The sequence below is a fragment of the Dendropsophus ebraccatus genome, chromosome 12 (assembly GCF_027789765.1).
Source record: "Dendropsophus ebraccatus isolate aDenEbr1 chromosome 12, aDenEbr1.pat, whole genome shotgun sequence".
In the NCBI taxonomy this organism is placed as follows: Eukaryota; Metazoa; Chordata; class Amphibia; order Anura; family Hylidae; genus Dendropsophus; species Dendropsophus ebraccatus.
The window spans coordinates 46,986,671-47,130,849 of NC_091465.1; the positions used below are offsets into that span (position 1 = coordinate 46,986,671).

General features: G+C 43.8%; 2 protein-coding genes across 5 annotated transcripts; one reads left to right on the forward strand and one right to left on the reverse strand.

The window, feature by feature from the left end:
* Positions 1-21,286: 21,286 nt before the first annotated feature.
* Positions 21,287-33,988, forward strand: LOC138769686 (uncharacterized). 2 transcript variants are annotated; one of them, XM_069948297.1, is made up of 6 exons: positions 21,287-21,404; positions 22,240-22,595; positions 22,761-22,822; positions 23,903-23,995; positions 28,946-29,885; positions 31,866-33,988. In XM_069948297.1, exons 2-6 carry the CDS (start codon positions 22,271-22,273, stop codon positions 33,809-33,811), a joined length of 3,366 nt encoding a protein of 1,121 aa, XP_069804398.1. In that variant the 5' UTR covers positions 21,287-21,404; positions 22,240-22,270; the 3' UTR covers positions 33,812-33,988. The 2 variants fall into 2 exon arrangements, with proteins under 2 accessions (XP_069804398.1, XP_069804399.1); XM_069948298.1 differs by having other exon boundaries at positions 23,906-23,995.
* A 5,064-nt stretch (positions 33,989-39,052) lies between these two features.
* On the reverse strand, positions 39,053-103,873 carry FAM83E (family with sequence similarity 83 member E). Of its 3 annotated transcripts, none has more exons than XM_069948232.1 (6): positions 103,580-103,873; positions 81,831-82,395; positions 76,444-76,611; positions 73,675-73,799; positions 71,673-72,432; positions 39,053-42,059 (listed from the first exon to the last, which is right to left on the reverse strand). In XM_069948232.1, exons 2-6 carry the CDS (start codon positions 82,278-82,280, stop codon positions 41,829-41,831), a joined length of 1,734 nt encoding a protein of 577 aa, XP_069804333.1. In that variant the 5' UTR covers positions 82,281-82,395; positions 103,580-103,873; the 3' UTR covers positions 39,053-41,828. The 3 variants fall into 3 exon arrangements, with proteins under 3 accessions (XP_069804333.1, XP_069804330.1, XP_069804332.1); XM_069948229.1 differs by having other exon boundaries at positions 103,513-103,873; XM_069948231.1 differs by lacking the exon at positions 103,580-103,873 and adding an exon at positions 102,545-102,663.
* Positions 103,874-144,179: the final 40,306 nt, after the last annotated feature.

Consider the following 144,179-nt stretch of genomic DNA (forward strand, 5'->3'; position numbering starts at 1 on the left):
TAAAGTTAAACTAGAAGCCACTAACATTCTATCCAATCTAGGTATGTGCACCACAAATTCCATTAAACTCTTTGTGTGAACTAGTGTCAAGTGTTTAAAGAGTCAGAAATCAATAGTCCAGGCGATTTTAAGAAACTTTGTAATTGGGTTTATTAGGCAAATATGCCATTATCTGCATTTAAAAAGCCTTAGTGATGAGCGAGTACTAAAATGCTCGGGTGCTCGTTACTCAAGCCGAGTATTTCCTGATACTCGAGTGCTTGTTTCGAGTAACGAACACCATTGAAGTCAATGGGAGACTCAAGTTCGGTAGAAGGAAGGTCGTGTGAAAACCTGTCAACCTCAGAAATTGATGGAAACACAACGGAAATAGACAGGAAACAGCAGGGACAGCATGTATTTATACCTCTGAGGCTGCCTAATGGCACCATTATGCCAAATTCTGTGCAACAGCCTGGTTAAAAAAGAGGGACAGTAATGCATTATCTGCTCAACCAGGAAATACAGAAAACCACAAAACAAATGGATTTTTGGTTTCAAAACTGGGATAGATAGGTAATAAATAATGCTATATGCTTCTGCAGTTTTATTTTTTCTTGCCTCGATCCGGAGTTCCCCTTTAAGAAAAAAAAAAGAAAATATTAAATTAAGAAAAAAGTACAATATATCTATACATCTATATCTATACAACCAATGAAAAGTGAGATAAGTGCAGAACTTTAAACTTTTACAATATAAACTGAAAACAGTCACCCAACAATAGTGACATCCCATTCCCTAGTTGACTAATGTGACAATTCTAAGTGCTAACTGGTTTAAGTGCTAACAAACAAGCATGAGCACAGCTAGATAGATTTCTTTCTCATACTGTGCAAACTTACAATATGTATATATCCCAACAAAATAAACTGAAGGGTAACCATCATTTCCAAATTTCTGACATGTCACCAAACTTGTTAGGGTCCAAGTGCTGACCCTAACCCTACTTGCTTAAAGGAAGGGGCAGAGGGCCCTCAGCAGAGTACGGGATCTGTTCCTTCCTGATCATCACTTCCCGGATAGACAAACAGAAATATAAAGGTGACGATCTGACCACCTCTGCCCTATTTTGGCAACTGTTGGGGGTAAGGAGGCTGACATGTCAATATGAAAGTTATAGTCACGTCAATCATTCTATGAAGTGATAGCTACCCTCCCCTTTAAGGCACAAACAGCATTAACAAACTATTAACTGTGGCGGTGTGTATCCTAAACATCATTGTTGTCAACTCCATTTCCTCACTCTCCTCCTCATTTTGAATTACATCCATGACAACAACCTCACTGTCTGACAACCGGGTCTCATCGTCATCATCAGACACCTCTTCCAACCCCGCTTGCAAGTCCCCACTCTCATCACCCACTGACTGGGTCAGCTGCATAGTTTGAGCATCAGGACAGATCGACTGCTCCGGTTGCTGTGACTCAGGGAAGGGTCCAGAAAACAGTTCCTGGGAGCACGATGGTGGATCTGAATCCCTTCTTTCCCTGGAGGGGCCAGGCTGTGGGGGAGGAGGCTGAGCTAATGGAGCAAGGGTTCCACTCCCTTGGGTATCGTGGGTGGACTGTGTTGAAGACTGGGTGGTGGATAAGTTACAGGACACATTATGCGCTATCCACGTGATCACCTGTTCACACTGCTACGGTTTCAATATCAGTCTACCTTGAGACCCCGTAAGTTGGGAAAAGAAGCTAGGAAGTGGACGTTTGCAGTGTGACACTGCTACCTCCTCAACAGGTGCTGCTGTGTAACCCTGCCCTGAACCACGGCCTCTGGCAACGGCATCACTTGGAACCCCACGCCCACGCTCATGACCCTTACCCCAGAGGATCACCATTTTATGGACACTGCACAGTATGGAACTTAGATAGACCTTGCGTATGAAATACAGAAATCTGGAAAAATACTTGTAGTACCCACTGGTTTGGTGGGGCTATATGGTAAAATCTGGTACTGGCTGGACCTAGATACACGCTGTGATACCCCCGTCCAATGAGCAGTGAGGTTCTATGCAGGATGTACTACAAATCCCAGCAATACAGTGTAGTCCCCACGAGTTTAGGGAGTGCTGTACGGTACAATCTGGTACTGGCTGGACCTAGATACATGCTGTGATACCCCCTTACAATGAACAGTGAAGTGCTATGCAGGATGTAATACAAATCCCAGCAATACAGTGTAGTCCCCACGAGTTTAGGGGGGGCTGTATGGTACAATCTGGTACTGGCTGGACCTAGATACACGCTGTGATACCCCCTTACAATGAGCAGTGAAGTTCTATGCAGGATGTACTATATATCCCAGCAATACAGTGTAGTCCCCAAAAGTTTAGGGGGGGATGTACGGTACAATCTGGTACTGGCTGGACCTAGATACACGCTGTGATACCCCCTTACAATGAGCAGTGAAGTGCTATGCAGGATGTACTACAAATCCCAGCAATACAGTGTAGTCCCCACGAGTTTAGGGGGGGCTGTATGGTTCAATCTGGTACTGGCTGGACCAAGATACACGCTGTGATACCCCCTTACAATGAGCAGTGAAGTTCTATGCAGGTGTACTACAAATCCCAGCAATACAATGTAGTACAGCAGGACCAACAGCCCCAAAATCAAAAAGAGTACACTGAGCACTTCTTAGGGGTGTGTATGCAACACCTAATGCCCCCTTTCTGCCAGCAGCCAGTCACCACAGTGTGCTGATGAAATCGTGGTAGCAGCACTGCAAGTCCCAGCCAGCAGTCTGTAGTAATACTATTAAAAAATGCTTTTAAGCCCTGAAAAGGGCTGTTTGTTTGTATTGCTAGTATTTCCTGCCTACTGGAACGCTAAATCCTACACTGACGCTCTCCCTGAGAAGCAGCAGCTCTGTCCCTGATCTCTCACAGCACACGTCTGAAGCGAGCACTGCCGGTGTCGAGTTTTATATGGCAGGGTAATCTGATGTGGCCAACCAATCGCTACTATCAAAATCTATGGGTCCCACGTGATCTCCGGATGTACCAAAGAATCTGCTGCATGTTTATTGGCTGAGAAATAGCGCCAAAACAGGAAACGGATGATGAGATTTTCTTGAGTATCGCGAGATGCTCGTCTGAGTAACAAGTACCATCGAGTACCGTTATACTGGATCGAGTATCAAGTTTGGACGAGCATGCTCGCTCATCACTAGTTATGATTAGAGATGAGCGAACCTCGAGCATGCTCGAGTCGATCCGAACCCGAACTTTCGGCATTTGATTAGCGGTGGCTGCTGAAGTTGCGCCACTAATCAAATGCCGATCGATCAGGTTCGGATGGACTCGAACCCGAACCCGGTTCGCTCATCTCTAGTTATGATTAGAGATGAGCGAACCTCGAACATGCTCGAGTCGATCCGAACCCGAACTTTCGGCATTTGCTGAACTTGGATAAAGCCCTAAGGCTATGTGGAAATCATGGATATAGTCATTGGCTGTATCCATGTTTTCCAGACAACCTTAGAGCTTTATCCAAGTTCAGCAGCCCCAGCTAATCAAATACCGAATGTTTGGGTTCGGATCGACTCGAACCCAAACCCGGTTCGCTCATCTCTAGTTATGATACATGTATATTGATTAGAGATGAGCGAACCTCGAGCATGCTCGAGTCAATCCGAACTCGAACTTTTGGCATTTGATTAGCGGTGGCTGAAGAAGCTGGATAAAGCCCTAAGGCTATGTGGAAAATCAATATTGATTGATTAATTGTCCTACATATTTACTTATATACTTACTTACATACCCACATTAACTTTAGCATGTGCTTGTAACTGGGTCCTTTTGCCACAGTAACCCTGTACTACGTAGTCTACTGTTTACATCTTTTCCAACAAATATGTACATGTAGTGTTTTAAAGCAAATGAACCATCAACTACTTTGATTTTTTTTTTTTTTTTACCCGGCCGCTACTAGTGCAGGTATCGCGGTGGTGTGGTCCTTTTTTTCAAAGCGCCACCCAGTTTCTGTGCTTCATGCCGTTTTCGTATTGTGCATCGGTCTGTATGCACTGGAGGCAGGCCCGGTGCCCCCAATGTGCGATGATATCCCCCCCCCCCCTCTGTGAATCAACAGGGCCACATTACAGAGGGGATATCGTCACAATGGGGGGGGGGGGGGGGTGTGCTTCCAGTGCATAGAGCAGGGATCTTGCACAAGACAAACGTGGGAGCCATGCAGCATTTTCAGAAACTGACTACACCATTGGGATCCCCATGCTTTCATCGACCGGGTAATGTAAAAAAAATTGATGTACCTCATGGTACATTCGCTATAATGCAAATTGTGTCTGTAGAACTGTCTTTTACTGCCTTTTGTAGGTGTGTATGTATGTGCTGATGGTTCCCATGGGTTTAAGGTACCACATAATACATTGACTGTATCTAGGATTTACATACCCTTAAAGGGGTTATCTGTAGAGATGAGCGAACCGGGTTCGGGTTCAAGTCGATCCAAACCCGAACGTTCGGTATTTGATTAGCTGGGGCTGCAGAACTTGGATAAATCTCTAAGGTTGTCTGGAAAACATGGATACAGCCAATGACTATATCCATGTTTTCCAAATAGCCTTAGGGCTTTATCCAAGTTCAGCAGCCACCACTAATCAAATGCCGAAAGTTTGGGTTCGGATCGACTCGAGTATGCTTGAAGTTCGCTTATCTCTAGTTATCTGGCTTTAAAGAGAAAGACAGCTACTTTCTTCAGAGACAACACAACTCTTGTGTCCAGTTCAGGTGTGGTTTAAGCTCCATTTACTTCAATGAAACTAAGTTTCCAAACCCCACCTAAACTCGAGAAAAGAGTGGTCCTGTCTCTGTAAGAAAGTGGCCATGTTTTTCTAATACTGGATAATCACTTTAAGCACACAGCACAGAGATTATTAATCGAATACAGAAGGAGTAGGCAAACTGTAATAAGAGATGGAAAATCTGGAACCTTGGGTATTTGAAGCAATTGGCCCTGCCCTGTTCATATATGAAAGAGCAAAAATGGCTAAGCTCACAAGCAGAAGTTCACAATTAGCTACACTATGTGAAACTATCAGACAGATTCTTTTTAAATAAAGCTGTGGCCATTTTGACAACTATTTTCTAAGATGCTTGCACAAATAGGCCCTGACACAATAGTTAGGTGAAAAAACATAGTTTACTGTTGTTATAAAGGCAATGACAGAATACAGAATACAATGCTCTGGCGGAACCATGTTACAAATAGACTATGGAAGTTCCAGAGGCTCCCTTTGTGTTTTGTGCACTTCTACATTGAGTTATAAGCAACAGCTATTGTATGTACCTCTGTTATCTGGTGTCACCTGTCACTGTATTCCTGTCTGTATTGATAAGCAAGGCACTGCTGAGAAATGATCGGTGCAGAACAGGAAGTCTCAGATAAATTTAGGCCTAGTGGCCAAAATGAAAACTGCAAGGTTATAATGTAGATAGTAGATAGTAAAATGGAAAATTACAAAAAATGTCTTTAAACAATTGGTCATGTGGTCTGGTAGAGAATGTGGATTATCCGCTCCCTACAAGTACATGTATAAAGTTCTAAATCATCCAATAGACACCAATTGGTTCCCAATAAAATATCTAGAAGAAAAGTAAGATAAACTTTAGATCAAGATAAGGAGAAAGACAACAATAAAGACCTTGGAGGATGTCTTAAAACTAACAAGGAGGTATAGTACGAACACCATTAACCGTACCATATACATTCCATCCATGGTTACTGTATCAGCTAATTGAATGTGATAAAAGCATACGATTTTACATGTCACACTTATCCTGCAGGATTGAATCAAGTAATGCTTCAAATATTTGTATTGATGACTGATTGTAAATAAAGTTAATGTATGTACATCGTATTTAAAAAAAAAAAAAAGAAAGAAATCAGTGCCGTCTACAGATAGGGACTCTGGTCCAGCTAATAACACTAGGAATGTTTCAAGGTACTTTAACATGTCAGTATTTTTCTTTCTAGAGGAGAGTTTATTTGAATCATTTTAATTGGGGTCACATGATATATTGTTCAATATAGTTTGCTGATGCAGAGAAAAAACTATAATAGAAAGATTTGCACCTTTTTCTGAGTTTTGGACCCACTCATGATTTTTGTTTAAAATACTGACCAAAAAACTATAGGGATATTTACTGTTGAGTCTAAAACATGCGATTTTTATACAGATTATTCCTCTGTTTTTTTACCCAGCCGAATAGAACTATTTTAAGAAATGTTTCCTAAATTTGTGAATAGAATATTCTCAGAATATTCACAAAAAATTGTGCTAACAAATTCACCTGGTACTGACTAGATGTAGGCCTGCACCCGTTTGTGTGACTTTGAAAAAAATTTAAAAGTGATAAATTGGGTGCAAATCCCGGATTATGCTAATTTTGGAGTGAATACTTAAACAGGCAGATTGAAAAACTTCCAAGAAATAATGAAATACCAGTCGAATACTGGTTCATAAATAGAACTTGGTCAAAAAATGGCCAAAAAAATCCAATTATTAACCTTAAAATAGGCACAAAGCACTAAAGCATAAATTTCCCCCTATAATTCCAGCTTTGACAAAGCGCAACAGTGCATGAAATAGCTGTAGGCCTCTCACTGTCTGACTTTTTGGATGGAACTATGAAATAAAGCTTGGACTTTATCGGTGAGTGTTTCTCTTTTATTCACATAAGCAGGTTTCAGTTAGCTGAGTTGCTCCACACAGGGGCGTAGCTAATGTCTCATGCGCCCTGGTGCAAGAGGTCAACTTGCCCCCCCCCCCCAACAATGCCACACCACGCCACTTCAAGCACCACTCCCAATCACAATGTGCTTTTCATGGCAGCCAGAAGCCTAGTAAAGGATTCCAGACCTGCCACGATTTTGTGAAGAAAGGTTCTGCAGGGCTGCGGTTACTGAATCTATGCTGTGGACAGCGCCAAAAGCTCCAATTACTGCATAATTGCAGTGCTGAGTTACTGCAGCTCAACTCCTGATGCAATGTAAGCTGCAGTAACTCAGCATAGCCACTACATAGGAAAGGAAATCATTTGCATTTTGCCCCCTTACAGTGCAGACTCGCCTGTGGCAGCCCTGCAGAACAGCGGATCATAGGGTTATTTTTGCACTCTGATCACATATTGATATCCTATCCTGAGGACCAGCCATCATAATGTGGAATAGGAACTACTATAGGTGGGGAATTGGGACATTTTAATAAGTTAAAGGGGTACTCCCGCCTCCTTCACTAACTGGCTGAGCGGACCTGAGACATCACGTCTCGGGCCCGCGTCAGACACCCGGAAGCGTCCGGGAACTGGGCACCAGAGCGCCACGATGCGGGACCGGGGAGGTGAGTGGACGTCTTTTCCCTCGGCCACCTCGTCCCCGGTCCCAGCACAAAAGTGCCCCCACGCTGGAGTACCCCTTTAATGTATTTATGTATATACATTTTTTACCACTTACTCTTACTGGCCTGACTGTCCCTAATACACTCAAAAAACGTATGTGGCCCAACAGCACTAGTCAATCCCTTCTGATGGGCACAAATAAAGATGCACGCTGGAGCCCACTATCCCTGGTGGGTGTGTAGACTTGAAGAAGGAGAATCCAACAGCATCCAATGTAATCAAGAAATCTTAAAATTTTTATTGGCTCACAAGTAAAATACGACGTTTCGACTCTACATGAGTCTTTGTCAAGTATACATCAACAGTGTGCAAGCAGTGATTTAAAAAGGACCAACCCAGCTATCCCAACCAATCAGACCACAATGTGGGCGTGAAAGATACAACACACGGGGCTCAGCTACAAAACCTGGCACGGGCACAGTCCAATATGTACTACAGTAGGCATAAATACATAGCTATAAATGTATAAAATAGACGCCACATGGTCTGGCAAATATGCACTGACCGGTATTAAGGTCCAAACCCTTACAATATATAATAATAATCGTATAACCCCGGTACATCAGTACCTGCATAGATCAGGGACACCATACCTGTACATCAGTAACTGTGTGATACATCAGTAATCATGTGGATCAGGGTCACCATATCTGTATAGTAGAGAGCATAGGGGGCCAGGTTGTGATCCATGCCAGAGAGTGTACCGCTCCGTGCTGAGAGTGAGCGGCGGCTAGTGCACCTAAAGACCGTCCGTGACGTCAGGCGGGCTCTGCCGCACGTGGCAGAGAAGCCGGAAGTGACGTATCGCAAGCGAGCAAGGCCGGTTTCCAGGAGGAGGATCCGGAGGCGCGGCCTGGGAGACAGCGACGCGTGTCCATGGTTACAGCAAGGGAGCTGTCAACCAGGACCAGCGCAGGAGTGGGAGACCGAAATAGCATCAATCACGGCTCATGGGGAGGTGAGTATATACAGAAGGCTGAAAAACAGCAGCCTAAAAAACAGCAAGTGGAAGATCAAGGAATAGAGGAGACTGTGGACCTGCACCCAAAGACAATCAGCCAAAGCGCTGGACAGGGGCTAAGGTACTACTACATAAAAGCAAATGGGGCGACTGACATAAGTTGTCAAATAAGGTGCCTATGAAAGGTCACAGGGGCTGAATAAAGCCAGGCACAGCCGGTACTGATAAACCTGGCAGGGTAGGTGCCACTCGCGGCTATAGAGGGTGAACAGCCATACATCCGGGTGGGGGGGGATGTGCCACCAATGACCGTAACCTACCGCACCCACACAATGTCGGGCAAGGTCGGTGTGATCATCGGGCAACTCAATCGGCTGGAGGTCCCCAATAGGGGAGGCCAGGAATGGTTCCACAGGCTCACCCTACAGACAACGCACACAAGGCAGTAATGTACCTAGTAGCAGTGACCAGGCAACTCCTGTCCATATATCACACACACCCTCTAGTCATATGCAAATAGGTTTATTAGGGTCTTAATTGACAAAATATCAATAACAAGTAGACTCAAATGGGAAAATGTAACATGCAGCCATATGGCGCTATGGGTATATCGGGTGCAGGAACCACAATCAGATAGAAGGAAGTTCAGAGATGAGAAGCTCCATGAGTCGGATGCTCGTTCCCTTCCAAAAGGTCCCTACTGTAAACAAAAGATACAAGAAATATATAAGTAACTGGTGACACTAGGAAGCATAGTCATTATGGGATATACTATGGGATGAGTCCTAACTAGAAAGTAGTGTGTACTTTATACATAATAAAAACAAGCCATTGATGTCTCTGAAACTGCGTCCCCTTCTATAGGCCATGATAGGTGGTTCCCCGAAGTCATAAATGTCAGGGCAACCTTCCTGTATGATCCTCCAATTCCGTCTGACAATAAAAGCTATACGTGGACTAAGGGGATTATAGGAGGAGACAAAGGGAATCCTGGAGGTGGATCTACGGTCTCGTCGTGTCAGGGTTTCCTGTCTGTCCATGCGGCCAACTGTGTCAAGGTGTGCTTTGACTAGTTGGTGTGGGTAGCCTCTCTGTATGAATTTGTGACACATCTCGTCAAGTCGGGCATCGACTATGGTGGGGTCGCTTACAATTCTCCTTACCCGCAGCAACTGGCTCTTGGGTAGGGATTCAACCATGCTCCTGGGGTGAAAACTGTTAAACATCAATAAATTGTTACGGTCTGTGGGCTTAACATATAAGTCGGACCTGAGGGTCGTCCCCTGTTTGTAGATGCGTGTATCCAGGAACTGGATCTCTGTGTCTGAATGTACCAGTGTAAAACGTAGTTTAGGGTGTATCAGATTCAGAGCAGAAAGGAAATTGTGCAGGGCGTCCACAGTACCTGACCAAACAAGAAAAACGTTGCCGATATATCTTAACCATTTGACAACGTGTCCCCAGTGTACCGAGGGGTAGACAAATTCATCCTCCAGGACCGCCATATAGATGTTAGCATATGTGGGGGCCACATTGGACCCCATGGCGGTCCCTTGACGCTGTCTGTAGTACCGCCTCTGGAACTCAAAATAATTGTGTTCCAGGATGTACTGCAGAAGGCCGAGGATGAACTCAATGCATGGTGGTGACATTTCTGAAAGCAATAGACATTTCTTGACAGCTTGTAGCCCTAATGGGTGCTCGATGGATGTGTACAGAGAAACAACATCAAATGAAGCAAGAATAGTGTTAGAATCTACCATGATATCTGCAATTTTAAGCAGGAAATAAGTTGTATCTTGTACATATGATCGTGCCTCCATAGCAAATGAGCGCAGTACCTTGTCCAAAAAAATAGCTGGATTGTTAAATAGGAAACCACAACCCGATACGATTGGGCGTCCGGGTGGTTGTTGGAGGTTCTTATGGATCTTAGGCAGAGTATATAGTAACGGGACCACTGGGAAGGGAGGTAGCAAAAATTCGTACAATTTATTATCGATCAATCCGTTATCCTTGCCCGTAAGGATTAGTTTACCTAGTTTCGTTTTGTACAAAATGGTGGGATTATGATCAAGTAGTTCATAAATCGTGCAGTCCGACAATTGTCCCATGATCTCAGCAACATATTGGGAGGTGTCCATGATGACCAGGGCAACACCCTTGTCTGCGGGCTTAAATGTAATCTCCGGGTTCCTTGTCAAATTGTCAATAAGCCCCCTTTCCACTCGTGAGAGATTCTCGGAGACCCTTGCTTTAGTCTGAGAATTGCGTAGTCTCTTAATGTCCTCAGATACTAGTTTAACGTAGGCCTCAACACAGTTATCATTAGGAGGGGGGGGGGGGAATTACTTTTGGGTCTCAAACCTAGGTTGGCCGAGGTCAGCTCAGCAGTGGGGAGGGCATCTATCCTCACTGTACATATACCATCATATGTAAACTAAGTGTTAGAATTTAAAACTTTATTAATTAAAAATAACAGCAGAGCAGCAGTAAAAAGTTCAGAAACCACACATGGAAAACAGCACCACAGGTATGAGCAGGCCAGGGTAATCCTAATGATACAGGCTGCACCACGCTGTAAACTACTAAGGGATAGTCAAAACCATACACTGATGGTATATGTAACAAGGTATATGGCTCTAAAGCCCAGGTAATATCCTAACTAAACCATCTATGGTAAGGTGACTAAGTGCTAAAGTGCATGAAGCAAGGTGCAGAGCATACCCATCCACAGTTCACTACCCGTCCTGGATGCCGCCAAACCCCGACGTACGTTTCGTCTCCTTAACCCCCTGATGAAAGAGACGAAACGTACGTCGGGGTTTGGCGGCACTTTGTCAGTACTAAAGTCAGTACTTTGTAGAACCACCTATTGCAGCAATTACAGTTGCAAATCAATTTGGATAGGTCTCTATGAGCATCTTGCCACTGGGATTTTTGCCCATTTCTTAAAGTGTACCTGTTGTAATAACTTTTAAATTCTAAATCAGTAATTTACATTTATTATTATTATTATTATTATTATTTATTTATTTATTTTTTTTAGTTATCATGCTGTAAAACAAAGCTATACTTATCTGAAGTGCAGGTCCAGTCCCCTGAAGTGCCTATTTTTCTTGTGTAGAACACAATTTTATTCATTATTTTAATGTTTATTCAATAAAAGTTAGATTTTATACGTGATTCTGGGATACCAGCCTCCTGAAGGCAGATTTCCTGACTTGTGCTGGTTGAAAGAAACAGACTAAGGCTATGTTCACACTGCGTATGAATCTGTCCGTAGATCGTACGCCGCCGTACATGTGCGGCTGGATGCGTACGAACGGCGAACATACGCCCGTAGTACAGTTAGCTTGTTTCGAAGCGATCTGAGGCAGGTCATTTACTTGGAAATCTTCGCCCAGCCCCGTAAACCACACAGAACCCTTTGGATCGAAAAATCAAGTTCAATTTGGCTGAAATAAGTACTCCGTACGGGACCGCATGGAAATCCACGGCTGTGAGTTTCAACATTTCCGTCCTCAATGGTCTTGTTCATTTTTCACGGCGCCGTACACGATCCGGCCGTAAACTCATACGTAGTGTGCACTGTGCGGGCGTATATCGGAAACTTTCAAGCGAACGCATCAACCTCCAAACTACATGCGTATATTCACGGTTCGCAGTACGGACGGATTCATATGCAGTGTGAACATAGCCTAAGGGTACAAACACACACACCGTATACGCAGCATATTTACTGCTGCGATACACAGCAGATACGCAGCAGATTAGATCTAAATAACTGAATACAGCATCAAATCTGCACCATCAAATCTGCTGCAGATCTGCTGCGTATCTGCTGCATATACGATGTGTGTGTTTGTACGCTAAACATAGGAATTCCGGCCAGTACAGAGAGTCACGGCTCAATGTGTTTATCAATCACATTACTGCCTTCTCTGTGAGCGCTCAGATGACCTGGGATACAAAGGACTTCCTGTGTTCAGACTCTTTGAAAAAAAAAGTCTAAACACAGAAAGTGCAGTGTTCTCCATGATAACAAACAAACAAAAAATAATGAATATAAATTGCAAACTTGCTTTATATCAAATCCCCTGCTGATTTACGTTTTGAAAGTTATAACGACAGTTACACTTTAAGGCAAAACTGCTCCAGCTCCAGCTCCAAGTTAGATGATTTCTGCTGGTAAACAGTAATCTATAAATCTGACCACAGATTCTCATTTGGATTAAAGGGGTTATCCAGTGGGGGAAAAAAATCTTTGTTTCAGAATGTTATATAGATTTGTAATTTTGAAATCTCTTCCGAAAATTATCAGCTGCTGTATGTCCTGCAGGAAATGTTGTGTTCTTTTTAGTCTGACACTGTGCTCTCTGCTGCCACCTCTGTCCGAGACAGGAACTGTCCAGCAAATCCCCATAGAAAACCTCTCCTGCTCTGGACAGTTTCTGTCTCCGACAGAGATGTCAGCAGAGAGCACTGTCAGACTGAAAAGAAAACATTTCCTTCAGGACATACAGCAGCTAATAAGTATGGGAAGACTTGAGATTTTTAAATGGAAGTAAATTACAAAGCTATATAACATTCTGAAACCAGTTGATCTGAAAGAAAAAGATTTTCACTGGGTAACCCTCTTTAACCCCTTAACCCCTTAACGACCGCAGGCGTAAGTGTACGCCCCCAAAACCCGTGCCTTAACGCAAACGGGCGTACACACGCAGCGATCGGGGAAGATGGCCTGCTATAATGTATAGCAGGCCATCCCTGCTTGTCGGCACGGGGGGTGATTAACCCCTCCCCTGCTGACGATCGCCGCTATTGGCTGATCAATTCAGATCAGCATATGGCGGCGATCTGCAGCTTTCCGGGTCACCGGTGACCCGATGGCCCGGAAAGCAATGGCGGTCGGTGCTGTCCGAGGACGACACCGACCGCCATTACTGTTAAAAGTAACGGTGGCCACGGTGCCACGTCCCGATCGCCGGGACCGGCCGGCCAGGAGCGGCCGGCCGATCACGGCGATATAAGTACCTCATGAAAGGGTTAAATACCTGCTGTGGACACCTCAGCTAGGTAGCTGAGGTGTCCAGAGCAGGTATTGACCCATACTCACCGGATCCAGCGTCCCGATCGCGTCTTCCGGGTTCCGAACGCGTCTTCCGGGTTCCGAACGCGTCTTCCGGGTTCCGAACGCGTCATCGTCTTCGTCGGCGTCTTCGTCTTTTTCCGGCGGTCCCCATCGGTAATCATCGACTCCAGCGTCGTCAAACTTCGGCTTTTTCCGGAATTGGCGTTCTACTGCCCCCTAGCGGCTGATAAGTGTATATAATACACATATCAGTAGCTATAGGGTTGAAGAAAGATTTTTTTTTTTTCCCAATTTTTTTTTTCTATTTTCCGCACCCTATCGCCGCTGAGTGCTGATCAGCATCGCACGTAAGTGCGCCGCTGATCAGCAACTCCTCCTTTTTGGCGTAGAGTGTTTTTTTCCTATATCCTACAGCCACGGTCTGCTTATAAGTGCCGCACATAAGTGCGGCATTTATCAGCAACTCCTTTCTTAGCGTAGTTTTTTTTTTTATACTTAATGTTAAAAAAACATGTAAAAAACACCATTACACTACACGGAATAAAGTTTTACACTACACCACTACATACCCCATATACCAATCCCCGTATAAAGATGACCCCCAGGGTGTTTTCGGTGTCGGACGCATACGCTATTATTGCCTCCGACACCGAAACAGACAGTGAGGATGAATGGGGGGTCCTTAGTTCCTCCATTCATCCTCATCCTCATCATCCAATGACGTATCTGGGGGTAGCGTAGCGTACGCTGCCCCCCAGACACGTCTTTTCCGCCAGTACCGTCCCAATAAAAGATCACGGTATGGCGTGAAATTCTACAAACTCTGTGAGAGTACCTCAGGGTACACTTACAGATTTAGGGTACGTGCACACTGTGGAATGGCGAAGGATAACCCTTTGTGCATTCCGCAGCTGGCACCCGCCGGCGGACTGATGCAGGCGCGCGTCTCCACCCGTGTCATAGACTCCATGTTATGCTTGGGCGGATTCCATCGTCCGTCCAAAGAATGAACACATTTGACGGAGAGCGGAATCCGCCCGTGCATAGAATGGAGTCTATAACACAGACGGAGACGCGCGCCCGCATCAGTCTGCCGGTGGGTGCCAGCTGTGGAATGCACAAAGGGTTATCCTTCGCCATTCCGCAGTGTGCACGTGCACTTAGAGTGTATGAAGGAAGGGACACCCAAATCAAGCCCCCAGATGCCCCCCCCCCCCATCCTCGGAGTTAGTGGGGAGATCGTTCGGGAACTGATCTTCCCACTGCTGGATAAAGGTTACCACCTGTACGGGGATAACTTTTATACCAGCACCCCCTCTTCCGGTCCCTCGCTGCCCTGTAGCTTGCGGCATGATCCGAACATATCAGAAGTAGTAATAGCGCCCTAATATTTAGCAGCCATGGAGCGGACCCAGTGCTTCTGGATATGAAGGACCCCGTATCGCACCAGGACAACATTTTCCAGGTGACGTCCCCCACACTGGAAAACAGGAGACCCCAGAAGAAGTGCAGAGTGTGGTGTAACAGGGGGATCAGGAAGGACACCATTTTCCAGTGTGACACCTGTCCTGATCACCCCGGCCTCTGCATACTGGATCGCTTCAAGGCGCACCACACGTCACTGGGGTTCTACTTTATCTAAATTCTGTCCCTTATTCCTATTTCAGGGATCACGTTGATCCAGGGATTATTCTGATCGCCATTATGGAGTCGGGAAGGAATTTTTTCCCTGTGATGAGGCTACTGTCGTCTGCCTTACGAGGGTTTTTTGCCTTCCTCTGGATCAACACAGGTTGAATTTGATGGACTCCTGTCATTTTCAACCTTATAAACTAATAATTGGCCTAATACCCCCAAATAAATTAGAATTGTCCCTTTTTCCCCAGCTAAATAGGTATGGCCGCCATTCCCATTAGAGGATGCCATGATGCAATTACAAAGCCCCTGTGCGGCCAGGACAGTAGAAACCCCCGACAAGTGACCCCATTCTGGAAACTACACCCCATAAGGAATCTAACAAGGGGGGCAGCGGGGATATGGCCCCCTGGTGACGGCCACATTTGGGACGTGAAAATGAAAAAAATTGTATTTTTTATTTTCATGGCACATGTTCTACATATGTGCCTGTTACCAGTGGGGTTCATATGCTCACTGCACCCCTTGTTAGATTCCTTATGGGGTGTAGTTTCCAGAATGGGGTCACTTGTGGGGGGTTTCTACTGTCCTGGCAGCACAGGAGCTTTGTAATTGCGACATGGCCTCCATCCTCCATTCCAGCCTCTAAATGGCGCTCTGTCCCTTTGGTGGCTTGCCCTGTGCCCATATGGCACATTATGTCCACATGTGGGGTATTTTCGTACTCAGGGGAAATTACCCTACACGCTTTGCGTTTATTTTCTTTTTTAACCCCTTGTGGAAATGGAAAAAAATCAAGGCTAGACCAACATTTGGTGTAATTTGTTTTAAATTTTTACTCTAAATCATTAATCTTGTCTTGATTTTTTCATTTTCACAAGGGGCTAAAAAATAAAAAAAAACACAAAGTTTGTAGAGCAATTTCCCCTGAGTACGGAAATACCCCACATGTGGACATAAAGCGCCATGCGGGTGCAGGGTAAGCCTCCAAAGGGAAGGAGCGCCATTTGGTTTTTTGAGGCTGGATTTGGCTGGAATGAATTTCGAGGGGCCATGTTGCATTTAAAAGGCCCCTGTGTTGCCAAGACAGTTGAAACCCCCCACAAGTGACCCCATTATGGAAACTACACCCCTCAGGGAATGTAACAAGGGGTGTAATGAGCATATGGACCCCACTGGTGACGGGCACAAATATGGAACAATGTGGCGTGAAAATGAAATATTACATTTTTTTACACTATAATGTTGGTCTAGCCTTGAATTTATCATTTTCACAAGGGGTTAAATGAGAAAAAAACACACAAAATGTTTAGAGCAATTTCCCCCGAGTCCGTAAATACCCCACATGTGGACATAAAGCGCCATGTGGGTATAGGGCAAGCCTCCGAAGGGAAGGAGCGCCATTTGGATTTTGGAGGTTGGATTTGGCTAGAATGGATGATGAACGCCATGTTGCATTTATAGAGCCCTTGTGCTGCCAAGACAGTGGAAACCCCCCACAAGTGACCCCATTCTAGAAACTACACCCCTCAAGGAATTTAACAAGGGGTGCAATGAGGATATGGACCCCTTGATGACGGGCACATTTGTGCCGTGAAAGTGAAAAAATTAAATTTTTCACTTTCACGTCACATTGTTCCACATTTGTGCCCGTCACCAGTGGGGTCCATATGCTCACTGCACCCCTTGTTAGATTCCTTGAGGGGTGTAGTTTCCAGAATGGGGTCACTTGTGGGGGGTTTCCAGTGTTTTGGCAGCACGAGGGCTCTGTAAATGCGACGTGGCCCTTGAAATCCATTCCAGTGAAATCCAGCTTCCAAAAGCCAATTGGCGATCCTTCCCTTTGGAGGCTCGTCCTGCGCCCGCTTGGCACTTTATGTCCACATGTGGGGTATTTCTGTACTCGGGAGAAACTGCGCTACATGTTTTGTGTTTTTTTTTTCCTTTTATCCCTTTGTGAAAATGAAAAATTGAAGTCTAGAACAACGTTTTAGTGTAAAAAATACTTTTGTCTTTTTTCACGCCATATTGTTGGGAAAATCTGTGAAGCACCTGTGGGGTCCAGATGCTCACGGCACCCCTTGTTACATTCCTTGAGGGGTGTAGTTTTCTGAATGGTGTCCCTTTAGTGGTGTTTTTTTAGGTTTTGGCACCCCAGAGCCTCTGCCAAGCTGAAGTGATACAGTCAGAAATGACCAAATATAACGGAGCCATTGAAATGCACTAGGCGCTCCCTTATATCTGAGGCTTGTGGTTGCGTCAAATAGCGCAATAGGGTCACATATGGGGTATTTCTATAAACTGCAGAAACGGGGCAATAAATATTGGGGTGCATTTCTAAAAAAAATGAAATATAGTTTAATAAATGCCGCCAACATAAAGTAGACATGTTGCTAATGCTATTTAATATATAATTTATGTGGCATAACCATTTTCTGTATAAGCAGAAAAGGTTTAAAGTTGGAAAAATGCATTTTTTTACAATTTTTCACGTTATTTTGGTTTTTTCATAAAGATTCGTTATAGTATCGACTCCAATTTACAAGAAATTTGAAGTACAATATGTCACGAGAAAACAATCTCAGAATCAGCCGGATAGGTAAAAGCATCCCGAAGTTATTAATGAATAAAGTGACACAGGTCATATTCATAAAATTTGCTCCGGTCCTTAAGGCCATTTTAGGCCCGGTCCTTAAGGGGTTAAGGTTAAAGCCAATTTTCGTTTTTGCACTTTTGCTTTTTCCACTTTATGTTTAAAAGTCCATAGCGCTTGCATTTTTTCACCTAGAGACGTATATGATCACTTATTTTTTGCAAAACCAATTGTACTTTGCAATGACAGGCATTATTTTTCCATAAAATATGCTGCGAAACCGGAAAAAAATCATTGGTGCTGTCAAATTGAAAAAAAAAAAAGGAATTTGTTTTGATTTCGGGGAGTTTTGCATTTACGCCGTTCGCCCTATGGTAAAACTGACTTGTTATGCATGTTCCTCAAGTTGTTACGATTACAACGATATATAACATGTATAACTTTTATATTATCTGATGGCTTGTAAAAAATTCAAACCATTGTTAACAAATATATGTTCCTTAAAATCGCTCTATTCCCATGCTTACAGCGCTTTTATCCTTTGGTTTATGGGGCTGTTTGAGGTGTCATTTTTTGCGCCATGATGCCTTCTTTCTATTGGTACCTTGATTGCGCATATACGACTTTTTGATCACTTTTTATTACATTTTTTCTGGATTTAATGCGACCAAAAATGCGCAATTTTGCACTTTGGAATTTTTTTGTGCTTACACTGTTTATCGTGCGAGATCAGGAATGTGATTAATTAATAGTTCGGGCGATTACGCGCGCGGCGATACCAAACATGTTTGTTTATTTGTTTATTTATTTATTTATATTTATAAAATAGGAAAAGGGGGGTGATTTGGACTTTTAATAGGGGAGCGGATTTTTTATTAATAAAAAAAACATTTTAACTTTTTTTTTTACTGTAACTTGAAGTCCCCCTGGGGGACTTGTATATAAACAGCACTGATCTCTCATAGAGATCAATGCTGTGTATATACACAGCAAAGATCGATTAGATCGGTGATAGATTGCTATGGCCTGCTGCAGGCCATAGCAATCTATTGCCGAGCCGGGATCAGCGCCATTCCGATGCTGAGAAGAACGGATCCGTCCCATTAGACACCAGGGACGTGAGGTCTGAAGCCTCTAAGTGCAGCTGTCAGGTTTGACAGCTACACTTAGAGGCTTAATTAGCCGACGCGGCAAAGGGACCTGCGCCGGCTAATAGAGGCGCTGCCCGGCTGCACATGTCAGCCGGGATCAGCGCCTTTTAGAGCGGGGTCCCGGCGGGACCCCACTCTGAACCCCCCCCGCGGCACCATGACGTATCAGATACGTCATGGGTCGCTAAGGGGTTAAGGTCAGACCTTTGACTAGATCATTCCAATACATTTACACATTTAGCCGTATGCTTTGGGTCATTAGCCTGTTGGAAAGTAAACCTCCATCCCAGTCTCAAGTCACTGACAAATCAAATTGGGTTTTGCTCAAGAATAAAAGTTAATTGTAGTCTCATCTGACCAGAGCAACTCCCCTCATACATTTTGGGAGTCTCTCACATACCTTTCGACAAACTCAAACTTCTTATTTCTGGCTGTGAGAAAAGGCTTGTTTTGGCCACTCTTTTACAAATCCCAGCTCTATGGAGTGTACGGCTTATTGTGGTCTTATGGACAGATACTCCAGTCTCTGCCTGGGAACTCTGCAGCTCCTTCAGGGTCACCTTTGGTCTCTGATTTAAGCCCCCCTTGCCCGGACTGAGAGTTTTGGTGTATGGCCCTCTCTTGCCAGGATTGTAGTAGTACCATAATTCTTTCCATTTGATGATAACAAGGAATCTTCACAGATGTGAATTTTTTTATAACCCAACTTGTACTCTTCAACAACTTTGTCCCTGACTTCAGATATCTCCTTGGTCTTCCTGATGTTGCTTGGTTAGTGGCGCCTCTTGGTGCTGCAGTGAGGGGTCCGGGCGCGGCACCAGGAAGCAGGAGGCCAGGGGAGCAGATGTGGACGGCAGCAGCAGGTGAACACCATGGAGGCCGGTGAGTTATGCGGGTGGTGGGGGGTGCGCAGCTAATGCGGAATCGTGGGCACTTTCCTGATGTAGGAAATCAGGAAAGTGCCCGTGATTCCGGCGCTTCCAAAGACATGTCCTATATTTTCCGGACCTATTTCCCGGAACGGACACCCTTCCGGAAAAATCCGGAAGGGTGTCCGTGACCAATTAAAGTCTATGGGTTCGGAAATCCGTCCGGATTTCCTGATAGGAAATCCGGATGTTTTTTCCGGACGTGTGAAGGGGGCCTTAGATTGCACAGAGGTGGACATTTCACTAAGCATGTGACTTCTGAAGGAAATTTTGCACCATAACTTTTTAGGAGCTTCTTAACAAAAGTGGTGATTTTATTTATTTTTTTACTTTTTTTTAATATATTTTTTCTTTCTCACTTCATTAACTTACACTGTTTTATGCAGATGGATCACACACAATTCAGATTAAAATAAATAAATAAACACGTTTTATTAAAACAAAATAGGTAAAAAGCCAACAGGGTGAATACTTTCACAAGCCACTGTAGATCTGAACAATAGTAATAGTTGTCCAAAAGTCTCTGACAAACATGATGTGAACCTAGCCTGAGGCTGTTTGTCGTCTGTCTACCTGCACCACACACAATGGTTCCCTGTTGTCCTCTGTACTTTTTTTTTTTAAATCCCTGATAGTTGATGTAGTTGAGAGGAATGTGCTTTAGTTTTAAACATATGATAATTCTATTCCCCTTTTCTTGCCATTTCGGTGCCTTTTGCTGTAAACCCTAAAGAAGATTAAAGGCTATTCTGGTCCTAGTTCTGTCTTCCGCTGTACTTTGCTGGAAAATAAACATAACATTTTCATCTACTGCAATGCAAGCTCTAGTGATGACCGAATATGTTCGTAACTGTGTTCGTACGAACATGACGCTAATTGTTCGTGTTTGCCGTTCGCGAATAATTTGTTCGATGATTGGGATGGTCATAACGATAATTTTCGACTATATTCAAACTTGTAAACGTATGAAACTGCGTAATTTACAATAATTTACTGTACGTTTGTTATTTATTCATGAATGTTCAGTAAACACGAACCGATCTTTTTTTTTTTTTGATGTTCGTGTTCAGGATCCAAACCAAACATGTTCGCTCATCACTAATCCTATAGTATAAACATTTATAGTTGAAACTGGATGAATGACATTCCCTTCAAGATAAATGCAGGTTCAAGCTCATGTTCTGCTTCTTAGTTAAGTGTTTTAAAAACAATGCACAAAAAACATACACAAACATTAACTCTATACACATATATGAAATATATACACAAAGTGAAAAAACACATGAACAAATTCACATATATTGATTACAATTCTGCAGTCTGCAGTAAGATCAGATTACCAATGATTCATCCAAACAAAACTGCAGAAAGGATAACTGCTGTCAGTGAGCGTGTATCAGGAAGTGAATCAGCTATTGGCTGCACAAGGCATGTGATGCCGTGTAATGTTGCTGAAACGAAACTCAAGCTAAACAAAGGGGAAATGGACGGTGCTGTCAGTAACAACCCTGCTGAGTCTTATCCTCATCTCTAAAGAACCTGTGTGTCCATGTCTGGATGGTAAACTATGTATACAAAATGTAAGTAGCATTTATATATATATATTTTTTAACATATTTTATTTCATCTTCTCGGTGTAAGGAATTGAATTACAACCTGTGTGCACTGTTCAGCTGAGTTTCGACTAGCATGCAGTGTATCTAGTATAAGCAGGCTCTGCTGCTGGGGACTGAGACACTTTGGCATCATTTCTGTAAGTGTCAGGCTTGTATATTCAAAGTAGTAGAAAATGTCTCCTAGTTCCCTATGTAAGAAATACTTGCTACCTTTACATAAAAAGTCATATAAAGTCTGTACATAAAAAACACTATTTTTTTTAAAGTCCACTAAAAACAAATACATTTCAACCACTATATGATGTGATCTTTTAAACAAATTGACTGTCAGCTGTCAGAAAATCTTAAGGGTTTTTTCAGGGAATAAAATACGGTACAAACCCTGGGACCTCACCAAGTGTCCAGTCATGGCCCCATCAATGTGTGTCTGGGCACAGTGACAGTGAGATTTGGTTGTTAGTAATACTGCAGCCTATTCCTCCGATGATTAAGGAATCTCCAGTGATCCAACATTGAAGAACTATTTGGTTTGTTTTCCTACTTTCCTATAAGGTCAGGCTGAACTGGTTTGACGTTTCCCCTTACACTGTGTCCCCATTGTCTCATAAATGATCCTACGAAACAACTCCACGTATAGAAGCTTTTCAGACTTAAGAAATCATATGTTACGTTTCTTGACATGATGACAAAGAGTAAAAGTGATGAATATTTTGAATGATAAATTTAACATTTCAAGTAATAAAAGTTTGGTATGATGTTCATGACTTATATTATTCATTTCTTCTTTTCCACCACTCAGAAATACCATTCTTTAATTCTTGGGCGGAGACATGGATGATATTCTGAAGTCAGAGATTTTCATTGTCGTATATGGAAAAAAGGACGGCGTTTCGTTTGAAGAATTTGGTGGACTCTTCCGCCAGGTCCATGGCTATAACCTTAACCTTTTAAATTATGGTTACCGCTCACTGAGGAGCTTATTACAGGACATGAAAGAGTTGGTCGAGATAAAGTTTGTAAATGGACAACATATTATAAAATGCAAATTGCCCTCAAAACACCATGTCGTGGTTTCAGAAGGAAACAATTCACTTCAAGCAAATGAGCAGGTCTCAGGTCTTTCCGAGTTTTTACCTTCATGTGGACCTTCTCCAGGTATGGACTAAGAATACTATGTACACATTAGAAAATCAGTATAATGTAAAATAAAGTAGTTGTATAGTTTGTGAAATATTGTAAATTTTACCGTCAATGTATATAATCTATGTAGATGAGATGAAATATGTCAAATAATGATTTCAATTATGTCTGGTACTGTAGGTCCTGTTGGAAAGAAAGCTGAGCAAACACAGCCTGCACATCCCAAGCAGAACTATGTAAAGGTAAACCTCAGAAACATGAGCTGTTTATAATAATAATTTTTATAATAATAATAATTTTTATTTATATAGCGCCAACAGATCCCGCAGCACTTTACAATTCTGGAGGTACATACATAGACAAAAAATCGACATTACAGAGATACATATAATTATCCATACATGAGGAGTGAGGTCCCTGCTCGCATGCATGAGCTTACATACTATGTACTATGGTTTATGAACTGCTTACACAGAACTGCTTATAGATATGCTTATTCTTACCACCGACTACTAGAGCTCCTTGCCTGGAAATGGTAACCCCTTCCCCATATCTGATGTACATATATGTGACAGTATTGGGACAGGGAGTAAAGAGCAGGCTCAGAAGCAGGAGCATAAATAGGATCCCTGGGGCCCATAGCAAAAAATTGTGAATCCTGTAGCCCCTGCCCCCTTTTCCCCACATACCCAGCCCGGCACATTCCCTCAGCCTTCTCAGCTCCCTGACACATGAGTGGAATCCCTCAAGTGCCAGGAGAATGAGCGTGGGGGGGACTACGGCGGGCCAGGGGAGTATATATATGCTGTTTCTAGGGACATCGCTTTCGAGCCACTGTACTGTAGTGGTTGTACCTAGTACCATGGAGGCAGACCATGCTTTGCCAGGGCGGGCCCCCCTGCCACACAAACCCGGTAGCAGTTGTATGGTCTGCTTCTATGGTAGCTACACCACTGCTCAGAAGCTGCATAGTCCTTTTCTCAACATCATCTGTTAAGAGGGATTGGGAGGCATTTATACACTTTAAATTTGACTGATGACTGATGGTGAACCAGTAGCACTGAAATTGGTGAGTTTAGCCAACAATAATCTAATGTGTGTCGATTTTAATACTTTAGTCAATGCAAAGAAAATATTGAGATTTAACAAGACACATTAAGATTATTCTGAAGACTTTTGCATGAACCATGCACCATGTGACCTTAGCCTAGATCTCAGTATATGGCATCCACAAGAAGCACGGTGGTTATAGATTTTCAATTTAACATTCTATGTCATTATAATATGAGTATATAATAATTTATAAAAACTTTTTTTCTCAGCAGGTCAACAGCACAAATGCTGCAACAGGCAAAATGTCTAAAAAGACGCCAAATCCTTCCAGCTCTACGCCTGCCAAAAAAACTGATCCTAAAGTAAGCCATATAAAAAGCTCCCAACCTATAAAAGATGGATTATCAATGAATAAAAAGACTGCTACAATAAATAAAGCAAACAATAACCATGAACTATCATGCAGTTTAGGCCACGCATAAGTAATGACAGGTTCCTAAAGAATTAGGCTGCATTCACACATTCCGTGAAGTTGTCCGTGCTCACGGATCCGTGCGCACGGACAATTTTACAGCCCATTGCTTTCTATGGGGCTATTCAGATGTTCCGTGATTTCATGTGACATCCATGTTCATCCGTGAAAAACACGGATGTGATGTAATCAATGTCATTTAAAATGCTGTAAGACAGAAAAAAACGGACACGGATACAAAACGGATGCAAAACGGACTGTTTTGCATGGATCACGGAGGTAGCTGCCGGACCACAATCACAGACCGGGAAAATCACTGAACGTGTGAATGCAGCCTAACTGTCATTAAGAACGAGAATTATTGAATAAGAATAAGGCTCGTGCGTGGCACTCACCTGTAGTGGTTGTATCCATAGTTACCTGATCTTCTGGTGGCAGATGAAACTGGAAGCTGATCGGGTGAAAAGTCCTAATTAGGGATGAGCAACCTTTTGAAAAGTTCGGTTCGGTTCGATCCGGCGAACTTTCGTGAAGTTCGTATTCATACGAACCGAACTTAAAATGAACCTTGCTATAACGGCTGAATAATTGCAGCTACAATAGTGGGAGTCTGATAGGGTATAGTTTCGTTTAGTTGCAGTTGCTAGTACAAAGTGGAAAAAAATCAAAGTACAAAAATAGTGAAAAAAAATATTGCCGGCAATAATACCGCACCAAGTAATGGTTAATATTTAATTAATAAAATAAATTTTCATTCTAAAAAAGCTATTTTCGTTGTTTAATAGCTTAATTAAAACAAATCAATGTTTTTGCAATTAAATATACTGTTAATAAAAAAATAAATATTTAAATAAATGTGTAAAATAGGTAGGCTCTCTAGAAGTTGGTGGAATAGTGTGAATGTAGTTCTTATATAGTCAGACAGATAATGTGGAATACAATTGATTATTTAATATATAGCTAAATACCAGAAAAATAAAAACACAATTAAAAACATATAAACAATAAAACAATGTCTAAAATTGCTAAGTTCATATATTGCAAACATTTGCCGCAAATAGAACTCGCTTAGGTTCATATAATGCAACCATTCGTAGCAGAGGGAACTCACATATTTATAGAGCCAAATTATCCCAAGTTCATATCGCTGATATTTTGCTCATATTTGGTATTTGGACCTATTTGGGAATTCTTTGACCTTTTTAAAATGATGCAATAATGAAAAGAAAAAAAATATTTAATTTCCATCAGAAGATATGAACCAAAGAAAGGCCTGTTGGTGGTCTCTAGACAGGTGGTTTACCCTTAGACCACAGCTTCAACACAGGCTAGGAGATTAAACTAGATCAGTTCTATGTTGGCATATACTAATAGCTGAGTGTGCAGGAGGCCGTGAAGCATTGATTATTCACCAAGGAGAGGGAGGAAGAAGGGGTGAGGCGTGCAAAAGTGCGGCATGCACAACTCCTTTTTTACTCTCCATTACAGTAGTAGACCTGAGATCGTTCACAATACACTGAACAAACAAATTACCAAAAGGTACCATGCTCACTAGGGGACTGCCAGCTATAGCACACTGTCAGCAGCAGTGGTAGGGTCGGGTGCTAACACATTCCCTTTAAATTTATTTTAAAATACTTTCTATAGAAGCTCAATTTTCCTTTCCCTTTAGCATAAACTTTTCAAAGGTCATAGAACATGCTTACAATCCTGCCCTATTCAAAGAATAGGGTTGTGAGACTGTGTCCATAATGCCACCGTAATAATGTACTGAAAATAAAACTTTAACATTTAAATCAGAAAATAGAAATAGATGAGAAGAAAAGAACATGTTTCTAATCTGAAATGGAAAAAAAAGGTTACACTTTTACTTTATTATTATACACAAAACAATTAAAAGGCTACAAATCAACTGGTGTCAAAAAGTTATACAAATGTGTAAACTACAGTATTTCTATTTAAAAACCTCAACTTCTTCCAGTATTTCCTCCAGTACGTATCAGCTGCTGTATGTTCTACAGGAAGTCATGCATTCTTTCCAGCCTGACACAGTGCTCTCTGCTGCTACCTCTGTCCATGACAGGAAATGTCCAGAGCAGGAGAGGATATTTTATGGGGATTTGCTACCACACTAGGCATGGACAGTCATGGACAGAGGTGGCAGCAGAGAGCACTGTGAAAGAACCCATGACTTCCTGCAGGGCAGCAGCTGATAAGACTTTTAAACAGAAGTAACATATGGTCCTTTTACACTGAGCGATAATTCACCGATTTTGAAGCAATGATTTGGTTTTTATAACTATCAGTGTTTAGACAAAGAGAAATTGTTAGAAAAAATCTTTATTGTGATCGTTTTAAGATTGCTTAAGCCCATCTCATATATAGCGTGAATCTGTGAAAGACTGTTTACACGAAGCAATCTGCGAATTTTCAGCGAACGACCAATGATAATTTGAAAACATGTTGAAAGGTCACGATGAACAACTTCTGGCTTGTCGCTTGATCGTTCACTGTGTTTACACGAGCCGATTATTACTCAAATGCGATCGTTATCGCAAAAATTTGACCGATTATCGTTCCGTGTAAATGCATCAAGCAACGAGCGAGAAATCGTTCATCATGATCTTTCAACATGTTCTCAAATCGTTGTGGTCGTTCGCTGAAAATTTGCAGATCGCTTCGTCTAAACCAGGGGTGGGGAACCTCCGGCCCGCGGGCCGCATCCGGCCCCTGAGACCTCCCGATGCGGCCCGCAGCTCCCCTGTGATGCTCGCCGCTCTGCTGGGGAAGAAGCCGGCATACACAGCATCCTCCGGTGTCTGTGACAGCTGGCGGACACCGGAGGATGCTGTCTGTGCCGGCTTCTTCCCCAGAAGAGCGGCGCGTGTCTTTAGTCTCTTGCGGGCCACGCGCGATGACGTCATTTCATCGCGCGCCGCCTGCAGGAGAAGACCGGCACAGAGGACCTGGGACAGAAGAGGACATGGACTGCGTGGGAGCGGAGGTAAGGTGAGTGGGATGTTTATTTTTTTATTTGGGGGGTTAACTAGGATCCCAGGGACATGACTGATGGGGGGGGACAACTAGGCTACCAGGGACATGACTGATGGGGGGGGACAACTAGGCTACCAGGGACATGACTGATGGGGGGGACAACTAGGCTACCAGGGACATGACTGATGGGGGAGACAACTAGGCTACCAGGGACATGACTGATGGGGGGGACAACTAGGCTACCAGGGACATGACTGATGGGGGGGGACAACTAGGCTACCAGGGACATGACTGATGGGGGGGGACAACTAGGCTACCAGGGACATGACTGATGGGGGGGGACAACTAGGCTACCAGGGACATGACTGATGGGGGGGACAACTAGGCTACCAGGGACATGCCTAATGGGGGGGGGGATAACTAGGCTACCAGAGACATGACTGATGGGGGGGGGGGGAATAACTAGGCTACCAGGGACATGCCTGATGGGGGGGGGGGGAATAACTAGGCTACCAGAGACATGAATGGGGGGGGGGAATAACTAGGCTACCAGGGACATAACTGATGGGGGGGGGGACAACTAGGCTACCAGGGACATGCCTGATGGGGTTAACTAGGCTACCAGGGACATGCCTGATGGGGGGGGGGGGGGGAATAACTAGGCTACCAGGGACATGCCTGATGGGGGGGGGGGACAACTAGGCCACCAGGGACATGACTGATGGGGGGACGACAACTAGGCTACCAGGGACATGACTGATGGGGGGGACGACAACTAGGCTACCAGGGACATGACTGATGGGGGGATAACTAGGCCACCAGGGACATGACTGATGGGGGAGACAACTAGGCTACCAGAGACATGACTGATGGGGGGGGAATAACTAGGCTACCAGGGACATGACTGATGGGGGGGGAATAACTAGGCTACCAGGGACATGACTGATGGGGGGGACAACTAGGCTACCAGAGACATGACTGATGGGGGGGGAATAACTAGGCTACCAGGGACATGCCTGATGGGGGTTAACTAGGCTACCAGGGACATGACTTGGGGGTTAACTAGACTACAAGGGGCATCACTGGGGGTTAACTACAATAGCAGGGGCACTAGGGGAACAATACTATGCCTTGTCCTGGGTGCTGCAAACCCACGCTACTAACTGCCGCGCACGGTATGCGGCCCTCGAATGATTTTATTAATGCCCGACCGGCCCTCGACATGGAAAAGGTTCCCCACCCCTGGTCTAAACAGTCTTTCACAGATTCACCCTATGTGTGAGATGGGCTTAAGCAATCTGAAAAGGATTGCAATAAAAAACTTTTCTAACGATTTATCTCTTTGCCTAACCGCTGAATGTTATAAAAACCAAATCGTTGCTTCAAAATCATTAAACGTTTGAATGGGTGAATAATCGCTCTGTGTAAATGGACCATTACAAATCTTCATAGCTTTTTGAAACCAGTTGATTTAAAATAATTTTTCCCCCTGGTATACCCCTTTGTGTCTAAAAGTAAATGTACAACTTAGATTATTGAAAAGAGAGGACCTGTTCCAATGACTGATCAAAATTTCTGACTATGTGTTTATGGCGTCAAATATTTTGTTAAACAACAGTGATGCCTTAAACTTTAGTGTTCAGAGGGATTACACTGTTTGACTCATAGATGTTGTTCTAAAGACTCCTTTATAAGTCATGCACCATGTGGCCCTAGCCTAGATCTCAGTACACAACATTCACTAGAGTCAGGGTGGTTCTCAGTAATAGATTTTCACTTTAACATTAGCTTTTATGTCATTATAAGTAAAGTATATAAAACTTATAAGAACTTTATTTCTCACCAGGTCAACAATACAAACTTTGCAACAGGCAAAATGTCTAAAAGGCCACCAAAGTCTACATGCCCTACACCTGCCAAACCTACTGGTCCTAAAGTAAGCCATATAAAGAGTCCCCAACCTATAAAAGGGGGATTATCACTTAATAAAGTGGCTGTTACAATAAATAAAACAAATAATAACCACGGACTCTCTGCAAGCCCAAAGCCCCCAATGTCCAAACCTCAACATGCAAGCCCAGCTGGAAATGTGGCCGCAGCAGCCGCTGCTACAAGAACAAATAATCTTTCTATCTCAAGACAAGAAAGTCATCCCAGGTCTTCAAATCCTGCATCAAGTACAAATTTAAAACCCTTTCAAGGCAACAGACCAGCCAGTACGAGAGTTGTAGAAACCAAGCCATTTTCAGCGACAAGTGGACCAGCTAGAAAACCAGGTTTGCTGCCAATTCCCCAAACGCTATTAAATAGCAATGTGTTTGACTCCAACTACATGCCACAAGTTACCCAGTCGGCAATACTATCAAATATGTCATATGCATCCGCCCTTACAAGTAACATGAGCAGAAGTCATTTCAATCACAATGAACCGCAATATGCTCCAAATAATACGAGGTTCAACTTAGGCACCAGCGTGTATTCTACTAATGTTACACATCCTCATTCTAGAACAGAAGGTAGAACCCCAATACAGCCAAACTCAGTTATCAAAGAGAACATTAAGGAGCTATTGACTCAACATAACAACGGACTTTCAATCTTCCAGCTACAAAAAATGTATTTATTTATGTTTGAGCAGCCTCTAAAATTCAGAGGTTCAGCTACACTGAAACAGCTCCTGATGGAACTAAAGGATGTTGTAAAAACAGAAGGTGTAGGAGTCCAGATGGTTGTGTCGCCGGTTTCTGTGGAAAACAGTCAAACCACTGCTGCCAATGGAGATCATGGTACGTCTTTTAAATCCAAGGCATATAGAAGAATGTATATAATATAAAGGTTATGGGGTCCTTAGAGAGATGTCTCCAGTCCTAAGCTGGCTGTTAACTCTTGTAAAGAAATGTATTGTTGAAAAGGGAGGTGACTGGGAACTAGTCTAAAAAGTCATGGAAATGGGAAACAAATGCCAGGCCAGCCTCTCCAGGCACCATTTTGGGGGTTGCAGTTTAATATTCAGTCATTGATTTATTATATGTATATCACTGACTATATATATAAAATATATATATATATATATATATATATATATATATATATATATGGTATAGGGTTTCTATGGCCCTATACACACATCCGAAGGTGCTACAGATGATCCGAGAGGCAAAAACAATGGGCAGACCATTGTATGGCCCTTAGTTGTAGCACGGATCATGACCCCAACAAAGATCTGTAACACCTACGGATTTGTGCATTGGGCCATAGAAATCAATAGGCCTGCATTTTGTCCGCATTTCCAAACCCACAACTACGGACAGAAAAATTGGATATGTGAAAGGGGCCCGAATTAATAATGCATTATTGCCATTGTAATAAGAAAACTTTTGACATGTCAAAAGTTTTGATCAGTGCTGAGACCTCCACTAATAACTAGATATAGCTGTCAGAAGCTTCCATCCCTAGTCGAGCACTCAGCCTGTCTCATTGCAGTGAACCAGCATCAGTCGGATCAAGCGCCATTCCGGGAAGTGAAGCTTCTCATGGCTAAATCAAATAAAATTTTTGATATATCTGTGTGACATGTTAATTGGTTTCTAAATGAAAATAAAGCTATTCAATTCAAGTTTTCAAGGTTGATTAACCCTTTCACCACCTGGGGTCATTGATGCCTCAATGCCCAGGTCTTTTTAGGATATCAGCCTATGAGATCATAATGATTCCATAAGCTGATGTCCCTGTGTCTGCCCTCTCTCCTCTGTCCCCTGCCTCTGTTACAATCTTGTGACAGGGGGAGGGGGCAGAGCTCACGGCCACCCGCCTGGCACGCACCTTGTCTTCCTCCCCTGCCTCCCTCCCCCCGCTGGCCTCTGTAGCCAGGAAACCGGAAGCCTGAGGCTCCCTCTGTAGAGGGAGAATTTTCTGTCAGGAGCACTATAAATGCCGGGTCATGCTGTCTTTTTGATGAGACACATTACTCCCTTAACCACTAGTCAGTTATATAACATATTAAATAAAACACTTTGTCCACCCATTTCAGTCTTTTTCTTTTTATCCCTTTGGGAGTTAGCACTGGATGTTTACAGTTGTGAGATGTTGAAGAGTCTAATGGAGACTGAGACTCTTTTAAACTCCTGCACTTTCCTAGACTCATGTGGTATGAGGGAGGGCGGAAATTATATTGCTGAACATATTGTATGTAGTGTTAACAGTTATAGAAGTATCTATTCAGTCATTGAATAGCTCATGAAATATACATGAGTTCAAGTTCAAGCTTTATCTTCTAAAAACATCACTGGTCAATCTGACATTCTCCTAGGTCCACATATCAGGGAGTGCACATTGCCATAGTGGTGTTCTACCTGGTCACAAACATACTTAAAAACACCTGTGGAAGACGTCACATGGAGCCACTTCTGTATTGTAAAGAAATAGTTTTATTAAGCCATGAATAAGGACAGTTATAGTCTGAAGCGTGTTGGCTTGACCAGTGATGTTTTTAAATGTGGTAAAGCTCAAAAAAATTCTATTGAGCTGTAAGTCTTGCTGTGTTTTTGTTCCTTGAATACTTCATGATCAGAAGGTGACTTCCTGTTCTCTGCTCCTACGGGAATACTGCAGCAGTTTATCTGGTGGTTGTCCTAGGCTTTTTTCATTCATATTGTGATCAAATTGAATAGATGAGCGGTAGAATGTAATATTAGACCCTAAACTGATCAGTATTCTGGTACAGAAAAGTAAGAGGTTAATCATTAGCATTTTTTTATGTTTTTTAGATGCAGTACTACACATTGCTGGCTCACGACAGTTGTCTCCCCATGATGACCAGATCTTGGCCTCTAGACAGCATGAAATGGATCCTGCTGAAGAACATATCACACAAGTTGTGAACACAGAAAACTATCAACCAACTCTACAAAGCATGCAAAAAGCCAAAGAGACATCTTTTAATCTACATCAGGAAGAATTTCCTAGACTAGAGTTATCTGTTCCTGCGCCTGATGTTATACCTAATCAAATACACAAAAAAACTCAATACAAACTGCCTCAATCTGTGCAAATGCACCGTCAAATGAACAAGAGCCATGGCCAAGAGGAAATGACATCTGTATGTAAAAATGTAATAATGAAAGATGCAGCTACCACAAATGGACCTTCACAAATTGCACTACAAGATTTGAATTCACATCGAGTCATTTTACACTCTTCAGGCTTTTCATTTGTGATGGGACAACCAATAGATGGGCCCAATAACAAAGCAAGTTCTGTTTCTGAGCAAGATACACCGTATGATAGCAACAATATGCTGGAAGTTCCAGAACATTTACTGCAAATATTACCTAATGCCCAATCAAGTATGTTACTGCTGGATACAAAACCACATGAATTTTCACGTTTTCGGGTAGAGAACCCTGAGCGCCTACGTTTACAGCCTGACAACACAAAGAAGACAATGAAAACTGATGAACGAACCAAATCCCCAACTTTACATCAAACTGCAAATAATTGTGACTTTCCCGAAAATACATCACATTGTAGAGATAGTTTTCAAACTAAAACTGTCCCTGTACAAACACTGACACCATCTTCAGCTCAGCCAAAGAATAACTCTCAAATCAGAAACAATGTTGAGCAAACTGTAAGTTCATCTCCAAATAAACAAGGACTGGATACCCAATCCCAGAATACAAATAACATGAGCGTTCTCCTAAATGCATCATCCAATGAAAAGGCGCCAGACGCTCAAACTAAAAATGTCACTAAAAAAACAACACAAGAGGAGGAAAGTGTGTCTCCACATACAAATGACCAGGATAAAGCAAATGCTCAGGATATATATGTACATGGCACTGAGAAAGCTACACATATGTCGCCTGGTGTACACGAAGACAGTAAAGCAAAGCAACACAAATTCATTGTTCAAACAAAACAGTTTGATGAGTTTAATACTCCTGAAATGATCCCTCAGAATGGCTTTTTAACTTCAAGACAAGAAATTGTAGGTCCCATCCAAGACGTGCCCAAACAGCCTAAGACTTCAGTTGCACAAAGTAGACTTCAAAACCATTTGGATAGCCCAACACAACAGAAAGCAAGCGTGTCTCCACAAACAAATGACCAGGATAAAGCCAATGATGTATATGTGCATGGTACTGAGCAAGCTACGCATATGTCACCTGGTGTACATGAAGCGCTAAACACACAAGCCAGTAAAGGAAAGAATAACAAATCCACCCTTCAAACAAAGCAGTGCGATGAATTTCCTACTCCTAAAATGGTTGCTCAGAATGGTCTTTTAACTTCAAGACAAGAAATTGTAAGTCCTATCCAAGATATGCTAAAGCAGTCCCAGATTACAGTTGCACAAAGTGAACTTCAGAACAATTTAGATATAATAACACCACAGAAAGCAAGCGTGTTCCCACCAACAAATGGCCAGGATAAAGCAAATGGGTATGATGTATATGTACATGGAACTGAGCAAGTGCTTAACACCCAAGTCAACAAAGGAAAGCAACATAAATCCACTCCTGAAATGGTCGCTCAGAATGGTCTTTTATCTACAAGGCAACTAGTAGATCCCATCCAAGACATGCCAAAGCAGTCCCAGATTTCGGGAGTACAAAGTGAACTTCAGAATAATTTGGATAGCACAACACAACAGGAAGACATGAATAAGACATGGCAAACAAGTCAGGAACAGGCCTGCCGTATTTTATGAAACTCAGAATATAAAAAAACTTGGAAAATAAGTCAACACAAAACAAATAAGAGACTGATAAATTGGGACATCATGTTATACACACACAAAAAAAATATAATAATTGAAGACGTTTTGAGATGTGGTGTGTTTTATGTATATTTATTTTTAGAATAAAGTAACTGCCCATCTGCTGCACAGTTTGCTGCGGTTGTGCTCATTTATAAATCAGTGGTGCTCCGCACAGTGTATAGTTTGAAAAAACTCCTGTTATGGTCAGGTATGGCAAAGGAAGTTCTGACAAGACACGGACAGTGAGCCCTGAGCTGACCCCACCCACTGTCCCTGCCTACTTGCCACGGACGGCCCTAAACGGCCCGGACAACCACGGAGTCGGTCCCTACACTGAGTAGGTGCGACACACAAAGCACAGACAGACGAACAAACACAATAAGAGGTGTCAGACAAACCAGGTCAGCAACAGTCGAGCGGCGTAGTACAAAAACAGCAAACAGGAGAATAATAATAATAATAATATTTTTTATTTATATAGCGCCAACAGATTCCGCAGCACTTTACAATTCTAAATAGTCGAGGCCAGATGCAGAAGGTCCAAATACAGAGATCAGAGTAACTAAACAGGGAGCTGAGCAGGCGAGTGAATTCTAAGGCTGCATTCCCACGTTCCGTGATCCTGACGGATCACGGACGTGGAATGAATCAGCCGCGTGGTGCTGTTACTACAGTGCGGCGCTTATGAATGCAGTCTCCCCCGCTCCCAGCATCTAATTACAGATACTGTCCGGGCGCAGGGGGACTCCGGTACATGCATTCCACGTCCGTGATCCGTCAGGATCACGGAACGTGGGAATGCAGCCTAATAGTCAGCAGGGAAGAAAGAAGCTTGCTGCTTTTTATCTAGGATCAGAGACTGGGTCCAGCAGATGATTGGACCAGCCCTGATCCCAGCAGCAATTTCAGCTGAGAAGATCAAGCAGAGCAGTAACCCCTGCACTGCCAGGAGTCTGCCAGGAAAAGCGGGTGTAGCTGGCAAAGACAACACAATTCAGACAAATTCAGTGCAAAACAAAAAACACAGACAAACTCAGCGCTTCCTCAACCGCCCGGCATGGACCGAGGAGCGCAAAGTCATATTCCAACTCCAATGAAGAAGATAAAAGAATGTGGCACTCATCAATTGCTTTATAGAAAACTTTATTCTATCTACACAGTTGTGTGATGGGGGTGAGAAAGGCAACAGACCATGCGCATCCCACGATTGTGTAGATGAAATAAAGTTTACTGTCAAGGAATTGGTGAGTGCTGCCTTTTTTTTCTTCTTCATTGAAATGCCCAAATAGTATTGGCATACTATGTACACATAATAGTGCTCTAGTAAAATAAGTGTATGTTCTAGTGATATTTATCCTTCTGGATCAGGGGTGTCGAACTCAAATACACAATGGGCCAAAATGAAAAAATTGGACAAAGTCGCAGGTCAACTTTGAAGTCTATTAAAGCGTGTGTGAGGTGTTCCTGGCACTGTCAGGGCGGTGTGCTTCTCCCAGCACTGTGCACTATGATAAATGATATAATAAATTGCTATGATATGAAAAGTATAAGATAGGATGGTACAGAAAAGTTTAGGGAGAGAAGTGTTTATGTCAAGGCTGCATGTACCGTCCATAACACACATACCACCATCTAAGGGGGATTGCTGGGTTGCGGCCTAATATGCTGGCTCCTCTATGGCAGAAAGCATCCAGCATCATGGTCGACACCTACGATAGTGATGAGGATGCCAGTGGCGGATGTATCGTACCATGGGCTCTGGGCTTTTTATAGAACTTGCCCCCACATACCATATTAATAGTTCACTTTAGGCACTGCCCTTCCCCACAAATTCCCTCTATAGTGCCCCACAAAGTTAATTCCCCCAATAGTGCCCCACAAATAGTTAACTCCAAGAATAGTGCCCCTACACATAGTTAATCCCCCCAATAGTGCCCCCACTCACAGGCTATTCCCCCAATAGTGTCCCCACACACAGGTAGTTCCACTAATAGTGCACCAACACACAGTAAATCCCACCCCCCCTCTTTTTTTTTTCTAGGAGGGCTGTAGATGTGAGGTAGCACTCATATTCTGGTCTTCCGCACTGGTGCTGAAGCCTGAATGCGCAGGACAGGCCTGGAACAGCAATGAAGTTTTTTTTTAGGGGCAACAGACTCAATACATGGGGAGAAGGGGGTGGGGGCAAAAGTACAATACAATACACAAAAACACAGAAAAAGGCAACAGCTCACCGCAACAGCAAGATACAGACCCACCATAGACATGAAAATGATTAAAAGCAGCCCCCCCAACTGCCCAAAAAATTCCCACAAAAATAATGAGTCTCTTGGTTACCATTTGCAAACAGCGTAAACTGCCTCACCACGATAAGGTGGACTCATATCGAGGCAGACCCTACACTGTATGTACACTATGGCCTCTCCATGGCGTATAATACGCCTATGCTCTGGGCATGCAAGATCCGTCTAATGCCTGCAAAAATAATTGCATCACCTGGGTGAGACAGGTGGAGTGCACGACCAAATAGAGGCAGCCACTCCCCCAACTGGAAAACAGAAAAAAAAGGAAAAAATTGGTCAGCTCTCCTAGAACACTGTTCACACTAGGCAGGAGCACGTTGCCATGGCTGAAATAGCAAACACACAAAAACACAGAAAAAGGCAACAGCTCACCGCAACAGCAAGATACAGACCCACCATAGACATGAAAATGATTAAAAGCAGCCCCCCCAACTGCCCAAAAAATTCCCACAAAAATAATGAGTCTCTTGGTTACCATTTGCAAACAGCGTAAACTGCCTCACCACGATAAGGTGGACTCATATCGAGGCAGACCCTACACTGTATGTACACTATGGCCTCTCCATGGCGTATAATACGCCTATGCTCTGGGCATGCAAGATCCGTCTAATGCCTGCAAAAATAATTGCATCACCTGGGTGAGACAGGTGGAGTGCACGACCAAATAGAGGCAGCCACTCCCCCAACTGGAAAACAGAAAAAAAAGGAAAAAATTGGTCAGCTCTCCTAGAACACTGTTCACACTAGGCAGGAGCACGTTGCCATGGCTGAAATAGCAAACACACAAAAACACAGAAAAAGGCAACAGCTCACCGCAACAGCAAGATACAGACCCACCATAGACATGAAAATGATTAAAAGCAGCCCCCCCAACTGCCCAAAAAATTCCCACAAAAATAATGAGTCTCTTGGTTACCATTTGCAAACAGCGTAAACTGCCTCACCACGATAAGGTGGACTCATATCGAGGCAGACCCTACACTGTATGTACACTATGGCCTCTCCATATCTCCATGAGTCCACCTTATCGTGGTGAGGCAGTTTACGCTGTTTGCAAATGGTAACCAAGAGACTCATTATTTTTGTGGGAATTTTTTGGGCAGTTGGGGGGGCTGCTTTTAATCATTTTCATGTCTATGGTGGGTCTGTATCTTGCTGTTGCGGTGAGCTGTTGCCTTTTTCTGTGTTTTTGTGTGTTTGCTATTTCAGCCATGGCAACGTGCTCCTGCCTAGTGTGAACAGTGTTCTAGGAGAGCTGACCAATTTTTTCCTTTTTTTTCTGTTTTCCAGTTGGGGGAGTGGCTGCCTCTATTTGGTCGTGCACTCCACCTGTCTCACCCAGGTGATGCAATTATTTTTGCAGGCATTAGACGGATCTTGCATGCCCAGAGCATAGGCGTATTATACGCCATGGAGAGGCCATAGTGTACATACAGTGTAGGGTCTGCCTCGATATGAGTCCACCTTATCGTGGTGAGGCAGTTTACGCTGTTTGCAAATGGTAACCAAGAGACTCATTATTTTTGTGGGAATTTTTTGGGCAGTTGGGGGGGCTGCTTTTAATCATTTTCATGTCTATGGTGGGTCTGTATCTTGCTGTTGCGGTGAGCTGTTGCCTTTTTCTGTGTTTTTGTGTGTTTGCTATTTCAGCCATGGCAACGTGCTCCTGCCTAGTGTGAACAGTGTTCTAGGAGAGCTGACCAATTTTTTCCTTTTTTTTCTGTTTTCCAGTTGGGGGAGTGGCTGCCTCTATTTGGTCGTGCACTCCACCTGTCTCACCCAGGTGATGCAATTATTTTTGCAGGCATTAGACGGATCTTGCATGCCCAGAGCATAGGCGTATTATACGCCATGGAGAGGCCATAGTGTACATACAGTGTAGGGTCTGCCTCGATATGAGTCCACCTTATCGTGGTGAGGCAGTTTACGCTGTTTGCAAATGGTAACCAAGAGACTCATTATTTTTGTGGGAATTTTTTGGGCAGTTGGGGGGGCTGCTTTTAATCATTTTCATGTCTATGGTGGGTCTGTATCTTGCTGTTGCGGTGAGCTGTTGCCTTTTTCTGTGTTTTTGTGTGTTTGCTATTTCAGCCATGGCAACGTGCTCCTGCCTAGTGTGAACAGTGTTCTAGGAGAGCTGACCAATTTTTTCCTTTTTTTTCTGTTTTACAATACAATACACTAGGTGCAATGGATACAATACAGGGGACAGCAGGCACAATACATGGGGACTAAAGTACATGGGGCAGCAGGCACAATACATGGGGAAAAGGGTACGGAGGGGGGGGCAGCCTTTGTCAGGGCATGATGAGATTTGTAGAGCCACAGCCTGGGGAACATGTCAGTATGAGAACACATGATTGCCTCCGTCCCCTCCTTGAGTATACCTATCTATAATATGGGCACCCTAGGCCAGAGTTTGAGTTGCCTGTTATGGATCTATTGAATAGGACAACAATATATATATATATATATATATATATATATATATATATATACATTTTAATGTTATAAAGAAAAGTAAAAATGGATAGGCCAGCATTTGGACATCTACATGGCTGAGCGGCAGTGGCTGCCAATACATATTAGGTTAGAGTACCTTTACACAGAGGGAATTATGTGACAAGCGCTCGCTTGCTCCCCCCCACCATGTGATAGGGGCTTTAGTCTGTTTATGCAGACGGGGATAAACACACTTACCATGTTATCATGAGGGCTGAGGCCCTCCCATTGTTGTAGTGAATAAAGCATGCATGCTAACTCGAGTTAAATGTGCAGTCAGAAAGAAAGGCTGTCAACTATCTTATGTGTATGATCAACTTTAGAATTCAATGCTTTGTAAATTTCTTTTTATGGATAAAAAAAGGACACATGAAAGTACAAAAAATTACAGTAAATTATTAATTTTAATCAATAATACATTTTTAGTTCACATTTTATTATCAATTTTAAATTATACATTTACTATTATGAGTGTAAGATTCTGTGTAATATAAATGAGCTGCCATTCATATTGGCTTTATACATAATCCATTTGCACAAAAAATAAAAAATAAAATTATGAAAAACAAAGCAGAAATAAAGAGATGGGGAAAATGCTATTAAGAGAATAGTTATTTCCATTAAAGTTCATTATGTTACAAAGTGCTTGTTCAACATTTAGGTGTAAGGGTCCTCTAGGTCTTCGCTTCTACTGAGCTGTATGATCAGTGCACGTTAGGACAGGGTTCCGGCCATAGGGCCCTTTTCTCACCATGACCTTGTGATCACTGGCCCTTTTACACGGGCGGGTTATCGAGTAAATGAGCTTCATTTTCATTTTTGAGCTTCATTTTCAGTTTAGAAAAGGACTAAAAATGGCCCAGTAAACAGCCAGACAAAACACCCCATTATTCCTATTTCGAGCTGTAAACGGCTAAAAAAAAAAATGTTCTTATGTATGTACACATAGCCTTGGAATGTCCCTGTGCTGAAAGCCACGCCATGAGCCGAGCTGGAAGAAATGCTTGGGTGCTCTTCATATCTTACTACAAGAGCCTATCTCCTAAAACAAGACAAGGAGAGCAATAATGTGGGGAGGAAAGCGATCAGCCACTTGTAATAAAATATGATCAGAGGGGTCTGAACACCCAAATCCTGACTGATCAAATCTTTGGCATGTCTCTGTGGCCAGTCAAACTTTTTTTTTTTACACAGACAGATTTATCTGACAGATTTTTTAAGCCAAAGACAGGAACAGACTATCAACAGAGAACAGGTAATAAAGGAAAGACTGAAATTTCTCCTCTTCTTAAATCCTGGCTTTGGCTTAAAAAATCTGTCAGATAAATCTGTGTAAACACACCATAAGATTCTTTAGGTAAGCAAGCCAGCAGATGTAAGATATAAACTATTCTACTTACCTAAAGCTCTCCACTAGACCTTGGAGGAAGCTGGCATTAACCGCCCCACCATCATTTGCCAATTCCCCACTCTGAACCACCAAGAACGTATTACACCCTTACTGCCTTAGAACAACAATGATAAAATGTTGTAACCTTTTGTGTGCTGCTGCCTGTTTGCTTTTCCTTGGGTGTGATACTTTATTTTGTAAACAGTAAGGAATCAGTCTATAGATTGCTGTCTTACTTTCCTCTTTGCGAACTGGAGTTCATCTCGTAGTAAAAACAATCCATTACATGAAACAACTGCTACAACGAGACTTTCTATATGGCTGTGCAGTTGCGACACGATTTACCCATTTCAATAAATGGGTCAGTGCAAATATACAGCTGATAGATAACATTGCTGTTTGAATTAATCCTTCAAACACCTGCAGTCCACAGGACTAAAATGAGTCGTACACAATGTTGTTGACTGGAGCTAAGGTATAAGCAAGCAATTGCACTAGAAAAGTCTCCATGTAGCTCTGCTTGAAGAAAGTAATTGCATTTTTACTATTTTTATTTTTTTTGCTGTCCAACTAGTTTTCTCTTGCATCACTTTGTATTAGATTTCATCTTTATCTATTATCAGTATCAATTATTTCCACCAATCCCATATCCATTATTCCTTGTAACAACAGCATTACTGTATGTAGTTAAAGCCTGACTTCTGTAAATATGTACATAAGGTTTAATTAGTATAATCCTATATTTCTCCAATACATTTCTCTTCCCTTTGTGAAATCTTCAGGCTGTTGTGATCAGGTTGCTTAGCAAGTACATGGCTTCTGTCTGGGAGTGGTGGCACAAAACAACGTAGCTTTCGGGTACACAAAGCAAGGGGTGACTATATAGGAACCAAAAAGATAGCAAGCAAATGATCTGTGTATAAAAAAAAAGATAGAGAATGGGCTGAAAGTTTTTATAATATTAGTAATACATCATCAAAAATTCTGCATCAATGTGTTCTTCAGTATGAAAACTTGCAAATCATGAAGAGAGTAAAGTGGAATCAACCTGAAAGTCTATGTGAGTCTCTGTTTACATATCCATTCTCATTTCCAATGTTCTATTTTGACAATTATTCATACAGGTGCCATTGACTTATAATTGAGCTTTTGTCATGGTGTCCATTGGTTTTACAACACCAAATGGCTTTACATGCTGCAAATATGATGGAATCTGTTATGAAGACCACAAATGAAGCGACCAATGCAAGTGTCGGGAGAACTCAAGGTATTGCACGTTGTCATATTTCTTTCTCAGTCTACTTCATTGCACACAGTAACCACCATTTTATCCTGAACATCTCAGGAAATGACTGGTTACAGACTAAAATAGAAGCATAAAATTGTATCTCCTCTAAGCTTCCTTTCATATCAATGGGCAAACTGCCAAGACAGTATATTCAGCAGCGGATGGAGATATTGCGCACAGCAATAAAAGCCGGATGGTCTGAATACACTGCTGGTGAGTGCCTCCTTTTATCCTTTATTCATTGTTCATACAGCATGTTTATTTCAGATTGAGCACCACCACATACCGGACCCAGTCTGAGATAGTGCCATCTAGTGGAGAGCCAGGCAGTGCCATCACTTTTTTCTTTCTTGTTGGATAAAAATAGGTAGGATGTCAAATATCCAGCCTAGGATTTTAGGGAAAAAAACAAGGTTGGATCTTTTTTTTTTTTTTTTTTTTTTTTTACCAGTAAATATGAAACGGAACAAAATATCTTCATTGTCAATAGTATGTTAGTCTTCCGAGTTGTCTTGAGTTATTAGCCCATGGTCGAGGCAATGACGTTGTAGACACACCATGCACTAGCTGTCCTTGTAGTCTTACTGGGGTCATATTATTTGGTGACTGAAATGACATATGGTTGGTCTCTCGAGGCCTGTTGTCTTCAGGAAAAGCTCTTTGTCGCATCAATAGCATTGCCGGTGTATCCTTTATAGACCATCTTGATTTGTTCTGGTGGGAAAAATAAAAAGGTATGATAAAGCTAACAAATTAGATAATATGGGGGAGATTTATCAAACTTGGTGTAAAGTGAAACTGGCTCAGTTGTCCCTAGCAACCAACCAGATTCCACTTTTCATTCCTCACAGACTCTTTGACCCCCCCCCCCCCCCCTCCATATGACAGGTTGGCGCTCGCTTGCTCTGCACATCGCCCCATCGAATAGGGGCTTTAGGTGTAGCAGTTCTTTACCAATTTTCTATTCACAGCTGATCACATGTGATAACCATTGTACTATGAATAAGCAGGTCCCTTTGTTCTCACAATCATGGTGGTCAATCATAGGTTGATTATAATCTTATTAGATACCACATCCATTCTCATAATATGCAGGAGAATAGAATACTTGCCATACCACTTCCCCTGCCCTCCAGCTGCTGATTGACAGGTGACTGCCTAGACACAGCATAGATAGATAACTGCCAATCAGCAGCTGGTGGGTGGAGTTTTCTGCTTCTCATCAATAACAAGGACTACTGGGCTCATGCACATAATGGAGAGGACTACTTATTGTCCATGTTATTCAAGATATCTCTGGATCAGCTGCACAGAACAATGTAGGTGATATATGATTCTGCTCACAGAGGTCCAGGACCGATTAAAGAGTTGGCTCTGCGGTGGTCTAGGTGAATACAGTATATTTTACTATTTTATAGCCCTACCAGGCAGCAGCTGGTTTGATTTTAGTTTAGAGTTCATGTAAAGATCCACATTCTAGAGGTCTGAAGAATATTTTTTTAATTTTTTTTGCTTCTAGCACGTTTTGTGTTCAGCTGAACACTTCCTCTAGCTGGTCAATCACCAGCTAGAGGAAGTGTTCAGCTGAACACGAAACGTGCGTCACTGTGACCTGATTGCCATGCTCCCTCTTCCTGCGGTTTTTAATGAAGATTATCTGAAATAAAGGAGAGTTTACATACTGGGGTGAGTGCCTATTCCTTTATCTCTCACAGACTGAGTTGGACTTTGTTTTGAATCATTGATGATAGCACAACCTAACCAGGTTAGTGAACTCTGTCCATGTATCTGTGTGTTTTTGCTTCTCTAGTGATAAGACACCATTGTTTGTCTTCCTCTAAGTCAGCATTATAGGAAATAGGCTGAACAGAATGGACCTTGCCAAGTATATTATTATGAGAATTATGACAATATATTATATTATAATACGATAATAATATTAGCTGTAGATTGTTCAGTTTAGTCGCACTAACATATAAAGCCCTTATTACACGGGACGACAGAGAGGAGCAAATGAGTGCTGTCAGCGCTCGTTTCATCCTCTTTCCCTGCTTACTGCCACCGCTATTACCCGTGTCGGCAGCAAGCGGGTGAGTACAGCAGGGGCCACAGGGAGTGGCGGGGGGGGGGGCTGCCCGGATGATTGCTTTATCGTCCAGGCAGGCCATAGCAGATAGCAGCGGTCTGCTGCCGCCGCCCCTATTCCACAGGGCGACGGCAGTTGATCACTGCTATATTAGTCATTTGTCTTTCAACATGTTGAAAGACAAAGGACAGCAACGATCAGCCGACACCGTTCATGTCGACTGATCGCTGCCTTCTATTACACAACATGTCCGTAACGGCCGATAATCAATTTGTGTAATAGGGCCCTAACTAATTGTCCTAAAGCACAATTTTTAACAATATAGTACTTTATTTTATTTTGCGGCTCAGAAAACTGTTGAAAAGTAGGACTTATTAATAGACAAATAGAGATATCATCCATGTTTTCCAGGTGGATCTCAGGCTGCATCCGTTTTCGCCAGCCGTTGGGAGTCAATGCCGAAATTACTATAGTTTCTTTCATCTCTAAAAGTAATCTATTGTGTAATACTGCACAAGGCAGACAGAGGGCGCTAGTTCACTATTTATTGATACACTACAGTGTTCATACTGTAGTAATATGAATCAGTGACTCAGTACAGTTCAGTTGCAGTGATCTTATTGTACATCCTCTGTTGTACAATACATTTCTTCACAGTTAACGCTACAGAGATACATAACTCACAAAATTTTCACTCTTTCAGTCCCTGGTCGCATTTCCTTTAAACGTCACAGGGATGTGGAAAAAGTTTTGACTGATTCACTGCTGAAACCCCCAATGCAGAACAAGCTTGGAAAAGCATGCCGTAGCAAATCATACGGGGCCACTGCATGGAGCAGGGCCGTATTTACCACTAGGCACTCGTGGTCCGGTGCCTAGGGCAGCACCTTGCAGGGGGGCAGCACCAGGGAGCAGGGGAAGGAAAAAAATATTTTTTTTGTTTTTATTTTTTTAGTCTTCCAGCTCCTGTTCAGACTTGCCAGTAAATCTGGTGTCTTTTCCAGGGGGGTTGGGGGTATGGTGGTATTGGTCAGGTCTGGTAAGGCCAATCGGTGTGTGAAGATGGGGCATCTTCAGGTTTAGTGCCTAGGGCAGCAGCAGTTGTTAATACAGCCCTGGGAAGTGAAGTGCACTAGTGCACTCTGCTCACTGCTCTTTTGAGGCTGATGCAGGCTGGTTGTGTGTTTGTAATGAGATGTCATTTAAAAAAAAACTAACTCCTTAAATAGGACATGTCAAAAGTTTTGATTGGGGTCTCATGGCTCAGGAGAAAGAGCCAGGAGAAGACCATGGTAGCATATTTAAAGTGAATGTACCATTTTTTTTTTTATTACATTAGGTAATCTGCACTGGCACGAGGATCCTGGTGGCATGGTCCTTCTTTTGAACAGCCGCCTGGTTCCCATACTCGTTGCCGTTCTTTTGCAGTGCAGCGACTCCATTAGACTCATTGGAGGCGCGTCACAGAGGGGAGGGAAAATCTTTACACTGGGGGGCAGCGGACTCACCCCCAGTGCATAGAGCCGGGATAGTGCACTGCAAAAGAATGGCACTGATAGCAGGACTGCTGAGGGGTCTCTTAAGGGTCTTTTACACGTTTGGGCGGCTGATAATCGGCCAGAGTAAAAGAGATAGCAATCAGCTGAGGACCCCTCGGCTGATCCGGACTTTTGAGCCCGCTTTAAGGGTAGCTTTACACGTTCTGCATCGCACCAGTTTTTCGCGTGGATTTGACTACATGAATGAACACAGCATCAAATCTGCTGCGGATCCGCAGCAGATTTGACAGTACGGATTTAATGCTGTGTTAATTCATGTAGTCAAATCTGCTGCGATACGGTACGTGTCTTTTCGGCAACACATCTTCCTGTGTAAACAGGGTTATGTGAGGCCGATAATGATAAAAGGAAACTGACAACACAGATATGTATGTATTTGTGCTGTCAGTTTCCAGATCAAAAGCAGCAGTGTATACTTACCATCCATGCTGCTTGTGAACTGACATCTAGATCATCAGTCCTCTGGACACTGTATCTTCAGGCTCCGCCTCCTCCAGAATGAGTGTCAGCTGGAGGAGGCAGGGCCTGAAGATACAGCCCAAACACTGAATCTCAAGCTGCACAGATGGTAAGTATGCACTGCATGTGATCTTGAAACTTCCCAGGGCTGCACGAATGATACAAAAGTCGTGCAGCCCAGCCACTTGATTTGTCTTGCCATGTAAAGGCCCACGGCTGACAAATCGTTAGGTGTAGAAGGATCCTTAGGCCTTATGCACACAACCATAAAATTTATCAGGGCTTGCGATCAGAAAATCCTGATAAGTTTCTAAACCCATTGAAGTCTGTTAACCACGGACATCCCCCAGTATGGTATGGATCATCATAATTTAGGTAATGTAATGAACAGATGCTACATCTACTCTTTTTTTCCTGTTGGTTTTGTACAATTTCTGGTGAATTGTTTTTTGTCAATAACTGTAGCATGTAGTTAATGAGCTGTTAGCTGTACTGTGTAACTGGAAACTGCACTGTGTAAAAGCACCCTCACTGCATTTTCCCTCAGAACTGTTAGGTCCTCTATAAGTCATTTTTAATAAAGGTGAAATTAAAGTAGCCAAGTAACATGATCAATGTAAAGATGGGCAGGGCTGGAATGTGGGGCAGATTAGATATTGTGCCATGCCTGGCATCTAGCCTGGATTCAAGGTGCTGTCTTGGCAACAATAACAACCAGTATAGTAAAGAATACTTAAGGTCTGAGCCAATTTTCATTTTTGCACTTTCGTTTTTTCCTCCTCAAGTTTAAAAGGCCATAGAGGGAGCATTTTTTCACCTACAGACCCACATTAGTCCTTATTTTTGCATCACTAACTGAACTTTGCAATGGCAGACTTAATTTTTGTATAAAAACAAACTGTGAAAGTGGAAAAAAAATGATATGAAAATAAAACACATTTTTTTTTTATTTGAGGGGGGTTCGTGTTTACGCCATTCACCCTATGGTAAAACTGAACTGTTATTTATGTTCCTCAAGTTGTTACGATTACAATGATATGTAACTTGTATAACTTTTATTTTATTTGATGGCTTTTAAAATTTTTTAATCTTTTGAAAAACTAAATGTTCCTTGAAATAGCTCTATGACCATGCTTAAACTGCTGTTCTTATCTGGTCTATAGGGCTGTGTGAGGTGTCATTTGTTGCGCCATGATCTGTTCTTTTATCGGTACCATGTTTGCAAAAATGCGACTTTTTGATCACTTTTTATTACAATTTTTCTGGATTTGATGCGGGCAAAAATGCGCAATTATGCACTTTGGACTTTTTTTGTGCTTCCGCCGTTTCTCATGCGAGATCAGGAATATGATAATTCAGTTGTTTGGGCGATTATGCATGCGGCAATATCAAATATGTTTATTTTTTTATTTATTTTTATTTATTTAATTGGAAAGGGGGGGGGGTGATTTAGACTTTTATTAGGGGAGGGGATTTTTTATTATTATTAAAAAAATGAAAAAAAAAAAACTTTCATATTAATTAGAAGCCCCCTGGGGGACTTCTATATACACAGCACTGATCTCCCATTGAGATCAATGCTGTTTATATAATAGAGCACTGATCCATTAGATCAGTGCTCTATTACTCTGGTCTGCTGCAAACCAGACACATACAATACTGAGCCGGTAGTCATTCCGACACTGAGGCCCGGCCGGGTAAAGAGAAGGGATCCCCCCTCCACAATCGGGGGGGGGGGGGAATTCCTCCACTAGACCTCCACAGAGGGGCCATGGAGGGCATTTAAATGTCTTATGTCTGACAGCTGCATTTAAATGTCATTATTAGTGGGCGTGGTGATCGCCCACACAAAGCAGGGATCACGGCGGTTCAGCGGGGGGGGGGGGGGTCGCAGCCCCTCTCTGAAGTCCCTAAACGGCGCCATGATGTATGAGATAGGTCATGGGTCATTAAGGGGTTAAAGTGAATGTACCATCTAACAGGCAATATTGAGATTTACATACCAGCCGACGTAGAATCAGCTGGTGTGCAGCTTTTCTCAACCAGTTGTTTGGTTGCCGTTATTTTCGTCTCTAGGGCCCGTTCACACTGAGCAAAACAGGCTACTGATATCCTGATAAGCTGCAGTTGGAGGCTTGCAATTCAAAGTTATCTCCTTTCCCCCATGAAGCTCGCCTCCTCTTCAGATCCAGGCATGCCGCCTATTCTAATCCAGGCACATCTCCAGTATTCCTGGATAAGAGAGGAGGTGTGCCTGGATCAGAAGAGGAGGTGTGTGTCATGCCCCCCCCCCCCCCCCCAGAGATAACTTTGAATTGCCTGTGCCGAGTCGGTCTCCAATGCTCAGTGGCAGTTCATCAGCATTTCGGTGTAGAGGGAAAATGGTGAAAATAACGGAAGGCGGGCAATGTTTTTTCCTGTAAAAGCGACACCGCTTTGGTGCCTGAAGATATACAGTAGGGTCCATTGGGTATAGTTGAAGTCGTTGACAGGTCTGGCACCCCTGTCATAATTTATCTTGTAATGGGAGACATTATTCATGTGTGAACACAGCCTTATAAGGAACCTTTCATGCTTGTTATCCCGCCCCCACTTTCGGCAGCATATTATAACCAAAGACACGCTCAGTGGGCCTGTTGCTTGTGCCAATGTGTACAATAGTTTATAAGCACTGCACTGTGCACAGGTGCAGCTCGCCCTGCTCACCAGCTTATGATTGACATGCTTTTCTCTGTACCCGTGCATTGTAAAAAAAACTGTTAATCATAACCAGGTTTGCAGGGGGAGTGTCCCCTACTGAATATACTGGACTTCTCTCTGCCAGGGATGGGCATGCTGCAGTCTTTACAGTGTAATATACTGTATATATCAGGTGTCTCTTTTGTTATATTATGCAGACATCAATGGGGGCAGTGTAACAAGTGTAAAGTGAAAAAATAAGTGATGGTTCCGGCACTCCAAAAAGGTTAAAATCCAATACTTTATTTCGTAGAAGTCATAAAATGGTGCTGCAGGATAACACCGACGCGTTTCGCGCGCATGCGCGCTTAGTCTTGGTATAATGCATACTACGTGTAACACATGTTTAAAAGCAAAGCAGCCTATCGTAACAAAGCAATTCAACCTGGGATACAGGTGTGAGAGCAACTTAGCATAATTGTAATGTGAGACCAATGTGGGCGTGAGAGAGATGCAGGCAAAGGGAGCCGAACAAAATGTGCGGCGAATGCCGCATAATGAGAAAGGAAAGGTCTGAATAGGGATAAAATCAGGGATGTAAAATTAGATAAAAGGACTAAGGAAGAAGGAAAAAAGAAAAAGAGAAACGAAAAGCAGAAGAAATAAGAAGGTTGTACAGATGTGGGTATGAAAACATGAATGTATATCTCTAACTGGACATGTTATATGAAAAAACCACATATGTGTATGAAAAACAGTAGAATAATATAATAATGGTAGAAATGTCGCATATTCTTGCAAGTGGATATTAACAATAACATAAAAGCTCAGTAAGTATAGTGGTACAATAAATCATTTTTGAAATTCAATCCATTTGGAAAACGGGTATTGAGTTTAAAAATGTACTCAGCTTCCTTGTGTAATAATGCTCGCTGTCGATTCCCCCCTCTCACAGCAGCTTGAACTATCCTAATACCGTAGAATGTGAACGAGGACATGTTGCCACGATGTTGCTCAAGAAAATGTTTAACTGCACCAGAGGAGCTTGTAGTATGGCCCTTTTTAATGTCTGTTACGTGTTCACTAATTCTTCTTTTTAATTTACGTATGGTGCAGCCCACGTATTTTAAGTGACAAGATCTACACTCGATTATGTACACAACATGATCACTTTCGCAACTAATGTTGTCCTGGATTTTATAGGTTTGAGTATTGCCACTGTCAGTGTACGTACTAGTGGGAAACATGTATCTACACATATTACATCTTGGGAGTCCACATCTGTGGCAGCCCAAGATGTTGTGTGATGAATGGGTGTGGAGTGGAGATAAAATGCTGGGCGAAAGTTGATCACCCAATGTGTGGCCTCTTCGTGCCACACTGCGGACTCCTCTATCAATGATGTCGCTAAGAACTGAGTCTTGTCTAAGTATATTTAGATTTTTATTTAGAATCTTAATAATTTGCGGATACTCAGTGGAATAGCGAGTGGAAAAAGTTACTGGTGTATGTGGAGGGGTTTTGCAGTGTGCCGTAATATCATCCCCATTTTTTTTCTCTTGTAATAGTGTCACTCTAGGTCTACGAGAGACCAATTTTAGGGCTCTGTTAATATGACTATGTTTGTAGCCACGGTCAGTCATGCGTTTGCATGTTGCAGCACTTTGTGTGCTGTAAGTGTCGGGAGAGGAGCAAACCCGTTTGACCCGGGTGAGCTCCCCAACCGGCACTGATCTGACAGTATGGATTGGGTGATTGCTAGTGGCATGTAACAGCGTGTTACCAGCAGATGGTTTCCTGAATAATGAGGTGTCCACTGAGTGTGAAGCGGAATTAGCTGTCAACATAATATCCAAAAAGGAAATATACTCAAGGTGAGATTGGTGAGTGAACTGCAAATTATTGTCATTGTCATTAATGTACCGCAAGAAATCAGTGACATTTTCTCTTCTCCCCTGCCACACAATCAGCACGTCGTCAATGTAACGACCGTACCAACGTATGGCAGAGGAGAAGGGGTTAGAATGGCAAAAAATGTACCGCTCCTCCCACCATGCCACGAACAGACCCGCCAACGTAGGTGAGAACTTAGCTCCCATAGGGGCACCTTTGATCTGAAGAAAAAATTCATTATTGAAAGTAAAATAATTATGTTTTAACAGAAATGAGGTGCAATCCAGGATAAATTCTCTTAACTCAAAACTGTAAGTGCTGTAGCGATACAAATGATGTGCAAGTGCTAGGAGGGCCTGTTCGTGGGGGATGGAGGAATACAAGGCGGAAATATCACAACTGAGCCACATAAAGTTGTCTTGCCAACCAAAATTTTCAAAAGCACGTAATACACTGCTGCTGTCCTTTACATAGCCAGGTACTCGGGTGACAAGAGGTTGGAGTAACCCATCCCTTCATTTTTTCTTGTATACTCTACAGCCATTTCAGTCGCGTCTCCCTCTCATACCCACAAATTTTCCCATAGTGAGAGATTTTTTTTTTTACAAATAAGGATTATCCTGCTATATATGTATCTCCTAGGGACAAATCATACAGCACTTTTCAATTTGGTGGTCACAGCCGCTTACGAAACAGTAACACCATTTTTATATTATAAAAAAAACGCAACTACCGCATAATCCGAGTCTGAACTGAGCTTTGGTTTAAAATACAATTTTTTCTTTTTCATCATGGCTACACCTGCTAACAGACACAATGTTGATTCCAATGTTAACCCCTCTATTACATCTGAAGTTTCAGACATAGAGGGGGAGAGGGAGCGCAAGCTCACCATGGTGTTTGACCTTCTTGGGGAATTAAATCCAGAATGTAAAACATTGTTCCAGAAATGGGAAAAACAATGCATACAAGAGCTCAAGCTATGGTGGGACTACAGCACACTCAAGACATATCTAGATAAAAACATGATCCCCAGAGGTCTCCGCATCTACAAAAATCCCACTACTATCTTTTGTGATGAATTTCAGACAGAGTGGGAAGCGGCATTGACTGAATGTTCTCTGAAACTAATTCGTCTCATCACCAAGTATGAGGCGAAGAAACTCAAGGATTTAAAGCTACAAGTACAGGAAACTAAAGCATCTTTACATTGTTTTTCGGATACCATAGAATACGAAGAGTTAAATTCTAAAATGCAAACCAAAATACAGGAAATGGAAAACTACATTATATCGGTAAAGAAAAACAAATTTCAACGCGATAACGAGGATTATTCCTCCAACCAGGTTTACACCTGGAAACGTTACCGCAGCTACAAACCGCGTTCCATACTAAAGAAAAATTCACAATCTAGAACACGTGATGCTAGACATGTCAGCTTCTCCTCAATAGAGTCAGATAGGTCCGAAGAATCTGATTTCGACTGTACATCAGACACAAGCGCGGATGAACCTACCCCCAGGAGACGAAACAACAGCAACAAAAAATACAATCCCCCCAAAAAACAGGAGGGTGCACGCAATCATACCCAAGCCACCACAACCACGAGACAGGCTCAATCCAATGCTGGGGCTGGGATGTCAAAAAACGAATTAGGAGAGGAGGAAGAAAACACAAAAAAACCTCCTCCAAAGAAAACAACCAAAGGGAAGAAACGTTAACCAATGACACCACACCAGCGGCGTCCAATATTGAATCGACCAGCAATGTGATTAATTTATCTTCAGTCCAACTTACAAATGAAGACATACTACTACTGTCTAAAGGCTTATCTTTTGTGCCCACAAGTCATTTCAACCTATTCGACACACTTATGGATGTGAATAAATTGGCAAGACTCCTAACTGTTAAAAGGCACTTCTTCATGCAAGATCACACACCAAGCTCTATGTCCCAGCAACATAAGTACATGAATAATGAATTCAATAATCTTCTATTCTGTGAACAAGTGAATCTGGTGGAATTATTGGATCTGGAGTATGAGAGCCGAACAACAGGGAGTGAAACCATACACAATGTTCCTGCCATTCATACTAACCCAGCTTACTATCCCTACAAGTCGAGAGTTGAGGCCCTCGACAACTTCCAATTTGCAATGGAGCGGGATCTTAGGAGACTCTCTGATGCCAGCCGTACTTGTCCCTTGGCATCTAACATCACTGCCAATGAGAGACGAGCCATCCAAAAATTGAACAATAATCCGCAGCTCATAGTGAAAATGGCGGATAAAGGCGACAAGATAGTCCTCATGGACAGGGATCTGTACATACAATTGGCCAATGACATCCTCATGGATGAAGAAACATATAAGAAACTGCCTGGTGACCCCACTGCTGCCTTTAAACCAGGTCTTTGTGCCATAGTTGAAGAAGGCATTGCCCTTGACATCCTTAATGACAAGGATGCTCTCAATCTAATACCTGACCACCCTATGAATGCTGTATTCTATGGCCTTCCCAAGGTGCACAAAGGAGTTTCCCCTCCACCCCTGCGCCCCATTATATCTGGAGTGGGCTCATTGGGAGAAAAATTATGTGCATGGGTGGATGGGTTACTCCAACCTCTTGTCACCCGAGTACCTGGCTATGTAAAGGACAGCAGCAGTGTATTACGTGCTTTTGAAAATTTTGGTTGGCAAGACAACTTTATGTGGCTCAGTTGTGATATTTCCGCCTTGTATTCCTCCATCCCCCACGAACAGGCCCTCCTAGCACTTGCACATCATTTGTATCGCTACAGCACTTACAGTTTTGAGTTAAGAGAATTTATCCTGGATTGCACCTCATTTCTGTTAAAACATAATTATTTTACTTTCAATAATGAATTTTTTCTTCAGATCAAAGGTGCCCCTATGGGAGCTAAGTTCTCACCTACGTTGGCGGGTCTGTTCGTGGCATGGTGGGAGGAGCGGTACATTTTTTGCCATTCTAACCCCTTCTCCTCTGCCATACGTTGGTACGGTCGTTACATTGACGACGTGCTGATTGTGTGGCAGGGGAGAAGAGAAAATGTCACTGATTTCTTGCGGTACATTAATGACAATGACAATAATTTGCAGTTCACTCACCAATCTCACCTTGAGTATATTTCCTTTTTGGATATTATGTTGACAGCTAATTCCGCTTCACACTCAGTGGACACCTCATTATTCAGGAAACCATCTGCTGGTAACACGCTGTTACATGCCACTAGCAATCACCCAATCCATACTGTCAGATCAGTGCCGGTTGGGGAGCTCACCCGGGTCAAACGGGTTTGCTCCTCTCCCGACACTTACAGCACACAAAGTGCTGCAACATGCAAACGCATGACTGACCGTGGCTACAAACATAGTCATATTAACAGAGCCCTAAAATTGGTCTCTCGTAGACCTAGAGTGACACTATTACAAGAGAAAAAAAATGGGGATGATATTACGGCACACTGCAAAACCCCTCCACATACACCAGTAACTTTTTCCACTCGCTATTCCACTGAGTATCCGCAAATTATTAAGATTCTAAATAAAAATCTAAATATACTTAGACAAGACTCAGTTCTTAGCGACATCATTGATAGAGGAGTCCGCAGTGTGGCACGAAGAGGCCACACATTGGGTGATCAACTTTCGCCCAGCATTTTATCTCCACTCCACACCCATTCATCACACAACATCTTGGGCTGCCACAGATGTGGACTCCCAAGATGTAATATGTGTAGATACATGTTTCCCACTAGTACGTACACTGACAGTGGCAATACTCAAACCTATAAAATCCAGGACAACATTAGTTGCGAAAGTGATCATGTTGTGTACATAATCGAGTGTAGATCTTGTCACTTAAAATACGTGGGCTGCACCATACGTAAATTAAAAAGAAGAATTAGTGAACACGTAACAGACATTAAAAAGGGCCATACTACAAGCTCCTCTGGTGCAGTTAAACATTTTCTTGAGCAACATCGTGGCAACATGTCCTCGTTCACATTCTACGGTATTAGGATAGTTCAAGCTGCTGTGAGAGGGGGGAATCGACAGCGAGCATTATTACACAAGGAAGCTGAGTACATTTTTAAACTCAATACCCGTTTTCCAAATGGATTGAATTTCAAAAATGATTTATTGTACCACTATACTTACTGAGCTTTTATGTTATTGTTAATATCCACTTGCAAGAATATGCGACATTTCTACCATTATTATATTATTCTACTGTTTTTCATACACATATGTGGTTTTTTCATATAACATGTCCAGTTAGAGATATACATTCATGTTTTCATACCCACATCTGTACAACCTTCTTATTTCTTCTGCTTTTCGTTTCTCTTTTTCTTTTTTCCTTCTTCCTTAGTCCTTTTATCTAATTTTACATCCCTGATTTTATCCCTATTCAGACCTTTCCTTTCTCATTATGCGGCATTCGCCGCACATTTTGTTCGGCTCCCTTTGCCTGCATCTCTCTCACGCCCACATTGGTCTCACATTACAATTATGCTAAGTTGCTCTCACACCTGTATCCCAGGTTGAATTGCTTTGTTACGATAGGCTGCTTTGCTTTTAAACATGTGTTACACGTAGTATGCATTATACCAAGACTAAGCGCGCATGCGCGCGAAACGCGTCGGTGTTATCCTGCAGCACCATTTTATGACTTCTACGAAATAAAGTATTGGATTTTAACCTTTTTGGAGTGCCGGAACCATCACTTATTTTTTCACTTTCCATGTAATTTGCGACTGGCTATCGCTGGAACCGTGCACCCTCCTGCAATAGACTGTGACCGACATGCAACTACTGAGGTGAGCTGACTGCCCTTCATTTTAACAAGTGTAAAGGGCTTCCTTTAAAGGGGTACATCGTAGGGCAATCCTAACCTCTTCAATGTTTACCTCTGCTTGTTCTTGCTATCACAATACTATTAGTAGCGGCAAGGTACTGCAGAGTACTGAACAGGTAGTAGTGAAGAGCATGTTATTCAGGGTAAATAACTAAGTACAATGTAAAAGGTACTAGATCTAGCATGTAATGAAGTAACTTGTTAGTGGCTGAGGGGCTTTGCTCCCTAAGCATCTGCTTCTTGGCCTCTAAGCTAGCGAATGAAGCATGAAGAGATGCGTTTTATTACAGCGGGTGGCACTGAAAGATATTTTTAATATGCACATAATAAATAAAGAAATAAGAGCATAAAGCCAAGGAATATGTAAAGTGATAAAGTAAATTTTAGGTTATATAGAGTCAGTTGGTGAGGTCTGAAGTAATATATTTATTTAACTTTACTGATCTACAAAGGTATAGACAGTGTATTAGGTTGTCACCCAGGGCCGCCAACAGGGCATTACTGGCAGTACAGGTGTATGGGGCCCGGCCTATGGGGGGGCCCGGGTCTCCCACACACTTTACTTTTATGAGAAACCTGGTATACAGACAGTGCAGGGAGAGGGGAGAGCTCCCGCAGATGTAAGGGGCCCCTTCTACTTAACTAAAATCATTAGGCCCTCCTCCCCCCTGCACTGTCTGTGGACCAGAATCCCCCCCTCCCTCCACAATGGACCGGCCCCCTCCTCAGCAGCTCCCAGGCTCGTGTGGAGCTGGTGACTTCCGGCCGGTGTGCTCTCCCACATGACAGGTAGATGCAGCGGGCCCCTCTCCTCTCTCCTCTCTCCTCTCTCCTCTCTCCTCTCTCCTCTCTCCTCTCTCCTCTCTCCTCCCTCCTGCCTCCCCCTCTCCTCATTCCTCCCTCCCTCCTTCCATCTCACAAACTTCCCTGGCTGCCGTCGTCTCTGCTGTAAGGTCGGAACATGAGGGGGAGGGGAGGAGCCGCTGTATGAGGAGCACTGAAGACTGAATGGGTCCTGGAGCTTCCCTGCATAGAGTAAGTGTGTGTGAGAGAGTGAGTGTGAGTGTGAGTGTGTGTGTGTGTGTGTGTGAGTGTGTGAGAGAGAGAGAGAGAGAGAGAGAGAGAGTGTGTGTGTGCCCCCATCCTGGTATAGTATATAAATCTGCTACTGCTGAACCAGTCCCTACCGTACTGACAACTCGGCTCTGCTGTGCCTGACCAATGTAACCGACAACTCGGCTCTGCTGAGCCTGACCAATGTAACCGACAACTCGGCTCTGCTGAGCCTGACCAATGTAACCGACAACTCGGCTCTGCTGAGCCTGACCAATGTAACCGACAACTCTGCTGTGCCTGACCAATGTAACTGACAACTCAGCTCTGCTGTGCCTGACCAATGTAACCGACAACTCTGCTGTGCCTGACCAATGTAACCGACAACTCTGCTGTGCCTGACCAATGTAACCGACAACTCAGCTCTGCTGTGCCTGACCAATGTAACTGTCAACTCGGCTCTGCTGAGCCTGACCAATGTAACCGACAACTCAGCTCTGCTGTGCCTGACCAATGTAACTGACAACTCTGCTGTGCCTGACCAATGTAACCGACAACTCTGCTGAGCCTGACCAATGTAACCGACAACTCAGCTCTGCTGTGCCTGACCAATGTAACCGACAACTCAGCTCTGCTGTGCCTGACCAATGTAACTGACAACTTTGCTGTGCCTGACCAATGTAACCCGACAACTCAGCTCTGCTGTGCCTGACCAATGTAATTGACAACTCTGCTGTGCCTGACCAATGTAACCGACAACTTAGCTCTGCTGTGCCTGACCAATCTAACTGACAACTCTGCTGTGCCTGACCAATGTAAACGACAACTCGGCTCTGCTGAGCCTGACCAATGTAACCGACAACTCAGATCTGCTGTGCCTGACCAATGTAACTGACAACTCTGCTGTGCCTGACCAATGTAACCGACAACTCAGCTCTGCTGTGCCTGACCAATGTAACTGACAACTCTGCTGTGCCTGACCAATGTAACCGACAACTCAGCTCTGCTGTGCCTGACCAATGTAACTGACAACTCTGCTGTGCCTGACCAATGTAACCGACAACTCGGCTCTGCTGTGCTTGACCAATGTAACCGACAACTCGGCTCTGCTGTGCTTGACCAATGCAACAATGCGTCTGAAGCACAGGAGGCGGGCCGGCTTGCCCCAGTGGGAGGGAATTCCCTCCCCTCTATGACGGGGCTCCATTATAATCAATGGAGCCGCGTCATAGGGAGGCGGGGGATTCCGCCCACTGGGGCAAGCCGGCTACCTCCTGTGTTTCAGACCTAGCACGGTACCCGTGGATAGAACGGCGCCGTACACGGGAATCGGGCCGCAGTTCTAAAAACATACCACGGCATCGGCTTTACCGTGATGGCGGCGTTCTATCCGTGGGTCATATTAAAGAGGATGTGTGTGTGTGTGTTGATTTCTGTGGACATGGAGTCTGGAGGGGTGATGCTGTATGGTATCTGTATATTATATCCAGGCTGTATGGTATGTGTATACTATATCCAGCATATATATATGTGTATACTACATCCATATATATATATATATCAGCATCGGCTGACCAGGCATGCTGGGGGTTCTAGTTGCAAAGCAGATCTAATTTCAATTTGTATGTTAAGTGTGCTGTTTGTTTGCCGCTACATCCCCACCCCAGCTAGCCGGGAGTGATGTGCCCTGTGCCAACCACACAGGTCGCACCCCCCAAAGGCCAGCCCTAAGTCAAAGATACGTTCCATAGTTTTCGTTAGTGGGGGGGGGGGCCCCAGACAATTTGGCTGTATGGGGCCCCGAAAATCCTGATGGCGGCCCTGTTGTCACCATTCGAGGGTAGATGGAAAAATGAGGCTATTAGTGTCCATCTGATCTCTTCTCTAGAATACATAAGTGATTACGAAACAGATTGGAAGGATAATTACCAAGAAGGTGTTAGTGATTAGTAGAATGCTACAAGATATCACCAGTATAAGGGCCTGAATCGGGTTGATTTGGTCAATAATAGCTTGGTGTAATAGAGACAATAATCATCGGCTGATCGTTGTTTTAGGTTTGGACCTAAAATTGTCAGGTGACGACGGCACATCGCTGTGTGTAATAGCGATGAGTGGCCGAAGGCTGACAATCCCCCAAACACCGGACACCTTACCTCTCATTAACGATGTCCATGCAGCCCTTGCCTAAACAACTGACATATTACCTGTCCCTGCTCCTGGTCTTCTTTCCTGCATTTCACAGCTTCTCGGACCCGACGGAAACAGCGCCTGAATAGCCTGTCATCTTCCTGGCCGCTCAGACTCTGCAGCCGCTGGGATTGGAAAGCTGTGGACCACAAGAGAGAAGACCGGGAGCGGGGAGAGGTAAGGTGTTTTGGCAAGGGCTGCATGGACATCGCTAACTATGTCCATGCACCCTTACTGCCCAATTATCGGGCCATCTAATAGGTCCATTAAACTAGCACTGATCTAACAGTTTACTAAAATGATCGGGCCATAGTCGGCCCATATAATAGTACCCTAAGTCTATGTTCAGAGACTCCGTTGCAAAACCCAGGTGACCCAATTGTAAGGGGGTAGGTCCTTCCGCACTGCATTGTGATTTGCGTTATAAATGATAGATGTGAACACCTGTGAACAAAGCCTTCTGTAGGCTTTATTTACTACTATTTATTACTTAACCAGTAAGTCACGTATGAATGCTGTAACCTAGAATTTCTGGGAAGTTCAGCATTATATATTAATATAAGTATAGAGTCTGTGCTCTGGAACGTTTTCATCGGGGATTTACGTTTCCTAAACTCCCCTTTCCAATGAATGGATTAATGATTCTTCAGATGATACCAGCCATTTGAATGTGTAAATAGAGAAATTAGAGTGAAGTAGTTATTAAGAAACAGCAGCCGGCTTTCATCTCATCGTGCAGACGTACAAAATATTTTTTCATTTCTGGCACGGCTGGAATTTGCTTTGATGAATTATTTAAAATATGTTAATCTGTAATGTGTTATCCTGACCTATATTAATGCTGTGGAAGTGTAGTCATGACATATGTCATCCACCAAAGGTTCAAACACCAACTCACTTCTATTGGCTTTACTTTACTGCATCTTATTTTTCATTATATTACTGCATGCCGATGAAAAGATTAAATGCATCTGAAAGTTATATAGACAAACGGAGAAATCTATTGGACCTGCAGAGTAAATATTGGAACAAGGTGGAGGGAATATTAGACAAGGGAGGAAACCGCACACAGTAGAGCACAATTCAAAGATCACTATGCATGAGGAGAAAAGAAAGGGACATATTTTCCCGGCTGAATATAATTGTAAACATGGGTAACAAGTTGATCTGAAAAAAATTATGTCATCATTCAGAATCATGGCTAGACTTTCCTTCATCTGGGCCAAAGATTCAGTTAGTTACCAAAGCTTAAAGGGAAAGAAGAATCTAACTTACTGATATCTCTTTTTTGTGCACAAAGCCCTGAACTACTGCGCGGTCCACTCCCTGCTCTGTGTCAGGGAAAAGAGTCAGGCTCATAGACTGTCATAGACATAGCACGTGACACAGAGCCAGGAGAGGACTGCGCTGAGAGCGCTCTTCTCCTGGCTCTTTTTTACAACACATATCTTGAGCAATGAGTGGAAGGGGAATGGCACACTGAGGAGTGCCACAGACCCGTGTTGAGCAATATTAAAGGTGTGTTCTGGGGGAAAAAAAACTTTTCCCCTATCCACAAAATAGTGGAAAAGTAGGAGATCGCGGGCAGGTCCAACCCCTGAATTGGTCTTTTATGACCCGCGGCTCTGTTCATTCCTATGGAGCGACGGAAACAGCCAAGTACGCCGAAGGAGGCTCTTTTCGTCACTCATTAAGAAAGAATAGAGCTACGGGTCACGTGGCGACCTGGGTCTTTATTCATAACAGAGCCTGCGGGGTCCGATACAGAGATAGCCGGGGGTTCATGGGTCAGACCCCCCACGATCTCTACTTTCCCCTATCCTGTAACAAATAAATTTTTTACCGAAATACCCCTTTAAGGACCTCAGTGGTAACTTCACTGATCTTTTTCATGCCATGCAATTAACCCCTATGCACAGGATATGGTATAATTATCTGATGGCAAGGGGTCTTACTGTCAGCCATCCCCCCCCCCCTAAATCGCTAGAACGGGAAACTCATTCTTTTGTTAAAATAGAGCAGTGAGTCGGACTTACATGCCACTGCTTCAGTCTATGGAAGCTGCTGGAGGTTGGCTATCTCCATGGCTCAATAGAGAATCAATAGAGTGGCAGCATGTGTATATGAACTGTTGCTGCATTCTTAAATAAGACTTGGAACTGGTAACCCTCCTTTGATATTAGTGGTGAGACAACTATTTAAAAAACTATTTTGTTAATATTATTTAATTTAATATATAAATAACCAAGACTTACAAAATGTTAATCCCTGTGTTTGCTCACAACCCCCTTACAATTTTTGACTGATGGCCAGGTCTTGGGCTGATCTTGTGGGCTCTGCGAATGCCGTCTCTGTAATCAATCAGCTGGAGCCCAAGACCCTGCTACAACTACCAAGAGAGAATGCTTCTGACAGTTAAACGCCTTTACAATAGAGACAACACCATGTAATGGGAATAATAGAGCAAGGGAACTCTCTTTGTCATTTTTTGCATGCTGTGGTAATTACAGCAGCTATAATACATGGCCAGGAACCTGCTGCTACTGCCAGGAATGGAGGTGGGTCCATTCCTTGAAGTTAACTCTCCACATGCCAGGCGGTCAGTAACAACCGGAAAACATTTGTCGGATCTGACAGGGGGGGACAGATCTCAGTCGCTGTGTTGGGAGCCTGACTAATGCCCCAGGGGTGCCTTGGGTATAATATGTATTAGACTATGGGCATAGTCTAATACAATGTATTACCTGTCAGTGTAATAGACCAGCAATAACAATGTTTTTGTATACTCTGAAGACCAAAAACATTATATAGAAATAATTATAAAATAGTTAAAAAAAAATATATATATATATATATAATTAAAAAATAATAATGGGGGCGTGGCGAACTGCCGATGAGAGCGGCAGCATAAACCAGGAGCTCCTGACCACGCAGCTCCATCAGCCGGCCTAACACTTGCTACACCCCGCAAAACTCCCCTCAGCTTATGGGGGGGAGATCCAGGAGGACCCCCAGAACCTCCGTTCCCGGCGGCAGATCGGGCCAGCGTGTGGGCTCTCTTACCCCATACCTCACAAGGCGGACGTCTGCGGCGAGAGGGCTGCGGCCTGCGTCCCCGGTCCGTGTGCGGAGGTCTCCCGGTGTGGACCCCCGGGTTCCGATCCGTCCCCGGAGTCTGCCGCCGGTCGGCCCGCTGCCTTCCCTTGGTGCCGAGGGGTGTGAGATCCAGCAGAGAACGGGTCAGAAGCAGAGGCCTTCCTCACCACGTGGTGCGACGCCATCTTGCCCGCCGGACTGCAACGACAGAGGAGGTGGTGAGTCAGCTTCTGAGCTGCTGAGTGCTCCCTCTCCTGCCCGGGGACTTGTTATTCAGGGCCTGACTGCAGAGCCCTGTGCATCGGCCACATCTATACACCGGGGGGACCTTTACTTACCGGACTCCGGAGCCTTAAAGGGCCAGCAGTCTATTTTGCCGTACATGATGGCGGCGGCGCCTAAGCCCCCACGTGGGGATAAACATAAGCCTGATGGTCCCCAGTCCTCCCCCAAAGCCCAAAAAGCTCTCCCAGACCCCGCATTTACGGATCAGTCACAAGACTCTTCTTGGCTTCATGCGGATTATGATTCAGATACTTCTGGCAGGGGTCCCTCTTCCCAGCAGGATGTCCATGATTTAATATCACAGCTACCCACTAAAAGGGACTTCCAGTCACTACTTTCTGAGGTTAAGGAGGCCCTCAGGGTGGAACTCACAGCGGTTAGAAAGGATATCCGCCATATCAATTCCAGAGTAGAGGCACTTGAGGAAGAGCATGATTCCACGCGGGTCTACATTGGTCATTTGCAATCCACTGTTGGCACGCAGGCGGCCGCTTTAGAGGATATGCAGCGTCATCTTGAAGATTTAGACAACAGGGGGCGCCGCAACAATATTAGAATAAGGGGGCTCCCTGAGGCAACACAGGACAGAGACTTGGCGGACACGCTGGAGGGTCTCTTCAACACCATCTTAGGAGAACCCTCCACTAATAAGATCAAATTTGATAGGGCACATAGAGCTCTCAAGCCCAAGCCCTCCAACGGAACCCCAAGAGATGTTATTTGCTGCCTGCATGATTACACGGTCAAAGAGGCAATTATGGCAAAAGCACGCTCCCTAAGGGACTTGGATTTTGATGGTGCAGCTCTCCAAATATTCCCTGACCTGTCATGGATAACCCTACAAAAGCGCCGCCTGTTACGCCCTCTCCTGACGACCTTGAGGGATTGTGATGCCACCTACAGATGGAACTTTCCTTTTGCCTTATCGGCCAGACGGGATGGTCGTGCTGCAGTACTTCGTAATCTCGCTGACCTCCCCAAGTTTTGTGACACCCTGGATATTCCTATGCCAAAGATCTCCGACTGGACTACTGCCCCCCCTCCGCCACCTCCGCCACCTGTGTGGCAGTCTGCTAACCGGAAGAGGAGTCGCCAGAAGTCCGCCGGCTCGGGCTCCCCCTCTACTCGAGCCTCTGATCTCCCGCCTTGATTATTAGTGGACTGGGGGATTCACCTCCTGCCCCTCATTACTTAGTTATTTTATGCTACTTCTGAATGTTATTTCACTGAGTTAGGCCTATATATGTTTTGTTCTTATGCTTAGTTAGCTGCGTGGTTGGGTTCTGTGTACGCATCTGTTTATGTGTATTTTTCAGCTCTGTTGGTGCTTCCTATGTACCCCCTGGGGCTTCAGTTCTTTACATATGGGGTGGCTAGATTTTGAGAGTATTTTTTGTTTGCTCTTGCTGGCTACCTCTTGCCCCTATCCTGGCTTCTTAGGCCAGAAGGTCGAGTCGTGTCCAATGCCGATTCAAGTCTATTGTATGTGTAGTATTTTTGTCTATTTTGTGTTTATGTTTCCCTCCCCTTCTTTTCCTGTTTTTGTTCTCCCTAGGTTTATTAATCGCACACTACTCTGGGTACCTGTGGGCCAAGCGGTAAGGACTCACCTACGAGTTCTCTTGGTGGGGGTAAGATGCTACATTGGTATTGATTCCTTGATTAGATATCCCAATGGTTAGATGTGTTACTCTGAATGTCAAGGGGCTTAACTCCAATGTAAAACGCAAACTTGTTCTGAGGGAACTCCGCACCTTAAAAACAGATGTGGCCTTCCTTCAGGAAACACATTTTGACCATGACGCCACCTTTGCCTTTGCTCGCCATTCTTTCCCTACTGTGATCTCTGCCTCCAGTGGGACCAAAACTGCTGGGGTAGCTATCCTCTTCTCTCGCTCCTGTCCTTTTCAGCTTTCTTCCTCTTTCTCAGACCCAGGGGGTAGGTTTGTGATAGTAGAGGGATCCATGGAGGGTAGACAAATTGTACTTTGCAATATCTATGCTCCCAATAGACGACAGATACCCTTCCTCCGCAGGGTGTTGATCAAATTGTCCGCTTATCCACACCTACCTAAGCTCCTGGGGGGAGATTTTAACCTCTCCTTCTCGGATGTCTTGGATAAACACTCGGTGTCGAATCACCCTATCCCTGTGGAACAATTTAGGCTTTCCACGGAGTTTCGCAAACTAATTCGTAGACATAATCTATACGATTTGTGGCGAATTGATCACCCTGCGGAGAGGGAATACACTTTTTATTCTCATCCCCACAAGCTTCATTCCAGGATCGATTACTTTTTTGGAAATGTCCCTATGGTGCGCCTTTTACATAGCTCATCTATTTACCCCATTTCGTGGTCCGACCATGGTCCTGTGGGAGTTTGTCTTAAAAGTCTACAGACGCCAACCCGCCACTGTCATTGGCGCTTGAATGAAAATTTACTAAAGTATCAGATTACTAGGGATTCTATCAAAACATGTATAGTAAATTACTTTCAGGAGAATGAGAACTCTGTACAGTCGGAGTCCCTCTTGTGGGAGGCGCATAAAGCCGTTATCAGGGGCCATTGCATCGCGCTAAGTTCACGCCAAAAGAAAGACTCACAGGCTCAGATCGCTGCCGCCACCCAAGAGGTCCTCACTCTGGAACGTTCCTTGGCTCATTGCTCTTCCCTGCGTACCCTGAGGAGACTGGTGGCAGCCAGAGCGCGTCTTAAGGACCTATCTCTATTGAAGGTAGAGAAGCTTCTTCTCTTTTCTAAACAGAGATTCTATGAACATGGCAACAAAGCACATACGTTGCTGGCCAACATGCTTAATAACCGTTCCGCTGCCCAGTCCCCGCAGGCACTCAAAGATACCGATGGGACGTTGAGATTTCATCCCACTGATATTTCTTCTATCTTTCTCCGCTACTACAAAAAACTGTACTCTTTGCCCTCTACTCTGCCGTCTGATCCTGAGGCCTGTACTAAACGTATTATAGATTTTCTCAAAGATTGCAATTTACCATCCCTGTCTTCTGAGGCAGTGGAAGCGCTGAACTCGCCCATTACGGACGAAGAGCTCGCCGAAGTGCTTAAGCTCCTCCCTACAGGTAGGGCCCCGGGGCCAGATGGCTTTACCTACTTGTATTACAAGACCTTCTCTTCTGAACTGTCTCCTAAACTGATCTCTATGTTCAACTCTTTTCTCCAAGGGGAGCCCCTCCTGTCCTCTCTATCCCATTCGTATGTCACTCTTATTCCTAAGCCGGGTAAGGACCCAGTGGACTGTGCGAACTATCGACCCATTTCCCTACTGAACTCCGATTTCAAATTATTTACAAAAATCTTGGCTACTAGACTGGGATATTGGTTACCATCTGTAATTAATGCTGACCAAGTGGGATTTGTTCTGGGCCGACAGGGTGGGGACAACACCAGGAGAGCAGTTGATTTGATTGATGCCGTGAACCAGCAGAAAGAGAGTGCCCTGTTGCTTAGTCTAGACGCCGAAAAGGCATTTGATCGCCTGGGATGGCCATTTATGTTTGAGACACTGAAATGTTTTGGCATCGGGGGGCCCTTTCTGGCTGCTGTTCAGGCACTGTATTCCCGACCCACAGGAGCGATTAAACTTCCACATATGATTTCTGCCACTTTCCCGATAATGAATGGCACCCGCCAGGGCTGCCCCCTATCCCCTTTATTATTTGTCATGTGTATTGAACCCCTGGCGGCTGCCATTCGGAATGCCCCAGACATTAGGGGGGTATCGGTCAGGGGAAAAGAATTTAAAGTTATGTTATTTGCAGATGATATTCTCCTCACCCTGTCGAACCCCATAACTACCCTTCCTAATTTACATAGTCTTCTCAACACCTTTGGAGTGCTGTCGGGATATAAAATTAACACCTCAAAATCGGAAGCTATGCCACTAAACCTCCCTCCCCCCCTGGTCATGCAGCTTCAGTCTCTTTATAAATTTAAGTGGAACATGAAAGCTATTAAATATTTAGGAATCCGCCTTACGTCCACTTACCGAGACTTGTATTCGGCGAACTTCCCCACCCTCTTCCAGGAACTACGGAGTCTTCTCTCTAAATGGGCGTCCCACTTTATTTCCCTATTGGGGCGAATAGCCGCGGTGAAAATGTCTCTACTGCCTAAATTACTGTACTTTTTTGAGACTCTCCCGGTACGTGTGCCTCTTAAGGAGCTCAAATCCCTTCAGAAGCTTATCTTCCGTTTTATATGGGCTGCCAAGAGACACCGCATCCCTAAATCAGTGATGTTAAGCAGTAAATCTCTGGGGGGATTGGCAGTTCCAAATTTGCTTTATTATTACTGGGCGGCCCATTTGAGACAGATTCCGGCGTGGTCCCGATATCTTGCATACAAAAAATGGACGGAAATCGAAAAAATTTGGTTAGCACCTTTCCACCCGAACTCCTTTCTCTGGCATGCTTCTCCTCCTTCCTCCTCTCACATGAACCTGCTAGGCCCTATTCGTTTCACACTACATATATGGTCTTCCTGTGCTAGTAAATTTGGGCTGTCCTCTAAAGCCTCTCCCCTACATTCCTTTCTACTCTTTCCTGACTTCCCTCCTGGCCTGCAATCGCAGATAGTGCGTACATGGGGCTCTAAGACATTATTTCAGTTTGCGGACATTGTAGACCCCATATCACGAACTCTTCTCCCATGGGACCGACTCATGGACCGTTCGGAACTCCCCCGATCGGAATACTTCACTTATGTCCGGCTGAGACATTTTATGATCTCACGTCTGGGCACTGACACAGTCTCTAAGCCTTCGGCCTTTGAACAACTAGCTAGAAGGGGTACCTCCACGGCGGGACTTATCTCTGATATATATCGTATTCTCGTGAGTCCCGTAGACGGCTCTCTAGTCAAACATACATACATGGCTAAGTGGGAGGCTTACATGGGTAGGGAACTACCGCCTGAGTGTTGGGGTGTCATCTGGGAAAGAGCAGCTAAATCCTCTATCTGTGCAACGTATAGGGAGGCGCACTACAAGGTGTTGATGTTGTGGTACCACACCCCGGAATTGTTACATAAGCTTAACAACTCTATCTCTGCGATGTGCTGGAGGTGTATGGTGACTGTGGGATCATTGTATCACATCTTCTGGGAGTGCTCTCTCATCCGTCAGTTTTGGGTAGACGTATGTGGTTTGGCATCAGCTGTCTTACAGGTAACTATCCCCAGAGACCCGGCGGTATGCCTCCTTAACCTATTTCCCAAAACTCTTAGAAAAAAACAAGCTAAATTCCTACTGGTGGTGTTTACAGCGGCCAAATCCCTGATTGCCAGAGCGTGGAAGAAAACCTCTCCCCCGACTCTTAGCTGTCTCAGGCTGAAGATAAAAGAATTACGTGGGCTAGAAAAAATGACCGCGTCTCTTAATAATACTATGGAGATATTTGAATCCACCTGGGCCTCATGGGACTCATATGACACCCATGCCGTATCTATGCGTATCTAAACCTAGGATCACCCTTCCCTCCCTGTCTTTCCCTATTGGGTCTATTGTCTATGTCGTGTTGTGTTCTGTGTGTCTTCCCTTGTTTTGTTTTGTTTGGGTGGTTTATGTGAAAATATACCATTCTGACTTCTCTTGTTGATACTGTCTATATGCCACTGATACAATTGATGTTCTCTGTCTGTCCGTTTACGGATAAGGCCTTGGACTTTAAAGGACTCTAGATAATGTGACTTCTTCTTAAAGTGGCTTGGTACATGTGGTGGATTTTCACTCTATGTATGCTATATATGCAACTGTACACTGTCTGTCTTTTGTCGTGGAAAAAACAAATATATTGGAAAAATCAATAAAAATTACAATTTAAAAAAAAAAAAAATAATAATAATAAAAAAAAATTAAACATATTACTTACGCTATGTGAACACTGTTAAAAAAACTATGTGAAAAACTATTGTAGAATCTCTCCTTTTCCATTCCACCCTCCCTCAATAAATAAAAGACATTTTATATATTTCAGAAAAGCCCCAATAAAAAAACAATATATAGCTAATTCAGTGAAAGATAAACCATCATAAAACTACATTAAAGGGGCTATCCAGCGCTACAAAAACATCTCCACTTTCTTCCAGAGACAGCACCACTCTTGTCTCCAGTTCAGGTGTGGTTTGCAATTAAAGCGACTCTGTACCCACAATCTACCCCCCCCCCCAAACCACTTGTACCTTCGGACAGCTGCTTTTAATCCAAGATCTGTCCTGGGGTCCGTTCGGCAGGTGATGCAGTAATTGTCCTAAAAAACAACTTTTAAACTTGCAGCCCTGTGCCAAACTGGCGTTGCCTAAAGTGTCTGTGCATTAGGCTGGCACAACCTCTCTGTCCCTCCTCCCCACCCTCCTCATCATTAGGAATGCCCCAGGCAAGTATTCTCCTATTCATCAGCTGTGAGAACACGGCACATGGTCTGGATCATTAAGGCACCTGTGCAGTTTTCACTGCTGAGGAAAAATGCCAATGGCATTCCTAATGATGAAGAGGGTGGGGAAGAGGGACGGAGGGGTGGTGCAAAGTTAGGGCACAGATACTCCAAGCCACGCCAGTTGGGCACAGGGCTGCAAGTTTAAGAGTTGTTTTAGGACAATAACTGCATCACCTGTCGAACAAACCCCAGGACAGATCTTGGATTAAAAGCAGCTATCCGAAGGTACAAGCGGTTTGGGGTGGGCTGATTGTGGGTACAGAGTCACTTTAAGCTCCATTCTCTTCAATGGAACTTTTAAAAGCCTGTACCCAAACTAAAGAAAAGACTGGTGCTGTCTCTGAAAGAAAGTGGGCATGTTTTTGTAGAGCTGGATAACCCCTTTAATGGAAAAATAAAAAAAAATGTATGGCTCTTGAAATGCAGGAACAATTTTTTTTTTCTTTATAAAAATACTGATAAAACACTAAAATATAAAAAAAGAACTATACATATATGGTATCACTGGATTTGTGCCTACCCACAAAATAAAGATAATATTTTATTATTTTATATTTACAGTAAAATGTGGGAAAGTTATTATTAATTTTTTTTTTTGAATTTTTTAAAAATAAATTAATATTATATGTTTAATAACAGCAGCAGTTCAGCTCAAACAATAACGTAGATAGTGCCAGCAAATTGGATCCTGATCAAAGATTAATGTAGTTACCAGTTAGATACGTTAAACATGAAAATGGGGACTGATTCGCCAAAACATCGTATCGTGACTATTTTGCCGTGCTGCACAATTTGTTAATACTACACGTTGATAGAATAAACACTTTTCGTTGAATTCAAGTGGAGTGCTGAAAAAGTATCTAACAGAAAGAGTAATCACTTAAAACTATGACATTTCTTGGTTGTGGGAAGAAATCTAATCGGGTCCTTTTAAATACTGTAATCTGTTTCTTTTATTGTGTTTTACATCTTGTGATTGCTGTCAGCAGACTGGTGATGAGCATGTAAACCCTATGACTGATATTACAGTGTTGTATGTTTAATGGGTGGAAGAATGTTCAGGTGTTTCCTGTGCACTAACCTCTTACTGGGTGTAATAGAGTTACAGATAGCAAAGTAGAAATACATCTATCATGAAGTCATTTGTATAGAAAGTACAAAAACTGTGCATTTTACAACGCTGTGGGTAAAATGTATTATATAGAAATTAGCTGAAGTTTCCTGCAAGGTCAGTTTTATGGTCACCTCCAGGCAGTGCTGAGCCCCATCATTTGTCCATTGTGGTGTGGAGGAGGGTCATATGACCTCTTGAAGATTTGCTGCTACTAGAAAACAGGTGGAATGTCTGTGATTATTGCCATTGTTGTCATGGGGGTCTTGTACTGGTCCAGGTCAGAAGGGTCCCATTGCAAAATCTTAACAATGTGCAATTTTAAATACTGGTATCTTCTTATGTGGCATGGGTCTTTGGGCCTACTTTGGGTGTAACTTATGCCTCTACAACCCCTAAAGCCAAATCACTGACCCAAATCATTAACCCCTTCAGGACCATTTTAATTATTGCCTCTTTTTTGTTTTTCCTCATATTCTGTGGTACCAAAAATATATATTTTTATATATATATTTATATAAAAATATATATTTGTGAAATTAAATTTGGAAAAAACAGCAGGTTTTTTTTTTTACACTGGTCATTGTGTGTTAAAACTGAAAATATTAAAATAATAAAAAGGTCTGAATTTAAATAAAGTGTAACTGTCATTTAAAATATTTTTGTAGAAATCAATAGTACAAACGATTGTACGAAACTCTGTAATAGGTTTTATTAGGCAATCTCTTATTAGTCAAGCCTCTTTCAGTACACAAAAAGCTGTTTTGCAGCCTTTCCCATCTCACTTCTTATCTGTTCATTATCAGGCAAAGTCATCTACATTACAGGGAAGCAAAGTGAAGATGGTTTTGCTGAGTCCACTATAACCTATGATAAGAGGAAAGGCCAAGGGGGATTTTTGAGCAGGAAGAGAAGACAAAGAGCTCTGCAGTTTAGAGGCTGCCTGGGCACATAAAATGCTGGATTCTCAGGTCAGAAAGCTCAGTGCTGGTCTGGGAACTTGATGAGACTGCAGGATGATGTGCTCTGCAGGGCTGCCTTTTCTCCTCTTTGTGCTTACCCCTCGGCCCCTTCCCCCTCCATAGACCAGAGGAAGAAGGTTTTCTGTGTTTATTATGAATTGTGTGTTTAGGGAAACTGCTTTTTTGAGTACAGAAGGAAACTCTTTTGCTTAATAAAACCTATGACAGAGTTTCTTAAAAATGTTTCTACTATCAACCTATTTCTGCAAAGTGACATTTAAATACCAGTTCCACTTTAAGTAAAAATACTCTGCTAAGTTCTCAATAATGTTTTCTTTCAGTTATCCAGAAAAGATTAATATCTTCATATCTGACACCAGGAACATGTTTGGTATATTTAGCAATTTTTTCTAGAAATTCTTAATTGTTTATCCCCAATGACTGACACATTCTTTAGCGTCAGTGAGTGGGAACCAAAAGGGGCTGAATTTCAAGCTCTGTGGGATCAGATAGAAGATTAAGGTAAGAAGAAATATCAGTATAGTTTTAGATATGGAATCCACTTACTTCGGTTCTATAAGGCCCTTTTTTACAAGCTGTTTATTGTTAATAAGCCTTCCAAGGAACGTTCATTTACCGATAATCGGCCTGTAGAGCAGCAATCAGACAAAGAGCGAGCAAATGCCCACTTGCCGGTTAATTTGATCTTTTGTGCGGCCAGTAGAATCATTGTTACCCTATTTTCCAGCGTAGAAGACGACTGGGCGTATAAGACAACCTCAGAAAGATTGTCAGGGGTTCGCCTTATACGCCGGAAAATGTTAACTGCAGCTAAATTAAAAAAAACTAAACAGTTAACTCACCTGTGACCTGTTCCCGGCAGCCAAGTGTCTTCTGTCCCGTTCCAGGCACAGGCAGTGTGACGTACACTGCCTGCGCCGGAGATGCCCAAAGCTCTCCCGGACAGCCGAGTGTCTCATCGGAGAAGCTCAGACACGCTCTGCTGCAGGGGAGCTTCGGGAGAATAACATAGGCTTGGGGAACTTCTGTCATTCACCCGAAGCTCTCCCGGCAGCCGAGTGTCTCTGAGCTTTTCCGATGAGACGCTTGGCTGCCCGGCAGAGCTTTAGGGATCTCTGGCACAGGCAGTCTACGTCACACTGCTTGCGCCGGAAACAAGACAGGAGATGCACAGCTGCCGGGAACGTGTCACAGGTGAGTTAACCGTTTGTTGTTTTACAGTGGTCGTCCCATACGGTGGGGATGCGGCCATTTTTGAGCTCCCCGACCATATAAAGTGACTATACCTAGCGTATAAGATGACCCCCGACTTCTCTGAAGATTTTTACAGTTTATAATGTCGCCTTATACGCCAAAAAATACAGTATCTGCCGCACATCTCTCTTTATAAACAAGATAAGTGTGTCTGATAACAATGTAGTCAAAAGGCCATATGAACCATACAGCGATTATAAACTGCCACACATCAGCCCATCTGAATGGGCCCTAACCAGATTGGTGTACTGTTTAGAAACTCATGAATATTAACATATACATACAGTATGCATGAGAAAAACATTACATGTCAATACAACGTCCACTCACCTTTGAGTCTTCCCCAAGCTCCAAGGGGTTTTGTCTTACACCAGGTTCTCCACTGCAGCCTGACAATTGAGACAGCTGACTAAGATCCCAAAGAGACTTGCTTGGCCTCCCCCCTGTTGTCTTGGCCACTGATAGCCTATTCCGCTGAACATTCTTTAAAATATCACTCAAAGCACTGTGAGACTCCTGAGCACTTCGAAGGTTCATGGTTGGTCCCTCAAAATTGCGACAGGCAGCAAGGCGGTGGCGAATTGAGTAATCAGGCACATTTACTGATTCTTTAATCATAGAGTCCTGAGGTATACCTGAAGTCCTGTTAAATCCAGCATCCATACCATTATTCTTTACTATGGCGGGGACAACAGTTCGCCTCTCAGCTATTTTATTAATACTTTTTGACAACTGTAGTCCACTCAGTGGAGTCAGGTAAGGAGATGAAATTACATCTGCCGGCTGCAAACCTCCATTAGTGGTAAATCTTTGAGGAGAGGAAAATCCATTGGTATATGGTTCTGCCAGAATTGGCGCAACTTGTGCGGTGGACTTTACGTTTTCAGCATTTTTAGGCACAGATATTGTAGGTGAGGGTAATATAACACTGTTAAGGGCTTCTTTGTTGGGATCCTTGGCAAAATCATATCTCTGAAGTGGTCGAGAGGCTGCAAACAGTGTTCGAAACTCATTGTCAAATGAATCCGTTATTTCTCCGGTAAAAAGTGTAATCAAGTTTCTGTCTAGTCTGGAGTCACTCCATGTGAAACTAAAAAAGATAAATCATATATTTTATTAATTTAAAATGTATACAGTAGACGTGTAGAGATTAGAAAGGGGAGTATTTACAGTACAAACAAAGTGAATGACTAAGTTAGCTCGGCAGTCAGTTTGTCAGCCTGCTGCTTTTGAAGTCGATGTCATTCTGTGCCGCTCCACTCCGGGTGCCTGGAAAAGCTGGATCCAGTTCTGGGAAACTTCCAGGCACCCAGGGTGGAGCAGCATGGACTTCAAAGGCAGCAGGCTGGCAAACTAACAAAGTGATTTGCTTCATTTGTACTGTAAATGCGCTCATCTGTAGTAGAGATTAAACCCCAGTCAAAGTCACAGGACAGCCTGCCCCCGCTAAGCTCCAACCGCTGCATGTTGCATATTTTTGCATAAACAAGGCCCACATTAAAAGGTGTAACCTTTGTACTTTACTGGAACAAACACCATGATGTATGATATAAAATAAGGTATGAAAACTGCCAAAATTTACCCTTAACACCTGTGTAGAGAAGTCAGAATGCAAAAAGGGGGTGGCAGCGTCACTTTAAAGGCTGCACCTTGCACTGTGTATTACCTACCCAATACCATCCTTTGTGATGGTGAAGCATGGTGGTGGTAGCATCAAGTTATGTTTTTTAAGCAGCTGAGACAGAAAGACTGGTCAGGGTTGAGGGAAAGCTGAACAAAGGAAAGTACAGAGATATTCTTAAAACCTAAACTTGGACCTCAGAGGGAAATGAAGGTTCTCCTTCCAACAGGAGACCAGCCAAGACATCACACAAGTGGCTTATGGAAAACAGTGAATGTCCTTGAGCTACTCAGACAGTACTCTGACTTAAAGACAATCCAACATTTCTGGAGGGTCTCTTTTTAGATGGCGTCCGCTGACAGTCTCCATTGAACCTCACAGAGCTAGAGAAACTCTGCAGAAAAGAATGACATAAATCCCCAAAACCAGATGTGCAAACATTTTAGTATCATACCCAAGAAGACTGGAGGCTGGAGTCACTGCCAAAGGTGCTTAAACTAAGTACTAAGTAAAGGCTCTAAATTGTTAGGTCAACGCAATATTTTTAATAAATTAGCAAAGATTTCTAACATTTTCTTTTCACTTAGTCATTATCGGGAACTAAGTGCAGAATCATTGGGGGAACATATATAAGGCCCAAACATAACAAAATGTAAAAAAAACTTTCCAAATGCATTGTATGTTGAAAATATAACAGAGATTTTTTTTTACCTGTATGTTCCAGTAATTACGGTACTGCAATCAACCATCAGAAATTTCTCTTTTAGCCCTCCTGTCACTTGCTTTAGATGTCGAGTGCTAAACGTGCATCCAGAAATGACCCTTATACGAATATTCTATATAAATGTAAATAACAAGAAGTTATAATAAAATCAGACACAACATCATATCATGAACATATAGTATTGTGAAATACAGTATCACGTCCTGTCTTTCTGATGTTGCCTACCATGGCACATTTGTTACCTATGGAATAGATCAGTGCTTCTCAAACTTTTTTTACTGGAGCCTCACCCAACAGACCAAGGCAATGCCTGGGCCTCACTAGACTGACCAAGAAGGTGCCTGGGCCTCACTATCTGTGGTGAAAGTCCATTTAAAAGCTGAAAATAATGCTAGGGCTACCTTTCACCCATCTCCCAAGCTCTATATGCTAATAAAGCAAGTACAAAATATATTAATAATGTTGCTAAAATTGAGATTTTTGCATACAGCAAAAGGACTGTGCAGCTCATAGTCACTTTTATGAAAACTGTCTCCCCAGCTGGGCCTCACCAACAACTAGGGGGCGCCTCACTGGTGAGGCCCGCCTCACAGTTTGAGAAGCACTGGAATAGATCACCATTCTGTCTCTAGAATAATTCTATGGAAGAAGGTGCAGATGACACATATCTGATGTGTATAGTTAGCTTTAAACAGTAGAGAATCTTCCCATGAGTCAACTTTCCAATGAATGCTTACCTCTGTAAAAACTCCTGTTTATACATGTAAAGTATTTCACAGTAAGAATATTATATCAACAGTCAACATAGATGCAGGTAGTTGAGTGTTGGTACAGGAATGCTTTACTGTCCAAGAAGGTAGAGAAATGAAAATGACTGAATTAACCATTAAGAGACTATGGTGCAGTTGAGGTAAAGTTGGGTCACACAGCAGAATTGACTTGTCTACCTCTATATGACTTACTAGAAGCATAGATAAAATGGCTGAAAAGGCTGGCAGCGGTAAGACTTTGACCAAGACAAAAAATTGTTCTGAGATTCTCATTAACCCTTTCAGGACCAGACTAATTTTGGTCTTAAAGGGGTAGTCCACCCAAAAAAAATTTCTTTCAAATCAACTGGTGCCATAAAGTGCCAGAGATTTGTAATTCACTTCTATTAAAAAATCTTAAGTCTTCCAGTACTTATTAGCTGCTGTATGTCCAGCAGGAAGTGGTGTTTTCTTTCCTGTCTGACCCAGTGCTCTCTGTTGCCTTCTCTGTCCATGTCAGGAACTGTCCAAAGCAGGAGCAAATCCCCATAGAAAACCCCTCCTGCTCTCCAGACTGGAAATAATACAACTTCCTGTTGGGCATACAGCAGCTGATAAGTACTGGAAGGCTTGAGATTTTTTAATAGAAGTAAATTACAAATCTCTGTCACTTCATGGCAGCAGTTGATTTGAAAGAAAAAATTTTTGGGTGGACTACCCCTTTAAGGACCAGAGCCCATTTTTCAAATCTAACCTGTCTCATTTTATGTGGTTATAGCTCTGGGATGCTTTAACTTATCCAGGAGATTTTGAGTCAGTTTTTTTGTGACAGATTTTACTTTACGTTAGTGGTAAATTTTGGCTTATTTCCTTATGATTATCTTGTGAAAAAATGGCCACTTTTCATGAAAAAAATGTAAATTCTCTGCTATCACTGTGCCGATTAAATCATGTGATAATTTTATTGGGAGCGTTGTTGCGGACGTGGCGATACCAAATATTAAGTTATTCGGTTTGTTTTTTTACTTTTTATTTTTTACTCTCCAGGGGACTTGAGTGTGCCATTTGCAGATGGCAGGTATAATACACTGCAGTACCGATCAGTACTGCAGTGTATTATTTCTATCAGTGTTCCACTGACAGGCATAGCTGATCAGACTCTTCCTAAGGGCAGAGGACTCTGTGATCGTTTTGCAGAGCCCCGATGCGATGGTGAACAAAGAGAGATTTCTCCCCCTGTTAACCCTGATAGATGCTGTGGTTATACTGACTGCAGCATCTGTTGGGTCAACTGTCAGGATCGGAACATAGTTTCCATCCCAACAGCTGAGGTGGGTGCCTGGCTATCACTGATAGCCCAAACTCACCGCAGATGGCACGGGCACAGCTTCTCCATGTTATTCTCTGCATGTTAATTAACATCACTGTAGCATCAGGCATAGGCTGCGGCAATGTTCACTAATTGTGCTGTGATGGGAGGTGGTTATGGCACCACGACCAAGTAATATCTTGAAAATATGAATACTCTTTAATCCATTGAAAAGTCTGATACAGAATTAAAAATTTAAAGTGTATTGGATAAAACCAAAATCAAACTTGTATTACAAATGTCCTTACTCGATAATTGGGTCTTCTGTAATGATCTTTTAATTAAAATTTCAGATCAAACAGACTTTATTCTGTGTATGTCCTTCTCCTTGAGAACCTCCTTGACTAGATGATCTCCTAAATACTATTTGTCTTTTTTTTAATTTTCTTTTTACTTTAGCTCATTGCAAACATTGTGCTTTTTTTTCTATTTAAAAAAGAAACCAAGACAATCATACCAAAATAATCATGTGCCATCCACAGTAGGCTACTAAGAGATTTATGTCATACAGTTAAAGCTTGGACACCATAAAATACAGTGTGCAATAAATAATGCAGCCTTTACGTCCTTCTTGTTGCTACAACATCTCTTTATAGGTTATAAAAGCTGTAGAAATGAAGAGAATGATGAAGCTGTACCTCTGAGAACCTAACATTTACTCCAGTTGTTTCTGCCATGTGAATAAATGCAGCCAGATGCTGTAAACTTAAGATTATGTATACTGGAACCATGCGTCTTGTGGCTGCTTCATACATGTCCAAGAAAATATCTGGATCTGTGAATATGTCCATCACAACAGCAATGACCTGAAAGAAAGACACCAGAAGTTGTTAACGATCAGTCCATGGGGATGTGTCATAAATGTCTGATGAAGACCCCAACTTTAGGACCTGCACCTTTCTTAAGTTCAAAGCCCCCCAGCCCTCTCTAGATTTCTTTCGGTGGCCAGAGGTAGTCAGCAATCCAAAAACAGCCCTTATAGCTGTTTGTGTCATTTTGTAGGCATTGTGTAAATATTGCGGCAGATACCCTCTTATCCCCATAAGATGACTCCAATGTTATAAATGACACTGCCAACTTGCCCTTATCTAATACGGCATACTGCAGCATCCCACTGGGATATCTGTGAGGTTTGTGGTTGCATGTTGTATGTTACATGTTACTATGTCATATGTGCCTTATATGTTTTTATATGTTTCTCCTGGGGAAAAAAAAAAAAAAACAGCCCGAATCACATTTCTATGAAACACACACCTTGGGTATTCCTTTTCCAGGCCAAAGCTATGTCTGCCTGACTCCATGTACAACAGGAGTGCTATTATTTTGGGTGAATTTTGCTGATCTCCATTAAAGAGAATTGTGAATTATGTGAGATGTGTCTGTCTCTTTCTCCATATGAGCCATCAGACCATTCTACATTCTTTTATGCCCAGTGGAGGCATTGTTTTATGTAGAAAGTGTTGCTACAGAGTCCTCAGGTTGCCCCCCGGTTGTGCGTGGTATTATAATACACCCGAATTCACTTCTATGCAACTAAAGCTGCAAAACCAGACCCAAGCTGGGGACAGGAGTGGTGCCATTTCTGGAAAGAAAGTGATCATATTTTTCTAAGCCTGGAAAACCTCTTTCTCAAAACCTTATGCATGAAAGTTATTATTAGGATAACCTATAATGAGGACTTTTCATTTATTAAACATAATATAAATATAAACAAACACAAAAGCCATTTAAAGAAGCTCTTGCACAACTACTTGGCACTATTTTGTACTTCATTGTTGTTGTGCTGTCAGAACATACAGTAATTATATGGTAAATAAAACATTATCTTAAAAATAACCTAATAACATAACTGGCTGTTCGGACCTGGGCCTCATTCACACACTGGGTTTTTGTGGCGTACAAAAACACCCCAAAAATGCCAGAAATTTTTCTTTTTTTTGCATTTGTAGTTTTTTTTCCAAAACAATGGGGGAGATTTATCAAACTGGTGTAAAGTAGAATTGTCTCAGTCCCTTAACCTCTGGGGAAAGGGAAAGACCTTTCCAAAAGTCATAGGACTCTATTCCATATTTTAACTGTACAGTAGGCGTCATCATAAACCAGCATAACCAGACAGCGGCATGGTGGCCGAGAGTGGCGGCGGGGTCTTACTTTTGGGGGATGCCTTATTTTCAGGGGGATGCCTTATTTTAAGCTATCCTGTAAATCTTCCACTATGCCTTATTTTAGGAGGATGTCTTATTTTTGGGGAAATGGTAGAAATCATAGAGGAGGATTTATTGCTTGATTGTCCTCTCTAATAGCAAGTGCAGAAAGGAGCAGCAAGCAGTGACTTGGTATGATCGGGTATTTGGTAAGGTATTTAGAAGGTCATCCATTAATATGCAGTTGATACTATCATGATGGTCATAGTTTTCTCAATGCACATATTTTATGTCACATATATACCATATACAACTCTTATAGCACGTAATAACCATCACTGTGTTGATAACTAAGGGCAAAGATCATGGTCTGGAAGGCAATCGAAAGCAAGGCAAATGATTGATATTTTATCGACTTTCTCATTTTCCATCTATTTCAGTCATGTGTGGCGTACTATCCACCATGCGGCTGGGGAAATAGCCACCTTTGAAGAGCATATGGAGAGGGGGTGTCCTGGCAGGACAATTCCATTAAACTGGCTCAAAAGCATTCTTTACATTTTTTGAGACAAAACAAGAATGCAGACATGCTGCTCTAATATCAGGGAAATGACTCAATGATTATTAGCAGCTTTCTGGCTATTTATGCTGTCAACATTCTCGCTCAGCAACAAGTCCAGATGTTAAATACAACAGGGGCTGACCATTATTATAGTGTACATCTATTATGTATGTGTGTGTGTGTGTTAGGTCCTGTTAGGATAGGTACTATGGGGGAGATTTATCAAACCGGTGTAAATTAGAATTGTCTTAGTTGCCCCTAGCAACCAATCAGATTCCACCTTTCATTTTTTAAAGAATCTGTGAGGAATGAAAAGTGGAATCTGATTGGTTGCTAGGGGCAACTGAGCCAGTTTCACTTTACACCATTGATAAATCTCCCCCTATCTGGCTAAACTCTGCCTGGTGTATGGTTCAAGTGGGAAGAGTTTTAAGGAGTAACACAGGGCGAAGGAGGACAATGATGGTTGTCAAGGGGTTTAGGTGGCATTAGTGGTGGTGATAGTAATACGAGTCATTTTGAACACCGGAGTGTCTTGCACTGTCCCCTGCCATCTCCGATGTGCACATCTACTTCTGCATATTCAGCTATGCATAAACCGTCTGGTCTAGTTCTTGTGCATGAGCAGGAACAGCACCTGCACCACCACCGCCATAAGACACATTATATCACAAAATATAAACAACATACATGGTTATCACATCATGTATCGCTTTTTTGACTCCAAATAAACAGATACCGATATTTTTTTTTCCTTTTTATCTATTTTTATTTTCTGTTTGTATGTTTTTAGTCTACTTTCTGTACATTATTATTATGGGGCAGCCATCTTGTCTAAGCTTATCTTGAAGGCATTTAGAGATATGATTTACAGCGGCCACCACACCATAGTCTGGAGCTGATTCATTGCCCTCTATGGGAAAATATTCTTAACATACTCCGTGACCCCACCTGTGCAGTGGACAGTATCTAGGTAGGGAGTGCAGGTGAGCTGCTGTAATCACCTATTATGAGCAGTGTAAATAAAAATTATCTATATATAGAGGTCCCCTTTCATTGTGATTGTGCCTTTGATGATAATGATTAGGACTGCTGAAAAGTGATCTTTTTAGAAAACATAGTGTCAGCCTATCATGAGGCTGAGCAACCAGAGTAAGCTGCATAATGTAAAGAGTGAAATATAAGGTGTATTTATGTACAAGTATAGACAAAATACAGAAAAGTGCAAGAGCATGCTGCAAATACCAAGACATGTGGTTAATATAGACATATAGAATTGTCAAACTGCTATAGAAAAAAATGGAAAAAAAGGCTCTTTTGATGTCTTTTGATCAAATAGTGTGTGCCATCCCACCACAATAAGGTGACCTTAGATATGGAATGGGTACACTGTATACTGTTCCATGGCCTTTTCTGGGCTAATGTTAAGACTGAAACTGGACGTGCAGGATTCATATAATCTCTGTGAAAATCACTCTTTACGAGTATAGGAACGAACATTGGTATCTTTTAGCAAATTAATTTAGAAGACCATTTATGTAAATAAAAAAAACAACTCTAGATCATGGGACTGTATTAGAAAGGAGTTTGACCTACTACTCATTTCTGTCTTAGAGCTGCAGTAACTTGTTTTCTCATTCTGCCATGCCATTCAAAAATTCTTTAAAATTCAATTCAAAAGTGTAGGGCAGCAGTAGGGACCCAAGCACCACAGCAATGGCATATGTTGGGTTCGGAAAGGAGGCTACCGCTTTTTTCACTGACTCCTTTTTTGGGGGGGCTTGGACAGATTAATAAATCTGAGCCAATGTTTAAATCTATAAAATTCTGCCACACAATTGGCTAATAAGATTTTATAACAACTGGTTAAGTCTTCTGAGTTATTGACAAATTCATTTTTGCTTTCTCTGTAGGTGGCCACAAATTTTGAAATGATCATTAGGGTACAAACCCACTTGACGTATTTGCTGCGTGAATCAGTCTTAAAAATAAGCAGGCAAAACGCAGGTTGGCTTTATACGATTGTTCTGCGTTAAAATACGCAATTGCGTATTTTTGAAGCGTGAAGCTTGTTGTTAGCAAAGCATCAGTTGTTAACAACCTGTGCGAAAAACGCATGTAGCTTCACGCTTCAAAAATATGCAATTGCGTATTTTAACGCAGAACAATTGTATAAAGCCAACCTGCGTTTTGCCTGCCTATTTTTAAGACTGATTCACGCAGCAAATACGTCAAGTGGGTTTGTACCCTTACATTGTAAAATTGCTGAACATAGTTGAAGCAAGCTATATTTGAGTGAGAAAGGACTAGTTATTATCTGTCTGGTTATACTGTTATAAACAACAAAAGCATTTATTACAATGACAAAATGCTGACTGATCAAAGCATAGTTCTGTGAGGAGGTGAAACGGCAATATTGATGAGGTGACAACAATAGCGATACATACATACTAGTCCCCACCATCTGACAATATAATACCAAAAATACCATGTCATTTCGTTTGACAAATGCTTTCCATTGACAACATTTATACCTGTTGTATATCATGTTAGTTGATATTTGTGAAGAGACCTAGTTTATCTAACGCTTACTGAGAAGGAGCTTAATAGGCGGGACATAAATTGCATACATACACTAGTCCTTCAAGTTCGAACAACCTCAGGTTACAATTTTGGAAAATCCTAGGTTCGATCAAATTCGAACATTCCCGGACCTTCCGCATTAGATTGCTGATGCCTTCCCGGTCCGTGCAAAAGGAGGAGGGTGCCCGAGGACTGCCTGGAATCCTGGAATTCCAGGCAGTGCCCGGGCACTCTCCTCCCCCTGGATCGGGAAGGCATTAGCAATCTAATGCGGAAGGTTCGGGAAGGATTTTCCGAGGTTCGATCAACTCTACTTATAACCTGTGCTGATGCTATGTTATAAGGTCATAGTTATAATGGTCGTCTAGGAAAAAAGTAACAATGTAACTTGAAACCAATGCATCTGTGTTATACTAAAGTAAAAAATGGAAGAACTGCATTAAAAATTGAAGAAAATGAACTTTGTTACTAAATTATGTATATTTATTTATTTATATCATGTTAAAAGAACTGATATCTATGAGGTGGATCAACTTTAAAAAATGAAAGGTTATGTTAGTTAGGTGAGATGAGTGCTGTGCATCTAGCTGATGATACTACAGGAGCAATGTTCTAAGGAAGGATACAAAAATAAAAAAATAAATAAAAAGACAAACTGATAAAATAGCAGAAAACATGAAAAAATACCTACAAGTTTAACGTTTCAGAGGGCAACACACACTATAATGACACATACCTTTGATGCATTTTGTATGGCTTTCCGAACAACCACTTTAATAGGTGGAGAATTATTGGATGGGGGGTGCGTGTACACCTCTGCACGTGTAATACCTTTCCATGTGTCTCCCTCTGGCCACCCAAGGTCCAGCATAGGTGTTGGTACATCTGATCTTCCTGGCCAGTAACTTAAGCTGATATCATCATCCAGCTCAGAATCGTCCTCATATTCCAGTTTTCCTAGTTGAGAATCCACGGCAGAGCATTTTAGAGAAATAACTTCTTCCCGGGATAAAAACTCTTTAGCCCCTTCACTTTTAAGGTAATTTTTATAAGCTGCTTCTCCAGAAGATAAAAGTGTTTCCAAGGCATTTCGTTGTTTTTCTGAATAATAAAATTGGGGACTTGTTTCAGGAATGTCCACAAATTCCAGGTCATCTTCCAAGCATTTCAGCTGAGAGTTGGCCATTTTTAGTAACTAATGAATAAATAAATATAAAACATGTATTCAGAGTTTATCTGTCTGGTGAGTCTTTGAACGTCTTGTAACTGCTGAACTCTGTGCACCGAATGCAAAGAAAACTCTGGAAAGAAAAAAAACAAACTTTTTTAGTAATCTAGTCTGCCCCAATATTATTCTCTATATTATTTCAGACAGGTTTACATTCAGTTACTGTTCAGCATCAATTGAATTTATTCTGGATTTCAAACTTTGTGTGATTGATGTTGGATTAATTTCACCCCTGCTCTTGTACACTGAGGTAAGCATCAATGCTGTATGTGTCTTACACTTACTACGTGTGCTCAAAGGCTCAGGAGCAGTAAAAGAGCAGTGACTTCTGTCTTCGACCATAGTCCCTGCTCCAGTATATACTTTCTATGGGCAATCACAAGGCAATCAGAAACTACCAAAATATAATTGTCTAAATTTGAAAACCTATGAATAGGCCATCAATATTTTTATCTCCTGGAGAACCTCTTTAGGTGCTTATTTACTGGTAGCAAATGTGTTGCAGAGATGTCTGTAGCTGTCCCGTTTACCTGAATAGGGCTTGCACATATGTTGCAGAAACAACCCTATTCAAATAAACGACATGGCTTTTCACAAAAATGTCGGCATGTGAATATAGCCTTATATATGCAGTTTGCCGATTATGAGAATTCTCTGGTATTCTGAACTAATGTCTCTAATAGCAGTTTTATTGGCCCATTAGGTGTATGAAATGATACATCTTTACAGAGAGCAGTAAACACTCTCTTTACGGTGAACAAAGTAATGAGCGATGTATAATCTCCAATAGCTATATAGTCAGTATCAGCAGATACTGTAATACTGTACATATTTTATACCTTCCTTTATACATTGCAATGCATGAACAGTAATCACCTGCAGGCTAGTGCTGATGATGGGGGGGGGGGGCAACACTTTATAATTTTGTAAAGTGACAGAAATCCTCTGTGCTATATTTAGGGGTTAGACATGTCAGTCCTAAAGCGTGTGAACATGTATGTTTGTGTAACGTGTCCTCTGTATGACTGGTGTGTGTCACGTGTCCTGTGTATGACTGGTGTGTAACACACGTGTCCTGTGTATGACTGGTGTGTAACACACGTGTCCTGTGTATATCTTCTCTGTTTGTGACATGTGTCCTGTGTATGACTGGTGTGTATCACATTGTGTCCAGTGTATAACTGGTGTGTGTCACATGTGTCCTGTGTATGACTGGTGTGTGTGACATGTGTCATGTGTATAACTGGTGTGTAACACACATGTCCTGTGTATGTCTGCTGTGTGTGACATGTGTCCGTTGTATGACTGGTGCATGTCACGTGTGTCCTGTGTATGACAAGTGTGTGTCACATGTGTCCTGTGTATGACTAGTGTGTGTGACGTATCTTGTGTATGTCTGCTGTGTGTGACATGTGTCCTGTGTATAACTGGTGTGTGTCACATGTTCTGTGTTTGGTGTGTGTTACATGTTCTGTGTTTGGTGTGTGTCACGTGTCCTGTGTATGACTGGTGTGTGTCACATGTGTCCTGTGTATGACTGGTGTGTGTGACATATGTCCTGTGTATGACTGGTATGTATCACATGTGTCCTGTGTATAACTGGTGTGTCACATGTGTCCTGTATATGACTGGTATGTATCACATGTGTCCTGTGTATAACTGGTGTGTCACATGTGTCCTGTATATGACTGGTGTGTATCATGTGTCTTTTATATGACTGGCATGTGTGACATGTGTCCTATATATGACTGGTGTGTGTGTGTGTGTGACATATGTCCTGTGTATGACTGGTGAGTATCACATGTGTCCTGTGTATAACCAGTGTGGGACATGTGTCCTGTATATGACTAGTTTGTGTGACATGTGTCCTGTGTATGACTGGTGTGTGTGACATATGTCCTGTGTATGACTGGTATGTATCACATGTGTCCTGTGTATAACTGGTGCGTCACATGTGTCCTGTATATGACTGGTATGTATCACATGTGTCCTGTGTATGACTGGTATGTATCACATGTGTCCTGTGTATAACTGGTGTGTCACATGTGTCCTGTGTATGACTGGTGTGTATCATGTGTCTTTTATATGACTGGCATGTGTGACATGTGTCCTATATATGACTAGTTTGTGTGACATGTGTCCTGTGTATGACTCGTGTGTGTGACATATGTCCTGTGTATGACTGGTATGTATCATATGTGTCCTATGTATAACTGGTGTGTCACATGTGTCCTGTATATGACTGGTATGTATCACATGTGTCCTGTGTATGACTGGTATGTATCACATGTGTCCTGTGTATAACTGGTGTGTCACATGTGTCCTGTGTATGACTGGTATGTATCACATGTGTCCTGTGTATAACTGGTGTGTCACATGTGTCCTGTGTATGACTGGTGTGTATCATGTGTCTTTTATATGACTGGCATGTGTGACATGTGTCCTATATATGACTGGTGTGTGTGTGTGTGTGTGACATATGTCCTGTGTATGACTGGTGAGTATCACATGTGTCCTGTGCATAACCAGTGTGGGACATGTGTCCTGTATATGACTAGTTTGTGTGACATGTGTCCTTTATATGAATGGTGTGTGTGTCATGTGTCCAGTGTATGACTGGTGTGTGTGTATCACATGTATCCTGTGTATGACTGGTGTGTATCACATTGTGTCCAATGTATGACTGGAGTGTATCACATGTGTCCAGTGTATGACTGGTGTGTATCCGATGTGTCCAGTGTATGACTGGTGTGTATCACATTGGGGGGGATTTACGAAGAGTACGCCAGAGGCATACGTCAGGGAGAAGGTGCAGAATTGCCCCTTCTCCCTGGCGTACGCCTTCCATACGCCCCGTGTGCAGCATTTACAGCTTGTTTCCTATGTATGGTTGATGTGTGTGTGGCATCAGTCCTATGCGTGGGTGGCGTGTGTCATTGAAGGGGTTATCCATCACTACATGGCCACTTTCAGGGGCGTAGCTAGGATTCATGGGGTCCTATAGCAAAAAACTTTATGGGGCCCCCCTCCCCTACACACTATAATATATATATATATATATATATATATATATATATATATATACATATATATATATATATATATATATATATATATATATATATACTCGGTGATGTGGCCAAAAAACTAAATTCTTGGGGCCAGAGGCAGAATCCTGCCACAACAGTGACTGGCAGAGGAGAGAGCCAATGTCTGCTTGTTCTTTCCATCCACTGTATGTAACTATAACAGCCTATTAGGAGCCTCATGGTTATATACATAGGAGCAGGAGCAGACTACCTTTTGCTTAACCCCTTATTTACTGCAGTGTGTAAGTGACCCAGTGTGCTCTTAAATGCTGCAGCACAAAAAAAGGGTTAATACAGAAGACAATTAGCTCTCTCCTTCACTACACCTGCACTGATAACCCCTGACCTCTGCAAGAGCTCAGAGAACAGAGGTCAGAGGTTATCAGAGAAGTGAGGCAGAGAGCTAATTGTCTTCAGCAAATTAACCCTTTTTTGCGTTGCAGCATGTAGGAGAACACTGGGTCACTTACACACTGCAGTACATAAGGGGTGTGTTACGCACTGTTACACGCTCTGTTTTGCAAAAGGACACAGGAGGCTCTTATCTTCCGGGGCCCCCTCCCTCCACGGGCCCCATAGCAACCGCCTTCCCTAACTCTATGGTAGCTATGCCACTGGCCACTTTCTTCCAGAGACAGCCCTACTCTTGTATCCAGCTTGGGCAGGGTTTTGCTGCTCAATTCCATTGAAGTAAATGGAACCTAATTCCAATCCGCACCGTAACTGGAGACAAGGGTCTGAAAGAAAAAGGCCATGTTTTTGTAGCACTGGATAACTCCTTTAATGTAATTTTTATCTTTCCAGGATATTCCAATGTACATGGCTTCTGTGCAGCACAAATGTATATGCAAATATTTCTCTTTGCCTCGCTTTGTTGCCATCAAAAACTTGCTGGCCCAGATACACCTTACACATTGGACCTTTGCTGTTCATTCCTGTTCTAGGGGCACCTTTAATATTTTACCAACAGCAAGTAAAGAACACCAACTTGCTTGTATTTATACATTAACAGTGAGCAGTGAAGGGTGGCTATCAAATGCGCAAAAATAATTACTGGTTACACTCTGATGAGTACAATATAAAACTACTGCAAATATCTTTTATTACTATACAAACATTCTCTTGGACTGTTGCTCTGCTGTTTTAACTCATTGCTTCATGAATTTGGGGAAGGTGTATTAGTGCCTTTCCACTTCTCTTTTCTTGCTTGCACCTTCTTTTGTCAGACAAGGTGCGCAGTGTCTAAAAACATATAATAAGTGACGTACACAGTCCTGTAAGCCTATATCTTTAGTGCTGAGACAGGAAAGCTGCCCCAATTTGTAAAACCACTATAAGGCCAGCTTCACACTGCATTATGCATGAAATACCATTAGTAATAGAGGTGAGCAAAGCGAATCAGGGGAAACAAAATTCCCGCCAATTCTTTAAGGAAATTAAAAAATAAAATGGCGGCCACAAATTAGCAAAAAAACGAAATGGCGGCCGCACATACTGTCTGGAGCGTTCCCGGGGCGGGAGAAAGGGATTAACCCCAATCCCTAGCGCCCGTCCAATCAGCTGCAGGCCCCTATATAAGGTGGTTCGTTAATGGCCAGTCAGCTGTTGTGGAGGAGAGAGCAGGATGGCAGCAGTTAGAGCAGAGCAGGAAGAGACTAACAGAGTGATATAGGGACAGAGAGGAGAGGAAAGGATAAGAGGGCTAACTTGTTGTAGCAGTGGGTGACTGCTTGTTATAATCTGTGAACCAATGAGAGCCCACTTCTCTTCTTCACCTATCTCTATTCTCCTTTACTCTTCACACTTTCTCCTCCACCACTCACAAGGGACCTTACACCTCCTGTAGGAAGTTGTCACATGGGGAGAGGAAGTGCACGCCCACACTTAGTGAGTCTTACCCAAGTCTTGATGGAGAGGAGACGCAAGACAAGACAGACCCTGCTGTAGTCCAGCTGGGCTGTGGCTTTGCCAGGTCCCCCCTCCAGTCTGTGTCCAGTGTAGTCTAGTCAGGAGTGTGGTAGTAGACTGACGCACATGGAAGACGGAGAGACTTTTCTTTTAGACACTATCTTTGGTCCAACTATGCAGTGCTAAACTACTCAGAAGAGGACAAGTCAGAGAACACCCCAACCCACACCGTGAACACTTCTAAAAGTGCAGGACAGTATCCTGAAACAAGAGGAACTGATCCGGATAAAGCAAAGTTGCTATAAGCTTACGTACTCTATCTCAAAGTGCAGGTGTAACCAGGTAAACTTGGCCACCTTGCTCAACATAGGTAACAAGGTCTGGGGCTTGTGTCACTCTAATGGGACAGGTCACCCGACACTGTAAGGCAGCAGGTGGTATCACGACAACAAAGGTCGAAACACGGACACAAGTATACATCTACTTTCAGGCTATGTTCACACTACGTAAGTTTCCGGCCGTAGCGCGTTCCGTGAATAAGACTTACGTAGTTTGCGTACAATGGAAAGTATACGATGTACGGCTGCACAGTTCACTCTACGTACGAACTTACGCCCGGATCGTACGCGGCGCCGTAAAAAATGAACCAGACCATTGTTTGCGGTTACATGCGTTACATGCGGTCCCGTACGTAGTGGTGATTTCTTCATTTTTGCAGCTTTTTGTGCTGATCCAAAAGGTTCTGTGGGGTGTCCGGGGCTAGGCGAAGATTTTCAAGTAAAAGACCGCTGTCAGATCACTACGTAGGGCGCTCGGGAAGCGTAAGTAGACTACGGGCGTAAGTTCGCGGTCCGTACGTAGCTGGCCGCAAGTAGCGTAAATCTCCGGCCGGAGTTTACCGCGTATATATCCGGCCGCAAAAATATGCGGCTGGACATTTACGCAGTGTGAACATAGCCTCAAGTAGTATTCTTCAGTATTCTACTTCTTCTAAAGTTCCGGCAGAGCACACTTCTACCCTGGGTTGGGACTCTTAGCACAGACTCCTCTCCACTACTCTAAAATTGCAGCACCAACTCCTCTCTACTGTTCTCAGCTCACTCTACTTCTTCACACAACCAATTCAGCTCAGCTCTTCCACTCCAAAGGCTCTTAGTCATGTCTACTGTCTATGATCAGCTATTGTACAAAGCATTCTCACAATAAAGAACATTTTGTGATATGGTGATCAGTGATTATTGTTCCAGCACCTACACAGTAACTACTCTATCCTTGGGTCAGCTCCCCTTTCTGTGGGTGGAGGTCATGATAGTCCGTGTGGGTCATAGCTCCACTCTGGACCACCATGATAAGTACCCACCTCATAGCCGGGCAGGTCACACACCACAGGGGAAAGGACATAGACAGCCCTCTTAAACTAAAAGCAAGTGTGCCTCCATACCTGTGTACCCCACTGGCACTGGCGTCACGACAATCTACCATCTGGCTGAGCTATATCCCAACCAACCACTACATCGGTGGCGTCACACATCACCATCTGGCAAGTGCCCGGTCGTCCATAACCAGGCTTGACCACCACAATTTTATCAGTATTTCATCAGTATATTGATTACTGTACAGTAAATCCTGATGGTCTGTTTTCTAGACGTAAAAGGGGAAATATCAGCAGGTTAGACAAATCTAACGCTGTGTTTTAAACGATACATATATTTTTGCAGCCATGTGAATAGCACAATAGATTAGCATTAGCTTCACATTATGGTCCACAAAAATGGATATGATATAGACACAAATCATGCTAATATTAGTCCTAGGGGAAAGATGGAGTACTCCTACATAGCCCCAAAAATGCCCCAAAGAACTTTCAACTGCCATTGGCTTCAATGGGGAATACACATAAGGGGGCTGTAAAATGGCGGGAAAAAAAGTTGTTGTGGCAACAGAGCTTCAAACATGTATTTTTACCAGTTTACTCATCAAATTTTGCAGGCCAGCTCAGTGAGAATTGGGATTTGATTAGTTACTATGGCAGCTGCTCCCCTGTTCCTGTGTATGGATTTTATTAAATATTCTTATTGTAAATAAAATAAATTCTTACTTACAACAAACATATTGTTCAAAGTAACTAACACATGCTATTATTTCCTCATAATTAGCAGGATAGGCGATAATTGTCCATAGTTGTAATTATAGGAAAACACCTTCAAGAGATTATCCAGGATTTGTAGAAAATTGTGTACAGATTGGAGCTGGAGTAGAAAAAATGCACTTAGCTCTAAATCCACGGCTACTGATTAGATATCCTCTGTCAGGCATTGGAGGTGAAAGAAGTATTTTTTCTATTTCAGGGCCTGTGTACAGTTTTTTAAAAACCCTGGAAAACCCCTCTAAAAGGATGTTCCCACAACAACTGTTTTGATGGTTTTGCAGCCGCTTTTTTCAACAGCTGTCATTGTGGTTCCAAATTACGTCCGTATTATGCATATCATGGCAGTAATTTGCATAATATGCCCATATTTTTCCACTAAAATGCTGTCTGTCCTAAAAGGGGCTATAAAATTGCCAAAAAGGATGTTGTGGGAACAGAGCTTAAAACGTATATTTTTACCTATAATTTTTTTTTTTTTTTAATCATCTCCCCTTTCTAAGTGGCTAGCACTCCTCCTTGTTAGACCCATGTGACCCCAATTAGCAGGAAGCACCTGTGCACATATGGTAAGTACCTCCTCTTTCTCCCATTCTACCTGTTGGTGCAATGGTAAGTAGTAATACCTCGTTCGCATTTCGGCCCCCCTCCCTTGTTGCCGCTTGCTTGGCGGGGTTGGCGGCCGCTGACCGGCACAGTGTTAATTTAGTGTAGAGACTCATGTGGGCCAGAAAACCTGCACACGGTACATGAGGCAATATGGTTTGATCAAATTATATACCAACATCCTGGCGTCGGTTTTTAAATGTAGCCGAGATGCATTAGTGTCAGCCATAGGTATGAGGTGCAGCCATTTCTTTTTCTCTAGTTTTGTATTTTTACCTCAACTAACACAGTTGTAGGGCTCATCAAGTTTTGCAAACATATTAATTACACATACATGCATACAAACATACATACAAACATATTAATTTATTCATCAGTCAGACCACTGCTCTTAGAGCAGAGTGATGGTTGGTAACCTAGACAATGAGCTGTCAACAATGGGATGAAAAATAAGCATATCAGGACAACGACACAAGTTTGCTTAATGAAAGTATTTGCAAAAATATTTAATTCGGCAAGGCCTACAAGTCTAACTTTATTAGTTGAGATGGAACAACCCCTTTAAAAAGTCTTTTTACATGTCATTGAGACACGGTGGTGCTGTGCCTTGTGACTGTCAACTGCCAGAACTAAGGGGATGCCCTGATTCTTCATTCACTGTTCCCCACCCCCCTTTTTCTTATTGTAACACACATGTAGTACCACAGAAATAATCATATGGTAAAGTTATAAAGCTTTATTGAAGCCCCAGAAGAAAAGACATAGTTTAATATTTATCAATCTGTGTGAGATAAAAGCTGGTGTCATTTACCCATGGTTGCGTTTCTTTTAATGTACAGAAAAGTAGGGTCAACACTACTTTTCTGTACGTTAAAAAAAACCGCATCCCTTTCGATCTGTTTTTTTTTTTTCTTTATCATGGAAGTCAATGGAAAAACGGATCAAAACGGATGCACACACATGCATCCGTTTTTCATCCGTTTTTTGCACAAAACGGATGAAAAAAAAAACGGATTGCAAAAACGCAGTGTGAACCCAGCCTAACCAATGACAGCTCAGCTATCACTCTACCGGAGCTCATTAAAGTGAATGTACCACTGGTACATCGCTTTTTTGTTTTTTACATGAATAGAACGGCATCAGCATGGGGATGCCGGTGCCGCTGCCTTCTCCTTAACCAGTTCCTGTGCATGGCGCCGGTCTATTACTGAGCACCAACTGGGCTTGAAGCACTGGAGGCGGGCGGGCTGGCCAGCCCCCAGTGTGATGATTACCCCTCTACTCTGTGACGCAGCTCAATTTATTCTAATGGAGCCGCGTCACAGGGAGGAGGGCTAGTCTGAGCTCTCTGAAGTGCTTTCATATTTATACTTTAATATTAAGGCCACCAGATAAAATGCTGGTGAGTCACCTTCTCAGGTCAAGTATTTTAGTATCATAGTCATAGAAATAATTTTCTCTTTAATGCCAAGGGGGAGTATTTACTAAGCAAAATGCACCAGAGAAGTGATGTACATTCCCTCAATTGAACTTAACAGAGCTGAAAAGTATCTAGAAACTGATGTGACTAAGAGGTAACTTAAAATGGATCATATTCAATAATGGTGTGCGTCATTATCTTGGCTCAGTATGTTGGTATAAAGAAAGACAGACAAGCGGTGGTATAAGGAAGTGGGACGTGACTAAGAGATAATAAAGTGCACCAGTTTCAATAATGGCGTGCGTCATTATCTTGGCTCAAAATATTGGTATAAAGAAAAACATGTTTATCATACAGTGTGCCCTATTGTAATTCATTTAGTACAGTTTCTATCTGTCTGGTCTTTAGCATGATAGAATAATACAACTCCCCCAATGTGTATATCTGCAGCCAGCATTAAAACCAATATGAAACTGTTCGTAGTCACAAATCACTCGCGTTCGGAGAACACACAATGATTTGGATAAGGTTATGTTCACACTGCATTTACAGTGCATTTTCAGGGTGTGCATCTGAGGACAGTTTATCCATTCTTATCATGGGTGTACACCCTGTTCCCATCCTGATGGATTTAAATTTGCCGCCTACATTTTTTCCCCTTTTCACTTCATATCTAGTGCTCAATTGATCATTGGGGGGCTTGGGTATAGATGGAAAAATACCTTTAATAACAGCTATATGTCCCATTTCAATCCAGTTTTTGGGTGTTGCAGAAATCCATTGCATTTTGTCGTTCAAATTTTTGTATATTTCATTTAAACATCCCTTCAAGGGACAAAATATACAAAAGTTAGAACTAAAAAAATGAAATAAATTAACCAGGCACCCTCCCATCTGCCAAGCAGGGGCCACCTGGTCAAATGCCTGAGTCTCCCATTAATTTCGATGGGGTTCATTACTCGAGTTAAGCAATCGAGCACTGAAAAATGTTACAAGCACCCAAGTGTTTTGGGGCTCCTTCAAAACTATTCATAAAGTTTTTATTTTTTTATCAAGGGAGCTGTATGTGGCCTATTGTTTGCAGGGCAATTAAAGTTTTTATATATGCATATAATGAATAAGACCTTGTGTTGCCATGACAACTAATTATCTTAATGGGAATCTGTCACCCCCCGTGCCCGAGCAGAGCCCGGCCATAGGAAGCCCAGCGCGCGCTCATCAGAGATGAGTCCGATGCTCATAGAGAATGACGAGTCAATTCATTCTCTATGCGCGTCAGACTCATCTCTGATGAGCGCGCGCTGGGCTTCCGACGGCAATATCTCGGCAATGGGAGAAGGTCCACGAGCGGGACTTTGTGCTTTGGGTAATTAAAGGGTCTCCACCAGGGGGTCGGCAGGGCTCTGCCTGGTAACGGGGGGTGAGAGTTTCCCTTAAACTGAGACTGGAACCTAAAGAGTTGCAGCTCCTGTTAAAGATTCACTAGATGCCATGATTTCTATTGATCACAGCATCTAGAGAGTTAAATGACTGCATCAGAATGATCTCAGTCAGTGACAAGTGTTGGCTGTCTACAGTGACTGGAACTCACGATATGTGGAGGGAGCTCAGCCACTGAACCCTCTCTTTACTTTCTCATTTGAATCATGGCATACAGTATATGTCAAAGGGTTAATGGAAGTCTATTGGATGGTTTAACACAGTGTAATTTGCAGCACCAGATATAGTTTTAAAACACCTTCACAAGCATACCCTTATTAAAGGGGTACTCCAGAGAATAAAAAATACAGAGTTGTAAATTATTTCTATTAAAAAAGTAAGTCTTTTAATACTTATAAACTGCTGTGTGTCCTGCAGCGAACACGTTCAGACTAGAAAGAAAACTGCACTTTCTGCAGGACATACAGCAGCTGATAAGTACAGAAGACTTGAGATTTTTAAATTAAAGGAAATTTCAAATCTATATAATTTTCTGATACCAGTTGATTTGAATTTGTTTTCATCTGGAGTACAATAATGAAAATGAGAGGAAGGTGTCCAGGTGTACCGCATTTCTATCACCTATGAGAACAGACACTTGAGGGGATCAGCCTTGCCCCATGGGGACTATCTGCCCTGGCCTCTGGGCAGTTGCTGCTCATTTGCATATATTAACATTTTTAAAATTTCTCTACTCTTAAAGGGACTCTGTACCCACAATCTACCCCCCCCCCCCAAACCGCTTGTACCGTCGGATAGGTGCTTTTAATCCAAGATCTGTCTGTTCGGCAGGTGATGCAGTTATTGTCCTAGAAGAAAACTTTTAAACTTGCAGCCCTGTGTCAAACTGGCATGGCCTAGAGTGACTATGCATTAGGCTGGCACAACCCCTCTGTCCCTCCTCCCCGCCCTCCTCTTCATTAGGAATGCTCCAGGCAGATTTTCTCCTATTCATCAGCTGTGTAAGCACGGCACATGGGCTGGATCGTTAAGGCACCTTTGCAGTTTTTTACTGCAGAGGAATAGGAAAAATCCTGCCAGTGTCATTCCTTTTTTTTTTTTTTTTAAATTCTAAATTTTATTACATTTTCAAAAAATTTTTATACAGCAAACAATACATTTGGCGTCTCGCAGGGCGCTGAAGCATTCATAGACAAACATACAGGGCAAAACAGACCTAAACGCGGCTCCCATAAAGTACACTTATTTGGCATAGCAAACTTAAATGGAGGATAGGGAGTGAGCTAGCGCTCGACCAAAAAGAGGTCTGAAGACCAACAGATTAGGGGGGGGGGAGGGGAGGTGAGAAAAAAAAAAAAAAGGGGGGGGGGGCAGGTGGGTAGAGGGGTAGTACAGAAAGGGGTGGTGAAAGGGGGACAGGCTGCTCCTCACTTAGTCAGCAGAGACCTGTATTCAGGGGTCTCGGTGAACAGCTCCCAGTAATACCAGGTCTGGAAGAACTTAGAGTTTCGGGCATGGAGTTGAGCAGTCAGGTCCTCCATGTGTTTGATGTCCTCCACTTTCCGTAACCACAGTGCAAGGCTAGGGGGATCAGGTTGGCGCCACGTAGCGGGTATACAGGCTCGGGCAGCGTTGATCAAGTGACGGAGGATCGAGGTACGGTAAGTTTTGAGAGGGATGTCGGACACATGCAGGAGGAAAAGGGCAGGCGAGAAAGGGAGGGGGTAGTCAGTGAAAGTGGAGGCGATACGCCAAACCTCTTTCCAAAAAGACTCCAATCTGGGGCAACTCCAGAACGTATGGAGGAGGGAGCCTTCCTCGCCGCATTCCCTCCAGCACTGTGGGGACACTTCAGGGAAGATCCTGTGCAGTCGGACAGGTACCCGGTACCAACGGGAGAGGAGCTTGTAGCCCGCTTCCTGTATGCGGGAGGAGATCGAGGAGGAGTGCGTGAACCTGAGCACTCTGTCAACCTGAGCCGCGGTGAAGGGTGTGTTCAGGTCTTCCTCCCAGGCCCCGAGGAAGGGGGGAGATGGTTGATCGGGGGGTGAGCCCAACATGGCATAGAGGATAGAGAGAGAATGTCGGAGAGGGCCAGAACTCAGGCACAAGGATTCGAAAGGTGTGAGTGTGCGGGCAAAACAGGAGGGCGTGGGGAGGGTAAGAAGGAAGTGATGGAGCTGGAGTGATCCCCAAAACCCTAGAGGGGTGGGGTCATTGAGGGCATTAAGGTCAGAGATCGAGGGCCAAACTGTGCCCTTAAGAAAGGATTGGGCACGAAAGCGTCCAGCCCGCGACCACATGCGGAAGGCAGCATCTTCTATCCCCGGGCGGAACGATGGGTTGTCCAGAATTGGGAACAGAGGGGAAGGGTGTGGGGCCATGAAGCTAGCGGAGAGATGCTTATGACAGACCCGGAGTGTCGGGGTGATAGTGGGGTGGGAGCCCGCAAGACTGGCGGAGGCCGGGAGCCAGGGAGCCGCCAGCAAAGACAACGGAGCGACCGCCTTTTCCAGGTCCACCCATAACTTCGAGGAGGAGTGGCGGTGCCAATCCAGCACTCTGGCCAGGTGGGAAGCGACATAATAGTGATAGACGTTAGGCAGTCCAAGACCGCCCTTTGATTTGGGGCGATATAAAACTGTCTTTGCTATGCGTGGTTGTTTATGCGCCCATATGAATTTGGTAAGTAGTGAGGAGAGTTGCCTGAAGTATGACAGGGGCACCGTGACCGGGAGGGCCTGGAAGAGGTACAGTAGGCGGGGCAGGACGTTCATTTTAAAAATTGCACAGCGGCCAAACCAGGAGAAGGTGCCCCTGTGCCAGCGAAGCAAGTCCCTCTCTATCGTCTGGAGCATAGGTGGGAAGTTTGTTTTGTAAAGGTCAGCTGTGGAAGGTGTGAGCTGTACCCCCAAGTACTTGAGGGAGGAACGGGTCCAACGGAAGGGGAAGGACGACTCGAGGGAGGAGGCTGTCTCGGGAGGGAGGGATATGTTGAGTGCCTCAGATTTCTGGAGATTGATTTTATAGTTAGAGAGGGCCTGATAGCGGGATAATTCTGACAGCAGATTGGGGAGCGAGACTATGGGCTGGGTAAGGAAAAATAGGAGGTCATCCGCGTAGGCCGCAACTCTGTGTTCCACTGACCCCACCCGCACCCCAGAGACGTCCGGATTACGCCTCACATGTCTAAGGAAGGGTTCCAGAGTCAGGATAAAGATCAGAGGGGAGAGGGGGCAGCCCTGTCGTGTGCCATTCGTGATGGGGAAGGAGGCTGATAGAAGGCCATTGACCGAAACCCGGGCCGAGGGTTGGGAGTATAAAGAGCCTATCCACTCCAGCATGTGAGGCCCAAGACCAACATGCCGCAGTGTGGCAAAAAGGAAGGGCCAGGCTACACGGTCAAAGGCCTTCTCCGCGTCTGTAGACAGAAGCATGACAGGGAGGGTAGAGGAACGGGCTAAATGGATGATATTTATGGCTCTAATGGTGTTATCGCGGGCCTCTCGCATGGGCATGAACCCTACCTGGTCAGGGTGAATTATGGCTTGCAAAAGGGGGGTAAGGCGAGCCGCCAAAATTTTTGAAAAGAATTTGAGATCCAGGTTCAGGAGGGAGATGGGGCGGTAGTTTTGGCACGATGAGGGGTCTTTGCCGTCTTTGGGGATGACGGAGATATGGGCGCGGAGGGCATCCAGGGGGAGGGGGGAGCCAGTGGACACAGAGTTAAAGGCAGACAGGAAATGGTCCCGGAGGAGAGACCCGAAGGTTTTGTAGTAGGGCAGGGTGAACCCGTCAGGACCTGGGGCTTTGCCCGAAGGGGATGTTTTAAGAGCCCATTCCCACTCTGAGGGTGTAATGGGGGATTCGAGCGCGGCTGCATCCGTCTCCGATAATGTCGGCAGTCCCGATTCCGCCAAGTATGAGGCGATTGCCGATTGGAAGGGTGGGGAGTCCGGGGAGGGCGAGGGGGTTGGCAGGCCGTAGAGGGAGGTGTAATAGTCCTTGAAGGATTCTGCTATCTGGGAAGATAAGGACTGTTTGGATCCGGAGGAGGAGGTAATATGGGGGATGAAAGAACGGGCTCTCTGTTGGCGCAGTGCCCGAGCTAGGGTCTTGCCCGGTTTGTTGCCGAATTCAAAATAATGACGACGGCATCGCGCTAGAGAGGCCTTGGCATTTGCAAAGGTGAGTTCTCTCAGCTTACCTCGCAGATCCGCTAGCTCCGACCCTGTGGCAAGATCCAGAGTCGTTTTGTGCCGTTTGTCTAAGTCTGCAATCCGCGTTATCAGAGACCGTATTTTGGCCAATCTCTCCTTCTTAAGGCGAGTGGCGAGTTTGATAAATGTCCCCCTTATGAAGCATTTATGGGCCTCCCATACCACCAGCGGGGAAGATTCGGGGGAAGTATTAACAGAGAAATAGGTAGAGAGGTCAGTCCGGACTTCGGCCAGGACCCCTGGGTCCCTTAGCAGGGTCTCGTTTAGACGCCAGGACCAGCTTCGCGGTTGGGGAGGAGAGAAAGAGAGAGAGAGTGAGATCAGAGCATGATCGGAAAAAGAGATGGGGTCTATGGAGGCCGCCGTCACACAGTCCAAGTTTGCATGGGAAATAAAAAGATAGTCAATACGGGAATATACGTTATGCGGGTGCGAGAAAAAGGTGTAGTCTTTATCGCGGGGATGAAGCAACCGCCAGGTGTCCATAAGCTGGTAGGAGTGAAGGGATTGTTTTGCCTGTCTTAAGGAAGAGAAAGAAAGAGCAGAATGGCCAGAAGAAGAGTCCAGAAGAGGGTCAAGAGCCATGTTGAGATCACCTCCAAGAACAACCACACCCTCTAGGAAGTCCTCGACCTCCGAGAGATACCTCTCCAGAGAGGCAGCCTGCCCCACATTGGGGAGGTACACCGTGCCGAAGGTGCAAAGGATACCCGCCATTTTCCCCTTTACAAAAAGGAACCGTCCCTCTGTATCCGATCTCTGATCCAAGAATTCCCAGGGAGCTGTATGGGCAAACAAGATCGTAACCCCTTTTGTTTTGGAGTCTGGGGAGCAACTGTGGTAAGCATCCGGAAAGTGGCGGTTGGACAGCCGTTGCATTTGGTCTCTGCGGAAGTGTGTCTCTTGAATAAAGGCTACCGCGGCCTTTTTAGCCCTTAGAAGACGTAGCAAAGAGGAGCGCTTCTCCGGGACGTTTAGGCCTTGTGCGTTGAGCGATACACAAAGCACTGTTGACATGACTAAGTGAGGAGCACGCCTAGGCGACAGGAGAGAAAGAGGAAGAGGGGAGAGGGGGAGGCTGGAGGAAGAGAGAACCAGCAAGCGGGGGGGGAGGATGAAAGAGGAGAGAGAAGAGAGAGGGAGATCGAAGACAGGGGGGGGGGGGGAAGCTGAGGGGGAGTAGGGAGGCAAAAAACCTTCCAAGCACTAGGGAGGATGGAAGTTCAAAGGACTACCGTCCGTAAGAAGAGATAGGGAGAAATTAGAAAAGAGGAAAAATCCCTGTGCAGCGGACTGGGGGAAAAAACGCGGAGGAGCAGGTCAGAGGACCGCATCCGGGCCCCAGGGTCAGTGGTAGACCTATGAGGGGACTCCTTTGTGGGGACGGGAGGGGCAGGAGAGACATGGGAAACAACGGTAAACAGACAGTAGTATGCAGACAAACAGACAGGAGGCATCGTGTGTGAGACAAGAAAGAAGAGCACCCCGTTCACGGGAGGTAAAGACTCCGCTTTGTTAGTAGGTCGGAGGTACCTGTATAGAGGAGCAAGGAGAAGGGAAGGTAGCAGGAGAGGTCGGTCATACAAAGGTAAGGGTAGAGCATTAGCGCCTTCTGGCGGTCCCCTGTAAAACAGAGAACTCGAACACACATATAAATCCAAGAACATGCTTTAACAATATTGGCCCGTAGATTCAGGCTACACCCCCAGGTATCCTGTGAGGGCAAGGTGGGGATGGGGAGAGGGAGGGGGAGAGGAGGGGTGGGGGGAGGGGGGAGGGAAAGAGGGGGAGGAGGAAAGGGGAGGGGGACGGGGATGAGGGGGGGGAAGGGGAGGTGAGGAAAAGGGGAGGAGAGGTAAGAGGGAGGAGGGGGAGGAGGAAAGGGAGAGAAAAAAGAGGGGGGGAAGAAGGAAAGGAAGGAAGGAGGAGGAAGGAGGAGGGAAGAGGAGGAAAGAGGAAGAAGGAGAAGGAAGGGGGAGGAAGGAGGGGGAAGGAGGAGAAAGGAGGAGGAAGGAGGAGGAGGGAGGATGAAGGGGGAGGAAGGAGGAGGAGGGAGGAGGAAGGAGGGGAAGGGAGGAGGAAGGAGGAGGAAGGAGGAGGAAGGATGAGGAAGGAGGAGGAAGGAGGAGGAAGGGGGGGAGGGAAGGGGAGGTGAGGGAAGGGGAATGGATGAGGGGGTAGGGGGAAGGCGAGGGGAGGGGGGGAGGGCGAGGGGGAGGGGGGAGGGCGAGGGGGGGGGGAGGGCGAGGGGAGGGGGGGAGGGCGAGGGGAGGAGGGGGGAAAGCGAGGGGAGGGGGGGAACATTGGCAGGGCAGCAGTGATATCCTGGCAGGCCCACCCGCGGCAGACTGTAGGTCCATATTCGCCAATGCGGCTGGAGTCTCGACTAGACCCTGATCCAGGGGCTGGGCGATTGGGGGGAGAAGGGGGGTGTTGGACAAGCACATGGGTGGGGACTATAGGTGATCTTGAATTCGTGCCCATGGATATCGGGGGAGGGGGGGGGAGGGGGGGGGCGTTCAGTGCCCCGGGGCGCGGGAAGGGGGGGGGGGGGTATGACCGGGGCTCATATGGGGGGCGGAGGGCTAGGAAGAATCAGGCCTATCTTCCATCTGCTGATGATAGGCAGCGACAAGAGCAGATCCCGTATCACGGCCATCTTGTTGCTGACATCAGTCTTACTTGGCTGGCAGGATCCTCGGAGTCGGCATGGCGTCTCTGTATGCTGCAACGAGCAGGAACCGGAACCGATCAACTGGAACACAACGGCGATAACCCGAACATGGAGCTGACTTCAGTGAGGAGAATGCAACTCAGCGGGGCTCTGACTGGCGGTTCGGGGGTAAGCGGTCCCCTCCATGACGGGGGGAACGAGGGCCCCCACGGAGAGGAGAGCGGGATCTTCTCGTTCCTGATCGTGGGGAGCGATTTCCTGCAACAGCACCAGCCGGTAGGGACGGGAGGTCCGGAGTCGTCCAGTCCGGCAGATGAAGCGACGGTATGCCGAGAAGGTCCAGGGCGCCGGGCAGGTCTTGTGGTGTGCGAAGCAAGTAGGTGGTCCCGGCGTGTCTGATAATGAGGTGGAATGGATAGCCCCATCTGTAGGATGCTCCCAGGTCTCTGATGGCATCTAGGAGAGGACGGAGCATGCGGCGCATAGCCAGGGTACGTCGAGAGAGGTCCGGGAGGAGAGTGATCTCTGCACCTTCAAACTGCATCGGGCCTCGCTCCCACGCACGTTGCATTATTGCCTCCTTTTGCTGGTAGTAATGTACCCGGCACAGGACGTCTCTGGGCCGGTTCCTGTCGGCCGGACGTTGGCCAGCTACCCTGTGAGTGCGATCCAGTTCGATGGAGGTGTCTGAGGGGTCTCCCAGGTAACAGTTGAAAATGTGTCTAACAGCACGGGTGAGGCGATCTGGCCCGATATCTTCAGGCAGGCCACGGATCTTCACGTTGTTGCGACGACCCCGGTTTTCGAGGTCGTCTACGTGTGCGATCAGGTCCCGCAGGATCACATCTTGGGAGTCCAGGCGAGGGGTAATGGAAGTAAGAGCCTGCTCTGTGACGTCCTGTCTCGCTTCCAGCCCGGACACAGCAGTTGTGATGGAGGATATCGAGGCTTTGATTTCCGCCATGTCCCCGGCTCGGCACTCTTCCATGCGCGCCAATTGGGTGGTGAGTTCCTCTCTGGTGGGGAGGGCCTGAAGCAGGGCTCTCACCTCAGTGAGCAGCGCGTTAGGGGCCACCGGGGTCTGGGGGTCTAGTGAAGTGGTGACTGAGGGCGACAGTCCATCTCCCTGCGGGGTACGAAGGATCGGCGGCAGGGTCTGGCTCAGCTCCGGGAATGCAGGAGCCGTCTTCTGTGTGGCGCGCCGTGTGGCAGGTGCGGCGGCCATCTTAGTGTGCTGCGGGGAGGACGGGGATCCACTCGCTGCAGACCGGACAAATCGGTCCAGGGAGTTTCGGGGGTTGACCGACCTGATAGCGGGTGCCTTCCTGCCCCCAGTGGGCATAACGGTGAAGCGGTAGCGGTGTGTGAAGTCCTGTTAATGTAACGTAGGGCCCGGAGCTGCGGTCACACGCGTCCTCACTCTGCCATGCTCAAGCCACGCCCCCAGTGTCATTCCTAATGATGGGTAAATAAAAAAATGAAATAAAACGCGGGGGTATGTGGTATCAGCGCTGCCGAAATATCCAAAGGTAGCCGGATGTAATAAAATGAATAATTTATTCTTAAAAGCACAATTATAATAATTGTGCTTTTAAGAATAAATTATTCATTTTATTACATCCGGCTACCTTTGGATATTTCGGCAGCGCTGATACCACATACCCCCGCGTTTTATTTCATTTTTTTATTTACCCATACTTCTTCTTACGGGCCCCTCTTCTTGGGAGTAACCCGTCTTGGGTATCATCAGCTTTAGCAGCCATTATCCTAGCCACTACATACCTCGGACCTTCCACAGGACCTGGTACCGCTAGTACCCCCACGGACAGTGAGGGTTGATACGCATAAAGCCCAAGGGGCAATAAGGTGAGCGACCTTCCACTTCTCATTTTTATCCTGCATATTTGTCAGTATTACACGAGGCGCCGGGCCTCTTCTTTTTTTCCTTTTTTTCCTTTTATTCCTAATGATGAAGAGGGTGGGGAGGAGGGCGGAGGGGTGGTGCAAGGTTAGGGCACGGATACTCTAGGCCACGGCAGTTTGGCACAGGGCTGCAAGTTTGAAAGTTGTCTTTTAGGACAATAACTGCATCAACTGCTGAACGGAACCCAGGACAGATCTTGAATTTAAAGTCAGGAAGTCAGATTGTGGGTACAGAGTCACTTTAAGCAAAAGTCGACAAATGTAAAAGGGTGCCTTTTACTACCTGGCTCTGTGATTAGTTACATTGTGTGAAACCATCTGATAGATTCCCTTTAAGTATAGTGGGGTACACATTTACACATTTACTGAAAGCCATCCAATTATTAAAACTAAATAAAAAATGCGTTAACAATTAGATGATGAGTGGTAAGTGACTATGCATATAATGCTCACCACTATACAGGAGCAGGGAGACTGGCTATACAGGAGTCTATAGCGTACTGCCAATCAGGTTGATGGCTTTTTACACCTGTAACAAAGGCAGAGCATAGGGGCGGTTGGGGAAAAGTACAATTTAAGGTGACTTGTGAAAGGGCAGAGTATACGGCTGACAGGGGAAATGGTATGGGGGTAATATGTTGAATGGATTTATGGTTTTACATTAGGGTAGGCATGGAAATAAGTGATTAAAGTGGAGAATAGCTGGGGTTCAATACTGATGGAACAAGTACTATCCCCCCCAACCCCTATGTGGTATGGGCATAGGAAATGTAAAACGGAAATTCCAGCATTTTACCTTGATGGCCTACTCCTCTGGTCAGCATGATTATAACCAATGGCTTCTCTGATGATCAGCTGTTTGGATAAGCCCTGGTTACAATAAATCGAGCTGGAAGCTGTGCATGGTTTATTGTGTGGTGTCACAGTAGGAGCTGAGATGCAGTAGCCTGGCACTACCACTGCACAATAAACAGCACACAGCTTCTGGACCAGTTTATGGTGTATGTACTGGAGCCAAACAGCTGACTGTGTGTGTGTGTGTGTGTGGGGGGGGGGGGGGCATATGTTGGACCCAATTGATCAAATATTTATAGGCTATCCTGAGTATAGGCCATCAATGTAAAATTCTGAAAATTCTTGCCTTGCCTTGGGTGCTAAATCTAGTATTGCTGGTAGTAGGATCGTATAAGGAAGGGCTGTAAACTACAGCAGCGAAGTCAGGACTTCATCAGCTTGAGACTTGACAGTCAGTTGTCTCAATCCCGTTCCAAGACTACAAAACTATAGACCTATAAATGACAGTCTAAAGCCGGGTGATCACAAAACAAGTGAAAACTCCCTCAATTGCCCTACTCCATTTGCAAAAATCTTATTTCTATTGGATGTTCCTTTAAAAGTATATCAGAGAACCTTTGTTAATACAGTATATGCAAAATAACTCTAACCTCCGGCTACACGTTAAGAGCATACAATGTGAATAGCAATAACATACAAATAGTAATAACATGCTAACAGCAATAACATACAAATAGTCATAACATACAAACAGCAATAACATACAAATAGTAGTAACATCCAAACAGCGATAACATACAAATAGTAATAACTTACAAATAGCAAAAAAATACAAACAGCAATAACATACAAATAGTAGTAACATACAAACAGCGATAACATAAAAATAGTAATAACATACAAATAATAATAATAATAATAATAATAATAATAATAATAATAATAATAATAATAATAATATAACTATACCTGAAAAGAAGCCCTCTTCATTATTTTGCAGACAGTTCAGAAGTTCTTAACAATCTATAAGGGATACCTTCATTTTCCCGTGGTTTTATGGCCATCTTTTCCCACCGCTTGTTTCTTCTTTGAAGTTTGCAATAATTTATATTTACAGAAAATAATATAAATATTCCCAGCAGTATTTCTCAGACTTGAGTCTTGCTGAAAACTTGACCCCAGAAGCACAAGATGTCTTTACGACTCCTCAGATCTATTTGTGTTTATCTGTGAACGACTGTGGGAAAGGTGTCAGCGTAGCTCAAAGCAACTGGCTCTCTGCACCTTGTCGCTGTGCACCTGCTCTCCCTGCCTTTGTTCTTCCTGTCATAACGCCAGACACAGGAGACACACCAGTAGGTCATGCAACTCACCTGTAGTAACCAGGAAGCGTTTTTCACCTTGAGCAGATCAGTTGACTCATTTGCAAGATAAAGATGATAAACCAACAGAGAGGGAGCAGAATATACACTACGTTAGCTGAGGTCTGCTTAGCTTTTACCAAAGCTCGGCGGATCAGGAGGCCATCAGTAGTGTTTTCCTTTACAGACTGGTTATACAATACATAGTTTCCCGGTTTCATATATCACCTCATTGTTGAGTAGTGTTATTACCTGTTAACTGTTTCTGCCGGGGCTAGTTCTGTAATAATCCACAGGCCTACATTTCTATAACGTGTATTACAAAGCAGACAGCAATTCATTATGGATTCAGAATTTCCTATCAGATGATCCATAACAATGGGGCCTATTGTTAGTATACAATCATGGAACACCTGGCGACAGACCACAATTAACATACACAGCAAACACAATGGGGTAGTTTAACTCTTATTGTCACTTCTGAGCATGGATGCTGACAACACATTCATTGTGTAGCCTTATTGCCAGACAGAAGTTCTCTTTGTTGTAGGGATCAATATGATCTATGGATTTTCCTAGTACTTTTCGTCTTACTTGGTTCTATGATTGTAGCATTAAGAGAGAATCAATATTGAGTGTTAAAATTTGGACCTAATTTCAAACTCTACATGTCATTTTCTCTCAAATACATTTTTCTTTCTGTATACTGTACAGCCTTTAAAGGGCTCACAACAATAATCTCTTCCTATATGTCTTATCCGAGCTTTTGTCCACCGTTCAGGACATCTCCAGGAGAACAAAGTCACCAAGCATCCATGTATTACAGTATATGCACAAAATACATTTTCACAATAGTAAGGTATCCTACACTAGTTGCTTCAGACTCTCATTCGAGTTATAGTTAATTTCTATGGATAAAGGCCCTATTACACTAAGCGATTATCGGACATATTTGGCCAATTATCATCTATTACGGCCGATAATTGCTCCATGTGATAGAAGGCAATGAACATGCACAATATCAGCTGATCATTGTCTTTTAATGTTTTTCAACATGTTAAAAGACAAATGAGGAGTGATCTGCTGCCACTGCTCCGTGCAACAGGAGCGGAGGCAGCAGACCGCCACTATCGCCTATAGGCTCCCTGGATGATCTAGATTACCTGGGCAGCCCCACCCACAGCTCCCTACGCCCCGTCCCCCGCACCTACCTGCTCGCTGTCAGCGCGTGTAATAGCGCCGGCAGCAAGCAGGGAATGAGGAGCAAACGAGCGCTGACCTGACAGGTTAGTGCTCGCATGCTCATGGAGATCGCCCTGTGGAATTGGGGCTTAAAGGGGTTATCCAGCGCTTCAAAAACATGGCCACTTTGCCCCTACTGTTGTCTCCAGTTTGGGTGAGGTTTTGAAACTCAGTTTCATTGAAGTAAATGGAGCTTAATTGCAAACCGCACCTGAACTAGAGACAACAAATCGGCAAAAAATCGTCATATCATTCAAATTTAAATGATAATTGTCCAGTGTAATTGCAGACAACAATCGAAAAATCATTGATCGTTGATCGTTCTCGGCAATTGTACTGTGTGTGTCATTAGGACGCAGATCTAATTGAATATGTGTTATTGGGTGTTAGGCAGTAGTGCTTGTCTTTCTGTCCCAATGTTCGGCACTGTTTCTTTGATTCATGCGGCGGTATAATTATGTGCAACAGCTGTATCAGGGGCTGAGCCCAGCCAAGAGAGGCAGGAACAGTATGTGAAACTGACAGCGTAGGAGCAGCGACAAGTAAATATACTTTACCTGGGTTGAGTCAATCTAAATACAAGATTATGTTCAGGAAGCACAGTGTATGTATACAGCTTACGTAGCACAATGTATAGGATATTTAAGGGCGCATAGTGCATATAATATGTTCAAAGGGCATATTGAATACAATATTATGTTCAGTAGGTAGTGTATATAATATGTTCAGGGGGCGCAGTGCATACAATATTATATTTAGGAAGCACAGTACTTATATATTCGGGGCATTGCATATATTATTATTATTATTATGTTTAGGGGTACACTGCAGACAATATGCTTAGGGGACACATTACATATATTATTAGGCTTAAGTGCACAGTGTGATGAGCTTTTGTTTTTGGAAAGCACAATGTGTGGCAGTATTATATTTAGATGCACAGTGTCTGGATCTGTTGTTTTCAGAGAGCACAGGGTGTGGCAGTAATATATTCAGTTGTATCTATTGGCAGCAATATACTCAGTTGTACAATGTGTAGAACTGTTGTTTTTAAAGCATGCATCTTTTGACAGCATTATATTAAGCGGGGGCATTCCGTGGATCTGTTGTTTTCAGAGGGCACAAGGTGTGTCGGCATTATATACAGGTGTATAATGTATAGAACTATTGTTTTTAGGGGCTGCATCTTTTGACAGCATTATATAAAGTGGGGGCACTGTTGTTTTCAGAGGGCACAAGGTGTGACGGTATTATATTCAGTTGCACAGTGTGTGGCAGTATTACTGTATATTTCCACAGCACCAATTCTAGAGTTTTTTGCTATCTGAGGTAAAACTTGAAATGACAGGGTCTAAGCAAGCACTTATTATAGAGTATTACAGTGCAGGGACTGTTTATAGGGCAATGATAAGATGAGAAATGTACCCATCATATTCAAACATCATGTCATACAGTCACACAGAGTCTTGCTTTTGGTGTGCCTCAAGGATGTCTGAATCAGGTGATATCGTCATGTGACACTCTCAAAAAGTCTCTCAGACACAGCAACAAACAAACTGTGGATGTAGACTCCTACAGCACTGCATGTTAGTATGGCTGTACATGGCAATTCTGTTCCCACATACATGTATGCAGGGCTGTACACTGTCGCCCCTCAGGGACTCTCTAACTTGTTGCCTGAAGCGAGATGCTCATCTCTCCTCGTGGCAGATGTGGACCTGTATTAATTTTTTTTTAAATCTTATTCACTTCAGTGGTAGAGTTAAATGCAGATCCAAATTGTGTGGGAAAATCTGCAGCAAATAAGCTGTAGTAATCCTACCCTTAGGGGGCCAAACTGACCTGTATAATAGAATAGTGGAATTAAAGTGTTGTTACAACTTTCAAACTCTAAATCAACAGATTTCATATTCATAACTCTAAATCAACAAATTTCAGTAGATGTCATATTAAGCAAGTTTGCAATTTACATTATTATTATTATTATTATTATAAAAAATTAACAACATTAACATTAACAGGGACTCTCTTGGGCCTTACAAGTGGTTCCCAAGCCCCCCACCAGTTCCCCCTTAAATTCCGAGCCACACCTCTGAATGCTAGCCAAAATATTGCGCTTCTCAATTTCCCAGACATATCAATGTTTCATAGTCAAGCTTTTGTCTTCCTTTTTTCTAGCTGTCAATCACATTATTTGCATAGCTGTAAAGCACAGTATTCACTATTTTCTGCTATTTGTAACTAACATCTTATAATGCTAAATGTATAAAGCAACACATTCCACAGCTTTGTTTTCTCATGCGTTATAAAAAAATAATCATTTTCTGAGTTTGTCCAGCCATGCCTGAGGCTGAATATTACAATACACCTCCTTATTGACTTTTTCAAGGGACCTGGGTGAGGGTTAGACAAAAATGATGTCAAACCTGTCAGCTAAGTAGAAACACCACACAGAGTTTTTTTCTTTTTCTTTTAACAAAATTAACTGCAAATTATGTTCTGAGTCTCTCACTTAAATGGGCACGGTTATTAAAAAAACGTTAAAAATCAGAGAGATAGCACAAGTTTTAGATTGAACAGCACTGTGCAACCAAGTTCAGTTACTGGCAGATAGTAGTGTGGATGCACGCTCGTATGTCAGTTATTCCAATACTGACCAAGATAACATAGGATATGAAAGAGTCCAAGATTGGTCGGGCACCACTACCGAGGAGGAAAATAGGCAGGGAAAAGTCAGTGCACAGCATGCTTACTCCCATCTCCTTGTCCATGACCTAGATGATAAGTCTATGGGGTCTGTCTAGGATACATACGCGGAGCGGGGAGAGAAGCCCGCAGGAGCGTGCAGCAGCGCAGGCGTCTCCTTACTTTGTTCTACTGAATGGTCAGGGTCTGACCACCCCGGCAGAGTTATGTTACTACATAGGCAAGGAGGCATAGTAGCCACCTTTCCTCAGCTCAAAGTCTTTACTACAAGTCCAGTGCACCTCAAGGCCGGGTTCACATGCTGTATTGTGTCAGTAAAGATCAACCTGGCTGGTACTGTAGTACCGACGGGATGAACTTCATTTGTGAATTGGAATGCGAGCGCACCCGTGTGAGCCTGCATCCCAATTCACCATAGCAGACAATGGAAAGTGCACCGGAGCCGCACTTTCCATTGTGTTAGCTGTCAGTGTTGTGCATGCGTGTGTCGTGCTGCCGCTAGGAATCTCGGCCGGAGTGTATGCTATGTGTACACACTCCGGCTGGGATTCCATTGACTGCAGTGCCACATAAATTTTCTATTAGCCACAGCCGTTGTTGCAAATCGGCAACAACAGCCGTGATTAATAGAAAATGTACGTTTTGTGAACGTAACCTAAGCCTGCTCCTAGTAATCCTATATACACCAGTGACAAACTGAGATTGTTTCAAGTATTATACTCCATAACCCAAGTACCCAGCTTAAAGGGGTACTCCGGGCAAAATGTATTTTTAAATATGTTATTACATAAAGAAAGTTATACAAGTCTCTAATATACACTAATTATGGGAAATGCACATATAGTGCTATTTCCCTCAATTTAGTAGATCAGGCAGGCTTTACTTTCTCAAAAACAAAACCTGACGTCACATCTCAAGTCTATCTACCAGCAGGGGGCGCGTGTACAAGTATAGAAATGGAAAAGACGTCTATTCTCCCTCCCTGTGCTGGTCCCCCCTCCCTCTGCCTTGTCCAATTACAGCTGCCTCCCCGGGGTGAGGACTCCTTATCTGGCGCTTACCCTAACTAGCCGCCCGTCTACTCAGCCCGTCTCCCCCCCTACCCAGTCCCGTGCAGGAGCGCTCACCCTCCGCCAAGTCTTGGTGGGGTGAGTGCTCCTGCACCGCCCCCCAACTTGCCGTCCCTGATTTGTAAGCCGGCCGCCCGGTCCTGTGCACCAGTGCTCACCTGCCACCCGGTCCTGGTTGGGTGAGCGCTCATGCATCTTTTATCTTGCCGCCCGGTCCTGTGCACGAGCGCTCACCCGCTGCCCGGTCCCAGTGGGGTGAACGCTCAAGCTTCTTCTAACTTGCCGCCCTGATCTAAGCCGGCCGCTCCGTCCCATGCACCAGTGCTCACCCGCCGCCCGCTCCCGGCAGGGTGAGCGCTCGTGCATCTTTTCCTTAGCAGCTGCACCTTCTGCGCCAAGCAGCTTGCTTCTGAGCCAGTCTCAGCCCACCGCTTGTCCCGTGCATGATGAAGCTGCTGAGACTGGCTCAGAAGCAAGCTGCTTGGCGCAGAAGGTGCAGCTGTTAAGGAGAAGATGCACGAGCGCTCACCCCACCGGGTCCGGGACCGGGCGGCGGGTGAGGGCTGGTGCACGGGACGGGCGGCAAGTTAGAAGAAGCTTGAGCGCTCGCCCCGCCGGGACCAGGTGGTGGGTGAGCGCTTGTGCACAGGACCGGGGGGGGCGGCTTACAAATCAGGGGAGGCAAGTTGGTGGGCGGTGCAGGAGCTCTCACCCTGCCGGGACTTGGCAAAGGGCGAGCGCTCCTTCACGGGACTGGGTAGGGGGGGAGACGGGCTGAGAAGACGGGCGGCTAGTTGGGGTGAGCGCCAGATAAGGAGCCCTCACCCCAAGGCAGCAGCTGTAATAGGACCAGGCAGAGGGAGGGGGGACCAGCACAGGGAGGTAGACGTCTATTCCATTTCTATACTTGTACACGCGCCCCCTGCTGGTAGATAGACTTGAGACGTGACGTCAGTTTTTTTTTTTTTGAGGAAGTAAAGCCTGCTTGATCTACTAAATTGAGGGAAATAGCACTATATGTGCATTTCCCATAATTAGTGTATATTAGAGATTTGTATAACTTTCTTTATGTAATAACATACTTAAAAATACATTTTGCCCGGAGTACCCCTTTAAGGTTTCTTGTGAAGAGTTTATCTATTTCTATCTGATTCAACCAGCGAGAAGCTGAATACATTTGTTTGCTATTATTGCTAGGAAAACTATGAAGCAGAATATTGCCTGTATTGCATTGTATTGGCGAAAAGACTCTGTATTGTATACCGCTGTACAAAAGGATTCCTACAGTAAACTTATTCCTGTTTAAGTTCACCACAGACTTTGAGGGAGATTTATCAAACTGGTGTAAAGTAGAATTGTCAGATTCCACTTTTCATTCCTCACAGATTCTTTGAAAAATGAAAGGTGGAATCTGATTGGTTGCTAGGGGCAACCAAGACAATTCTACTTTACACCAGTTTGATAATTCTCCCCCTCTGTGTTTTCCTCACACTAGACTTGCTTGAACACCTGCACCAGTTCTAATTAAAAAGTGTATTGGCCCCCTTGACAAGTGCCTTAGGGATACACCACCGTCTTGCCCAGCTATACTTCACTACCTGGCAACCCCTGGTCACCACACAAACACGCCACCTACTGATTTCCTTAGTTTACTACTGCTGTTTGACAGTGCATGGAAGTTTCCAGAAATAGGGAGGGGCTATGCAAACTAGGTCTATATATATAAATAGCCCATTAGAGAAAGTTCGGAAACGTGTAAAGAAGAAAGAAAAATTGAAGAAAGAGTAAAGAAATAAACAAGAGGAAAGAGAACCAACAGATGCAACCTTACGGTGAGTAGGCCATTTTAACACTTGAACTTTAGTCCATGACCTGAGAAGACAAAGTTTAGGTTTGCTTTTCTAAGTTAACTGTGTCCTGGTGCTGTGTTTTTGTTTGTGTCTGAGAAGATAAGAAGTTGTGCAAGAGCATTATTCTAGGATCCTTAGGGGCATTCACACATCTGCAGAATTTTGTACGTGCACGGACAGTGTTCTGCGGACCGGACCTCGGAGGTCCTAACATCATGATTTATTATGACGTCGGGAGCTCCTAAACTGTTTAAAAGTTTGCTTTGGTGTACTGACACAACTGTGCCGCAGGACACTAATGCTAAATTCTAAAGAGTTTCAGAGCACCCAAGATCATAATTAACTAGATCTGCATTTCCAGGGAAATACATAGTGCTTGAAAAGAGCGCCCCTTTACCAGTGACTTCCTTTTAACTTTAATCCTGGGTGCCGTCCCTTTAAGAGCGACTTGGGTCCCATCCCTTTAAAAGCAACTTGGCTCCCGTCCCTTTAAGAGCGACATGGGTCCCTTTAGGAGCGACCTGGGTTGCTTTAAAAGCGACGTGGGTCCCTTCGCTCTTAAAGGGACCCAGGTTGCTCTTAAAGAGACTCATTTCGCTCGTAAAGGGACCCATTTCGCTCTTCAAGGGACCCAGGTCGCTCTTAAAGGGACCCAGGTCGCTCTTAAAGGGACCCAGGTCGCTCTTAATGGGACCCATTTGGCTCTTCAAGGGACCCAGATCACTCTAATAGAGACCCAGGTCGCTCTTAAAGGGATCCAGATCGCTCTTAAAGGGACCAATTTCATTCTTAAAGGGACCCATTTCGCTCTTAAAGGGCCCCCTGTTGCACTTAAAGGGACCCAGATCGCTCTTAAAGGGCCCTAGGTCGCATTTAAAGGGACCTATATTGCTCTTAAAGGTACAAATTTCGCTCTTAAAGAGCCCCAGGTCGCTCTTAGAGGGACCCAGGTCGCTCTTAGAGGGCCCCAGGTCGCTCTTAAAGGGCCCCAGGTCGCTCTTAAAGGGCCCCAGGTCGCTCTTAAAGGGACCTATTTTGCTCTTAAAGGGACCCAGGTCAGTCTTAAAGGGACCCATTTAGCTCTTAAAGGGACATATTTCACTCTTACAGGGACCCAGATCGCTCTTAAAGGGGCCCAGGTCGCTCTTAAAGGGACCCAGGTTGCTCTTAAAGGGACCCAGGTCGCTCTTAAAGGGACATATTTTGCTCGTAAAGGAACCCAGGTCGCTCTTAAAAGGACCCATTTTGCTCTTAAAGGGACATATTTCGCTCTTAAAGGGATTCAGGTAGCTCTTAAAGGGACCCAGGTCGCTCTTAAAGGGACCCAGGTCACTCTTAAAGGGACCCAGGTCGCTCTTAAAGGGACCCATTTCGCTCTTAAAGGGACCCAGGTCACTCTTAAAGGGACCCATTTCGCTCTTTAAGGGACCCATTTCACTCTTACAGGGATCCAGATCGCTCTTAAAGGGGCCCAGGTCGCTCTTAAAGGGACCCAGGTTGCTCTTAAAGGGAGCCAGGTCACTCTTAAAGGGACATATTTTGCTCTTAAAGGGATCCAGGTCGCTCTTAAAAGGACCCATTTTGCTCTTAAAGGGACATATTTCGCTCTTAAAGGGACCCAGGTCGCTCTTAAAGGGACCCAGGTCGCTCTTAAAGGGACCCAGGTCGCTCTTAAAGGGACCCAGTTCGCTCTTAAAGGGACCCAGGTCGCTCTTAAAGGGACCCAGTTTGCTCTTAAAGGGACCAATTTCAGGCTTAAAGGGACCCATTTCGCTCTTAAAGGGACCAAGGTCGCTCTTAAAAGGACCCATTTTGCTCTTAAAGGGACCCAGGTCGCTCTTAAAAGGACCCATTTTGCTCTTAAAGGGACCGAGGTTGCTCTTAAAGGGACCCAGGTCGCTCTTAAAGGGACCCACTTCGGTCTTAAAGGGACCCATTTCGCTCTTAAAGGGACCCAGGTCGATCCTAAAGGGACCCAGATCGCACTTAAAGGGACCCAGATCGCACTTAAATGGACCCAGTTTGCTCATAAAGGGACCCAGATCGCTCTTAAAGGGACCCAGGTAGCTCTTAAAGGGACCCATTTTGCTCTTAAAGGGACATATTTCGCTCTTAAAGGGACATATTTCGCTCTTAAAGGGACCCAGGACGCTCTTAAAGGGATCCAGGACGCTCTTAATGGGACCCAGGTCGCTCTTAAAGGGACTCATTTTGCTCTTAAAGGGACCCAGATTGCACTTAAAGGCACCCAGTTTGCTCTTAAAGGGACCCAGATCGCTCTTAAAGGGACCCAGGTCACTCTTAAAGGGACCCAGGTCGCTCTTAAATGGACCAATTTCACTCTTAACCTCTTAAGGACATAGGACGTACCGGTACGTCCTATGTCCTCATTAGCACTTCAAAGCGGGGCCGCGCGGCGGCCCCGCTTTGAAGTGCCGCGATCCCGGGTGCCGCGTGTAGCCCGGGACCGCCGCTATTAGCGGGCACGGTCCGATCGCCGTGCCCGCTAATTAGCTAATCGGAGGCAGCTGTCAAAGTTGACAGCTGCCTCCGATTACCGGAGGCAACGTTTCCCTGGTGTCTAGTGGGGGAGATCGCTCCTCCGGGACCTTGTCCCGGAGGAGCGATCTCCCTGTCTGATGCCGGCCGGGGACGCGTCCAAGATAGCGCCGTCCTCGGCTCGGCACTCGTTTGTTTCCGGCTGCAGCAGCCGAAAGCAAACGAGTGCCGATCTCATGGATCTCTGCAGCATATCTATGCTGCAGAGATCTCTATGAGAGATCAAAGTGTATATACTAGAAGTCCCCCAGGGGGGCTTCTAGTATATGTGTAAAAAAAAACAAAAACGTGTTGTTAATAGTAAAAATCCCCCTCCCCTAATAAAAGTCTGAATCACCCCCCTTTTCCCAGGTTTTAAATAAAAGTAAACAAATAAATAAATAAATAAACATGTTTGGTATCGCCGCGTGCGTAATCGCCCGAACTATTAATTAATCACATTCCTGATCTCGTACGGTAAACGGCGTCAGCGCAAAAAAATCCCAAAGTGCAAAATTGCGCATTTTTGGTCGCATCAAATCCAGAAAAAATGTAATAAAAAGCGATCAAAAAGTCGTATATGCGCAATCAAGGTACCGATAGAAAGATCACATCATGGCGCAAAAAATGACACCTCGCACAGCCCCATAGACCAAAGGATAAAAGCGCTATAAGCCTGGGAATGGAGCGATTTTAAGGAATGTATATTGGTTAACAACGGTTTGAATTTTTTACAGGCCATCAGATACAATATAAGTTATACATGTTATATATCGTTTTAATCGTAACGACTTGAGGAACATGCATAACAAGTCAGTTTTACCCCAGGGCGAATGGCGTAAAAACACATTTCCCCCAAATAAAAGAAATGCGGTTTTTTTTTCAATTTCACCACACTTTGAATTTTTTTCTGGTTTCGCAGTGTACTTTATGCAAAATTTCAGCCTGTAATTGCAAAGTACAATTAGTGACGCAAGAAATAAGGGGTCATGTGGGTTTCTAGGTGGAAAAATGCAAGTGCTATGACCTTTTAAACACAAGGAGGAAAAACCGAAAACGTAAAAACGAAAATGGGCCATGTCCTTAAAGGGTTAAAGGGACCAATTTCACGCTTAAAGGGACCCAGGTCGCTCTTAAAGGAACCCATTTTGCTCTTAAAGGGACATATTTCGTTCTTAAAGGGACCCAGGTCGCTCTTAAAGGGACCCAGGTCGCTTTAAGGGATATATTTTGCTCTTAAAGGGACCCATTTCGCTCTTAAAGGGACTCATTTCACTCTTAACGGGACCGAGGACGCTCTTTAAGGGACCCAGGTCGCTCTTAAAGGGACCCATTTCGCTCTTAAAGGGACCAATTTCACTCTTAAAGGGACCAATTTCACACTTAAAGGGATATATTTTACTCTTAAAGGGACCCAGGTTGCTCTTAAAGGGGCCCATTTCGCTCTTAAAGGGACCCAGGTCGCTCTTAAAGGGACATATTTCGCTCTTAAAGGGACATATTTTGCTCTTAAAGGGACCCAGGTCGCTCTTAAAGGGACCCATTTTGCTCTTAAAGGGACATATTTCGCTCTTAAAGGGACCAATTTCACTCTTAAAGGGACCAATTTCACTCTTAAAGGGACCAATTTCACGCTTAAAGGGACATATTTTGCTCTTAAAAGGACCCAGGACGCTCTTAAAGGGACCCAGGTCGCTCTTAAAGGGACCCTGGTCGTTCTTAAAGGGACCCAGGTCGCTCTTAAAGGGACCCAGGTCGCTCTTAAAGGGACATATTTCACTCTTAAAGGGACCGAGGTCACTCTTGAAGGGACCCAGGTCGCTCTTAAAGGGACCCGTTTAGCTCTTAAAGGGACCCATTTCGCTCTTAAAGGGACCCATTTCGCTCTTAAAGGGACCCAGGTCGATCTTAAAGGGACCCAGATCGCACTTAAAGGGACCCATTTCGCTCTTAAAGGGACCCATTTCGCTCTTAAAGGGACCCATTTTGCTCTTAAAGGGACTAAGGTCAATCTCAAAGGGACCCAGATTGCACTTAAAGGGACCCAGGTCGCTCTTAAAGGGACCAATTTTACTCTTAAAGGGACCAATTTCACTCTTAAGGGGACCAATTTCACGCTTAAAGGGACATATTTGCTCTTAAAGGGACCCTGGATGCTCTTAAAGGGACCCAGAACGCTCTTAAAGGGACCCAGGTCTCTCTTAAAGGGACCCGGGTCGCTATTAAAAGGACCCAGGTCGCTCTAGCGACATGGGTCTCTTTAAGAGCGACATGGGTCCCATACCTTTTGGAGTGACTTGGGTCCCTTTAAGAGCAACATGCGTCCCGTCCGTTTAAGAGCAACTTGGGTCCCGTCACTTTAAGAGCGACTTGGATCCCTTTAAGAGCTACATGGGACCTTTTAAGAGTGACTTGGGTCACGTCCTTTTAAGAGCGACTTGGGTCCCTTTAAGAACGACTTGGTTCCCTTTAAGAGCGACTTGGGTTCCTTTAAGAGCGACTTGCGTTCCTTTAAGGGCGACCTGGGTCCCTTTAAGAGCGATCTGGGTACTTACAATGGTAAAGACCATTGCTCGGTTACCATGACAATCTTACTCATGTCAGTGAGACAAAATCATTAAGGACCTTCCATATATTACATCTTCTATTGGCCAATAGTGGACATGTGACTGTGGATGGTGTGATACATGCCTGACAAAACCTTAGAGTTCCTATTGGCTGCTATTTTTCAGCTATTTACATATGTGCTGTGATTGGCTGTTAGCGGTTAGAGTGTGGCCATTATTTGCAATGGGCCATTATTTTCTATGGGAAATTTGGGATAGTTTAACGTAAAATTTGTAAAAACGACAAATCCGATCGAAACGAAAAATAGATAGCACACCACACACCGCCGAGGGCTTCGAAACCATCACCATCAGTGCAGTGTCCCCCCCCCCCCCCCCCATTGCCCTGTAAAGCTCTCATGCTGACATTGACTTTGGCTGTGAAGCACCTCCAACTCCAATCAGCCAGCAGGTGCATCTCCCCCATAGCATCTCCATCCCTTATCTGAACTAAGCACTAGTGCCTCAATGGACCAAGAGAAGCGAGAGCATTGTTTTGATGAATTGCCAGAAAGTTACGTACATGAAGCATGCACACATGGCAGACAGGCTCCGGACAGCCCAGACAGACCACTAGTAGAAAGAATTGTTTGAGAAGCCCCCACAGTTTCCTTGCCCATCATCCAGACACAGCTGGCATCTTTATTACACAACCCTGTCTTTTCCCAGGAATCATTTTGAGGCTCATAGTCAGGGCCGGCTCCAGGTTTTTGTGGGCCCTTGGTCGAGAGAGCCTCGGCGGGCCCCTTTGAATAGCAAATTATATGGCATCATTGTTAGAGGGTCTCTAGCTCTTGATTCTGTGTAGGGGATCAGCTGTGTTATATACTTATTACCCCCCCTCCTGTTTGAGTGTGTATATATCTATCTCTCGAGCACATATATACACACACTCATACAGTAGGAGGATAATAAGTATATAATATACTGCTGTATACCTACACAGAATGGAGAGATATATACACACTCATACAGAAGGATAAAAAGTATATACTACACTGCTGATTACCTTTTTCACCTCGGGGCACACCTACCAAATAAAGTTTGACAAAATAACAAAAAAAACAACAAACATAATTCGGTAACTCACAGGTGACGTCTTCTTTGATCTGATGTGATCGCTCTCTGTTTCCTCGCCATCCGGCCCAGACCACCATGATGATTTCTTCCAGCTACAATTCTTCTCTTCAGAACCTGTGAGACAAACATCTTAGGCTCCGCACATTTCCAGCAACTTCCTTCCCTTTTCCCCACCCATAGGCTCCTATACATTAGTAACTCCGCTGCTTGGTGTCATGTGCAGTAAAGTAAGAAGGTTTGTGTCCCCATGCTGTGCCCCCATATAGTAATAATGCCCTCTGTCCCCATAGTAATGCCCCCTGCTCTGCCCCATAGTAAATGACCCCTGCCCTGTCCCATAGTAGATGTCCCCTGCCCTGCCCCATAGTAGATGACCCCTGCCCTGTCCCATAGTAGATTCCCCCTGCCCTGTCCCATAGTAGATGACTCCTACCCTGTCCCATAGTAGATTTCCCCTGCCCTGTCCCATAGTAGATTCCCCCTGCCCTGTCCCATAGTAAATGACCCCTGCCCTGTCCCATAGTAGATGACTCATACCCTGTCCCATAGTAGATGACCCCTACCCTGTCCCATAGTAGATGACCCCTACCCTGTCCCATAGTAGATGACCCCTACCCTGTCCCATAGTAGATGGCCCCTGCCCCATAGTAGATGCCCCCTGCTCTGCCTTAACACAAAACAAAAAATCATACTCACCTAATCCAAGGGACGGTCCTCTTCTTCCTGGCTTCTCCCTTCTGCTAGCAGGGACGGATCCGCTAGCAGGCGCGATGACGTCATCGCTCTGCGCCTGCTGAGGGGATCACGTCCTGAAGCGCTGCGGAGGAAGGCCCAGCCCAGGACGTCATTGAGGACGTCGCATCCGCCCAGCAACGCCACACCCCCCGGATGTCGCCAGCAACGCGGCCCGCCGCATCCCCCGTACTCACTGTCGGCACGACAGTGAGTACGGGGGATGCGGCGGGCCCCATTGCTGGCGATATCCAGTGGCTCATTGCTCGGGCAAGTGCCGGGGGGGCCCTTGAGAGGCTGTGGGCCCCGGCACTTGCCCGAGTACGCCACGTGCTGACGCCGGCCCTGCTCATAGTGTAAGGAAACATGATGCCATGGCGTCCATTATGTGCCAACCACCATTGATTTTGTTTGCAGTGGTGTCATGAACAAGAAACTTCGTTTTCTACAAACAGGAATTATTTCACCTTCAGCAACTATTCTAGCTTTTGTTTGGTTAGGTCAGTTTGAGTAAGGAAACCTTGTGCTGAGCGATTTAATCCTGCCGTAGCTGTGGAGCACACATTGATGATCTGGGGAGACATTGCATACAGCAGTGTCAGCGTACCCCTTCCCCCCCCCCCCCCCCCTCCCCAATATATTTGTAGTCACCGAATTGTTGTGGCTTACAGTTCAGGATAATACCTTCTAACCTTGTCAAATGTTTTCTGAAATTGCTCATGTGTTATAGTTTACCATGGGCAGTGCACAATGTAAACATGCATGTGAATATATGATACAGATATCAAATCTTTGTCCTGCCCAGATTAGTCTTAGATAGGAATGAGCAAAAAAGCAAACTGCTCAGTCACAGGGAGCCATGGGAGGATTATGTTTTTTTGAGGAGTTAGCTTTACATAGCAGAAGACAAATATTACCATTTCTATACCATTTACAAATAGCCCTGGGAACGATGATACCATGTATTATAAACAGAGGAGACTCAGGACCAACCATTGGATTTAAAATGAATATACCAGCATTAATAAGCTGAAAACATTTGGTGACAATATATATATATAAATCTTGGGAGTTAAGGGGAATTGGCTGAAGTTTTATTTAGTCGTTAGCAACCTTCACTAATCACAATCATCTTTCAGGTGTTGTAAGGTTCCTAATTGAGTGGAAGCATAAATGTCTTCTCTCAGTAGGTAGAGGCACCTCCACTGCCTCTGGCATGCTTTGATTGGCCCACAGGGGAGCAGGGGAATCCCCTGGTGGGTCCTACCCCTTTATGGACCCCTGAGCTCTTTGTCTAGCAGCTTCAAGACAGGGGCGGATTAACTTTACCATAGGCCCCTGGCTGTTCACCAAGCCTGCCCCCCCCCCCCCCCCCCCCCCCCCACTGTAACTATGGCAGCACTAGCCTGGCGTTCGTAGTACAGGATAGATAATGTCATGATGTCCTGATTTGTGCAAAATTGCCATAAAAAACTGTGATTTTTTGCAAATCATGGCAGAAGTGTAGCCAGGAGACAGTACACCACTGAAAGTATAAGTCTTTTTGGGTGGTCATGGGCCCCCCAGGAGCTCAGGGCCCCAGGCTGCTGCCCAAAACGCCCCTATTATAATCCACTACTGCTTCAAGATGACATATAATCCCCCAACACTGCTGCACATTGTGGTGAGCCCCTGGTGTGGTGTTATATCAGAGAAGCGGCCGGTCACTTGCTAGGTGGTGATGTGTGTGAGTGTGCTGCCAGGTTGCTACAGGATCCCTTGGGTTAGAGTGATCACGGATAGCCAGAGTGGTGTAGTGACCCTCCCAGATTATCGGAACCACCACCCAAGGTTACGGTGTGTTCTGTGTCGCTGGAAAGTGAAAAATCACTGACTGACTTTTTCGGGCCCTGGCAGAGAACTAGGTCCTGGATAGGAACACTGTGGAGTGCTATCTAGCTTGCGTCCTTCCTCCACAAAGTCCGACACGAAAGACCTTTGTACCTCCTCCACCCATGTGACTTACTTCCCTAGCGTAACTAACGTGCGCTGTGAGTGGATAAAGAGTGCGACAGAAGAAACAAGGAAAGAGCTGATAGGAGAAAAGAAAAACAGATTCCTACTCGTCTGCAAATTCAGGTGACACATAAGGAAACAATAACCCTTTACATCCTTCAGCTGTGCAGCTTCCAAATACACATATATAATACAGTGACATCTAGTGGCGAAACTTTAGTACTACTTTCATCACCACACAAGTACAATAAGTACAGACTGTTGTGAAGGGTGTATATAACTGTAACACCCATGGTAGGATACCACAACATGCCTTTCTCTTGGTCACTTACTGCCTCTGTCTACTACCTGGGGTTTCATCATATTTCATAAAGAGATGGAGTGACTGGGGTGACAAGCAGCAGCATGTAGTGTGCAGATTTAGCACAGCCCCTTTCCTCTCCCCTGGGACCCTCCGCCACCTTCTCCTCTCAGGCTGTCTCCCTCTGCTCTAAGTGCTGTTGCTGGCAGTCGGGACACAGGAGGAGAATAGGGAGAGGGGCTGCAGCCTGCACAGTGTGGCCCTGGGGCTGCAAATCTGACAGCATGTGTGTATGGTGTGTGTGTTGTGCATGTGTGTGTGTGTGTGTGTGTGTGTGTGTACTATATATTCATATAGGTCATTTCTTTAAATCTGTATATATTGTGTATGTGTGTGTATGTGTGCTATGTAATGTCCATTTCTTTATATCTGTGTATGATGTGTGTATGTATTGTACTTATACATGTACACAGTTGTATATAATATGTATGTACACGTTATGTGCACTCACTTGTAACCCCCCCCCCCATACCAAAACCTGCTGGGGACTCTAGTTGTCAATTAAGCAGAGAGGGAGGAGAGAGGAGACTTCCTAGCCTGTAGCTATTAAGGAGCTTGGAGAAGCCTCTTTTACTCCTTGTACCAGAGAATAAAATTATTTTCTATGCTATAGAAGTGCAGACAAGTATATTAAAGGTACCCTGTGTCTTCTTGAACTAAAAGCATTTAACAGTGTCAGCAGTTTTTAAACTGATTCCCTTTAAAGTAGAAGTCTTGTGAAACTAACAAATGTCAGGCAGGGGTGTGTGGGAAGATAATAAAGAAACTATACTCACCAGTCCCCGCTCCCCTGCACTGCTCTCTCCCACAGCTGCTGGAGTCAATTTTCAGTCATTTTCAGCTGGGTTCCATATGTCACAGTCCCAGCTCCTATTGCTGCAACGTCACATACTCGATTGATAGATTGCCTGCTCAGCCAGTCAAAGACTGCAGCGGTGTCCATCCCCAGTCAATGATTGGCTGAGTGGGTGATCCATCATCCGAGTATGTGACATTGCAGCTGGAGGAGCTGCAGGAGGCCTGTGGCCGGTGGCAATTGGATATAATTAAGGATGAGCTACCCTATAGACAGGAGTGGAACTGTTTCTGGGCGAAGCCTGTGTTCACACAATGTATATATCTGTTGCGGTTTTAACATGCATTTTGATTAGTGAACTTGTTAAAAGACTTGGGAGTTCACCAACCAAATTGTATCATAAACGCACAGGGTGAACCCAGCCGAAAGCTGCCAAGTCTTATCATGTAGCCGCGGGGAGTCAAACGCTGAGTGTTTGGGTTTGAATAACGTTGCTGAATCCAAACATTTTGACAGATCCGCTCAACCCAACTCCTCAGCAATACGCTTGGAATATGTGACATTTCAGCTTCCTTATATAATATATGTATGCATATTGTGAACTGTGGCATGTATTGTAGAGCATACATCACATACAATTTTCAGCGCATATTCTGGTGTGTAATAGCTGAGGTTTTTTTTGTAATGTATATTTTATAACATTTACATTTTTTTATTTATAGAGAACTCCTTTAAAGTTTAAATGGGAACTCCAGCAGAAAAAAAAATCTTTTAAATCAACTGGTGTCAGAAAGTTATATAGATTAGTAATTTACTTCTATTAAAAACCCTCAAGCTTTACAGTAATTATCATCCGCTGTATGCCATGCAGGAAGTGGTGTATTCTTTCCAGTCTGACACAGGCTCTATGCTGCCACCCATGTCCATATCAAGAACTTGCTCTGGACAGTTCCTGACATGTACGGAGGTGGCAGCAGAGATGACTGTGTCAAACTGGAAAGAATACACCACTTCCAGCAGGACATACAGCAACTAATAAGTACTGGAAGACTTGTTTTTTTTTAATAGAAGAAAATTAAAAATTTCTGGCACCACTTGATTTGAAAGATTTTTTTATTTTTTTTGCTGGAGTATCCCTTTAATACTTTGGACTATTTAAACAATTTCAATAAACATCTGAAATCAGGCACTCAGAGTCTATACACACAGCATGCAAGGGCCCTGCATTGCTGCAAATAAGAGATAGATAGTCTTATGCTCTTTATGTTTTTAATATATTATATGCATTTTTTTTATATTCTTTATACTGTTTACATAATTGACACTGTGTTTTGTAATTTTTTGTATTTTAAATATTATACAAACAAAATCTATAACTTCTGGAGAGCCTACCATTATTATTAATACTATAATCACATTATTGGCTAGTTCTATCAGGTGCAGAACTAGGTAGTGCGCTAGTATATATATATATATATATATATATATACACACCATTTTTAGTTTTTTAACCCCTTAAGGACAGAGCCTGAAATGGCCTTAAGGACAGAGACAAATTTTATGAATATGACCAGTGTCACTTTATTCATTAATAACTTCGGGATGCTTTTACCTATCCGGCTGATTCTGAGATTGTTTTCTCGTGACATATTGTACTTTACATTTCTGGTAAAATGGAGTCGATATTCATAACGAATCTTTATGAAAAACACCAAAATAACGTAAAAATTGTGAAAAAATGCATTTTTCCAACTTTGAAACCTTTCTGCTTATACAGAAAATGGTTATGCCACATAAATTATATATTAAATAGCATTAGCAACATGTCTACTTTATGTTGGCGTCATTTATTAAACTATATTTAATTTTTTTTAGACAATAAGAAGCCTAAAACATTAGCAGCAATTTTCCAAATTTTCTGTAAAATTTCAAAATCAGATATTTTTAGGGACCTGTTCAGGTTCAAAGTGTATTTGAGGGGACTGTATGTTAGAAAGCCCCACAAAGCACCCCATTTCAGAAACTGCACCTCCCAAACTCTGCAAAAGCACATCCAGAAAGTTTTTTAACCCTTTAGGGGAGTCACAGAAATAAAAGCGAAGTGTGTAAGAAATTTGAAAATTTTTATTTTCTGTGCAGAGATTTTATTGTAATCCAATATCTTTCATAAACCTATTACCAGAGAAATGCACCCCAATATTTATTGCCCCGTTTCTGCAGTTTATAGAAATACCCCATATGTGGCCCTATTGCGCTATATGACGCAACCACAAGCCTCAGATATAAAGGAGCGCCTAGTGAATTTCAACGCCTCCGTTATATTTGGTCATTTTTGACCGTACCACTTCAGGTTGGCAGAGGCTCTGGGGTGCCAAAACCTAAAAAACACCCCTAAAGGGACACCATTTAGAAAACTACACCCCTCAAGGAATGTAACAAGGGGTGCGGTGAGCATTTGGACCCCACAGGTGCTTCACAGATTTTCAGAAAAATGTGGTGTAAAAAAGGAAAAATTCTATTTTTTACACTAAAATGTTGTTCTAGCCTTCATTTTTCATTTTTACAAGGGGATAAAAGAAAAAAAAATACACCAAACATGTAGCGCAGTTTCTCCCGAGTACAGAAATACCCCACATGTGGACATAAAGTGCCAAGCAAGCGCAGGACGAGCCTCCAAAGGGAAGGAGCGCCAATTGGCCTTTGCAAGCTGGATTTTACTGGAATGGATTTCAAGGGTCATGTCGCATTTACAGAGCCCTCGTGCTGCCAAAACACTGGAAACCCCCCACAAGTGACCCATTCTGGAAACTACACCCCTCAAGGAATCTAACAAGGGGTGCAGTGAGCATATGGACCGCACTGGTGACGGGCACAAATGTGGAACAATGTGACGTGAAAGGGAAAAATTTCATTTTTTCACTTTCACGGCACAAATGTGGCCGTCATCAAGGGGTCCATATCCTCACTGCACCCCTTGTTAGATTCCTTGAGGAGTGTAGTTTCCAAAATGGGGTCAATTGTGGGGGGTTTCCAGTGTTTTGGCAGCACGAGGGCTCTGTAAATGCAACATGGCGTTCATCATCCATTCTGGCCACACCCAGCCTGCAAAACCCTTTGTGCACACCTAACCCTTTGTGCATTCCGCAGCTGGCACCCGCCGGCGGACTGATGGAGGCGCGCGTCTCCGCTCGTGTCACACTCCATTATATGCACGGGCGGATTCTGCCCTCTGTCCAAAGAATGAACGTGTTCATTCTTTGGACGGACGACGGAATCTGCCCGTGCATAGAATGGAGTCTATGACACAGGTGGAGACGCGCGCCTCCATCAGTCCGCCGGCGGGTGCCAGCTGCGGAATGCACAAAGGGTTATCCTTCGCCATTCCGCAGTGTGCACGTACCCTGGATCTGTAAGTGTACCCTGAGGTACGCTCAACGAGTTTGTAGAATTTCACGCCATACCGTGATCTCTTATTGGGACGGTACTGGCGGAAAAGACGTGTCTGGGGGGCAGCGTACGCTACGCTACCCCCCAGACACGTCACTGGATGATGAGGATGATGAGGATGAATGGAGGAAAGAAGGATCCCCCCATTCATCCTCACTGGCTGTTTCGGTGTTAGAGGCAATAATAGCGTATGCGTCCGACACCGAAAACACCCTGGGGGCCATCTTTATACCGGGACTAGTATATGGGGTATGTAAATGTGTAGTGGTGTAGTGTAAAACTTTATTCCATGTAGTGTGGTGTAGTGTAGTGTTTTTTACGTGTTTTTTTGACAGTAAGAAAAAATATCCCTACGCCAAGAAAAGAGCTGCTGATAAATGCCGCACTTATCAGCAGACAGTGGCGGTAGGATATAGGGGGGGAAAACGCCCCGACGCCAAAAAGGAGGAGTTGCTGATCAGCGGCGCACTTACATGCGATGCTGATCAGCACTCAGCGGCATTAGGGCGCAAAAAAAGAAAAAAAAATTGGAAAAAAAAAAATAAAAAAACCTTTTTAACCCAAAGCAACTGATCAGTGAATAATATTCACTGATCAGCCGCTAGGGGGCAGTAGAGCGACGCTGCCGGAGATTGCCGAGACCCGCCGAAGCCGAGGACCCGAGCGTTTCCGAAGATTTCCGACGCTGAAACGACCGAACCCGGAAGTGAAGCGAAGAAGAGGCGAGGACGGCGCGGACCGCAGATCGTCGCTCCGGACGCCCAGATCAGGTGAGTATGGTACACCTGCACCACACACACCTGTTCTGCACCCCTCAGCTACCTAGCTGAGGGGTGCAGAATCCGACAAAACTGTTTTTTTACAGTTTGATCGCCATGATGGGCCGGCCGGTACTGGGCGGCCTATCACGGCGATCGTGGGGGTGGCATCGGCGCCATCTTTCCCCAGTACACTAATGGCGATTGGTGCTATCTCGGACAGCACCAATTCCCATTGCTTTCACCGATGACCCAGAAAGCTGTTTTTAGCTGCTATATGCTGATCTGTATTGATCAGCATATAGCAGCGATCGTCGGCACGGGAGGGGTTAATCACCCCCCGTGCCGACGAGCAGAGATGGCCTGCTATACATTATAGCAGGCCATCTTCCCCGACCGCTGTGTGTGAACACACAGCGATCGGGGATACATCGGGCGTAAGTATACGCCTGTTTGCGTTAAAGCCCACCCTGCGGGGGCGTATACTTACGCCCGATGTCGTTAAGGGGTTAAACAACCCCTTTTGTACAGTCAATGCAGTTTCTCCAGTGACAACTATATATATATATATATATATATATAAATGTAGTGTTACATGTCACCTGTACTGCTTGTCTTTACTCCGGAGGATTTCCAGGGAGGCATACTCTCCTTCCAGTGTCAGACTGGCCCACCAGAGGACCAGAGGATCTTCTGGTGGGCCCCCAGCTTTACAAAATGTGCAAACACTGATTTACATGTCTTTTCTCACTGTTTCTTCATTGGTGGGCCCAGCTTTATTTATGTTTGGCAGCCCTTTCCATATACAATTACGTCAGATTGTCAGCAGTTTCCTTCATCTTAACAAATCCTCCATATATAACCATATACCAGTGGATTCTAAACTGAGTGACAGGAAATGCTGGGAATTGTAGTGTATAGAAATGTCTGTGAACCACAAGTGTCCCTGCAAAAAGTTGGGAGGTATGGAGGAAGGGCTGACTGCAAAGCATTATGGGGAAGCTTGATGTCATGTGTTTTCAATGTTTGCTATGGGCCACATGAAACCATATTATTTAGTGTTCTTAGTGTGGCCTTACCATAAGCTGTTTGCTTGGTCACAAGTGTGTTTAATGACCTCTGCAGTAAAGCACATCACCGGTCATTAATGGGTTAATGCTTCAGATGTGTTTACCTGCAGTAACCATGGCAACCGTGCACTGTGATGACAAGCACTTATGTCATAAAGAAGGTTCCATAAAGCAATGCACCGCACCCTGATCAGTGCCATCTTGGATGCGCCAGAGGACCTTGAGCTTGACTACTGTACTGCCCCCTACCCGTGATGTGATTTGGAGGTTCTAGCAGGGGAAAATGGGCGGTCTGCTTTAGACTACCCCTTCATCGAGTCTACACCTTCTTAACAAGTGGACCTGGATCTGTAAGAGAGAAGAGATACATCAGCCTAGCCATCAATAAGGTGACAGATATTGCAGCCAGATTTCTCTCACATCCAGTTTATTATAGAATGGTATTACCCTCTAAGCCCAGGGGAGGGGCAACTCTTCAGCCATGGCTCCTTCGAGGTTTCCCCCCACAGGGTTTTTTTCCTCGCCTGAGTGCTGGAGGGTGACTCTTAGTGAGTCGGGGGTCTGCCATTTTCAGTGTCATGTCATTTTAAATAAAATTGGCACCCTTTGACACCTGATTACAATGTGTTGTGTCTTTTTTTTGTGTTCTTTGGTTTAACTTATTATGCTTGGGAGTTGGGGATCCATCACATATTGCAGAGTCATAACGCTGGACATCTGCCGGCTACAGAGATCACCTGCACAATCAGCGCAAGTAAAATGGAGCAATGGATAGTAGTACTCCTGCATGTATGTGCGTATCCCTGGATTAAAGAGACACTCAAATCTTGAAGAAAAAACATGCATCACAAGGTTCATACCTACATGCAAGGTTTGTCAAAAGGTTTTTTTAAGTGACAGGGTCACAGAAATCATAGCCTATCATAGCAACATGGACACCACCATAAATATACATCATGTATACACAACCCAGTTGCACTTGTGTGTGGGCAGCATCAAGGGTAAGGCAAACTATTGTGCCTCCATCCAGGTGTGGCCTAGGTAGCTGCCCCCCAAATTCACAGGATAGGGGATACCAAGCCGAGTGGTAGGGGTCCCAGTGGTCACAAGAAGGTGGGAAACGGGTCCTGTTAGCCCTTATCCTTTCAATAACTTTGGGAGAGGGACAGGTTCTCATGTACTATATGAGGCATATGGCATTTTTTGGAGTCAAAAACGCTGCGACCAGATGGTAGCTGATAGTAAATGGGGAAATGTGAAATGCAATACTCATAGCACATTTTTCTGCTGTGGTTTTATTTATTTATTTAACCCCTTAAGGTCAAAGCCAATTTTCGTTTTTGCGCTTTTGCTTTTTCCATTTTATGTTTAAAAGTCCATAGCGCTTGCATTTTTTCACCTAGAGACTTATATGAGCGCTTATTTTTTGCGAAACCAATTGTACTTTGTAATGACAGGCATTATTTTTCCATAAAATATGCTGCGAAACCGGAAAAAAAATCATTTGCGCTGTCAAATTGAAAAAAACGAATTTGTTTTGATTTCGGGGAGTTTTGCATTTACGCCGTTCGCCCTATGGTAAAACTGACTTGTTATGCATGTTCCTCAAGTTGTTACGATTACAATGATATGTAACATGTATAACTTTTATATTATCTGATGGCCTGTAAAAAATTCAAACCATTGTTAACAAATATACGTTCCTTAAAATCGCTCCATTCCCAGGCTTATAGCGCTTTTATCCTTTGGTCTATGGGGCTGTGTCAGGAGTCATTTTTTGCGCCATGATGCGTTCTTTCTATTGGTACCTTGATTGCGCAAATGCGAATTTTTGATCGCTTTTTATTACATTTTTTCTGGATTTGATGCGACCAAAAATGCGCAATTTTGCACTTGTATATAGACAGCACTGATCTCTCATAGAGATCAATGCTGTGTATATACACAGCAAAGATCATTGTAATCGGTGATAGATTGCTATGGCCTGCTGCAGGCCATAGCAATCTATTGCCAAGCCGGGATCAGCGTCATTCCGACGCTGAGACCCGGGCCGGCCAGAAGAACTGATCTCCCCCCCGCGATGAGATCCGTGCCACTAGACACCAGGGACGTGCAGTACAAAGCACTTCAATGCAGCTGTCAGGTTTGGTAATAGAGGCACTGCCCGGCTGCAGATTGCAGCCGGGATCGGAGCCGTTAACAGCGGGGTCCCTGCGGGACCCCGCTCTGATCAACCCCTGCGGCACCATGACGTACCAGGTATGTCATGGGTTGCTAAGGGGTTAATGAAATTGTAGCAGGCTAGAGGGGGAAATATTGTCATGTTTATATGGAAATTAGTTTTTTTCCCCAGTTCTTCAACAAAAAAACTGAAATCACACGATAAAATTTTGTACCAATATATATATAAAAAAACCTCAGGGGATAAAACGCCAATAGTATTTTACACTAAAATGAGAAAAAGGCAGAAAAAAGTGCTAGAAAAAACACCAAAAAGTAGGAAGTGTCAGAAAGTTATAAAGATTTGTATATCCCTTCTATTTAAAAATCTTGAGTCTTCCAGTACTTATCAGCTGCTGTATGTCCTGCAGGAAGTGGTGTATTCTCTCCAGTCAGACACAGTGCTCTCTGCTGTCTTTGTCCATAACAGGAATTGTCCAGAGCAGGAGAGTTTTTTTTAAAGATATTTTATTAAAGATTATCAGCTGTAACAATACAGGCAATAATTTTCCAGGAGAGGTTTTCTATGGGGATTTGCTACCGCTCTGGACAGAGCACTGTGCCAGCCTGCAAAAAATACACCACTTCCTGCAGGTCATACAGCAGCTGATAAGTACTGGAAGGCTGTTAAATATAAGTAATTTACAAATCTTTATATCATTCGGACACCAGTTGATTTGAGAAGAACAAAACTTTTTGCCAGAGTACCTTTTTAAATTAAAATAAAAAGTCAATTCGCTTGACAGTGGAAAGAGGAATTAGCTTGATAGTGGTAACTTAGAGTAGACAGTGTAAAAATGTGCCATATTAAGGTCTCGTTTCAGGCTGCCTTCATCTGCTCTATGTGCTGCTGCTGGCAGTCGGGACACAGGAGGAGGGGCGGGAAAGGCTCTGCAGCCTGCACAGTGTGACCTTGGAGCAGCAGATCTGACAGCATGTGAGCTGTACCTGGTGATTTCCTGTACCAGAGGTAAATCTGTGAACATGAAGTATGTATGTAAGTCTGTGTGTTTTATCTATGCATATATGTAATGTACATTTGTTAATATCTGTAAGATGTGTGTATGTGTGTATCATGCATGTGTGTACTATGCACTGGGGTTTTGGTTTTACTACCGGTCAGGTATGTTGTTACTATGGTGTGGTAGCTGAGTGGGTCTAGGGTCACTTGGGTACTTGTCACGGTAGCCTGAAGAGGTATAGGACCCACCCGGACCGTTTGGCGCCCCGCTTGCAAAAGGTTTAACTCAAGTGTAGGTGTGTATAGATGTGGGTGTGCGCAAAGATAGGCCAGAGTCCAGCACTTAAAAAGTAGAATAGTTTACTTGCAGAAATTCAGTGCAAATACAGTTTAGTGCAATACAAAAAATACTAAGTTTCTCAGGTGCTTGTGGTTGAGGTAGAGACAGGGCTACTTCTACCATGAGGCAGAAACCTGAGGATTCCGCCTCAGGTGGCAGATTCTTGGGTCCTTTAGGGGGCGGTACAATCCTGCCCTGTCATTTCAGCTAAGTCAGTTTGACCTACCTAAATGACAGGGCCGGCACCGCTTGCTGAGCTATGCTGGGACTCAGGGGCGTAGCTAGGGGTTCAGCCTAGGGGGGGCGAGTGAGTCTGAGTGAGCCCCCAACCATTGTTACCCATAGGAAACCTCAGCAGGTGACACAGATTTCTGAATAATAAAGGGTATATTCTTCTACATTTCTTAGAGTAAATAAGGATAAAGAGCAGTGTAAGAGGCTTCTACATCTGGAATATAGAACCACAAAAAAAATAAAAGGGCTTAACATTAGAAAAATATAGCTGCCTTCTTCCACAGACAGCACCATTCTTGTCCTCAGTTTGTGGTATTAAGGTATTCGACTAAAATGAATGGAGTCAAGTTGTGATACCATACCACACACAACCTAAGAGCAGGGGTGACGCTGTTGACTACAGGATGCTGGGAAAGCTGGGTGACCTGCATCATACTGAATACAAGATGCTAGGAAAGCTGGGTGACCTCCATCATACTGACTACAAGACGGTGGGAAAGCTGGGTGACCCCAATTATACTGACTACTATACAAGATACTGGGAAAGCTGGATGACCTCCATGACACTGATGACAGGATAGTGGGAAAGCTGGGTGACCTCCATTACACACTGACTACAGCAAGGATGTCACACTCAGGCCCTCCAGCCTTTGCAAGTAAGAGCTGTGCGTATATATCAGTTTTTAAGTGACCGGCAGGAGATATATTTATACCGTATATGTACAGCAGTTACCAAGTGACCGGCAGAAGATATATACCGTATATACAGCCGTGACCAAGTGACTGGTAGGAGATATATACCGTATATATACAGCAGTGGAGGGACATCACTGTGAGGTGGGGAGGGAAATGCCCTATCACACACTTCCACTAACTCTCCCGATTCCCCTGATCGTTGGGGGTCTCAGCAGCGACATCCCAACCAATCAAAACTTTTGACATGTCCCTGTAAAAGTTGTGTTTTTTTTTTTTTTAATTCTTTAAAAAAAGGTTATGTTCGCAGGTAGCAGTAATCATAAAAGGCACAGGGGGGAAAAAAGGCTAGCAAAAAAAAAAAAAGAAAAAAAAAAGCATTCATGTTCCATGGATCCTAAAAGAGGAGCATTATGTAGAGTGGTACATTTTAGCTTTGCATTCCAGCATCAGTAATAGAGATCAAGTGATTTTGAGAGGAGAGGGAATCATTCTGGAGTGATATCACCTCTGCAGATCACCCATATTTCCAGGGACCACCCATAGTACCCCAGTTCCTCGCTGAAGAGGATCCTAACTTCCGCACTATTTGCATCCCTGCCATCCATCCCTGAATACTGTCACTGCAAGCTGGCTTCTGCAGCAGATGGTGTAGTAAGTGGTGAACAGACGTTGCTGGGAGTTGTTGTTCTGTCACTGACAGGTTCTGTTGCTGTGAGGACTTTGCTGTTTATGTAATATTAAAGTGCAGCAACAGAAACGGTTTCGCACACCTTTGTTAACATGCATTATTGTAGGTTAATTTGCCAGAGAGCCTTTTGTTTATTGTTATCCTGCCTTATCGCCCCATTCCATACCTCTAGGGTGTAATTATATACGTTTGCATTTGTGTTGTGCTAGGTGATTTGTTATTATTTTTTCTTCTATTTGGCTCATCACCATCTAACTTCGAATTATTGGGCCTTTATTATTCTTATTTATGCTGCGTTTACACGGATCGTTTAACGATTTTGAAGCAACAATTTGGTTTTTATAATTTGGTTTTTAGATGAATAAATCGTTAGAAAAGTCGTTAGAAAAATCTTTTTAAGAGTATATTCACACGATCGCCAGGTCCTGGCAGTTCCCACAAACTATATACTCGCTGCGGTCTGAACGACCGCAGCGAGTATGTAATTCTGCCGCCCTTAACCCCTTCTGCTCCCGGCCGGCTCCCCCGCTGTAAGCATACATTACCTGTCCTCGCTGCACGGGTCCGGCGTCCTGCTCTTCCGCCCGGCCAATCAGTGTGTTGCCCAGCCGCAGCCACTAATTGGCCGGGCGGAAGAATCTCGTTGCGAGACCGTTCGTGTGAATATACCCTAAGATCGTTTAAGCCCATCTCACACATAGGGTGAATTTTTGAAAGACTGTTTATACAGAGCGATCTGCGAATTTTTAGAGAACGAGCAACGATAATTTGAGAACATGTTGAAAGACCAAGATTAACTATTTCTGGTTTGTCACTCGATCGTTCACTGTGTTTACACGAGCCGATTATCGCTCAAATGCCATTGTTGTTGCGAAAATTCGAACGATAACCGGTTCGTGTAAACGCACCATTATTGTGCCTGTGTAATGTGCTTAGGCAGATATTCGCGAATCTAAGACAGATGGAGTGGCTATGGCAGGTGGAGTGGCTATGGCAGGTGGGGTGGCTATGGCAGGTGGGGTGGCTATGGCAGGTGGGGTGGCTATGGCATAGTTAGTTGAGAACTGCAAGACTGCAAGAAAGTTATATAGATTTGTAAATACTTTTATTTAAAAATCTCCAGTGTTTAAGAACTTATCAGCTGCTGTATGTCCTGCAGGAAGTGGTGGATTGTTTCCAGTGTGAAACAATGCTCTCTGCTAACATCTCTGTCCGAGACAGAAACTGTCCCGGGCAGTAGCTAATCCCCATAGAAAACCTCTCCTTCTGTGGACAGTTTCTGTCTTGGACAGAGGTGTCAGCAGAGAGCATTGTTTCAAATTGGAAAGAATACACCACTTCTGCAGGGCATACAGTAGCTGATAAATATGGGAAAACTTGAGATTTTTAAATAGAATTAAACTAGAAATCAATATAACTTTCTGAAACCAGTTAAGAAAAAAAAATTTTATATACATATATATATATATATATATACTGTATATATATATATATATATATATATATATATATATATATTCCCCCTTTAAATAAGACGAACCCGTTATAGTTTAAGTTTTCCTAACTATCTAAAAGAAGTTTACTTATATCCCACTGCATTACACTTATAGGGCCAGTTTACACAGAGAAAAAGAGGTGGAATTCCGCGACGGAACTCTCCCCCGCGGCTGTCTATGGGAGGGCTTGTGCGTCAATTCTTTGAGCAAAGAGGTGTGGAGATAGGAAGCGCGTGAGCCTTCCCATAGACAGCCTGTATGACACGGAGGTTGTCGGGATTCAGTTTTACTCTTTTACTCCGTGTGAACTGGCCCACATGTGCAGAGATGTTGCATTTGTTAATGGGCTGCAAGCTAAAGTAAAGCTATGCAGCCCATTAATTAAAAGGAGATACGACATGGAGAGAAAGGAGCTGCTGCACATCACACCTATGGCTGACACTAATGCCACTCGGCTACATTTAAAAACCAATGCCAGGATGTTGGTATATAATTTTATCAAACCTTATTGCCCCATGTACCACGTGCCGGTCTCCTGGTTCACATGGGTCCCTACATTAACTCCACACTGTGTCGGTCAGCGACCGCTGACCCCGCAAAGTGTGCACAAACAGGGAAGGGAGGCCATGGAATGGCCCTGCAAACCCAATGTCACAGGACCAAACCCAAGGTGCCCCCCCAAAAAACTACTTGGCACCACCGGCGGAGAAAGCTGCCACCAAACAACACAAGTGTGAATATGCAGATAGAATGGGAAAGATAGGAGGTACTGACATGTTAGCACAGGTGTATCGTGCTAATTTGGGTCATGTGGGTCTTACAAAGGGGAGTGCCAGCTGCTCAGAAAAGGGAGAAAAATAAAATACGGCATGGAGAGAAAGGAGCTGCTGCACATCACACCTGGTGCCAACTATGTTTTTGGGGGGCATTTTGGGTTTGGTCCTGTGACATTGGGGTTGCAGGGCTATTCCATGGCCTCCCTTCCCTGCATGTGCACGCTTTGCGGGGTTAGCGGTGGCTGACAGTGTGGAGTTAGTGTAGGGACCCATGTGAACCAGGAGACCGGCACGTGGTACATGGGACAATAAGGTTTGATGAAATTATATACCAACATCCTGGCGTTGGTTTTTAAATGTAGCCGAGTGGCATTAGTGTCAGCCATAGGTATGATGTCCAGCAGCTCCTTTCTCTCCATGTCGCATTTTAATTAAAAGGAGGTGGTCACAGTGGGCCTAAATGGGCAAATCTCTCTTTATCTCCTTAGTTACCACCCATATGTGTATTTACAGCAGTCATTAAGTGTCCGTTTACACAGAAAGATTATCTGTCAAAGATTTGAAAATTTCTTGCTTTGGCTTCAAATCTTTGGCAGATAATCTGTCAGATAATCTTTCTTTGTAAATGGAGGGGCCTTGGGTTAGGCTGGCGACTTTTTTTTTTCTAGAAAGGAGCCGAGCAGCCCAGTGCTGGTCTCCCTTGATAGTATTGTGGGAGCTCAGCTGGTAGCATGACAGTTGGGCCCCTCATTAAGGGTACTATTACACGGAGCGATAATCGGCCAAATCGGCAGTATTCATGTAATAAACACAACAATCTGCCGATGATCCTTGTCATCGGCTGATCGTTGATATAAGTTCTGACCTATAATTGCCGGCCACCAACAACCCGCCGCTACGTGTAATAGCGGTAATAGCGGTAATAGCCGGTGGCTGATGATTTGCAAAATAAATACATTACCTATCCATGGTCCTTGGCTCCTCTTCTCCCCGGGTCACGGGCGCTGCAGCTTCAGAGCGGCCTGTCTTAGCTGACAGGCCGCTCAGCCAATCACAGTCCGGGACCCCCACAGCCAGTCATTGGCTGAGCGGCCTGTCAGTTAAGACAGGCCGCTCTGAAGCTGCAGTGCGCAGGACCCGGGGAGAAGCGGACCACAAGAGGACCCGGGATAGGTAATGTATGGCAGTTTTGCAAGGGCTGCAAGGACATTGGTAACGATGTCCATGCAGCCCTTGTTAAACGATTATCGGGCCGTGTAATAGGCCCAGTAAACGAGCGCCGATCTAGCAGATCAGCGCTCTTTTACTGTTATTATCGAGCCCCCATCGGCCCGTGTAATAGTACCCTAACTGCCAGGAGCGGAGAACCTATTACATGCCAAGGTCAAGTCATGCCAAGGTCAAGGCATAGTTGTATACAGTGCTGACAGGTGTAACACACTACACAACAGTGGTAGTGAATGATCAAAAGATCACAAGTGAAATCCCCCCTATGCGACTAGTTAAAAAGTGTGTGTGTGTGGGGGGAGTTTTAAAAAGTTTAAAAAATAAAATAAAAATGCATAATCTCTCCCACCTCCACTTTTTTTTTTATTCAACATGACATAATGAAATAAACCTACACTTATTTAGTATTACCGCATCTGTAAAGAGCTGTAGGCACATATTGAAAGACAAACAACTACAACGATCAGCAGACATCATTCATTTCGGCTGATCGTTGTGTTCTGTTACACAGGATGATTATTGGCTGTAACGGCCGTTATCGGACAAATACGTCCAATAATCGTTCTGTGTAATAGGGCCTTTACAGCTTGCTCAGCCAATCAGAGCTGAGCAACCTGAGTCATCTGACAAAGGGAGGCTGGCCTAACAGGGCTTAGACCCGCCTCCCTCTTGATGATGTCACTGTCACAAAATGTCTCCCATACAGCAGCCTGTGGTTAACAGTCATTAGGTAAGAAGGAGTTTACTTCACTTCCTGGTGGGGGATTGTGGACGGAAAAGATAGGGAAGGGGGGGAAGATAGGTGATTGATGCATATTACAAAGTTATAAAACTGTAATGTGTTTTAATTACTGGGCAAAAGTTTTTCACCGGAGTTGTCCTTTAATGACCATGCCAACATAGTTTTTGTGCTTTTTTTTTTTAAAGCCGTAACTGTTATTTGACAGGAATATAAGGGTTTTTGTGGGACCAATTATGCTTTTTAATGCCCTCCTTCATTTTACAATAAAATGTAATGTGAAACTAATATTAAAAAAGTGAGGTTAAAAAAAACGCGATTCATGGGGTTTAACCTTTATGGCGTTCACCATGAGGTGAAATTGTCATGTTAAATTTATTCTGCAGGTCTACAGTTACAATGATGCCCATTATATATCCTCCTGTTCTGACCCCTATAACTATAGTTTCTCCCTATCTAAGCTATGTGAGTGAATCTTTCAAGGCATAATAAAAACAGAAAGGGTGATTCGAGAATCTTAAAAAAGTTGCTTTAAAATGTGCTGAAATGTACATTTTTTAGAGAACTTCATGCTAAGCTGGAGACATCTGGAGTGATAGTTTCAGCCCATATGAAGTTCACTGAGCAAAAGGGGCTCTAGAACCAGGGCCTAATCAGACTACACCTGTAATCATTTACAAAGCTGCATGAAATGTAACTACAAGTCTCACAGCAATTTGACATTTTTGGGGGGTGCTTTTTTTTTTTTTAACTTACATAATATTTTGAACATATATTGTAACTACTGTACCAATATTTGCACTTTTTTAGCTTTTATTCACAGCGGGCAGGTATTGGGTAATGCAAGTTGAACACTGAAGAATTTGTGATGAGTGAGGTTATTGTGTGAACTACTATATAGCAGCAGTCAGCTGTTTAACCAGTTTATGTAGAAATTACATCTAATGTGTTTACTGGCTCAAATATTTACTGTATGAAAGAAATGACAATTAACTCTTTTCTTTCAGTGCTTTTATGTTACAGCTAAATCATAGTAAAGAAAATAAAATGATCTTACTGAATATCTATCTTTTAGTTTCACTGCTATGCCCTTCCCCTTGCAGCAAAAAAATGGAAGTACAGAAACTAGTAAGGTTTCCTCCCCATTACCCTGTCTACACTTCCAGTCACACAGATGTTCCAGTTAACCAGTGACTGTCAGTGGGCCTTGGACTGGGCCTTGTCAGTCTTGTTACTAAGAGGGCCAGCACCCCATAGCTTTGGGCATTGTAGAGCTTCAGGGGTACTACAAGTGTCAGGATACCCTGCAGGAGGCAACAAGTGTGAATTAAGCCCCTTTGCTAAAGAAGACTGACTGCCCCGTCATTGCTTAAACTAACTAAGCAGAAGGAAGTCTGGGACCTCCATCTCATCACATTATCTCAGGCTACTCCTCTGTCACCAAATTTAAATTAATTGCTGTCTTATTACAAGAGTGCATATTTTTCGCGGCCAGACATATACGTGTAAAACTCCGGCCGGAATTTACGCAAGTTGCGGCCGGCTACGTACGGTCCGCGAACTTACGCCCGTAAGCTACGTATGCTTCCCGAGCGGCGTACGTAGCGATCTGACAGCGGTATTTTACTGGGATATCTTCGGCTAGCCCCGGACACCCCACAGAACCTTTTGGATCGGCAAATCAAAGTGGAAAAAAGAAGAAATTACCACTCCGTACGGGACCGTATGTTACGCTACGGGCGTAAGTTACAGCACTTCCGTCCCGAAACAATGGTCTGGTTCATTTTTTTTTACGGCGCAGCATACGATCCGGGCGTAAGTTCTTACGTAGTGTGAACTGTGCAGCCGTAGATCGTATACTTTCCATTGTACGCAAACTACGTAAATATCAGGCCGCTTATTCACAGAACGCGCTACGTCCGGAAACTTACGTAGTGTGAACCTAGCCTAAAGCAGGAAATAAAGTAAGAACTAAAGCATTCTCTGAAAGGATCACTCTGCATAGTTTGTGTATCAGCTACAGTATGTGGAAATCTTTATTATAAAAAGCAGGAAGATCCTTTATTTCTAAAGAAATGAGAGGACATGTTTCTTAAGAAATATGCATTGTATCTGACGGCTTTTTTGAAGTATTCCACACAGCTGATATACAAACTAAGTGAGGTGATCCTTCCAGAGAATGCTTTATTTCTTACATTAGATGTTAGTGCATTGTATTACAGAATATCCGGGAAGATCTTGGATCAGAGGCAATGTTATTTATTCTTCACCAGGATGCGCAGATCTTGGATGAACAGACTGCTTTTATATTGGCTAGTATTACATTTATTCTGTGCCACAATGTTTTTCGTTTTAATGGGAAAGTTTTTCAACAGATCAGAGGCTGTGCGATGGGACCAGATTCAAGTCCAGCCACGCTAAGCTATTAATGGGGCATTTTGAGTCCCTTCACATTGCACAGTCCCCTGAATTTAGTCAATACATATTGTACCACAAGCGATTTATAGGCGGCCTGTTTATTATATGGACAGTCACTCACTTACAAGCCTTTACATGAACTTAATTCGAATGTGTCTTGCTGCATTGCATTTTTTGTTCAAATTTTTTTTATATTTCGTTTACACGTCCCTTCAACGAACCAAGGGGGAGATTTATTAAACTGGTGCAAAGTACAATTGGTGCAATTGCCCCTAGCAACCAATCAGATTCCACTTTTCATTTTTCAAAGAATCTGTGAGGAATGAAAAGTGGAATCTGATTGGTTGCTAGGGGCAACTGAACCATGTAACGTAATCACAGCAAAATCCGCTGCAATTCCCCTCCTGTCAGTTTGAATAGGATTACATACTCACAGCGGAATGGTCATCCCACTGTGAGTATGTAAACGGCAGCCCCCTTAACCCCCCGCACACCGGTGCATACATTACCTGTTCCGAGTCCCAACGCAGCAGGATGACGATTCCGCTGTGAGTATGTAATCCTATTAAAACTGACAGGAGGGGAATCGCAGTGGATTTTGCTGCGAACTTGCATTGTGAAATCCGCTGCAATTCCGTTACGTGTGAACCCACCCTTAGGGGAGATCATTTTGAAGCGGTAACCTCCTGATTTATGCAGAAAAAAAGACAAAAGATGACATGAAAGAGAATTAATAAACAGAAAGGTTTCAAAACAAAAATACTTTCATCTATCAGATCCTAAAACATTTTATTTTCTTATGGCAGATATAGAATATTCTGTTTCGTTATTTATTACCCATGTTTTATACCACTATGTTTTTTTTTTGTTTTTTTTTTGTTTTTTTACTAAGCTTCCTTATTTGTTCAGTGAAACACATGAGCTCACTAGTTCGACTTTACTGAATTGTTTTCCCGTAACTTTCACATGTGATTTCTGAGCTTTGTATTTGTATAGCTGAGGGATTTACGTATTACCCTTGATGATTTGTTTTTACATTTTTGTTCATATTTTTTTCCCTTTTGATTTGTTTTCATGGTGGGTGGGAAAATATGTTTGACATAGCCACAAGTCTATAAGGCAGCTTTCAGATAGCTGTGACATGGGCACTTTTTAACATTCAATTGAACAGAAGGTATATAACCAGGTAGTTGAGTACTTTAGAGCCTGTGTGGTGTAAATGATTTTGAAGCAATATGATAGAAGAACACCTGCTGGAAACAGGGGGTATAATAATATTTTGTCTCGGTCCTTAATATAATTCTCTGTTTGAGGAAAGGAATACTGCATATACAGTATATCATATGCAAGAAAACAGCTTCTCAAAATAATTACCATATTTTTTTATCTATGCACGTAAACGTTCTAGTCAAGGTAATTTTTTTTGTTGGTTCTTGTATTTTTGTTTATTTCAGTGGTAAACTGGATTGTCTGTTCAGTCTATGTGTATAGGTGCGAATTTAATTCTTTGGGCGGATGGCGGAATTCATACATATATCAAATATCATACAGTCTATGGGACAGGTGGAACTTTAAGCAGAGGTCACGCAGCAGTATTCTGTAGTGTGCTTATACCCTTATTTATAATAGTGGATGTCTAAAACAATTTTCAAAGGACATAAGCAGATAGAACACTATTATAGAGACATCTATGTCTGGCACTGATTGCTGAAAACATTACAAATGTCCGAAAACATTCAACAATTTTGAGATTTTTTCGTCCAAATTGGGCTGTTCACAATGTTTCATAAAAGCGGGAACAAAGGAGTAATTTTTCTCTTTGAGGAGAACACCATAAAGACATATAGACACTTATAAGCCATTTATAGTCCACTGGGAATTCTGACCTCACCTTTTGGAGATAGCTTTCCCTGAAAGTCAGTGTCTGATTCAATTAAGAAGCCTTATGGTGCATTTACACAGGCAGATTTATCTGACAGATTTTTGAAGCCAAAGCCAGGAACAGACCATAAACAGGGAACGGGTCATAAAGGAAAGACTGAGATTTCTCCTCTTTTCAAATCCATTCCTAGCTTTGGCTTCCAAAATCTGTCAGATAAATCTGCCTGTGTAAACACACCATTAGGGCATGATTGAAGAGTGAAAGGGCTCTATTACACCAACAGATTATCTGACAGATTTTTTTTTTAGCCAAAGCCAGGAATGAACTGTAAACAGGGGATAGGTCAAAAAGGAAAGACTGAGATTCCTCCTCTTTTCAAATTCATGATCAATTCCTGGTTTTAGCTAAAAAGAAATCTGTCAAATAATCTGTTGGTGTAATAGGGCCCTAAGCCTTAGGGTCCATTTACACAGAAAGGTTATCTGACAGATTGTCTGCCAAAAATTTGAAGACAAAGCCAGGAATGGATTTGAAAAGAGTAAAAATCTGTCTTTCCTTTAAATCCTGTTCTCTGTTTATAGTCTGCTTCTGTCTTTGGCTTCAGATCGTTTATGTCGGCTGATCGTTGCGTCGTTTGTCTTTCAAACATGTTGAAAGACAAACGACTCACACAGCAACGATCTTCTGCCGTTGCTCCGCAGAACAGGAGCGGCGACAGCAGACCGCTGCTGTATGCTATGGGCTGCAACGGGCGATCTAGCGATCACCCGGACAGCCCCAGGTGGGAATAACCCTTTATTGGAGTCAAAAACTGACATGCAGGAAAAGCTACCTTTTAAAGGACAACTCCTGCATTTTTCTTTTTTAGCTTATTTAACACACATTACAAAGATATAACATTGTAATGTGTCTAAATAAGCGGTCTGGCCCCAATCCCCACCCCCACCCCGGAAGTTAAATAAAGTATACATACCCGATTACAGTCGAATGCCGTCCTCTTCTCCCGGGCGCCATTTTGTGACGACGTCGTCACAGCAGGGGGCGGGCCAGGTCTTCATCCTCTGCGGCGTCTTCTGCTACAGTGAATGGGACATGAAAAGGCTGCTGGTGCACTTGCGCACCAGCAGCCTTTTCATTGGCTGGAGCGCATCACATAGCTTCCAGCTTGCTCAGCCCTGATTGGCTGAGCTTGCTGGAAGCCATGTGATATGCCCCAGCCAATGAAAAGGCTGCTGGTGCGCATGCGCACCGGCAGCCTTTTCTTTCACTTCACACAGACCCGGAAGTGAGGGAATTCTGAAGACGTCGGCTGAAGGTGATGGAGTCGCGGGCGGTGGGAGATTCAGGTGCAGATCGTCACCGGAGGGATGGTGAGTATGATCTGTGTGTTTGTCTGTTTGTTTTGTCTTTTTAGGTTCCGCCAGAGTTGTCCTTTAAAAGTCAAAGAACTGCTTTGCATATCCTACTTCTCTGATAAAAAAAGAATATTTAAAAATGTACCTGTGCATAGAAGACATTTCAAATGTAAAAAGAAAGGTATTTCTATCACCAGAACAAGATAGGGATTTTTACAGTAGCAGTGCATAGGTTCATAATTCATAGATATTGGTATAGAAATTTATCATTTGGCAAAATGATGTAAGAGAAAAGAGCAGATTTGATCTTGATGGCCACGTTTTTCTTCTAAAGCCGTGTAACTAGTTTCACTAGTTTATCATGTTACTGTTAAGAATAGTATTTAATCTTTCCAGGAAAACACACCAATCAAGTTTCACAATCTTGTGGTTTATTTAGTTTCTATAAAGTTAGAGAAAGATAGTTCCCAGGAAGGGGTCAGTAACAGGCAGAAACTGCGGACTCCAGAGCAAAATATAGATGCCTAATGGCCAGAGTACAGTGTAGGTCCATCCCGGCATGAGGCCACCTTATCGTGGTGGGATGGCTTACTCTATTTGCAAATGATATACCAAGAGCCTCACTATTTTTATGGAGGTTTTTTTAGCAGTTGGGGGGCTGCTTTTAACGATTTTCATATCTGTATTGGGTCTGTACCTTGCCATTAGCTGCGAGCTGTTGCATTTTTTGTGTTTTTGTGTAGATCCCTAATGGACTAAGTGAGGCGTTGGGTGCTGTGTATTTAAAGATCTTGAATAATGAACAATCAAAGGTGGTTTGGGTTTGGTGCTTTGTAAGGACACAAATACTCAAGTATCTAGACAGCTGCTGTATGCCCTGCAGGAAGTGGTATATTTGTTCCAGTTTGATACAGTGCTCTCTTCTGCCACCTCTGTTTGTGACATGATTTTGTCCAGAGTAGTAGCAAATCTCCACAGAAAACCTCTACAGCACTGGACAGTTCCTGACATGGACAGAGGGGACAGCAGAGAGCACTTTGCCAGACTGGAAAGAATACACCTCTTCCTGCAGAACATACATCAGCGGATAAGTACAGGAAGACTTGAAATTTTTAAAAATAGATGTAAATTACAAATCTGTATAACTTTCTGACACCAGTTGATTTTTTTTACCCCTTTAAAAAGCTTGCAGGTTGGATATGATGCTACAGAATATGCACAGGCAACAACTGTTTTGCGCTGGATACTACACAATTTTTGCCTCTTTTTCACCCCATCGCTATGACGGCAGGATCCAACTGGGTGAAAAAAGAAAAACTGTCTTTCTTAATGAGGTTGCCCCTTTTATAGTAAAATAGTTCAGTGTACTGTATTAGTAAGTGTACTCACTGTATATACTGACAGCAGCTCCCTGTGTACCTCATAGAGCTAAAATCAGACTCCCCTCCTCTTGGCTGTGCTACTCTGCTCTTTCGTGGGTCTATCCATAAGATGTCCGACATAGAGGAGCATGTGACCTTGTCCCACCCCAGTGTCCAGCTTGTTTATGCCTATGGTGGACACTGGGGGCGGGGCATGGTCACATGATCCTACATGTCGGACATCTTATGGACAGACTCACCACAGAGCAGGGCAGCACAGTCTGGAGGAGGGGACTATGATTTTAGCTCTATGAGGTACACAGGGAGCTGCTGTCAGTATATACAGTGAGTACAGTTACTAATACTGTACACTGAGCAATTTTACTGTAAAGTGGCCAACCCCTTTAACGTTTTTTTTTTTTTTTAAAAACCTCTTGGACACCTTTTTTTTCTGGAACTCTACCATGTTGATAGGGTCTGAAAGATCCCATATTTGGTGAATATGTATAACATTTGCAATTGCTTTTTCCTGGACACTGCTGATGGTAACCCCTGTTTAGGTTTTGACCTCAAACAATGCCGGAACATGTGACCTCATACAACTTTGAAACGTGACCTTACAATTCCAGAACACGTGACCTTACATAAATCTGGAATGTATGACCTTAAGCAATGACCATGTGCAAATATTGACCGCAAAACCTTAATTAATTCTAGAAAACATGACCTCACACAATTCCGGAATGTATGATCTCATGCAATTTCGGAATACGTAACAAATCTCACACAATTCTGGAATGTATTACTGCACACAATTCCAGAACGTGTGACCAAACACAATTTCAGAAAGCGTGACCTCACATAATTCCAGAACGCATGACCTCACATAGTGTCGGAATTCATGACCTCACACAATTCTGAAATGCGTGACCTCACACGATTCCGGAATGCGTGACATGTCAGTACTTTATGGCACTAGTCACATACCAAGTACAGAATAAATTGATTGAATTGAATGTCCTATAAACCACATTGTGACATCACACTGCTTCATTGTTATATCACACTACACTTTAACAGTATGCGAAGAGGAAAAGAATGCCAAATTTTATTCCATATTCTTGAAGTGGTACTCCGGAGGAAGAAATAAATAACTTAGCTGGTGTCAGAAAGTTATTATTTGTGAATTTCTTATGTTTAAAAATCTATTCTACCAGTACTTATCAGATGCTGTATGCCCTGCAGGAAGTGGTGTATTTCAGTATGACATAGTGCTCTCTGCTGCCATCTCTGGTCATGACAGGAACTGTGCAATATGGTAGCAAATCCCCATAGAAAAACATTCCCGCTTTGTATATTTCCTGTCATGGACAAAGAAGACAGCAGAGAGCACTGTGTTAGACTTGAAAGAAAACACCACTTAAAAACACCACTTAATGCCGGACATACAGCAGCTGATAAGTACTGAAAGAAATTTTTACATATAAATAATTTACAAACAATTTTCTGACACTGGTTGATTTGAAAAAATAAATAAATATAAAACTTATTTTAGGCACACTGCAAAATAATAATATTCAATACCATTCTGCTTTCAAGCCAATGATGAATGATCAGTGGTTCTAAAGTGC

Coding starts and splice junctions, on each gene's coding strand:
- LOC138769686 (XM_069948297.1), top strand. CDS start 22,271: ATGGATGATATTCTGAAGTCAGAGATTTTCATTGTCGTATATGGAAAA. Junction 22,823..23,902: donor CCAAGCAGAACTATGTAAAG/GTAAACCTCAGA, acceptor TTTTTTTCTCAG/CAGGTCAACAGCACAAATGC. Junction 23,996..28,945: donor CCAAAAAAACTGATCCTAAA/GTAAGCCATATA, acceptor ATTTCTCACCAG/GTCAACAATACAAACTTTGC.
- FAM83E (XM_069948232.1), bottom strand. CDS start 82,280: ATGGCCAACTCTCAGCTGAAATGCTTGGAAGATGACCTGGAATTTGTG. Junction 76,612..81,830: donor CCATACAAAATGCATCAAAG/GTATGTGTCATT, acceptor TCTTTCTTTCAG/GTCATTGCTGTTGTGATGGA. Junction 72,433..73,674: donor GTAATTACTGGAACATACAG/GTAAAAAAAAAT, acceptor TATCTTTTTTAG/TTTCACATGGAGTGACTCCA.